The sequence below is a fragment of the Lissotriton helveticus genome, chromosome 8 (assembly GCF_964261635.1).
Source record: "Lissotriton helveticus chromosome 8, aLisHel1.1, whole genome shotgun sequence".
Taxonomy (NCBI): Eukaryota; Metazoa; Chordata; class Amphibia; order Caudata; family Salamandridae; genus Lissotriton; species Lissotriton helveticus.
Genome location: NC_136069.1, coordinates 824084617 through 824228795, shown reverse-complemented (window position 1 = coordinate 824228795; position 144179 = coordinate 824084617).

The window sequence follows — 144179 nt, the reverse complement described above, 5'->3', positions numbered from 1 at the left end:
AGAACGTTCAATTTTTCATGCAAAACAATCGATGACCCGCGACCTGATGAAATTGCTCTGAGATGACCAAAATGGTCCATTTTGAAAGTTTTCATCTTTCAACTAATTTTGACTCTCAGAGGTGGATCATCACTTTTGGAGATAAAATGAGCATCATAATCGTCATTTTCATGCTTCTAGGGAGCCAAAACTCAAGATTAGCTCATGGTTAAAAGTGACGTAAAAGGACCCAAATGCTCACTTCGATGGCTTAAAATGTGTTTATTCACTGCGGGAAGAGATATAAAGAACATTTAGAGTAAATTATTGTTAATGCGAGAACGTTCAATTTTTCATGCCAAACGATCGATAACCCGCGACCTGATGAAATTGCTCTGAGATGACCAAAATGGTCCGTTTTGAAAATTTTCATCTTTCAAATAATATTGACTCTCAGAGGTGGATTTTCACTTTTGGAGATAAAATGAGCATCTTTATCATCATTTTCATGCTTCTAGGGAGCCAAAACTCAAGATTTGGCTCATGGTTAAAAGTGACTTAAAAGGACCCAAATGCTCACTTCGAGGGCTAAAAACGTGTTTATTCACTGCAGGAAGAGATATAGGGAACATTTAGAGTAAATTAATGTTCATGCGAGAACGTTAAATTTTTCATGCAAAACAATCGATGACCCGCGACCTGATGAAATTGCTCTGAGATGACCAAAATGGTCAGTTTTGAAAATTTTCATCTTTCAACTAATTTTGACTCTCAGAGGTGGATCATCACTTTTGGAGATAAAATGAGCATCGTTATCGTCATTTTCATGCTTCTAGGAAGCCAAAACTCAAGATTGGTCTCATGGTTAAAAGTGACTTAAAAGGACCCAAATGCCCACTTTGAGGGCTTAAAACGTGTTTATTCACTGCGGGAAGAGATATAAAGAACATTTAGAGTAAATTAATGTTCATGCGAGAACGTTCAATTTTTCATGCAAAACAATCGATGACCCGCGACCTGATGAAATTGCTCTGAGATGACCAAAATGGTCCGTTTTGAAAGTTTTCATCTTTCAACTAATTTTGACTCTCAGAGGTGGATCATCACTTTTGGAGATAAAATGAGCATCGTTATCGTCATTTTCATGCTTCTAGGGAGCCAAAACTCAAGATTTGGCTCATGGTTAAAAGTGACTTAAAAGGACCCAAATGCTCACTTCGAGGGCTTAAAACGTGTTTATTCACTGCGGGAAGAGATATAAAGAACATTTAGAGTAAATTAATGTTCATTCGAGAACGTTCAATTTTTCATGCAAAACAATCGATGACCCGCGACCTGATGAAATTGCTCTGAGATGACCAAAATGGTCCATTTTGAAAGTTTTCATCTTTCAACTAATTTTGACTCTCAGAGGTGGATCATCACTTTTGGAGATAAAATTAGCATCATAATCGTCATTTTCATGCTTCTAGGGAGCCAAAACTCAAGATTAGCTCATGGTTAAAAGTGACGTAAAAGGACCCAAATGCTCACTTCGAGGGCTTAAAACGTGTTTATTTGCGGGAAGAGATATAAAGAAAATTTAGAGTAAATGAATGTTCATGCGAGAACGTTCAATTTTTCATGCAAAACAATCGATGACCCGCGACCTGATGAAATTGCTCTGAGATGACCAAAATGGTCAGTTTTGAAAATTTTCATCTTTCAACTAATTTTGACTCTCAGAGGTGGATCATCACTTTTGGAGATAAAATGAGCATCGTTATCGTCATTTTCATGCTTCTAGGAAGCCAAAACTCAAGATTGGTCTCATGGTTAAAAGTGACTTAAAAGGACCCAAATGCCCACTTTGAGGGCTTAAAACGTGTTTATTCACTGCGGGAAGAGATATAAACAATATTTAGAGTGAATTAATGTTCATGCGAGAACGTTCAATTTTTCATGCAAAACAATCGATGACCCGCGACCTGATGAAATTGCTCTGAGGTGAACAAAATGGTCCATTTTGAAAATGTTTATCTTTTAACTAATATTGACTCTCAGAGGTGGATCTTCACTTTTGGAGATAAAATGAGCATCTTCATAGTAATTTTTATGCTTCTGGGGAGCCAAAACTCAAGATTTGGCTCATGGTTAAAAGTGACTTAAAAAGACCCAAATGCTCACTTCGAGGGCTTAAAACGTGTTTATTCACTGCGGAAAGAGATATAAAGAACATTTAGAGTAAATTAATGTTCATGCGAGAACGTTCAATTTTTCATGCAAAACAATCGATGACCCGCGACCTGACGAAATTGCTCTGAGATGACCAAAATGGTCCGTTTTGAAAATTTTCATCTTTCAACTAATTTTGACTCTCAGAGGTGGATCATCACTTTTGGAGATAAAATGAGCATCGTTATCGTAATTTTCATGCTTCTAGGGAGCCAAAACTCAAGATTTGGATCATGGTGAAAAGTGACTTAAAAGGACCCAAATGCTCACTTCGAGGGATTAAAACGTGTTTATTCACTGCGGGAAGAGATATAAACAACATTTAGAGTAAATTAATGTTCATGTGAGAACGTTCAATATTTCATGCAAAACAATCGATGACCCGCGACCTGATGAAATTGCTCTGAGGTGAACAAAATGGTCCATTTTGAAAAGGTTCATCTTTCAACTAATATTGACTCTCAGAGGTGGATCTTCACTTTTGGAGATAAAATGAGCATCTTCATAGTAATTTTTATGCTTCTGGGAGCCAAAACTCAAGATTTGGCTCATGGTTAAAAGTGACTTAAAAGGACCCAAATGCTCACTTCGAGGGCTTAAAACGTGTTTATTCACTGCGGGAAGAGATATAAACAACATTTAGAGTAAATTAATGTTCATGCGAGAATGTTCAATTTTTCATGCAAAACAATCGATGACCCGCGACCTGATGAAATTGCTCTGAGATGACCAAAATGGTCCATTTTGAAAGTTTTCATCTTTAAACTAATTTTGACTCTCAGAGGTGGATCATCACTTTTGGAGATAAAATGAGCATCATTATCGTCATTTTCATGCTTCTAGGGAGCCAAAACTCAAGATTTGGCTCATGGTTAAAAGTGACTTAAAAGGACCCAAATGCTCACTTTGAGGGCTTAAAACGTGTTTATTCACTGCGGGAAGAGATATAAAGAACATTTAGAGTAAATTAATGTTCATGCGAGAACGTTCAATTTTTCATGCAAAACAATCGATGACCCGCGACCTGATGAAATTGCTCTGAGATGACCAAAATGGTCCGTTTTGAAAGTTTTCATCTTTCAACTAATTTTGACTCTCAGAGGTGGATCATCACTTTTGGAGATAAAATGAGCATCGTTATCGTCATTTTCATGCTTCTAGGGAGCCAAAACTCAAGATTTGGCTCATGGTTAAAAGTGACTTAAAAGGACCCAAATGCTCACTTCGAGGGCTTAAAACGTGTTTATTCACTGCGGGAAGAGATATAAAGAACATTTAGAGTAAATTAATGTTCATGCGAGAACGTTCAATTTTTCATGCAAAACAATCGATGACCCGCGACCTGATGAAATTGCTCTGAGATGACCAAAATGGTCCATTTTGAAAGTTTTCATCTTTCAACTAATTTTGACTCTCAGAGGTGGATCATCACTTTTGGAGATAAAATGAGCATCATAATCGTCATTTTCATGCTTCTAGGGAGCCAAAACTCAAGATTAGCTCATGGTTAAAAGTGACGTAAAAGGACCCAAATGCTCACTTCGATGGCTTAAAATGTGTTTATTCACTGCGGGAAGAGATATAAAGAACATTTAGAGTAAATTATTGTTAATGCGAGAACGTTCAATTTTTCATGCCAAACGATCGATAACCCGCGACCTGATGAAATTGCTCTGAGATGACCAAAATGGTCCGTTTTGAAAATTTTCATCTTTCAAATAATATTGACTCTCAGAGGTGGATTTTCACTTTTGGAGATAAAATGAGCATCTTTATCATCATTTTCATGCTTCTAGGGAGCCAAAACTCAAGATTTGGCTCATGGTTAAAAGTGACTTAAAAGGACCCAAATGCTCACTTCGAGGGCTTAAAACGTGTTTATTCACTGCAGGAAGAGATATAAAGAACATTTAGAGTAAATTAATGTTCATGCGAGAACGTTCAATTTTTCATGCAAAACAATCGATGACCCGCGACCTGATGAAATTGCTCTGAGATGACCAAAATGGTCAGTTTTGAAAATTTTCATCTTTCAACTAATTTTGACTCTCAGAGGTGGATCATCACTTTTGGAGATAAAATGAGCATCGTTATCGTCATTTTTATGCTTCTAGGAAGCCAAAACTCAAGATTGGTCTCATGGTTAAAAGTGACTTAAAAGGACCCAAATGCCCACTTTGAGGGCTTAAAACGTGTTTATTCACTGCGGGAAGAGATATTAACAATATTTAGAGTGAATTAATGTTCATGCGAGAACGTTCAATTTTTCATGCAAAACAATCGATGACCCACGACCTGATGAAATTGCTCTGAGGTGAACAAAATGGTCCATTTTGAAAATGTTTATCTTTCAACTAATATTGACTCTCAGAGGTGGATCTTCACTTTTGGAGATAAAATGAGCATCTTCATAGTAATTTTTATGCTTCTGGAGAGCCAAAACTCAAGATTTGTCTCATGGTTAAAAGTGACTTAAAAAGACCCAAATGCTCACTTCGAGGGCTTAAAACGTGTTTACTCACTGCGGGAAGAGATATAAACAACATTTAGAGTAAATTAATGTTCATGCGAGAACGTTCAATTTTTCATGCAAAACAATCGATGACCCGCGACCTGATGAAATTGCTCTGAGATGACCAAAATGGTCCGTTTTGAACATTTTCATCTTTCAACTAATTATGACTCTCAGAGGTGGATTATCACTTTTGGAGATAAAATGAGCATCGTTATCGTAATTTTCATGCTTCTAGGGAGCCAAAACTCAAGATTTGGATCATGGTGAAAAGTGACTTAAAAGGACCCAAATGCTCACTTCGAGGGATTAAAACGTGTTTATTCACTGCGGGAAGAGATATAAACATCATTTAGAGTAAATTAATGTTCATGCGAGAACGTTCAATTTTTCATGCAAAACAATCGATGACCCGCGACCTGATGAAATTGCTCTGAGGTGAACAAAATGGTCCATTTTAAAAATGTTCATCTTTCAACTAATATTGACTCTCAGAGGTGGATCATCACTTTTGGAGATAAAATGAGCATCGTTATCGTCATTTTCATGCTTCTAGGAAGCCAAAACTCAAGATTGGTCTCATGGTTAAAAGTGACTTAAAAGGACCCAAATGCCCACTTTGAGGGCTTAAAACGTGTTTATTCACTGCGGGAAGAGATATAAAGAACATTTAGAGTAAATTAATGTTCATGCGAGAACGTTCAATTTTTCATGCAAAACAATCGATGACCCGCGACCTGATGAAATTGCTCTGAGATGACCAAAATGGTCCGTTTTGAAAATTTTCATCTTTCAACTAATTTTGACTCTCAGAGGTGGATCATCACTTTTGGAGATAAAATGAGCATCGTTATCGTAATTTTCATGCTTCTAGGGAGCCAAAACTCAAGATTTGGATCATGGTGAAAAGTGACTTAAAAGGACCCAAATGCTCACTTCGAGGGATTAAAACGTGTTTATTCACTGCGGGAAGAGATATAAACAACATTTAGAGTAAATTAATGTTCATGTGAGAACGTTCAATATTTCATGCAAAACAATCGATGACCCGCGACCTGATGAAATTGCTCTGAGGTGAACAAAATGGTCCATTTTGAAAAGGTTCATCTTTCAACTAATATTGACTCTCAGAGGTGGATCTTCACTTTTGGAGATAAAATGAGCATCTTCATAGTAATTTTTATGCTTCTGGGAGCCAAAACTCAAGATTTGGCTCATGGTTAAAAGTGACTTAAAAGGACCCAAATGCTCACTTCGAGGGCTTAAAACGTGTTTATTCACTGCGGGAAGAGATATAAACAACATTTAGAGTAAATTAATGTTCATGCGAGAATGTTCAATTTTTCATGCAAAACAATCGATGACCCGCGACCTGATGAAATTGCTCTGAGATGACCAAAATGGTCCATTTTGAAAGTTTTCATCTTTCAACTAATTTTGACTCTCAGAGGTGGATCATCACTTTTGGAGATAAAATGAGCATCATTATCGTCATTTTCATGCTTCTAGGGAGCCAAAACTCAAGATTTGGCTCATGGTTAAAAGTGACTTAAAAGGACCCAAATGCTCACTTTGAGGGCTTAAAACGTGTTTATTCACTGCGGGAAGAGATATAAAGAACATTTAGAGTAAATTAATGTTCATGCGAGAACGTTCAATTTTTCATGCAAAACAATCGATGACCCGCGACCTGATGAAATTGCTCTGAGATGACCAAAATGGTCCGTTTTGAAAGTTTTCATCTTTCAACTAATTTTGACTCTCAGAGGTGGATCATCACTTTTGGAGATAAAATGAGCATCGTTATCGTCATTTTCATGCTTCTAGGGAGCCAAAACTCAAGATTTGGCTCATGGTTAAAAGTGACTTAAAAGGACCCAAATGCTCACTTCGAGGGCTTAAAACGTGTTTATTCACTGCGGGAAGAGATATAAAGAACATTTAGAGTAAATTAATGTTCATGCGAGAACGTTCAATTTTTCATGCAAAACAATCGATGACCCGCGACCTGATGAAATTGCTCTGAGATGACCAAAATGGTCCATTTTGAAAGTTTTCATCTTTCAACTAATTTTGACTCTCAGAGGTGGATCATCACTTTTGGAGATAAAATGAGCATCATAATCGTCATTTTCATGCTTCTAGGGAGCCAAAACTCAAGATTAGCTCATGGTTAAAAGTGACGTAAAAGGACCCAAATGCTCACTTCGATGGCTTAAAATGTGTTTATTCACTGCGGGAAGAGATATAAACAACATTTAGAGTAAATTAATGTTCATGCGAGAATGTTCAATTTTTCATGCAAAACAATCGATGACCCGCGACCTGATGAAATTGCTCTGAGATGACCAAAATGGTCCATTTTGAAAGTTTTCATCTTTCAACTAATTTTGACTCTCAGAGGTGGGTCATCACTATTGGAGATAAAATGTGCATCTTTATCATCATTTTCATGGTTCTAGGGAGCCAAAACTCAAGATTGGGCTCATGGTTAAAAGTGACTTAAAAGGACCCAAATGCTCAGTTTGAGGGCTTAAAACGTGTTTATTCACTGCGGGAAGAGATATAAACAATATTTAGAGTGAATTAATGTTCATGCGAGAACGTTCAATTTTTCATGCAAAACAATCGATGACCCGCGACCTGATGAAATTGCTCTGAGATGACCAAAATGGTCCGTTTTGAAAATTTTCACCTTTCAACTAATTTTGACTCTCAGAGGTGGATCATCACTTTTGGAGATAAAATGAGCATCGTTATCGTAATTTTCATGCTTCTAGGGAGCCAAAACTCAAGATTTGGCTCATGGTGAAAAGTGACTTAAAAGGACCCAAATGCTCACTTCGAGGGCTTAAAACATGTTTATTCACTGCGGGAAGAGATATAAACAACATTTAGAGTAAATTAATGTTCATGCGAGAACGTTAAATTTTTCATGCAAAACAATCGAAGACCCGCGACCTGATGAAATTGCTCTGAGATGACCAAAATGGTCCGTTTTGAAAATGTTCATCTTTCAACTAATTTGGACTCTCAGAGGTGGATCATCACTTTTGGAGATAAAATGAGCATTGTTATCGTCATTTTCATGCTTCTAGGGAGCCAAAACTCAAGATTTGGCTCATGGTTAAAAGTGACTTAAAAGGACCCAAATGCTCACTTCGAGGGCTTAAAACGTGTTTATTCACTGCGGGAAGAGATATAAACAACATTTAGAGTAAATTAATGTTCATGCGAGAACGTTCAATTTTTCATGCAAAACAATCAATGACCCGCGACCTGATGAAATTGCTCTGAGATGACCAAAATGGTCCGTTTTGAAAGTTTTCATCTTTCAACTAATTTTGACTCTCAGAGGTGGATCATCACTTTTGGAGATAAAATGAGCATCGTTATCGTCATTTTCATGCTTCTAGGGAGCCAAAACTCAAGATTTGGCTCATGGTTAAAAGTGACTTAAAAGGACCCAAATGCTCACTTCGAGGGCTTAAAACGTGTTTATTCACTGCGGGAAGAGATATAAAGAACATTTAGAGTAAATTAATGTTCATGCGAGAACGTTCAATTTTTCATGCAAAACAATCGATGACCCGCGACCTGATGAAATTGCTCTGAGATGACCAAAATGGTCCATTTTGAAAGTTTTCATCTTTCAACTAATTTTGACTCTCAGAGGTGGATCATCACTTTTGGAGATAAAATGAGCATCATAATCGTCATTTTCATGCTTCTAGGGAGCCAAAACTCAAGATTAGCTCATGGTTAAAAGTGACGTAAAAGGACCCAAATGCTCACTTCGATGGCTTAAAATGTGTTTATTCACTGCGGGAAGAGATATAAAGAACATTTAGAGTAAATTATTGTTAATGCGAGAACGTTCAATTTTTCATGCCAAACGATCGATAACCCGCGACCTGATGAAATTGCTCTGAGATGACCAAAATGGTCCGTTTTGAAAATTTTCATCTTTCAAATAATATTGACTCTCAGAGGTGGATTTTCACTTTTGGAGATAAAATGAGCATCTTTATCATCATTTTCATGCTTCTAGGGAGCCAAAACTCAAGATTTGGCTCATGGTTAAAAGTGACTTAAAAGGACCCAAATGCTCACTTCGAGGGCTTAAAACGTGTTTATTCACTGCAGGAAGAGATATAAAGAACATTTAGAGTAAATTAATGTTCATGCGAGAACGTTCAATTTTTCATGCAAAACAATCGATGACCCGCGACCTGACGAAATTGCTCTGAGATGACCAAAATGGTCCGTTTTGAAAATTTTCATCTTTCAACTAATTTTGACTCTCAGAGGTGGATCATCACTTTTGGAGATAAAATGAGCATCGTTATCGTAATTTTCATGCTTCTAGGGAGCCAAAACTCAAGATTTGGATCATGGTGAAAAGTGACTTAAAAGGACCCAAATGCTCACTTCGAGGGATTAAAACGTGTTTATTTACTGCGGGAAGAGATATAAACAACATTTAGAGTAAATTAATGTTCATGTGAGAACGTTCAATATTTCATGCAAAACAATCGATGACCCGCGACCTGATGAAATTGCTCTGAGGTGAACAAAATGGTCCATTTTGAAAAGGTTCATCTTTCAACTAATATTGACTCTCAGAGGTGGATCTTCACTTTTGGAGATAAAATGAGCATCTTCATAGTAATTTTTATGCTTCTGGGAGCCAAAACTCAAGATTTGGCTCATGGTTAAAAGTGACTTAAAAGGACCCAAATGCTCACTTCGAGGGCTTAAAACGTGTTTATTCACTGCGGGAAGAGATATAAACAACATTTAGAGTAAATTAATGTTCATGCGAGAATGTTCAATTTTTCATGCAAAACAATCGATGACCCGCGACCTGATGAAATTGCTCTGAGATGACCAAAATGGTCCATTTTGAAAGTTTTCATCTTTAAACTAATTTTGACTCTCAGAGGTGGATCATCACTTTTGGAGATAAAATGAGCATCATTATCGTCATTTTCATGCTTCTAGGGAGCCAAAACTCAAGATTTGGCTCATGGTTAAAAGTGACTTAAAAGGACCCAAATGCTCACTTTGAGGGCTTAAAACGTGTTTATTCACTGCGGGAAGAGATATAAAGAACATTTAGAGTAAATTAATGTTCATGCGAGAACGTTCAATTTTTCATGCAAAACAATCGATGACCCGCGACCTGATGAAATTGCTCTGAGATGACCAAAATGGTCCGTTTTGAAAGTTTTCATCTTTCAACTAATTTTGACTCTCAGAGGTGGATCATCACTTTTGGAGATAACATGAGCATCGTTATCGTCATTTTCATGCTTCTAGGGAGCCAAAACTCAAGATTTGGCTCATGGTTAAAAGTGACTTAAAAGGACCCAAATGCTCACTTCGAGGGCTTAAAACGTGTTTATTCACTGCGGGAAGAGATATAAAGAACATTTAGAGTAAATTAATGTTCATGCGAGAACGTTCAATTTTTCATGCAAAACAATCGATGACCCGCGACCTGATGAAATTGCTCTGAGATGACCAAAATGGTCCATTTTGAAAGTTTTCATCTTTCAACTAATTTTGACTCTCAGAGGTGGATCATCACTTTTGGAGATAAAATGAGCATCATAATCGTCATTTTCATGCTTCTAGGGAGCCAAAACTCAAGATTAGCTCATGGTTAAAAGTGACGTAAAAGGACCCAAATGCTCACTTCGATGGCTTAAAATGTGTTTATTCACTGCGGGAAGAGATATAAAGAACATTTAGAGTAAATTATTGTTAATGCGAGAACGTTCAATTTTTCATGCCAAACGATCGATAACCCGCGACCTGATGAAATTGCTCTGAGATGACCAAAATGGTCCGTTTTGAAAATTTTCATCTTTCAAATAATATTGACTCTCAGAGGTGGATTTTCACTTTTGGAGATAAAATGAGCATCTTTATCATCATTTTCATGCTTCTAGGGAGCCAAAACTCAAGATTTGGCTCATGGTTAAAAGTGACTTAAAAGGACCCAAATGCTCACTTCGAGGGCTTAAAACGTGTTTATTCACTGCAGGAAGAGATATAAAGAACATTTAGAGTAAATTAATGTTCATGCGAGAACGTTCAATTTTTCATGCAAAACAATCGATGACCCGCGACCTGACGAAATTGCTCTGAGATGACCAAAATGGTCCGTTTTGAAAATTTTCATCTTTCAACTAATTTTGACTCTCAGAGGTGGATCATCACTTTTGGAGATAAAATGAGCATCGTTATCGTAATTTTCATGCTTCTAGGGAGCCAAAACTCAAGATTTGGATCATGGTGAAAAGTGACTTAAAAGGACCCAAATGCTCACTTCGAGGGATTAAAACGTGTTTATTTACTGCGGGAAGAGATATAAACAACATTTAGAGTAAATTAATGTTCATGTGAGAACGTTCAATATTTCATGCAAAACAATCGATGACCCGCGACCTGATGAAATTGCTCTGAGGTGAACAAAATGGTCCATTTTGAAAAGGTTCATCTTTCAACTAATATTGACTCTCAGAGGTGGATCTTCACTTTTGGAGATAAAATGAGCATCTTCATAGTAATTTTTATGCTTCTGGGAGCCAAAACTCAAGATTTGGCTCATGGTTAAAAGTGACTTAAAAGGACCCAAATGCTCACTTCGAGGGCTTAAAACGTGTTTATTCACTGCGGGAAGAGATATAAACAACATTTAGAGTAAATTAATGTTCATGCGAGAATGTTCAATTTTTCATGCAAAACAATCGATGACCCGCGACCTGATGAAATTGCTCTGAGATGACCAAAATGGTCCATTTTGAAAGTTTTCATCTTTAAACTAATTTTGACTCTCAGAGGTGGATCATCACTTTTGGAGATAAAATGAGCATCATTATCGTCATTTTCATGCTTCTAGGGAGCCAAAACTCAAGATTTGGCTCATGGTTAAAAGTGACTTAAAAGGACCCAAATGCTCACTTTGAGGGCTTAAAACGTGTTTATTCACTGCGGGAAGAGATATAAAGAACATTTAGAGTAAATTAATGTTCATGCGAGAACGTTCAATTTTTCATGCAAAACAATCGATGACCCGCGACCTGATGAAATTGCTCTGAGATGACCAAAATGGTCCGTTTTGAAAGTTTTCATCTTTCAACTAATTTTGACTCTCAGAGGTGGATCATCACTTTTGGAGATAACATGAGCATCGTTATCGTCATTTTCATGCTTCTAGGGAGCCAAAACTCAAGATTTGGCTCATGGTTAAAAGTGACTTAAAAGGACCCAAATGCTCACTTCGAGGGCTTAAAACGTGTTTATTCACTGCGGGAAGAGATATAAAGAACATTTAGAGTAAATTAATGTTCATGCGAGAACGTTCAATTTTTCATGCAAAACAATCGATGACCCGCGACCTGATGAAATTGCTCTGAGATGACCAAAATGGTCCATTTTGAAAGTTTTCATCTTTCAACTAATTTTGACTCTCAGAGGTGGATCATCACTTTTGGAGATAAAATGAGCATCATAATCGTCATTTTCATGCTTCTAGGGAGCCAAAACTCAAGATTAGCTCATGGTTAAAAGTGACGTAAAAGGACCCAAATGCTCACTTCGATGGCTTAAAATGTGTTTATTCACTGCGGGAAGAGATATAAAGAACATTTAGAGTAAATTATTGTTAATGCGAGAACGTTCAATTTTTCATGCCAAACGATCGATAACCCGCGACCTGATGAAATTGCTCTGAGATGACCAAAATGGTCCGTTTTGAAAATGTTCATCTTTCAAATAATATTGACTCTCAGAGGTGGATTTTCACTTTTGGAGATAAAATGAGCATCTTTATCATCATTTTCATGCTTCTAGGGAGCCAAAACTCAAGATTTGGCTCATGGTTAAAAGTGACTTAAAAGGACCCAAATGCTCACTTCGAGGGCTTAAAACGTGTTTATTCACTGCAGGAAGAGATATAAAGAACATTTAGAGTAAATTAATGTTCATGCGAGAACGTTCAATTTTTCATGCAAAACAATCGATGACCCGCGACCTGATGAAATTGCTCTGAGATGACCAAAATGGTCAGTTTTGAAAATTTTCATCTTTCAACTAATTTTGACTCTCAGAGGTGGATCATCACTTTTGGAGATAAAATGAGCATCGTTATCGTCATTTTTATGCTTCTAGGAAGCCAAAACTCAAGATTGGTCTCATGGTTAAAAGTGACTTAAAAGGACCCAAATGCCCACTTTGAGGGCTTAAAACGTGTTTATTCACTGCGGGAAGAGATATTAACAATATTTAGAGTGAATTAATGTTCATGCGAGAACGTTCAATTTTTCATGCAAAACAATCGATGACCCACGACCTGATGAAATTGCTCTGAGGTGAACAAAATGGTCCATTTTGAAAATGTTTATCTTTCAACTAATATTGACTCTCAGAGGTGGATCTTCACTTTTGGAGATAAAATGAGCATCTTCATAGTAATTTTTATGCTTCTGGAGAGCCAAAACTCAAGATTTGTCTCATGGTTAAAAGTGACTTAAAAAGACCCAAATGCTCACTTCGAGGGCTTAAAACGTGTTTACTCACTGCGGGAAGAGATATAAACAACATTTAGAGTAAATTAATGTTCATGCGAGAACGTTCAATTTTTCATGCAAAACAATCGATGACCCGCGACCTGATGAAATTGCTCTGAGATGACCAAAATGGTCCGTTTTGAACATTTTCATCTTTCAACTAATTATGACTCTCAGAGGTGGATTATCACTTTTGGAGATAAAATGAGCAGCATTATCGTCATTTTCATGCTTCTAGGGAGCCAACACTCAAGATTTGGCTCATGGTTAAAAGTGACTTAAAAGGACCCAAATGCTCACTTCGAGGGCTTAAAATGTGTTTATTCACTGCGGGAAGAGATATAAACATCATTTAGAGTAAATTAATGTTCATGCGAGAACGTTCAATTTTTCATGCAAAACAATAGATGACCCGCGACCTGATGAAATTGCTCTGAGATGACCAAAATGGTCCGTTTTGAAAGTTTTCATCTTTCAACTAATTTTGACTCTCAGAGGTGGATCATCACTTTTGGAGATAAAATGAGCATCGTTATCGTCATTTTCATGCTTCTAGGGAGCCAAAACTCAAGATTTGGCTCATGGTTAAAAGTGACTTAAAAGGACCCAAATGCTCACTACGAGGGCTTAAAACGTGTTTATTCACTGCGGGAAGAGATATAAACAATATTTAGAGTGAATTAATGTTCATGCGAGAACGTTCAATTTTTCATGCAAAACGATCGATGACCTGCGTCCTGATGAATTTGCTCTGAGATGACCAAAATGGTCCGTTTTGAAAGTTTTCATCTTTCAACTAATTTTGAATCTCAGAGGTGGATCTTCACTTTTGGAGATAAAATGAGCATCGTTATAGTCATTTTCATGCTTCTAGGGAGACAAAACTCAAGATTTGGCTCATGGTTAAAAGTGACTTAAAAGGACCCAAATGCTCACTTCGAGGGCTTAAAACGTGTTTATTCACTGCGGGAAGAGATATAAAGAACATTTAGAGTAAATTATTGTTCATGCGAGAACGTTCAATTTTTCATGCAAAACGATCGATGACCCGCGACCTGATGAAATTGCTCTGAGATGACCAAAATGGTCCGTTTTGAAAATTTCCATCTTTCAACTAATTTTGACTCTCAGAGGTGGATCATCACTATTGGAGATAAAATGAGCATCTTTATCGTCATTTTCATGCTTCTCGGGAGCCAAAACTCAAGATTGGGCTCATGGTTAAAAGTGACTTAAAAGGACCCAAATGCTCAATTCGATGGCTTAAAACGTGTTTATTCACTGCGGGAAGAGATATAAAGAACATTTAGAGTAAATTATTGTTAATGCGAGAACGTTCAATTTTTCATGCCAAACGATCGATGACCCGCGTCCTGATGAAATTGCTCTGAGATGACCAAAATGGTCCGTTTTGAAAATTTTCATCTTTCAACTAATTTTGACTCTCAGAGGTGGATCATCACTTTTGGAGATAAAATGAGCATCGTTATCGTCATTTTCATGCTTCTAGGGAGCCAAAACTCAAGATTTGGCTCATGGTTAAAAGTGACTTAAAAGGACCCAAATGCTCACTTCGAGGGCTTAAAATGTGTTTATTCACTGCGGGAAGAGATATAAACATCATTTAGAGTAAATTAATGTTCATGCGAGAACGTTCAATTTTTCATGCAAAACAATCGATGACCCGCGACCTGATGAAATTGCTCTGAGGTGAACAAAATGGTCCATTTTAAAAATGTTCATCTTTCAACTAATATTGACTCTCAGAGGTGGATCATCACTTTTGGAGATAAAATGAGCATCGTTATCGTCATTTTCATGCTTCTAGGAAGCCAAAACTCAAGATTGGTCTCATGGTTAAAAGTGACTTAAAAGGACCCAAATGCCCACTTTGAGGGCTTAAAACGTGTTTATTCACTGCGGGAAGAGATATAAAGAACATTTAGAGTAAATTAATGTTCATGCGAGAACGTTCAATTTTTCATGCAAAACAATCGATGACCCGCGACCTGATGAAATTGCTCTGAGATGACCAAAATGGTCCGTTTTGAAAATTTTCATCTTTCAACTAATTTTGACTCTCAGAGGTGGATCATCACTTTTGGAGATAAAATGAGCATCGTTATCGTAATTTTCATGCTTCTAGGGAGCCAAAACTCAAGATTTGGATCATGGTGAAAAGTGACTTAAAAGGACCCAAATGCTCATTTCGAGGGATTAAAACGTGTTTATTCACTGCGGGAAGAGATATAAACAACATTTAGAGTAAATTAATGTTCATGTGAGAACGTTCAATATTTCATGCAAAACAATCGATGACCCGCGACCTGATGAAATTGCTCTGAGGTGAACAAAATGGTCCATTTTGAAAAGGTTCATCTTTCAACTAATATTGACTCTCAGAGGTGGATCTTCACTTTTGGAGATAAAATGAGCATCTTCATAGTAATTTTTATGCTTCTGGGAGCCAAAACTCAAGATTTGGCTCATGGTTAAAAGTGACTTAAAAGGACCCAAATGCTCACTTCGAGGGCTTAAAACGTGTTTATTCACTGCGGGAAGAGATATAAACAACATTTAGAGTAAATTAATGTTCATGCGAGAATGTTCAATTTTTCATGCAAAACAATCGATGACCCGCGACCTGATGAAATTGCTCTGAGATGAACAAAATGGTCCATTTTGAAAGTTTTCATCTTTCAACTAATTTTGACTCTCAGAGGTGGATCATCACTTTTGGAGATAAAATGAGCATCATTATCGTCATTTTCATGCTTCTAGGGAGCCAAAACTCAAGATTTGGCTCATGGTTAAAAGTGACTTAAAAGGACCCAAATGCTCACTTTGAGGGCTTAAAACGTGTTTATTCACTGCGGGAAGAGATATAAAGAACATTTAGAGTAAATTAATGTTCATGCGAGAACGTTCAATTTTTCATGCAAAACAATCGATGACCCGCGACCTGATGAAATTGCTCTGAGATGACCAAAATGGTCCGTTTTGAAAGTTTTCATCTTTCAACTAATTTTGACTCTCAGAGGTGGATCATCACTTTTGGAGATAAAATGAGCATCGTTATCGTCATTTTCATGCTTCTAGGGAGCCAAAACTCAAGATTTGGCTCATGGTTAAAAGTGACTTAAAAGGACCCAAATGCTCACTTCGAGGGCTTAAAACGTGTTTATTCACTGCGGGAAGAGATATAAAGAACATTTAGAGTAAATTAATGTTCATGCGAGAACGTTCAATTTTTCATGCAAAACAATCGATGACCCGCGACCTGATGAAATTGCTCTGAGATGACCAAAATGGTCCATTTTGAAAGTTTTCATCTTTCAACTAATTTTGACTCTCAGAGGTGGATCATCACTTTTGGAGATAAAATGAGCATCATAATCGTCATTTTCATGCTTCTAGGGAGCCAAAACTCAAGATTAGCTCATGGTTAAAAGTGACGTAAAAGGACCCAAATGCTCACTTCGATGGCTTAAAATGTGTTTATTCACTGCGGGAAGAGATATAAACAACATTTAGAGTAAATTAATGTTCATGCGAGAATGTTCAATTTTTCATGCAAAACAATCGATGACCCGCGACCTGATGAAATTGCTCTGAGATGACCAAAATGGTCCATTTTGAAAGTTTTCATCTTTCAACTAATTTTGACTCTCAGAGGTGGATCATCACTTTTGGAGATAAAATGAGCATGATTATCGTCATTTTCATGCTTCTAGGGAGCCAAAACTCAAGATTTGGCTCATGGTTAAAAGTGACTTAAAAGGACCCAAATGCTCACTTTGAGGGCTTAAAACGTGTTTATTCACTGCGGGAAGAGATATAAAGAACATTTAGAGTAAATTAATGTTCATGCGAGAACGTTCAATTTTTCATGCAAAACAATCGATGACCCGCGACCTGATGAAATTGCTCTGAGATGACCAAAATGGTCCGTTTTGAAAGTTTTCATCTTTCAACTAATTTTGACTCTCAGAGGTGGATCATCACTTTTGGAGATAAAATGAGCATCGTTATCGTCATTTTCATGCTTCTAGGGAGCCAAAACTCAAGATTTGGCTCATGGTTAAAAGTGACTTAAAAGGACCCAAATGCTCACTTCGAGGGTTTAAAACGTGTTTATTCACTGCGGGAAGAGATATAAAGAACATTTAGAGTAAATTAATGTTCATGCGAGAACGTTCAATTTTTCATGCAAAACAATCGATGACCCGCGACCTGATGAAATTGCTCTGAGATGACCAAAATGGTCCATTTTGAAAGTTTTCATCTTTCAACTAATTTTGACTCTCAGAGGTGGATCATCACTTTTGGAGATAAAATGAGCATCATAATCGTCATTTTCATGCTTCTAGGGAGCCAAAACTCAAGATTAGCTCATGGTTAAAAGTGACGTAAAAGGACCCAAATGCTCACTTCGATGGCTTAAAATGTGTTTATTCACTGCGGGAAGAGATATAAAGAACATTTAGAGTAAATTATTGTTAATGCGAGAACGTTCAATTTTTCATGCCAAACGATCGATAACCCGCGACCTGATGAAATTGCTCTGAGATGACCAAAATGGTCCGTTTTGAAAATTTTCATCTTTCAAATAATATTGACTCTCAGAGGTGGATTTTCACTTTTGGAGATAAAATGAGCATCTTTATCATCATTTTCATGCTTCTAGGGAGCCAAAACTCAAGATTTGGCTCATGGTTAAAAGTGACTTAAAAGGACCCAAATGCTCACTTCGAGGGCTTAAAACGTGTTTATTCACTGCAGGAAGAGATATAAAGAACATTTAGAGTAAATTAATGTTCATGCGAGAACGTTCAATTTTTCATGCAAAACAATCGATGACCCGCGACCTGATGAAATTGCTCTGAGATGACCAAAATGGTCAGTTTTGAAAATTTTCATCTTTCAACTAATTTTGACTCTCAGAGGTGGATCATCACTTTTGGAGATAAAATGAGCATCGTTATCGTCATTTTCATGCTTCTAGGAAGCCAAAACTCAAGATTGGTCTCATGGTTAAAAGTGACTTAAAAGGACCCAAATGCCCACTTTGAGGGCTTAAAACGTGTTTATTCACTGCGGGAAGAGATATAAAGAACATTTAGAGTAAATTAATGTTCATTCGAGAACGTTCAATTTTTCATGCAAAACAATCGATGACCCGCGACCTGATGAAATTGCTCTGAGATGACCAAAATGGTCCATTTTGAAAGTTTTCATCTTTCAACTAATTTTGACTCTCAGAGGTGGATCATCACTTTTGGAGACAAAATTAGCATCATAATCGTCATTTTCATGCTTCTAGGGAGCCAAAACTCAAGATTAGCTCATGGTTAAAAGTGACGTAAAAGGACCCAAATGCTCACTTCGAGGGCTTAAAACGTGTTTATTTGCGGGAAGAGATATAAAGAAAATTTAGAGTAAATGAATGTTCATGCGAGAACGTTCAATTTTTCATGCAAAACAATCGATGACCCGCGACCTGATGAAATTGCTCTGAGATGACCAAAATGGTCAGTTTTGAAAATTTTCATCTTTCAACTAATTTTGACTCTCAGAGGTGGATCATCACTTTTGGAGATAAAATGAGCATCGTTATCGTCATTTTCATGCTTCTAGGAAGCCAAAACTCAAGATTGGTCTCATGGTTAAAAGTGACTTAAAAGGACCCAAATGCCCACTTTGAGGGCTTAAAACGTGTTTATTCACTGCGGGAAGAGATATAAACAATATTTAGAGTGAATTAATGTTCATGCGAGAACGTTCAATTTTTCATGCAAAACAATCGATGACCCGCGACCTGATGAAATTGCTCTGAGGTGAACAAAATGGTCCATTTTGAAAATGTTTATCTTTCAACTAATATTGACTCTCAGAGGTGGATCTTCACTTTTGGATATAAAATGAGCATCTTCATAGTAATTTTTATGCTTCTGGGGAGCCAAAACTCAAGATTTGGCTCATGGTTAAAAGTGACTTAAAAAGACCCAAATGCTCACTTCGAGGGCTTAAAACGTGTTTATTCACTGCGGAAAGAGATATAAAGAACATTTAGAGTAAATTAATGTTCATGCGAGAACGTTCAATTTTTCATGCAAAACAATCGATGACCCGCGACCTGATGAAATTGCTCTGAGATGACCAAAATGGTCCGTTTTGAAAATTTTCATCTTTCAACTAATTTTGACTCTCAGAGGTGGATCATCACTTTTGGAGATAAAATGAGCATCGTTATCGTAATTTTCATGCTTCTAGGGAGCCAAAACTCAAGATTTGGATCATGGTGAAAAGTGACTTAAAAGGACCCAAATGCTCACTTCGAGGGATTAAAACGTGTTTATTCACTGCGGGAAGAGATATAAACAACATTTAGAGTAAATTAATGTTCATGTGAGAACGTTCAATATTTCATGCAAAACAATCGATGACCCGCGACCTGATGAAATTGCTCTGAGGTGAACAAAATGGTCCATTTTGAAAAGGTTCATCTTTCAACTAATATTGACTCTCAGAGGTGGATCTTCACTTTTGGAGATAAAATGAGCATCTTCATAGTAATTTTTATGCTTCTGGGAGCCAAAACTCAAGATTTGGCTCATGGTTAAAAGTGACTTAAAAGGACCCAAATGCTCACTTCGAGGGCTTAAAACGTGTTTATTCACTGCGGGAAGAGATATAAACAACATTTAGAGTAAATTAATGTTCATGCGAGAATGTTCAATTTTTCATGCAAAACAATCGATGACCCGCGACCTGATGAAATTGCTCTGAGATGACCAAAATGGTCCATTTTGAAAGTTTTCATCTTTCAACTAATTTTGACTCTCAGAGGTGGATCATCACTTTTGGAGATAAAATGAGCATCATTATCGTCATTTTCATGCTTCTAGGGAGCCAAAACTCAAGATTTGGCTCATGGTTAAAAGTGACTTAAAAGGACCCAAATGCTCACTTTGAGGGCTTAAAACGTGTTTATTCACTGCGGGAAGAGATATAAAGAACATTTAGAGTAAATTAATGTTCATGCGAGAACGTTCAATTTTTCATGCAAAACAATCGATGACCCGCGACCTGATGAAATTGCTCTGAGATGACCAAAATGGTCCGTTTTGAAAGTTTTCATCTTTCAACTAATTTTGACTCTCAGAGGTGGATCATCACTTTTGGAGATAAAATGAGCATCGTTATCGTCATTTTCATGCTTCTAGGGAGCCAAAACTCAAGATTTGGCTCATGGTTAAAAGTGACTTAAAAGGACCCAAATGCTCACTTCGAGGGCTTAAAACGTGTTTATTCACTGCGGGAAGAGATATAAAGAACATTTAGAGTAAATTAATGTTCATGCGAGAACGTTCAATTTTTCATGCAAAACAATCGATGACCCGCGACCTGATGAAATTGCTCTGAGATGACCAAAATGGTCCATTTTGAAAGTTTTCATCTTTCAACTAATTTTGACTCTCAGAGGTGGATCATCACTTTTGGAGATAAAATGAGCATCATAATCGTCATTTTCATGCTTCTAGGGAGCCAAAACTCAAGATTAGCTCATGGTTAAAAGTGACGTAAAAGGACCCAAATGCTCACTTCGATGGCTTAAAATGTGTTTATTCACTGCGGGAAGAGATATAAAGAACATTTAGAGTAAATTATTGTTAATGCGAGAACGTTCAATTTTTCATGCCAAACGATCGATAACCCGCGACCTGATGAAATTGCTCTGAGATGACCAAAATGGTCCGTTTTGAAAATTTTCATCTTTCAAATAATATTGACTCTCAGAGGTGGATTTTCACTTTTGGAGATAAAATGAGCATCTTTATCATCATTTTCATGCTTCTAGGGAGCCAAAACTCAAGATTTGGCTCATGGTTAAAAGTGACTTAAAAGGACCCAAATGCTCACTTCGAGGGCTTAAAACGTGTTTATTCACTGCAGGAAGAGATATAAAGAACATTTAGAGTAAATTAATGTTCATGCGAGAACGTTCAATTTTTCATGCAAAACAATCGATGACCCGCGACCTGATGAAATTGCTCTGAGATGACCAAAATGGTCAGTTTTGAAAATTTTCATCTTTCAACTAATTTTGACTCTCAGAGGTGGATCATCACTTTTGGAGATAAAATGAGCATCGTTATCGTCATTTTTATGCTTCTAGGAAGCCAAAACTCAAGATTGGTCTCATGGTTAAAAGTGACTTAAAAGGACCCAAATGCCCACTTTGAGGGCTTAAAACGTGTTTATTCACCGCGGGAAGAGATATTAACAATATTTAGAGTGAATTAATGTTCATGCGAGAACGTTCAATTTTTCATGCAAAACAATCGATGACCCACGACCTGATGAAATTGCTCTGAGGTGAACAAAATGGTCCATTCTGAAAATGTTTATCTTTCAACTAATATTGACTCTCAGAGGTGGATCTTCACTTTTGGAGATAAAATGAGCATCTTCATAGTAATTTTTATGCTTCTGGAGAGCCAAAACTCAAGATTTGTCTCATGGTTAAAAGTGACTTAAAAAGACCCAAATGCTCACTTCGAGGGCTTAAAATGTGTTTATTCACTGCGGGAAGAGATATAAACAACATTTAGAGTAAATTAATGTTCATGCGAGAACGTTCAATTTTTCATGCAAAACAATCGATGACCCGCGACCTGATGAAATTGCTCTGAGATGACCAAAATGGTCCGTTTTGAAAGTTTTCATCTTTCAACTAATTTTGACTCTCAGAGGTGGATCATCACTTTTGGAGATAAAATGAGCATCGTTATCGTCATTTTCATGCTTCTAGGGAGCCAAAACTCAAGATTTGGCTCATGGTTAAAAGTGACTTAAAAGGACCCAAATGCTCACTACGAGGGCTTAAAACGTATGTATTCACTGCGGGAAGAGATATAAACAATATTTAGAGTGAATTAATGTTCATGCGAGAACGTTCAATTTTTCATGCAAAACGATCGATGACCTGCGTCCTGATGAATTTGCTCTGAGATGACCAAAATGGTCCGTTTTGAAAGTTTTCATCTTTCAACTAATTTTGAATCTCAGAGGTGGATCTTCACTTTTGGAGATAAAATGAGCATCGTTATCGTCATTTTCATGCTTCTAGGGAGCCAAAACTCAAGATTTGGCTCATGGTTAAAAGTGACTTAAAAGGACCCAAATGCTCACTTCGAGGGCTTAAAACGTGTTTATTCACTGCGGGAAGAGATATAAAGAACATTTAGAGTAAATTATTGTTCATGCGAGAACGTTCAATTTTTCATGCAAAACGATCGATGACCCGCGACCTGATGAAATTGCTCTGAGATGACCAAAATGGTCCGTTTTGAAAGTTTTCATCTTTCAACTAATTTTGAATCTCAGAGGTGGATCTTCACTTTTGGAGATAAAATGAGCATCGTTATCGTCATTTTCATGCTTCTAGGGAGACAAAACTCAAGATTTGGCTCATGGTTAAAAGTGACTTAAAAGGACCCAAATGCTCACTTCGAGGGCTTAAAACGTGTTTATTCACTGCGGGAAGAGATATAAAGAACATTTAGAGTAAATTATTGTTCATGCGAGAACGTTCAATTTTTCATGCAAAACGATCGATGACCCGCGACCTGATGAAATTGCTCTGAGATGACCAAAATGGTCCGTTTTGAAAATTTCCATCTTTCAACTAATTTTGACTCTCAGAGGTGGATCATCACTATTGGAGATAAAATGAGCATCTTTATCGTCATTTTCATGCTTCTCGGGAGCCAAAACTCAAGATTGGGCTCATGGTTAAAAGTGACTTAAAAGGATCCAAATGCTCACTTCGATGGCTTAAAACGTGTTTATTCACTGCGGGAAGAGATATAAAGAACATTTAGAGTAAATTATTGTTAATGCGAGAACGTTCAATTTTTCATGCCAAACGATCGATGACCCGCGTCCTGATGAAATTGCTCTGAGATGACCAAAATGGTCCGTTTTGAAAATGTTCATCTTTCAACTAATTTTGACTCTCAGAGGTGGATCATCACTTTTGGAGATAAAATGAGCATCGTTATCGTCATTTTCATGCTTCTAGGGAGCCAAAACTCAAGATTTGGCTCATGGTTAAAAGTGACTTAAAAGGACCCAAATGCTCACTTCGAGGGCTTAAAACGTGTTTATTCACTGCGGGAAGAGATATAAAGAACATTTAGAGTAAATTAATGTTCATGCGAGAACGTTCAATTTTTCATGCAAAACAATCGATGACCCGCGACCTGATGAAATTGCTCTGAGATGACCAAAATGGTCCATTTTGAAAGTTTTCATCTTTCAACTAATTTTGACTCTCAGAGGTGGATCATCACTTTTGGAGATAAAATGAGCATCGTTATCGTCATTTTCATGCTTCTAGGGAGCCAAAACTCAAGATTTGGCTCATGGTTAAAAGTGACTTAAAAGGACCCAAATGCTCACTTCGAGGGCTTAAAACGTGTTTATTCACTGCGGGAAGAGATATAAAGAACATTTAGAGTAAATTAATGTTCATGCGAGAACGTTCAATTTTTCATGCAAAACAATCGATGACCCGCGACCTGATGAAATTGCTCTGAGATGACCAAAATGGTCCATTTTGAAAGTTTTCATCTTTCAACTAATTTTGACTCTCAGAGGTGGATCATCACTTTTGGAGATAAAATGAGCATCATAATCGTCATTTTCATGCTTCTAGGGAGCCAAAACTCAAGATTAGCTCATGGTTAAAAGTGACGTAAAAGGACCCAAATGCTCACTTCGATGGCTTAAAATGTGTTTATTCACTGCGGGAAGAGATATAAAGAACATTTAGAGTAAATTATTGTTAATGCGAGAACGTTCAATTTTTCATGCCAAACGATCGATAACCCGCGACCTGATGAAATTGCTCTGAGATGACCAAAATGGTCCGTTTTGAAAATTTTCATCTTTCAAATAATATTGACTCTCAGAGGTGGATTTTCACTTTTGGAGATAAAATGAGCATCTTTATCATCATTTTCATGCTTCTAGGGAGCCAAAACTCAAGATTTGGCTCATGGTTAAAAGTGACTTAAAAGGACCCAAATGCTCACTTCGAGGGCTTAAAACGTGTTTATTCACTGCAGGAAGAGATATAAAGAACATTTAGAGTAAATTAATGTTCATGCGAGAACGTTCAATTTTTCATGCAAAACAATCGATGACCCGCGACCTGATGAAATTGCTCTGAGATGACCAAAATGGTCCGTTTTGAAAATTTCCATCTTTCAACTAATTTTGACTCTCAGAGGTGGATCATCACTATTGGAGATAAAATGAGCATCTTTATCGTCATTTTCATGCTTCTAGGGAGCCAAAACTCAAGATTGGTCTCATGGTTAAAAGTGACTTAAAAGGACCCAAATGCCCACTTTGAGGGCTTAAAACGTGTTTATTCACTGCGGGAAGAGATATTAACAATATTTAGAGTGAATTAATGTTCATGCGAGAACGTTCAATTTTTCATGCAAAACAATCGATGACCCACGACCTGATGAAATTGCTCTGAGGTGAACAAAATGGTCCATTTTGAAAATGTTTATCTTTCAACTAATATTGACTCTCAGAGGTGGATCTTCACTTTTGGAGATAAAATGAGCATCTTCATAGTAATTTTTATGCTTCTGGAGAGCCAAAACTCAAGATTTGTCTCATGGTTAAAAGTGACTTAAAAAGACCCAAATGCTCACTTCGAGGGCTTAAAATGTGTTTATTCACTGCGGGAAGAGATATAAACAACATTTAGAGTAAATTAATGTTCATGCGAGAACGTTCAATTTTTCATGCAAAACAATCGATGACCCGCGACCTGATGAAATTGCTCTGAGATGACCAAAATGGTCCGTTTTGAAAGTTTTCATCTTTCAACTAATTTTGACTCTCAGAGGTGGATCATCACTTTTGGAGATAAAATGAGCATCGTTATCGTCATTTTCATGCTTCTAGGGAGCCAAAACTCAAGATTTGGCTCATGGTTAAAAGTGACTTAAAAGGACCCAAATGCTCACTACGAGGGCTTAAAACGTGTTTATTCACTGCGGGAAGAGATATAAACAATATTTAGAGTGAATTAATGTTCATGCGAGAACGTTCAATTTTTCATGCAAAACGATCGATGACCTGCGTCCTGATGAATTTGCTCTGAGATGACCAAAATGGTCCGTTTTGAAAGTTTTCATCTTTCAACTAATTTTGAATCTCAGAGGTGGATCTTCACTTTTGGAGATAAAATGAGCATCGTTATCGTCATTTTCATGCTTCTAGGGAGCCAAAACTCAAGATTTGGCTCATGGTTAAAAGTGACTTAAAAGGACCCAAATGCTCACTTCGAGGGCTTAAAACGTGTTTATTCACTGCGGGAAGAGATATAAAGAACATTTAGAGTAAATTATTGTTCATGCGAGAACGTTCAATTTTTCATGCAAAACGATCGATGACCCGCGACCTGATGAAATTGCTCTGAGATGACCAAAATGGTCCGTTTTGAAAGTTTTCATCTTTCAACTAATTTTGAATCTCAGAGGTGGATCTTCACTTTTGGAGATAAAATGAGCATCGTTATCGTCATTTTCATGCTTCTAGGGAGACAAAACTCAAGATTTGGCTCATGGTTAAAAGTGACTTAAAAGGACCCAAATGCTCACTTCGAGGGCTTAAAACGTGTTTATTCACTGCGGGAAGAGATATAAAGAACATTTAGAGTAAATTATTGTTCATGCGAGAACGTTCAATTTTTCATGCAAAACGATCGATGACCCGCGACCTGATGAAATTGCTCTGAGATGACCAAAATGGTCCGTTTTGAAAATTTCCATCTTTCAACTAATTTTGACTCTCAGAGGTGGATCATCACTATTGGAGATAAAATGAGCATCTTTATCGTCATTTTCATGCTTCTCGGGAGCCAAAACTCAAGATTGGGCTCATGGTTAAAAGTGACTTAAAAGGATCCAAATGCTCACTTCGATGGCTTAAAACGTGTTTATTCACTGCGGGAAGAGATATAAAGAACATTTAGAGTAAATTATTGTTAATGCGAGAACGTTCAATTTTTCATGCCAAACGATCGATGACCCGCGTCCTGATGAAATTGCTCTGAGATGACCAAAATGGTCCGTTTTGAAAATTTTCATCTTTCAACTAATTTTGACTCTCAGAGGTGGATCATCACTTTTGGAGATAAAATGAGCATCGTTATCGTCATTTTCATGCTTCTAGGGAGCCAAAACTCAAGATTTGGCTCATGGTTAAAAGTGACTTAAAAGGACCCAAATGCTCACTTCGAGGGCTTAAAACGTGTTTATTCACTGCGGGAAGAGATATAAACAACATTTAGAGTAAATTAATGTTCATGCGAGAATGTTCAATTTTTCATGCAAAACAATCGATGACCCGCGACCTGATGAAATTGCTCTGAGATGACCAAAATGGTCCATTTTGAAAGTTTTCATCTTTCAACTAATTTTGACTCTCAGAGGTGGATCATCACTTTTGGAGATAAAATGAGCATCATTATCGTCATTTTCATGCTTCTAGGGAGCCAAAACTCAAGATTTGGCTCATGGTTAAAAGTGACTTAAAAGGACCCAAATGCTCACTTTGAGGGCTTAAAACGTGTTTATTCACTGCGGGAAGAGATATAAAGAACATTTAGAGTAAATTAATGTTCATGCGAGAACGTTCAATTTTTCATGCAAAACAATCGATGACCCGCGACCTGATGAAATTGCTCTGAGATGACCAAAATGGTCCGTTTTGAAAGTTTTCATCTTTCAACTAATTTTGACTCTCAGAGGTGGATCATCACTTTTGGAGATAAAATGAGCATCGTTATCGTCATTTTCATGCTTCTAGGGAGCCAAAACTCAAGATTTGGCTCATGGTTAAAAGTGACTTAAAAGGACCCAAATGCTCACTTCGAGGGCTTAAAACGTGTTTATTCACTGCGGGAAGAGATATAAAGAACATTTAGAGTAAATTAATGTTCATGCGAGAACGTTTAATTTTTCATGCAAAACAATCGATGACCCGCGACCTGATGAAATTGCTCTGAGATGACCAAAATGGTCCATTTTGAAAGTTTTCATCTTTCAACTAATTTTGACTCTCAGAGGTGGATCATCACTTTTGGAGATAAAATGAGCATCATAATCGTCATTTTCATGCTTCTAGGGAGCCAAAACTCAAGATTAGCTCATGGTTAAAAGTGACGTAAAAGGACCCAAATGCTCACTTCGATGGCTTAAAATGTGTTTATTCACTGCGGGAAGAGATATAAAGAACATTTAGAGTAAATTATTGTTAATGCGAGAACGTTCAATTTTTCATGCCAAACGATCGATAACCCGCGACCTGATGAAATTGCTCTGAGATGACCAAAATGGTCCGTTTTGAAAATTTTCATCTTTCAAATAATATTGACTCTCAGAGGTGGATTTTCACTTTTGGAGATAAAATGAGCATCTTTATCATCATTTTCATGCTTCTAGGGAGCCAAAACTCAAGATTTGGCTCATGGTTAAAAGTGACTTAAAAGGACCCAAATGCTCACTTCGAGGGCTTAAAACGTGTTTATTCACTGCAGGAAGAGATATAAAGAACATTTAGAGTAAATTAATGTTCATGCGAGAACGTTCAATTTTTCATGCAAAACAATCGATGACCCGCGACCTGATGAAATTGCTCTGAGATGACCAAAATGGTCAGTTTTGAAAATTTTCATCTTTCAACTAATTTTGACTCTCAGAGGTGGATCATCACTTTTGGAGATAAAATGAGCATCGTTATCGTCATTTTTATGCTTCTAGGAAGCCAAAACTCAAGATTGGTCTCATGGTTAAAAGTGACTTAAAAGGACCCAAATGCCCACTTTGAGGGCTTAAAACGTGTTTATTCACTGCGGGAAGAGATATTAACAATATTTAGAGTAAATTATTGTTCATGCGAGAACGTTCAATTTTTCATGCAAAACGATCGATGACCCGCGACCTGATGAAATTGCTCTGAGATGACCAAAATGGTCCGTTTTGAAAGTTTTCATCTTTCAACTAATTTTGAATCTCAGAGGTGGATCTTCACTTTTGGAGATAAAATGAGCATCGTTATCGTCATTTTCATGCTTCTAGGGAGCCAAAACTCAAGATTTGGCTCATGGTTAAAAGTGACTTAAAAGGACCCAAATGCTCACTTCGAGGGCTTAAAACGTGTTTATTCACTGCGGGAAGAGATATAAAGAACATTTAGAGTAAATTATTGTTCATGCGAGAACGTTCAATTTTTCATGCAAAACGATCGATGACCCGCGACCTGATGAAATTGCTCTGAGATGACCAAAATGGTCCGTTTTGAAAGTTTTCATCTTTCAACTAATTTTGAATCTCAGAGGTGGATCTTCACTTTTGGAGATAAAATGAGCATCGTTATCGTCATTTTCATGCTTCTAGGGAGACAAAACTCAAGATTTGGCTCATGGTTAAAAGTGACTTAAAAGGACCCAAATGCTCACTTCGAGGGCTTAAAACGTGTTTATTCACTGCGGGAAGAGATATAAAGAACATTTAGAGTAAATTATTGTTCATGCGAGAACGTTCAATTTTTCATGCAAAACGATCGATGACCCGCGACCTGATGAAATTGCTCTGAGATGACCAAAATGGTCCGTTTTGAAAATTTCCATCTTTCAACTAATTTTGACTCTCAGAGGTGGATCATCACTATTGGAGATAAAATGAGCATCTTTATCGTCATTTTCATGCTTCTCGGGAGCCAAAACTCAAGATTGGGCTCATGGTTAAAAGTGACTTAAAAGGATCCAAATGCTCACTTCGATGGCTTAAAACGTGTTTATTCACTGCGGGAAGAGATATAAAGAACATTTAGAGTAAATTATTGTTAATGCGAGAACGTTCAATTTTTCATGCCAAACGATCGATGACCAGCGTCCTGATGAAATTGCTCTGAGATGACCAAAATGGTCCGTTTTGAAAATTTTCATCTTTCAACTAATTTTGACTCTCAGAGGTGGATCATCACTTTTGGAGATAAAATGAGCATCGTTATCGTCATTTTCATGCTTCTAGGGAGCCAAAACTCAAGATTTGGCTCATGGTTAAAAGTGACTTAAAAGGACCCAAATGCTCACTTCGAGGGCTTAAAACGTGTTTATTCACTGCGGGAAGAGATATAAACAACATTTAGAGTAAATTAATGTTCATGCGAGAATGTTCAATTTTTCATGCAAAACAATCGATGACCCGCGACCTGATGAAATTGCTCTGAGATGACCAAAATGGTCCATTTTGAAAGTTTTCATCTTTCAACTAATTTTGACTCTCAGAGGTGGATCATCACTTTTGGAGATAAAATGAGCATCATTATCGTCATTTTCATGCTTCTAGGGAGCCAAAACTCAAGATTTGGCTCATGGTTAAAAGTGACTTAAAAGGACCCAAATGCTCACTTTGAGGGCTTAAAACGTGTTTATTCACTGCGGGAAGAGATATAAAGAACATTTAGAGTAAATTAATGTTCATGCGAGAACGTTCAATTTTTCATGCAAAACAATCAATGACCCGCGACCTGATGAAATTGCTCTGAGATGACCAAAATGGTCCGTTTTGAAAGTTTTCATCTTTCAACTAATTTTGACTCTCAGAGGTGGATCATCACTTTTGGAGATAAAATGAGCATCGTTATCGTCATTTTCATGCTTCTAGGGAGCCAAAACTCAAGATTTGGCTCATGGTTAAAAGTGACTTAAAAGGACCCAAATGCTCACTTCGAGGGCTTAAAACGTGTTTATTCACTGCGGGAAGAGATATAAAGAACATTTAGAGTAAATTAATGTTCATGCGAGAACGTTCAATTTTTCATGCAAAACAATCGATGACCCGCGACCTGATGAAATTGCTCTGAGATGACCAAAATGGTCCATTTTGAAAGTTTTCATCTTTCAACTAATTTTGACTCTCAGAGGTGGATCATCACTTTTGGAGATAAAATGAGCATCATAATCGTCATTTTCATGCTTCTAGGGAGCCAAAACTCAAGATTAGTTCATGGTTAAAAGTGACGTAAAAGGACCCAAATGCTCACTTCGATGGCTTAAAATGTGTTTATTCACTGCGGGAAGAGATATAAAGAACATTTAGAGTAAATTATTGTTAATGCGAGAACGTTCAATTTTTCATGCCAAACGATCGATAACCCGCGACCTGATGAAATTGCTCTGAGATGACCAAAATGGTCCGTTTTGAAAATTTTCATCTTTCAAATAATATTGACTCTCAGAGGTGGATTTTCACTTTTGGAGATAAAATGAGCATCTTTATCATCATTTTCATGCTTCTAGGGAGCCAAAACTCAAGATTTGGCTCATGGTTAAAAGTGACTTAAAAGGACCCAAATGCTCACTTCGAGGGCTTAAAACGTGTTTATTCACTGCAGGAAGAGATATAAAGAACATTTAGAGTAAATTAATGTTCATGCGAGAACGTTCAATTTTTCATGCAAAACAATCGATGACCCGCGACCTGATGAAATTGCTCTGAGATGACCAAAATGGTCAGTTTTGAAAATTTTCATCTTTCAACTAATTTTGACTCTCAGAGGTGGATCATCACTTTTGGAGATAAAATGAGCATCGTTATCGTCATTTTCATGCTTCTAGGAAGCCAAAACTCAAGATTGGTCTCATGGTTAAAAGTGACTTAAAAGGACCCAAATGCCCACTTTGAGGGCTTAAAACGTGTTTATTCACTGCGGGAAGAGATATAAACAACATTTAGAGTAAATTAATGTTCATGCGAGAACGTTCAATTTTTCATGCAAAACAATCGATGACCCGCGACCTGATGAAATTGCTCTGAGATGACCAAAATGGTCAGTTTTGAAAGTTTTCATCTTTCAACTAATTTTGACTCTCAGAGGTGGATCATCACTTTTGGAGATAAAATGAGCATCGTTATCGTCATTTTCATGCTTCTAGGGAGCCAAAACTCAAGATTTGGCTCATGGTTAAAAGTGACTTAAAAGGACCCAAATGCTCACTTCGAGGGCTTAAAACGTGTTTATTCACTGCGGGAAGAGATATAAAGAACATTTAGAGTAAATTAATGTTCATGCGAGAACGTTCAATTTTTCATGCAAAACAATCGATGACCCGCGACCTGATGAAATTGCTCTGAGATGACCAAAATGGTCCATTTTGAAAGTTTTCATCTTTCAACTAATTTTGACTCTCAGAGGTGGATCATCACTTTTGGAGATAAAATGAGCATCATAATCGTCATTTTCATGCTTCTAGGGAGCCAAAACTCAAGATTAGCTCATGGTTAAAAGTGACGTAAAAGGACCCAAATGCTCACTTCGATGGCTTAAAATGTGTTTATTCACTGCGGGAAGAGATATAAAGAACATTTAGAGTAAATTATTGTTAATGCGAGAACGTTCAATTTTTCATGCCAAACGATCGATAACCCGCGACCTGATGAAATTGCTCTGAGATGACCAAAATGGTCCGTTTTGAAAGTTTTCATCTTTCAACTAATTTTGAATCTCAGAGGTGGATCTTCACTTTTGGAGATAAAATGAGCATCGTTATCGTCATTTTCATGCTTCTAGGGAGCCAAAACTCAAGATTTGGCTCATGGTAAAAAGTGACTTAAAAGGACCCAAATGCTCACTTCGAGGGCTTAAAACGTGTTTATTCACTGCGGGAAGAGATATAAAGAACATTTAGAGTAAATTATTGTTCATGCGAGAACGTTCAATTTTTCATGCAAAACGATCGATGACCCGCGACCTGATGAAATTGCTCTGAGATGACCAAAATGGTCCGTTTTGAAAGTTTTCATCTTTCAACTAATTTTGAATCTCAGAGGTGGATCTTCACTTTTGGAGATAAAATGAGCATCGTTATCGTCATTTTCATGCTTCTAGGGAGACAAAACTCAAGGTTTGGCTCATGGTTAAAAGTGACTTAAAAGGACCCAAATGCTCACTTTGAGGGCTTAAAACGTGTTTATTCACTGCGGGAAGAGATATAAAGAACATTTAGAGTAAATTATTGTTCATGCGAGAACATTCAATTTTTCATGCAAAACGATCGATGACCCGCGACCTGATGAAATTGCTCTGAGATGACCAAAATGGTCCGTTTTGAAAATTTCCATCTTTCAACTAATTTTGACTCTCAGAGGTGGATCATCACTATTGGAGATAAAATGAGCATCTTTATCGTCATTTTCATGCTTCTCGGGAGCCAAAACTCAAGATTGGGCTCATGGTTAAAAGTGACTTAAAAGGACCCAAATGCTCACTTCGATGGCTTAAAACGTGTTTATTCACTGCGGGAAGAGATATAAAGAACATTTAGAGTAAATTATTGTTAATGCGAGAACGTTCAATTTTTCATGCCAAACGATCGATGACCCGCGTCCTGATGAAATTGCTCTGAGATGACCAAAATGGTCCGTTTTGAAAATTTTCATCTTTCAACTAATTTTGACTCTCAGAGGTGGATCATCACTTTTGGAGATAAAATGAGCATCGTTATTGTCATTTTCATGCTTCTAGGGAGCCAAAACTCAAGATTTGGCTCATGGTTAAAAGTGACTTAAAAGGACCCAAATGCTCACTTCGAGGGCTTAAAATGTGTTTATTCACTGCGGGAAGAGATATAAACATCATTTAGAGTAAATTAATGTTCATGCGAGAACGTTCAATTTTTCATGCAAAACAATCGATGACCCGCGACCTGATGAAATTGCTCTGAGGTGAACAAAATGGTCCATTTTAAAAATGTTCATCTTTCAACTAATATTGACTCTCAGAGGTGGATCATCACTTTTGGAGATAAAATGAGCATCGTTATCGTCATTTTCATGCTTCTAGGAAGCCAAAACTCAAGATTGGGCTCATGGTTAAAAGTGACTTAAAAGGACCCAAATACTCACTTTGAGGGCTTAAAACGTGTTTATTCACTGCGGGAAGAGATATAAACAATATTTAGAGTGAATTAATGTTCATGCGAGAACGTTCAATTTTTCATGCAAAACAATCGATGACCCGCGACCTGATGAAATTGCTCTGAGGTGAACAAAATGGTCCATTTTAAAAATGTTCATCTTTCAACTAATATTGACTCTCAGAGGTGGAACTTCACTTTTGGAGATAAAATGAGCATCGTTATCGTCATTTTCATGCTTCTAGGGAGCCAAAACTCAAGATTTGGCTCATGGTTAAAAGTGACTTAAAAGGACCCAAATGCTCACTTCGAGGGCTTAAAACGTGTTTATTCACTGCGGGAAGAGATATAAAGAACATTTAGAGTAAATTAATGTTCATGCGAGAACGTTCAATTTTTCATGCAAAACAATCGATGACCCGCGACCTGATGAAATTGCTCTGAGAGGACCAAAATGGTCCATTTTGAAAGTTTTCATCTTTCAACTAATTTTGACTCTCAGAGGTGGATCATCACTTTGGAGATAAAATGAGCATCATAATCGTCATTTTCATGCTTCTAGGGAGCCAAAACTCAAGATTAGCTCATGGTTAAAAGTGACGTAAAAGGACCCAAATGCTCACTTCGAGGGCTTAAAACGTGTTTATTTGCGGGAAGAGATATAAAGAAAATTTAGAGTAAATTAATGTTCATGCGAGAACGTTCAATTTTTCATGCAAAACAATCGATGACCCGCGACCTGATGAAATTGCTCTGAGATGACCAAAATGGTCAGTTTTGAAAATTTTCATCTTTCAACTAATTTTGACTCTCAGAGGTGGATCATCACTTTTGAAGATAAAATGAGCATCGTTATCGTCATTTTCATGCTTCTAGGAAGCCAAAACTCAAGATTGGTCTCATGGTTAAAAGTGACTTAAAAGGACCCAAATGCCCACTTTGAGGGCTTAAAACGTGTTTATTCACTGCGGGAAGAGATATAAACAATATTTAGAGTGAATTAATGTTCATGCGAGAACGTTCAATTTTTCATGCAAAACAATCGATGACCCGCGACCTGATGAAATTGCTCTGAGGTGAACAAAATGGTCCATTTTGAAAATGTTTATCTTTCAACTAATATTGACTCTCAGAGGTGGATCTTCACTTTTGGAGATAAAATGAGCATCTTCATAGTAATTTTTATGCTTCTGGGGAGCCAAAACTCAAGATTTGGCTCATGGTTAAAAGTGACTTAAAAGGACCCAAATGCTCACTTCGAGGGCTTAAAATGTGTTTATTCACTGCGGGAAGAGATATAAACATCATTTAGACTAAATTAATGTTCATGCGAGAACGTTCAATTTTTCATGCAAAACAATAGATGACCCGCGACCTGATGAAATTGCTCTGAGATGACCAAAATGGTCCGTTTTGAAAGTTTTCATCTTTCAACTAATTTTGACTCTCAGAGGTGGATCATCACTTTTGGAGATAAAATGAGCATCGTTATCGTCATTTTCATGCTTCTAGGGAGCCAAAACTCAAGATTTGGCTCATGGTTAAAAGTGACTTAAAAGGACCCAAATGCTCACTACGAGGGCTTAAAACGTGTTTATTCACTGCGGGAAGAGATATAAACAATATTTAGAGTGAATTAATGTTCATGCGAGAACGTTCAATTTTTCATGCAAAACGATCGATGACCTGCGTCCTGATGAATTTGCTCTGAGATGACCAAAATGGTCCGTTTTGAAAGTTTTCATCTTTCAACTAATTTTGAATCTCAGAGGTGGATCTTCACTTTTGGAGATAAAATGAGCATCGTTATCGTCATTTTCATGCTTCTAGGGAGCCAAAACTCAAGATTTGGCTCATGGTAAAAAGTGACTTAAAAGGACCCAAATGCTCACTTCGAGGGCTTAAAACGTGTTTATTCACTGTGGGAAGAGATATAAAGAACATTTAGAGTAAATTATTGTTCATGCGAGAACGTTCAATTTTTCATGCAAAACGATCGATGACCCGCGACCTGATGAAATTGCTCTGAGATGACCAAAATGGTCCGTTTTGAAAGTTTTCATCTTTCAACTAATTTTGAATCTCAGAGGTGGATCTTCACTTTTGGAGATAAAATGAGCATCGTTATCGTCATTTTCATGCTTCTAGGGAGACAAAACTCAAGATTTGGCTCATGGTTAAAAGTGACTTAAAAGGACCCAAATGCTCACTTCGATGGCTTAAAACGTGTTTATTCACTGCGGGAAGAGATATAAAGAACATTTAGAGTAAATTATTGTTAATGCGAGAACGTTCAATTTTTCATGCCAAACGATCGATGACCCTCGTCCTGATGAAATTGCTCTGAGATGACCAAAATGGTCCGTTTTGAAAATTTTCATCTTTCAACTAATTTTGACTCTCAGAGGTGGATCATCACTTTTGGAGATAAAATGAGCATCGTTATCGTCATTTTCATGCTTTTAGGGAGCCAAAACTCAAGATTTGGCTCATGGTTAAAAGTGACTTAAAAGGACCCAAATGCTCACTTCGAGGGCTTAAAATGTGTTTATTCTCTGCGGGAAGAGATATAAACATCATTTAGAGTAAATTAATGTTCATGCGAGAACGTTCAATTTTTCATGCAAAACAATCGATGACCCGCGACCTGATGAAATTGCTCTGAGGTGAACAAAATGGTCCATTTTAAAAATGTTCATCTTTCAACTAATATTGACTCTCAGAGGTGGATCATCACTTTTGGAGATAAAATGAGCATCGTTATCGTCATTTTCATGCTTCTAGGAAGCCAAAACTCAAGATTGGGCTCATGGTTAAAAGTGACTTAAAAGGACCCAAATACTCACTTTGAGGGCTTAAAACGTGTTTATTCACTGCGGGAAGAGATATAAACAATATTTAGAGTGAATTAATGTTCATGCGAGAACGTTCAATTTTTCATGCAAAACAATCGATGACCCGCGACCTGATGAAATTGCTCTGAGGTGAACAAAATGGTCCATTTTAAAAATGTTCATCTTTCAACTAATATTGACTCTCAGAGGTGGAACTTTACTTTTGGAGATAAAATGAGCATCTTCATAGTAATTTTCATGCTTCTGGGGAGCCAAAACTCAAGATTTGGCTCATGGTTAAAAGTGACTTAAAAGGACCCAAATGCTCACTTCGAGGGCTTAAAACGTGTTTATTCACTGCGGGAAGAGATATAAACAACATTTAGAGTAAATTATTGTTCATGTGAGAACGTTCAATTTTTCATGCAAAACGATGGATGACCCGCGACCTGATGAAATTGCTCTGAGATGACCAAAATGGTCAGTTTTGAAAGTTTTCATCTTTCAACTAATTTTGACTCTCAGAGGTGGATCATCACTTTTGGAGATAAAATGAGCATCGTTATCGTCATTTTCATGCTTCTAGGGAGCCAAAACTCAAGATTTGGCTCATGGTTAAAAGTGACTTAAAAGGACCCAAATGCTCACTTCGAGGGCTTAAAACGTGTTTATTCACTGCGGAAAGAGATATAAAGAACATTTAGAGTAAATTAATGTTCATGCGAGAACGTTCAATTTTTCATGCAAAACAATCGATGACCCGCGACCTGATGAAATTGCTCTGAGATGACCAAAATGGTCCGTTTTGAAAATTTTCATCTTTCAACTAATTTTGACTCTCAGAGGTGGATCATCACTTTTGGAGATAAAATGAGCATCGTTATCGTAATTTTCATGCTTCTAGGGAGCCAAAACTCAAGATTTGGATCATGGTGAAAAGTGACTTAAAAGGACCCAAATGCTCACTTCGAGGGATTAAAAGGTGTTTATTCACTGCGGGAAGAGATATAAACAACATTTAGAGTAAATTAATGTTCATGCGAGAACGTTCAATTTTTCATGCAAAACAATTGATGACCCGCGACCTGATGAAATTGCTCTGAGGTGAACAAAATGGTCCATTTTGAAAATGTTTATCTTTCAACTAATATTGACTCTCAGAGGTGGATCTTCACTTTTGGAGATAAAATGATCATCTTCATAGTAATTTTTATGCTTCTGGGGAGCTAAAACTCAAGATTTGGCTCATGGTTAAAAGTGACTTAAAAGGACCCAAATGCTCACTTCGAGGGCTTAAAACGTGTTTATTCACTGCGGGAAGAGATATAAACAACATTTAGAGTAAATTAATGTTCATTCGAGAACGTTCAATTTTTCATGCAAAATAATCGATTACCCGCGACCTGATGAAATTGCTCTGAGATGACCAAAATGGTCCGTTTTGAAAGTTTTCATCTTTCAACTAATTTTGATTCTCAGAGGTGGAACATCACTTTTGGAGATAAAATGAGCATCGTTATCATCATTTTCATGCTTCTAGGGAGCCAAAACTCAAGATTTGGCTCATGGTTAAAAGTGACTTAAAAGGACCCAAACGCTCACTTCGATGGCTTAAAATGTGTTTATTTACTGCGGGAAGAGATATAAAGAACATTTAGAGTAAATTATTGTTAATGCGAGAACGTTCAATTTTTCATGCCAAACGATCGATGACCCCGCGACCTGATGAAATTGCTCTGAGATGACCAAAATGGTCCGTTTTGAAAATGTTCATCTTTCAAATAATTTTGACTCTCAGAGGTGGATCATCACTTTTGGAGATAAAATGAGCATCGTTATCGTCATTTTCATGCTTCTAGGAAGCCAAAACTCAAGATTGGGCTCATGGTTAAAAGTGACTTAAAAGGACCCAAATGCTCACTTTGAGGGCTTAAAACGTGTTTATTCACTGCGGGAAGAGATATAAACAATATTTAGAGTGAATTAATGTTCATGAGAGAACGTTCAATTTTTCATGCAAAACAATCGATGACCCGCGACCTGATGAAATTGCTCTGAGATGACCAAAATGGTCCGTTTTGAAAATTTTCATCTTTCAACTAATTTTGACTCTCAGAGGTGGATCTTCACTTTTGGAGATAAAATGAGCATCGTTATCGTAATTTTCATGCTTCTAGGGAGCCAAAACTCAAGATTTGGCTCATGGTGAAAAGTGACTTAAAAGGACCCAAATGCTCACTTCGAGGGCTTAAAACGTGTTTATTCACTGCGGGAAGAGATATAAACAACATTTAGAGTAAATTAATGTTCATGCGAGAACGTTCAATTTTTCATGCAAAACAATTGATGACCCGCGACCTGATGAAATTGCTCTGAGGTGAACAAAATGGTCCATTTTGAAAAATGTTTATCTTTCAACTAATATTGACTCTCTGAGGTGGATCTTCACTTTTGGAGATAAAATGATCATCTTCATAGTAATTTTTATGCTTCTGGGGAGCTTAAACTCAAGATTTGGCTCATGGTTAAAAGTGACTTAAAAGGACCCAAATGCTCACTTCGAGGGCTTAAAACGTGTTTATTCACTGCGGGAAGAGATATAAACAACATTTAGAGTAAATTAATGTTCATGCGAGAACGTTCAATTTTTCATGCAAAACAATCGATTACCCGCGACCTGATGAAATTGCTCTGAGATTACCAAAATGGTCAGTTTTGAAAGTTTTCATCTTTCAACTAATTTTGACTCTCAGAGGTGGATCATCACTTTTGGAGATAAAATGAGCATCGGTATCATCATTTTCGTGCTTCTAGGGAGCCAAAACTCAAGATTTGGCTCATGGTTAAAAGTGACTTAAAAGGACCCAAATGCTCACTTCGAGGGCTTAAAACGTGTTTATTCACTGCCGGAAGAGATATAAACAACATTTAGAGTGAATTAATGTTCATGCGAGAACGTTCAATTTTTCATGCAAAACGATCGATGACCCCGTGTCCTGATGAAATTGCTCTGAGATGACCAAAATGGTCCGTTTTGAAAATTTTCATCTTTCAACTAATTTTGACTCTCAGAGGTGGATCATCACTTTTAGAGATAAAATGAGCATCGTTATCGTCATTTTCATGCTTCTAGGGAGCCAACACTCAAGATTTGGCTCATGGTTAAAAGTGACTTAAAAGGACCCAAATGCTCACTTCGAGGGCTTAAAATGTGTTTATTCACTGCGGGAAGAGATATAAACATCATTTAGAGTAAATTAATAATCATGCGAGAACGTTCAATTTTTCATGCAAAACAATCGATGACCCGCGACCTGATGAAATTGCTCTGAGGTGAACAAAATGGCCCATTTTAAAAATGTTCATCTTTCAACTAATATTGACTCTCAGAGGTGGATTTTCACTTTTGGAGATAAAATGAGCATCTTTATCATCATTTTCATGCTTCTAGGGAGCCAAAACTCAAGATTTGGCTCTTGGTTAAAAGTGACTTAAAAGGACCCAAATGCTCACTTCGATGGCTTAAAATGTGTTTATTTACTGCGGGAAGAGATATAAAGAACATTTAGAGTAAATTATTGTTAATGCGAGAACGTTCAATTTTTCATGCAAAACAATCGATGACCCGCGACCTGATGAAATTGCTCTGAGATGACCAAAATGGTCCGTTTTGAAAATGTTCATCTTTCAAATAATTTTGACTCTCAGAGGTGGATCATCACTTTTGGAGATAAAATGAGCATCGTTACCGTCATTTTCATGCTTCTAGGAAGCCAAAACTCAAGATTGGGCTCATGGTTAAAAGTGACTTAAAAGGACCCAAATGCTCACTTTGAGGGCTTAAAACGTGTTTATTCACTGCGGGAAGAGATATAAACAATATTTAGAGTGAATTAATGTTCATGAGAGAACGTTCAATTTTTCATGCAAAACAATCGATGACCCGCGACCTGATGAAATTGCTCTGAGATGACCAAAATGGTCCGTTTTGAAAATTTTCATCTTTCAACTAATTTTGACTCTCAGAGGTGGATCTTCACTTTTGGAGATAAAATGAGCATCGTTATCGTAATTTTCATGCTTCTAGGGAGCCAAAACTCAAGATTTGGCTCATGGTGAAAAGTGACTTAAAAGGACCCAAATGCTCACTTCGAGGGCTTAAAACGTGTTTATTCACTGCGGGAAGAGATATAAACAACATTTAGAGTAAATTAATGTTCATGCGAGAACGTTCAATTTTTCATGCAAAACAATTGATGACCCGCGACCTGATGAAATTGCTCTGAGGTAAACAAAATGGTCCATTTTGAAAATGTTTATCTTTCAACTAATATTGACTCTCAGAGGTGGATCTTCACTTTTGGAGATAAAATGATCATCTTCATAGTAATTTTTATGCTTCTGGGGAGCTAAAACTCAAGATTTGGCTCATGGTTAAAAGTGACTTAAAAGGACCCAAATGCTCACTTCGAGGGCTTAAAACGTGTTTATTCAGTGCGGGAAGAGATATAAACAACATTTAGAGTAAAATAATGTTCATGCGAGAACGTTCAATTTTTCATGCAAAACAATCGATTACCCGCGACCTGATGAAATTGCTCTGAGATGACCAAAATGGTCAGTTTTGAAAGTTTTCATCTTTCAACTAATTTTGATTCTCAGAGGTGGATCATCACTTTTGGAGATAAAATAAGCATCGGTATCATCATTTTCGTGCTTCTAGGGAGCCAAAACTCAAGATTTGGCTCATGGTTAAAAGTGACTTAAAAGGACCCAAATGCTCACTTCGAGGGCTTAAAACGTGTTTATTCACTGCGGGAAGAGATATAAACAACATTTAGAGTGAATTAATGTTCATGCGAGAACGTTCAATTTTTCATGCAAAACGATCGATGACCCGTGTCCTGATGAAATTGCTCTGAGATGACCAAATTGGTCCGTTTTGAAAATTTTCATCTTTCAACTAATTTTGACTCTCAGTGGTGGATCATCACTTTTAGAGATAAAATGAGTATCGTTATCGTCATTTTCATGCTTCTAGAGAGCCAAAACTCAAGATTTGGCTCATGGTTAAAAGTGACTTAAAAGGACCCAAATGCTCACTTCGAGGGCTTAAAATGTGTTTATTCACTGCGGGAAGAGATATAAACATCATTTAGAGTAATTAATAATCATGCGAGAACGTTCAATTTTTCATGCCAAACGATCGATGACCCGCGACCTGATGAAATTGCTCTGAGATGACCAAAATGGTCCGTTTTGAAAATTTTCATCTTTCAACTAATTTTGACTCTCAGAGGTGGATCTTCACTTTTGGAGATAAAATGAGCATCGTTATCGTAATTTTCATGCTTCTAGGGAGCCAAAACTCAAGATTTGGCTCATGGTGAAAAGTGACTTAAAAGGACCCAAATGCTCACTTCGAGGGCTTAAAACGTGTTTATTCACTGCGGGAAGAGATATAAACAACATTTAGAGTAAATTAATGTTCATGCGAGAACGTTCAATTTTTCATGCAAAACAATTGATGACCCGCGACCTGATGAAATTGCTCTGAGGTGAACAGAATGGTCCATTTTGAAAATGTTTATCTTTCAACTAATATTGACTCTCAGAGGTGGATCTTCACTTTTGGAGATAAAATGATCATCTTCATAGTAATTTTTATGCTTCTGGGGAGCTAAAACTCAAGATTTGGCTCATGGTTAAAAGTGACTTAAAAGGACCCAAATGCTCACTTCGAGGGCTTAAAACGTGTTTATTCACTGCGGGAAGAGATATAAACAACATTTAGAGTAAATTAATGTTCATGCGAGAACGTTCAATTTTTCATGCAAAACAATCGATTACCCGCGACCTGATGAAATTGCTCTGAGATGACCAAAATGGTCAGTTTTGAAAGTTTTCATCTTTCAACTAATTTTGACTCTCAGAGGTGGATCATCACTTTTGGAGATAAAATGAGCATCGGTATCATCATTTTCGTGCTTCTAGGGAGCCAAAACTCAAGATTTGGCGCATGGTTAAAAGTGACTTAAAAGGACCCAAATGCTCACTTCGAGGGCTTAAAACGTGTTTATTCACTGCGGGAAGAGATATAAACAACATTTAGAGTGAATTAATGTTCATGCGAGAACGTTCAATTTTTCATGCAAAACAATCGATGACCCGCGACCTGATGAAATTGCTCTGAGGTGAACAAAATGGCCCATTTTAAAAATGTTCATCTTTCAACTAATATTGACTCTCAGAGGTGGATTTTCACTTTTGGAGATAAAATGAGCATCTTTATCATCATTTTCATGCTTCTAGGGAGCCAAAACTCAAGATTTGACTCATGGTTGAAAGTGACTTAAAAGGACCAAATGCTCACTTCGAGGGCTTAAAACATGTTTATTCACTGCGGGAAGAGATATAAAGAACATTTAGAGTAAATTAATGTTCATGCGAGAGCGTTCAATTTTTCATGCAAAACAATCGATGACCCGCGACCTGATGAAATTGCTCTGAGGTGAACAAAATGGCCCATTTTAAAAATGTTCATCTTTCAACTAATATTGACTCTCAGAGGTGGATTTTCACTTTTGGAGATAAAATGAGCATCTTTATCATCATTTTCATGCTTCTAGGGAGCCAAAACTCAAGATTTGACTCATGGTTGAAAGTGACTTAAAAGGACCAAATGCTCACTTCGAGGGCTTAAAACATGTTTATTCACTGCGGGAAGAGATATAAAGAACATTTAGAGTAAATTAATGTTCATGCGAGAGCGTTCAATTTTTCATGCAAAACAATCGATGACCCACGACCTGATGAAATTGCTCTGAGATGACCAAATTGGTCCGTTTTGAAAATTTTCATCTTTCAACTAATTTTGACTCTCAGAGGTGGATCATCACTTTTAGAGATAAAATGAGCATCGTTATCGTCATTTTCATGCTTCTAGGGAGCCAAAACTCAAGATTTGGCTCATGGTTAAAAGTGACTTAAAAGGACCCAAATGCTCACTTTGAGGGCTTAAAACGTGTGTTTTCACTGCGGGAAGAGATATAAACAATATTTAGAGTGAATTAATGTTCATGCGAGAACGTTCAATTTTTCATGCAAAACAATCGATGACCCGCGACCTGATGAAATTGCTCTGAGGTGAACAAAATGGCCCATTTTAAAAATGTTCATCTTTCAACTAATATTGACTCTCAGAGGTGGATTTTCACTTTTGGAGATAAAATGAGCATCTTTATCATCATTTTCATGCTTCTAGGGAGCCAAAACTCAAGATTTGACTCATGGTTGAAAGTGACTTAAAAGGACCAAATGCTCACTTCGAGGGCTTAAAACATGTTTATTCACTGCGGGAAGAGATATAAAGAACATTTAGAGTAAATTAATGTTCATGCGAGAGCGTTCAATTTTTCATGCAAAACAATCGATGACCCACGACCTGATGAAATTGCTCTGAGATGACCGAAATGGTCCGTTTTGAAAATTTCCATCTTTCAACTAATTTTGACTCTCAGAGGTGGATCATCACTATTGTAGAGAAAATGAGCATCTTTATCGTCATTTTCATGCTTCTAGGGAGCCAAAACTCAAGATTGGGCTCATGGTTAAAAGTGACTTAAAAGGACCCAAATGCTCACTTTGAGGGCTTAAAACGTGTGTTTTCACTGCGGGAAGAGATATAAACAATATTTAGAGTGAATTAATGTTCATGCGAGAACGTTCAATTTTTCATGCAAAACAATCGATGACCCGCGACCTGATGAAATTGCTCTGAGGTGAACAAAATGGTCCATTTTGAAAATGTTCATCTTTCAACTAATATTGACTCTAAAAGGTGGATCTTCACTTTTGGAGATAAAATGAGCATCTTTATCATCATTTTCATGCTTCTAGGGAGCCAAAATCAAGATTGGACTCATGGTTAAAAGTGACTTAAAAGGACCCAAATGCCCACTTTGAGGGCTTAAAACGTGTTTATTCACTGCGGGAAGAGATATAAACAATATTTAGAGTGAATTAATGTTCATGCGAGAACGTTCAATTTTTCATGCAAAACAATCGATGACCCGCGACCTGATGAAATTGCTCTGAGATGACCAAAATGGTCCGTTTTGAAAGTTTTCATCTTTCAACTAATTTTGACTCTCAGAGGTGGATCATCACTTTTGGAGATAAAATGAGCATCGTTATCGTCATTTTCATGCTTCTAGGGAGCCAAAACTCAAGATTTGGCTCATGGTTAAAAGTGACTTAAAAGGACCCAAATGCTCACTACGAGGGCTTAAAACGTGTTTATTCACTGCGGGAAGAGATATAAACAATATTTAGAGTGAATTAATGTTCATGCGAGAACGTTCAATTTTTCATGCAAAACGATCGATGACCTGCGTCCTGATGAATTTGCTCTGAGATGACCAAAATGGTCCGTTTTGAAAGTTTTCATCTTTCAACTAATTTTGAATCTCAGAGGTGGATCTTCACTTTTGGAGATAAAATGAGCATCGTTATCGTCATTTTCATGCTTCTAGGGAGCCAAAACTCAAGATTTGGCTCATGGTAAAAAGTGACTTAAAAGGACCCAAATGCTCACTTCGAGGGCTTAAAACGTGTTTATTCACTGCGGAAAGAGATATAAAGAACATTTAGAGTAAATTAATGTTCATGCGAGAACGTTCAATTTTTCATGCAAAACAATCGATGACCCGCGACCTGATGAAATTGCTCTGAGATGACCAAAATGGTCCGTTTTGAAAATTTTCATCTTTCAACTAATTTTGACTCTCAGAGGTGGATCATCACTTTTGGAGATAAAATGAGCATCGTTATCGTAATTTTCATGCTTCTAGGGAGCCAAAACTCAAGATTTGGATCATGGTGAAAAGTGACTTAAAAGGACCCAAATGCTCACTTCGAGGGATTAAAAGGTGTTTATTCACTGCGGGAAGAGATATAAACAACATTTAGAGTAAATTAATGTTCATGCGAGAACGTTCAATTTTTCATGCAAAACAATTGATGACCCGCGACCTGATGAAATTGCTCTGAGGTGAACAAAATGGTCCATTTTGAAAAATGTTTATCTTTCAACTAATATTGACTCTCTGAGGTGGATCTTCACTTTTGGAGATAAAATGATCATCTTCATAGTAATTTTTATGCTTCTGGGGAGCTTAAACTCAAGATTTGGCTCATGGTTAAAAGTGACTTAAAAGGACCCAAATGCTCACTTCGAGGGCTTAAAACGTGTTTATTCACTGCGGGAAGAGATATAAACAACATTTAGAGTAAATTAATGTTCATGCGAGAACGTTCAATTTTTCATGCAAAACAATCGATTACCCGCGACCTGATGAAATTGCTCTGAGATTACCAAAATGGTCAGTTTTGAAAGTTTTCATCTTTCAACTAATTTTGACTCTCAGAGGTGGATCATCACTTTTGGAGATAAAATGAGCATCGGTATCATCATTTTCGTGCTTCTAGGGAGCCAAAACTCAAGATTTGGCTCATGGTTAAAAGTGACTTAAAAGGACCCAAATGCTCACTTCGAGGGCTTAAAACGTGTTTATTCACTGCGGGAAGAGATATAAACAACATTTAGAGTGAATTAATGTTCATGCGAGAACGTTCAATTTTTCATGCAAAACGATCGATGACCCCGTGTCCTGATGAAATTGCTCTGAGATGACCAAAATGGTCCGTTTTGAAAATTTTCATCTTTCAACTAATTTTGACTCTCAGAGGTGGATCATCACTTTTAGAGATAAAATGAGCATCGTTATCGTCATTTTCATGCTTCTAGGGAGCCAACACTCAAGATTTGGCTCATGGTTAAAAGTGACTTAAAAGGACCCAAATGCTCACTTCGAGGGCTTAAAATGTGTTTATTCACTGCGGGAAGAGATATAAACATCATTTAGAGTAAATTAATAATCATGCGAGAACGTTCAATTTTTCATGCAAAACAATCGATGACCCGCGACCTGATGAAATTGCTCTGAGGTGAACAAAATGGCCCATTTTAAAAATGTTCATCTTTCAACTAATATTGACTCTCAGAGGTGGATTTTCACTTTTGGAGATAAAATGAGCATCTTTATCATCATTTTCATGCTTCTAGGGAGCCAAAACTCAAGATTTGGCTCTTGGTTAAAAGTGACTTAAAAGGACCCAAATGCTCACTTCGATGGCTTAAAATGTGTTTATTTACTGCAGGAAGAGATATAAAGAACATTTAGAGTAAATTATTGTTAATGCGAGAACGTTCAATTTTTCATGCAAAACAATCGATGACCCGCGACCTGATGAAATTGCTCTGAGATGACCAAAATGGTCCGTTTTGAAAATGTTCATCTTTCAAATAATTTTGACTCTCAGAGGTGGATCATCACTTTTGGAGATAAAATGAGCATCGTTATCGTCATTTTCATGCTTCTAGGAAGCCAAAACTCAAGATTGGGCTCATGGTTAAAAGTGACTTAAAAGGACCCAAATGCTCACTTTGAGGGCTTAAAACGTGTTTATTCACTGCGGGAAGAGATATAAACAATATTTAGAGTGAATTAATGTTCATGAGAGAACGTTCAATTTTTCATGCAAAACAATCGATGACCCGCGACCTGATGAAATTGCTCTGAGATGACCAAAATGGTCCGTTTTGAAAATTTTCATCTTTCAACTAATTTTGACTCTCAGAGGTGGATCTTCACTTTTGGAGATAAAATGAGCATCGTTATCGTAATTTTCATGCTTCTAGGGAGCCAAAACTCAAGATTTGGCTCATGGTGAAAAGTGACTTAAAAGGACCCAAATGCTCACTTCGAGGGCTTAAAACGTGTTTATTCACTGCGGGAAGAGATATAAACAACATTTAGAGTAAATTAATGTTCATGCGAGAACGTTCAATTTTTCATGCAAAACAATTGATGACCCGCGACCTGATGAAATTGCTCTGAGGTGAACAAAATGGTCCATTTTGAAAATGTTTATCTTTCAACTAATATTGACTCTCAGAGGTGGATCTTCACTTTTGGAGATAAAATGATCATCTTCATAGTAATTTTTATGCTTCTGGGGAGCTAAAACTCAAGATTTGGCTCATGGTTAAAAGTGACTTAAAAGGACCCAAATGCTCACTTCGAGGGCTTAAAACGTGTTTATTCAGTGCGGGAAGAGATATAAACAACATTTAGAGTAAAATAATGTTCATGCGAGAACGTTCAATTTTTCATGCAAAACAATCGATTACCCGCGACCTGATGAAATTGCTCTGAGATGACCAAAATGGTCAGTTTTGAAAGTTTTCATCTTTCAACTAATTTTGATTCTCAGAGGTGGATCATCACTTTTGGAGATAAAATAAGCATCGGTATCATCATTTTCGTGCTTCTAGGGAGCCAAAACTCAAGATTTGGCTCATGGTTAAAAGTGACTTAAAAGGACCCAAATGCTCACTTCGAGGGCTTAAAACGTGTTTATTCACTGCGGGAAGAGATATAAACAACATTTAGAGTGAATTAATGTTCATGCGAGAACGTTCAATTTTTCATGCAAAACGATCGATGACCCGTGTCCTGATGAAATTGCTCTGAGATGACCAAATTGGTCCGTTTTGAAAATTTTCATCTTTCAACTAATTTTGACTCTCAGAGGTGGATCATCACTTTTAGAGATAAAATGAGTATCGTTATCGTCATTTTCATGCTTCTAGAGAGCCAAAACTCAAGATTTGGCTCATGGTTAAAAGTGACTTAAAAGGACCCAAATGCTCACTTCGAGGGCTTAAAATGTGTTTATTCACTGCGGGAAGAGATATAAACATCATTTAGAGTAATTAATAATCATGCGAGAACGTTCAATTTTTCATGCAAAACAATCGATGACCCGCGACCTGATGAAATTGCTCTGAGGTGAACAAAATGGCCCATTTTAAAAATGTTCATCTTTCAACTAATATTGACTCTCAGAGGTGGATTTTCACTTTTGGAGATAAAATGAGCATCTTTATCATCATTTTCATGCTTCTAGGGAGCCAAAACTCAAGATTTGACTCATGGTTGAAAGTGACTTAAAAGGACCAAATGCTCACTTCGAGGGCTTAAAACATGTTTATTCACTGCGGGAAGAGATATAAAGAACATTTAGAGTAAATTAATGTTCATGCGAGAGCGTTCAATTTTTCATGCAAAACAATCGATGACCCACGACCTGATGAAATTGCTCTGAGATGACCGAAATGGTCCGTTTTGAAAATTTTCATCTTTCAACTAATTTTGACTCTCAGAGGTGGAACATCACTTTTGGAGATACAATGAGCATCGTTATCATCATTTTCATGCTTCTAGGGAGCCAAAACTCAAGATTTGGCTCATGGTTAAAAGTGACTTAAAAGGACCCAAATGCTCACTTCGATGGCTTAAAATGTGTTTATTTACTGCGGGAAGAGATATAAAGAACATTTAGAGTAAATTATTGTTAATGCGAGAACGTTCAATTTTTCATGCCAAACGATCGATGACCCGCGACCTGATGAAATTGCTCTGAGATGACCAAAATGGTCCGTTTTGAAAATGTTCATCTTTCAAATAATTTTGACTCTCAGAGGTGGATCATCACTTTTGGAGATAAAATGAGCATCGTTATCGTCATTTTCATGCTTCTAGGAAGCCAAAACTCAAGATTGGGCTCATGGTTAAAAGTGACTTAAAAGGACCCAAATGCTCACTTTGAGGGCTTAAAACGTGTTTATTCACTGCGGGAAGAGATATAAACAATATTTAGAGTGAATTAATGTTCATGAGAGAACGTTCAATTTTTCATGCAAAACAATCGATGACCCGCGACCTGATGAAATTGCTCTGAGATGACCAAAATGGTCCGTTTTGAAAATTTTCATCTTTCAACTAATTTTGACTCTCAGAGGTGGATCTTCACTTTTGGAGATAAAATGAGCATCGTTATCGTAATTTTCATGCTTCTAGGGAGCCAAAACTCAAGATTTGGCTCATGGTGAAAAGTGACTTAAAAGGACCCAAATGCTCACTTCGAGGGCTTAAAACGTGTTTATTCACTGCGGGAAGAGATATAAACAACATTTAGAGTAAATTAATGTTCATGCGAGAACGTTCAATTTTTCATGCAAAACAATTGATGACCCGCGACCTGATGAAATTGCTCTGAGGTGAACAAAATGGTCCATTTTGAAAATGTTTATCTTTCAACTAATATTGACTCTCAGAGGTGGATCTTCACTTTTGGAGATAAAATGATCATCTTCATAGTAATTTTTATGCTTCTGGGGAGCTAAAACTCAAGATTTGGCTCATGGTTAAAAGTGACTTAAAAGGACCCAAATGCTCACTTCGAGGGCTTAAAACGTGTTTATTCACTGCGGGAAGAGATATAAACAACATTTAGAGTAAATTAATGTTCATGCGAGAACGTTCAATTTTTCATGCAAAACAATCGATTACCCGCGACCTGATGAAATTGCTCTGAGATGACCAAAATGGTCAGTTTTGAAAGTTTTCATCTTTCAACTAATTTTGACTCTCAGAGGTGGATCATCACTTTTGGAGATAAAATGAGCATCGGTATCATCATTTTCGTGCTTCTAGGGAGCCAAAACTCAAGATTTGGCGCATGGTTAAAAGTGACTTAAAAGGACCCAAATGCTCACTTCGAGGGCTTAAAACGTGTTTATTCACTGCGGGAAGAGATATAAACAACATTTAGAGTGAATTAATGTTCATGCGAGAACGTTCAATTTTTCATGCAAAACGATCGATGACCCGTGTCCTGATGAAATTGCTCTGAGATGACCAAATTGGTCCGTTTTGAAAATTTTCATCTTTCAACTAATTTTGACTCTCAGAGGTGGATCATCACTTTTAGAGATAAAATGAGCATCGTTATCGTCATTTTCATGCTTCTAGGGAGCCAAAACTCAAGATTTGGCTCATGGTTAAAAGTGACTTAAAAGGACCCAAATGCTCACTATGAGGGCTTAAAACGTGTGTTTTCACTGCGGGAAGAGATATAAACAATATTTAGAGTGAATTAATGTTCATGCGAGAACGTTCAATTTTTCATGCAAAACAATCGATGACCCGCGACCTGATGAAATTGCTCTGAGGTGAACAAAATGGCCCATTTTAAAAATGTTCATCTTTCAACTAATATTGACTCTCAGAGGTGGATTTTCACTTTTGGAGATAAAATGAGCATCTTTATCATCATTTTCATGCTTCTAGGGAGCCAAAACTCAAGATTTGACTCATGGTTGAAAGTGACTTAAAAGGACCAAATGCTCACTTCGAGGGCTTAAAACATGTTTATTCACTGCGGGAAGAGATATAAAGAACATTTAGAGTAAATTAATGTTCATGCGAGAGCGTTCAATTTTTCATGCAAAACAATCGATGACCCACGACCTGATGAAATTGCTCTGAGATGACCGAAATGGTCCGTTTTGAAAATTTCCATCTTTCAACTAATTTTGACTCTCAGAGGTGGATCATCACTATTGTAGAGAAAATGAGCATCTTTATCGTCATTTTCATGCTTCTAGGGAGCCAAAACTCAAGATTGGGCTCATGGTTAAAAGTGACTTAAAAGGACCCAAATGCTCACTTTGAGGGCTTAAAACGTGTGTTTTCACTGCGGGAAGAGATATAAACAATATTTAGAGTGAATTAATGTTCATGCGAGAACGTTCAATTTTTCATGCAAAACAATCGATGACCCGCGACCTGATGAAATTGCTCTGAGGTGAACAAAATGGTCCATTTTGAAAATGTTCATCTTTCAACTAATATTGACTCTAAAAGGTGGATCTTCACTTTTGGAGATAAAATGAGCATCTTTATCATCATTTTCATGCTTCTAGGGAGCCAAAATCAAGATTGGACTCATGGTTGAAAGTGACTTAAAAGGACCAAATGCTCACTTCGAGGGCTTCAAACGTGTTTATTCACTGCGGGAAGAGATATAAAGAACATTTAGAGTAAATTAATGTTCATGCGAAAACGTTCAATTTTTCATGCAAAACAACCGATGACCCGCGACCTGATGAAATTGCTCTGAGGTGAACAAAATGATCCATTTTGAAAATGTTTATCTTTCAACTAATATTGACTCTCAGAGGTGGATCATCAATTTTGGAGAGAAAATGAGCATCATTATCGTCATTTTCATGCTTCTAGGGAGCCAAAACTCAAGATTTGTCTCATGGTGAAAAGAGACTTAAAAGGACCCAAATGCTCACTTCGAGGGCTTGAAACGTGTTTATTCACTGCGGGAAGAGATATAAACAACATTTAGAGTAAATTAATGTTCATGCAAGAACGTTCAATTTTTCATGCAAAACAATCGATGACCCGCGACCTGATGAAATTGCTCTGAGGTGAACAAAATGATCCATTTTGAAAATGTTTATCTTTCAACTAATATTGACTCTCAGAGGTGGATCATCAATTTTGGAGATAAAATGAGCATCGTTATCGTCATTTTCAAGCTTCTAGGGAGCCAAAACTCAAGATTTGTCTCATGGTGAAAAGTGACTTAAAAGGACCCAAATGCTCACTTCGAGGGCTTAAAACGTGTCTATTCACTGCGGGAAGAGATATAAACAACATTTAGAGTAAATTATTGTTCATGTGAGAACGTTCAATTTTTCATGCAAAACGATGGATGACCCGCGACCTGATGAAATTGCTCTGAGATGAGCAAAATGGTCCGTTTTGAAAGTTTTCATCTTTCAACTAATTTTGACTCTCAGAGGTGGATCATCACGTTTGGAGATAAAATGAGCATGGGTATCGTCATTTTCGTGCTTCTAGGGAGCCAAAACTCAAGATTTGGCTCATGGATAAAAGTGACTTAAAAGGACCCAAATGCTCACTTCGAGGGCTTAAAACGTGTTTATTTACTGCGGGAAGAGATATAAACAACATTTAGAGTGAATTAATGTTCATGCGAGAACGTTCAATTTTTCATGCAAAACGATCGATGACCGATGGATGACCCGCGACCTGATGAAATTGCTCTGAGATGAGCAAAATGGTCCGTTTTGAAAGTTTTCATCTTTCAACTAATTTTGACTCTCAGAGGTGGATCATCAGTTTTGGAGATAAAATGAGCATCGTTATCGTCATTTTCATGCTTCTAGGGAGCCAAAACTCAAGATTGGGCTCATGGTTAAAAGTGACTTAAAAGGACCCAAATGCTCACTTTGAGGGCTTAAAACGTGTTTATTCACTGCGGGAAGCGATATAAACAATATTTAGAGTGAATTAATGTTCATGCGAGAACGTTCAATTTTTCATGCAAAACAATCGATGACCCGCGACCTGATGAAATTGCTCTGAGATGACCAAAATGGTCCGTTTTGAAAATTTTTATCTTTCAACTAATTTTGACTCTCAGAGGTGGATCATCACTTTTAGAGATAAAATGAGCATCGTTATCGTAATTTTCATGCTTCTAGGGAGCCAAAACTCAAGATTTGGCTCATGGTGAAAAGTGACTTAAAAGGACCCAAATGCTCACTTCAAGGGATTAAAACGTGTTTATTCACTGCGGGAAGAGATATAAACAACATTTAGAGTAAATTAATGTTCATGCGAGAACGTTCAATTTTTCATGCAAAACAATCGATGACCCGCGACCTGATGAAATTGCTCTGAGGTGAACAAAATGGTCCATTTTGAAAAGGTTCATCTTTCAACTAATATTGACTCTCAGAGGTGGATCATCACTTTTGGAGATAAAATGAGCATCGTTATCGTAATTTTCATGCTTCTAGGGAGCCAAAACTCAAGATTTGGCTCATGGTGAAAAGTGACTTAAAAGGACCCAAATGCTCACTTCGAGGGATTAAAACGTGTTTATTCACTGCGGGAAGAGATATAAACAACATTTAGAGTAAATTAATGTTCATGTGAAAACGTTCATTTTTTCATGCAAAACAATCGATGACCCGCGACCTGATGAAATTGCTCTGAGATGACCAAAATGGTCCGTTTTGAAATTTTCCATCTTTCAACTAATTTTGACTCTCAGAGGTGGATCTTCACTTTTGGAGATAAAATGAGCATCTTTATCATCATTTTCATGCTTCTAGGGAGCCAAAATCAAGATTGGACTCATGGTTGAAAGTGACTTAAAAGGACCAAATGCTCACTTCGAGGGCTTCAAACGTGTTTATTCACTGCGGGAAGAGATATAAAGAACATTTAGAGTAAATTAATGTTCATGCGAAAACGTTCAATTTTTCATGCAAAACAACCGATGACCAGCGATCTGATGAAATTGCTCTGAGATGACCAAAATGGTCCGTTTTGAAAGTTTTCATCTTTCAACTAATTTTGACTCTCAGAGGTGGATCATCAATTTTGGAGATAAAATGAGCATCGTTATCGTCATTTTCATGCTTCTAGGGATCCAAAACTAAAGATTTGTCTCTTGGTTAAAAGTGACTTAAAAGGACCCAAATGCTCACTTCGAGGGATTAAAACGTGTTTATTCACTGCGGGAAGAGATATAAACAACATTTAGAGTAAATTAATGTTCATGTGAGAACATTCAATTTTTCATGCAAAACAATCGATGACCCGCGACCTGATGAAATTGCTCTGAGGTGAACAAAATGGTCCATTTTAAAAATGTTCATCTTTCAACTAATATTGACTCTCAGAGGTGGATTTTCACTTTTGGAGATAAAATGAGCATCTTTATCATCATTTTCATGCTTCTAGGGAGCCAAAACTCAAGATTTGGCTCATGGTGAAAAGTGACTTAAAAGGACCCAAATGCTCACTTCGAGGGATTAAAACGTGTTTATTCACTGCGGGAAGAGATATAAACAACATTTAGAGTAAATTAATGTTAATGCGAGAACATTCAATTTTTCATGCAAAACAATCAATGACCCGCGACCTGATGAAATTGCTCTGAGGTGAACAAAATGGTCCATTTTGAAAAGGTTAATCTTTCAACTAATATTGACTCTCAGAGGTGGATCATCACTTTTGGAGATAAAATGAGCATCGTTATCGTAATTTTCATGCTTCTAGGGAGCCAAAACTCAAGATTTGGCTCATGGTGAAAAGTGACTTAAAAGGACCCAAATGCTCACTTCGAGGGATTAAAACGCGTTTATTCACTGCGGGAAGAGATATAAACAACATTTAGAGTAAATTAATGTTCATGTGAGAACGTTCAATTTTTCATGCTAAACAATCGATGACCCGCGACCTGATGAAATTGCTCTGAGGTGAACAAAATGGTCCATTTTGAAAAGGTTCATCTTTCAACTAATATTGACTCTCAGAGGTGGATCTTCACTTTTGGAGATAAAATGAGCATCTTCATAGTAATTTTTATGCTTCTGGGGAGCCAAAACTCAAGATTTGGCTCATGGTTAAAAGTGACTTAAAAGGACCCAAATGCTCACTTTGAGGGCTTAAAACGTGTTTATTCACTGCGGGAAGAGATATAAACAACATTTAGAGTAAATTAATGTTCATGCGAGAACGTTCAATTTTTCATGCAAAACAATCGATGACCCGCGACCTGATGAAATTGCTCTGAGATGACCAAAATGGTCCGTTTTGAAAATTTTCATCTTTCAACTAATTTTGACTCTCAGAGGTGGATCATCACTTTTGGAGATAAAATGAGCATCATTATCGTCATTTTCATGCTTATAGGGAGCCAAAACTCAAGATTTGGCTCATGGTTAAAAGTGACTTAAAAGGACCCAAATGCTCACTTCGAGGGCTTAAAACATGATTATTCACTGCGGGAAGAGATATAAAGAACATTTAGAGTAAATTAATGTTCATGCAAGAACGTTCAATTTTTCATGCAAAACAATCGATGACCCGCGACCTGATGAAATTGCTCTGAGATGACCAAAATGGTCCGTTTTGAAAATTTCCATCTTTCAACTAATTTTGACTCTCAGAGGTGGATCATCACTATTGTAGAGAAAATGAGCATCTTTATCGTCATTTTCATGCTTCTAGGGAGCCAAAACTCAAGATTGGGCTCATGGTTAAAAGTGACTTAAAAGGACCCAAATGCTCACTTTGAGGGCTTAAAACGTGTTTATTCACTGCGGGAAGAGATATAAACAATATTTAGAGTGAATTAATGTTCATGCGAGAACGTTCAATTTTTCATGCAAAACAATCGATGACCCGCGACCTGATGAAATTGCTCTGAGGTGAACAAAATGGTCCATTTTGAAAATGTTCATCTTTCAACTAATATTGACTCTAAAAGGTGGATCTTCACTTTTGGAGATAAAATGAGCATCTTTATCATCATTTTCATGCTTCTAGGGAGCCAAAACTCAAGATTTGGCTCATGGTTAAAAGTGACTTAAAAGGACCCAAATGCTCACTTTGAGGGCTTAAAACATGTTTATTCACTGCGGGAAGAGATATAAACAACATTTAGAGTAAATTAATGTTCATGCAAAAACGTTCAATTTTTCATGCAAAACAACCGATGACCAGCGATCTGATGAAATTGCTCTGAGATGACCAAAATGGTCCGTTTTGAAAGTTTTCATCTTTCAACTAATTTTGACTCTCAGAGGTGGATCATCAATTTTGGAGATAAAATGAGCATCGTTATCGTCATTTTCATGCTTCTAGGGAGCCAAAACTCAAGATTTGTCTCATGGTGAAAAGTGATTAAATGGACCCAAATGCTCACTTCGAGGGCTTAAAACGTGTTTATTCACTGCGGGAAGAGATATAAACAACATTTAGAGTAAATTAATGTTCATGCAAGAACGTTCAATTTTTTATGCAAAACAATCGATGACCCGCGACCTGATGAAATTGCTCTGAGGTGAACAAAATGATCCATTTTGAAAATGTTTATCTTTCAACTAATATTGACTCTCAGAGGTGGATCTTCACTTTTGGAGATAAAATGAGCATCTTCATAGTAATTTTTATGCTTCTGGGGAGCCAAAACTCAAGATTTGGCTCATGGTTAAAAGTGACTTAAAAGGACCCAAATGCTCACTTTGAGGGCTTAAAACGTGTTTATTCACTGCGGGAAGAGATATAAACATCATTTAGAGTAAATTATTGTTCATGTGCGAACGTTCAATTTTTCATGCAAAACGATGGATGACCCGCGACCTGATGAAATTGCTCTGAGATGAGCAAAATGGTCCGTTTTGAAAGTTTTCATCTTTCAACTAATTTTGACTCTCAGAGGTGGATCATCACTTTTGGAGATAAAATGAGCATGGGTATCGTCATTTTCGTGCTTCTAGGGAGCCAAAACTCAAGATTTGGCTCATGGTTAAAAGTGACTTAAAAGGACCCAAATGCTCACTTCGAGGGCTTAAAATGTGTTTATTCACTGCGGGAAGAGATATAAACATCATTTAGAGTAAATTGATAATCATGCGAGAACGTTCAATTTTTCATGCAAAATGATCGATGACCCGCGTCCTGATGAATTTGCTCTGAGATGACCAAAATGGTCAGTTTTGAAAGTGTTCATCTTTCAACTAATTTTGAATCTCAGAGGAGGATCTTCACTTTTGGAGATAAAATGAGCATCGTTATCGTCATTTTCATGCTTCTAGGGAGCCAAAACTCAAGATTTGGCTCATGGTTAAAAGTGACTTAAAAGGACCCAAATGCTCACTTCGAGGGCTTAAAACGTGTTTATTCACTGCGGGAAGAGATATAAACAACATTTAGAGTAAATTATTGTTCATGTGAGAACGTTCAATTTTTCATGCAAAACGATGGATGACCCGCGACCTGATGAAATTGCTCTGAGATGAGCAAAATGGTCCGTTTTGAAAGTGTTCATCTTTCAACTAATTTTGAATCTCAGAGGTGGATCTTCACTTTTGGAGATAAAATGAGCATCGTTATCGTCATTTTCATGCTTCTAGGGAGCCAAAACTCAAGATTTGGCTCATGGTTAAAAGTGACTTAAAAGGACCCAAATGCTCACTTCGAGGGCTTAAAACGTGTTTATTCACTGCGGGAAGAGATATAAACAACATTTAGAGTAAATTATTGTTCATGTGAGAACGTTCAATTTTTCATGCAAAACGATGGATGACCCGCGACCTGATGAAATTGCTCTGAGATGAGCAAAATGGTCCGTTTTGAAAATGTTCATCTTTCAACTAATTTTGACTCTCAGAGGTGGATCATCACTTTTGGAGATAAAATGAGCATCGTTATCGTAATTTTCATGCTTCTAGGGAGCCAAAACTCAAGATTTGACTCATGGTGAAAAGTGACTTAAAAGGACCCAAATGCTCACTTCGAGGGATTAAAACGTGTTTATTCACTGCGGGAAGAGATATAAACAACATTTAAAGTAAATTAATGTTCATGCGAGAACGTTCAATTTTTCATGCAAAACAATCGATGACCCGCGACCTGATGAAATTGCTCTGAGGTGAACAAAATGGTCCATTTTGAAAAGGTTCATCTTTCAACTAATATTGACTCTCAGAGGTGGATCATCACTTTTGGAGATAAAATGAGCATCGTTATCGTAATTTTCCTGCTTCTAGGGAGCCAAAACTCAAGATTTGGCTCATGGTGAAAAGTGACTTAAAAGGACCCAAATGCTCACTTGGAGGGATTAAAACGTGTTTATTCACTGCGGGAAGAGATATAAACAACATTTAGAGTAAATTAATGTTCATGTGAGAACGTTCAATTTTTCATGCAAAACAATCGATGACCCGCGACCTGATGAAATTGCTCTGAGGTGAACAAAATGGTCCATTTTGAAAACGTTCATCTTTCAACTAATATTGACTCTCAGAGGTGGATCTTCACTTTTGGAGATAAAATGAGCATCTTCATAGTAATTTTTATGCTTCTGGGGAGCCAAAACTCAAGATTTGGCTCATGGTTAAAAGTGACTTAAAAGGATCCAAATGCTCACTTCGAGGGCTTAAAACGTGTTTATTCACTGCGGGAAGGGATATAAAGAAAAGTTAGAGTAAATTAATGTTCATGCGAGAACGTTACATTTTTCATGCAAAACAATCGATGACCCGCGACCTGATGAAATTGCTCTGAGATGACCAAAATGGTCCGTTTTGAAAATGTTCATCTTTCAACTAATTTTGACTCTCAGAGGTGGATCTTCACTTTTGGAGATAAAATGAGCATCTTCATAGTAATTTTTATGCTTCTGGGGAGCCAAAACTCAAGATTTGGCTCATGGTTAAAAGTGACTTAAAAGGACCCAAATGCTCACTTCGAGGGCTTAAAACGTGTTTATTCACTGCGGGAAGAGATATAAACATCATTTAGAGTAAATTAATAATCATGCGAGAACGTTCAATTTTTCATGCAAAACAATCGATGACCCGCGACCTGATGAAATTGCTCTGAGATGACCAAAATGGTCCGTTTTGAAAATTTTCATCTTTCAACTAATTTTGACTCTCAGAGGTGGATCATCACTTTTGGAGATAAAATGAGCATCATTATCGTCATTTTCATGCTTCTAGGGAGCCAAAACTCAAGATTTGGCTCGTGGTTAAAAGTGACTTAAAAGGACCCAAATGCTCACTTCGAGGGCTTAAAACATGTTTATTCACTGCGGGAAGAGATATAAAGAACATTTAGAGTAAATTAATGTTCATGCGAGAACGTTCAATTTTTCATGCAAAACAATCGATGACCCGCGACCTGATGAAATTGCTCTGAGATGACCAAAATGGTCCGTTTTGAAAATTTCCATCTTTCAACTAATTTTGACTCTCAGAGGTGGATCATCACTATTGTAGAGAAAATGAGCATCTTTATCGTCATTTTCATGCTTCTAGGGAGCCAAAACTCAAGATTGGGCTCATGGTTAAAAGTGACTTAAAAGGACCCAAATGCTCACTTTGAGGGCTTAAAACATGTTTATTCACTGCGGGAAGAGATATAAACAACATTTAGAGTAAATTAATGTTCATGCGAAAACGTTCAATTTTTCATGCAAAACAACCGATGACCAGCGATCTGATGAAATTGCTCTGAGATGACCAAAATGGTCCGTTTTGAAAGTTTGCATCTTTCAACTAATTTTGACTCTCAGAGGTGGATCATCAATTTTGGAGATAAAATGAGCATCGTTATCGTCATTTTCATGCTTCTAGGGAGCCAAAACTCAAGATTTGTCTCATGGTGAAAAGTGATTAAAAGGACCCAAATGCTCACTTCGAGGGCTTAAAACGTGTTTATTCACTGCGGGAAGAGATATAAACAACATTTAGAGTAAATTAATGTTCATGCAAGAACGTTCAATTTTTTATGCAAAACAATCGATGACCCGCGACCTGATGAAATTGCTCTGAGGTGAACAAAATGATCCATTTTAAAAATGTTTATCTTTCAACTAATATTGACTCTCAGAGGTGGATCTTCACTTTTGGAGATAAAATGAGCATCTTCATAGTAATTTTTATGCTTCTGGGGAGCCAAAACTCAAGATTTGGCTCATGGTTAAAAGTGACTTAAAAGGACCCAAATGCTCACTTCGAGGGCTTAAAACGTGTTTATTCACTGCGGGAAGAGATATAAACATCATTTAGAGTAAATTATTGTTCATGTGAGAACGTTCAATTTTTCATGCAAAACGATGGATGACCCGCGACCTGATGAAATTGCTCTGAGATGAGCAAAATGGTCCGTTTTGAAAGTTTTCATCTTTCAACTAATTTTGACTCTCAGAGGTGGATCATCACTTTTGGAGATAAAATGAGCATGGGTATCGTCATTTTCGTGCTTCTAGGGAGCCAAAACTCAAGATTTGGCTCATGGTTAAAAGTGACTTAAAAGGACCCAAATGCTCACTTCGAGGGCTTAAAATGTGTTTATTCACTGCGGGAAGAGATATAAACATCATTTAGAGTAAATTAATAATCATGCGAGAACGTTCAATTTTTCATGCAAAATGATCGATGACCCGCGTCCTGATGAATTTGCTCTGAGATGACCAAAATGGTCCGTTTTGAAAGTGTTCATCTTTCAACTAATTTTGAATCTCAGAGGTGGATCTTCACTTTTGGAGATAAAATGAGCATCGTTATCGTCATTTTCATGCTTCTAGGAAGCCAAAACTCAAGATTTGGCTCATGGTTAAAAGTGACTTAAAAGGACCCAAATGCTCACTTTGAGGGCTTAAAACGTGTTTATTCACTGCGGGAAGAGATATAAACAACATTTAAAGTAAATTAATGTTCATGCGAGAACGTTCAATTTTTCATGCAAAACAATCGATGACCCGCGACCTGATGAAATTGCTCTGAGGTGAACAAAATGGTCCGTTTTGAAAATTTTCATCTTTAAACTAATTTTGACTCTCAGAGGTGGATCATCACTTTTGGAAATAAAATGAGCATCATTATCGTCATTTTCATGCCTCTAGGGAGCCAAAACTCAAGATTTGGCTCATGGTTAAAAGTGACTTAAAAGGACCCAAATGCTCACTTCGAGGGCTTAAAACATGTTTATTCACTGCGGGAAGAGATATAAAGAACATTTAGAGTAAATTAATGTTCATGCGAGAACGTTCAATTTTTCATGCAAAACAATCGATGACCCGCGACCTGATGAAATTGCTCTGAGGTGAACAAAATGGTCCATTTTAAAAATGTTCATCTTTCAACTAATATTGACTCTCAGAGGTGGATCATCACTTTTGGAGATAAAATGAGCATCTTTATCATCATTTTCATGCTTCTAGGGAGCCAAAACTCAAGATTTGAATCATGGTTGAAAGTGACTTAAAAGGACCAAATGCTCACTTCGAGGGCTTAAAACGTGTTTATTCACTGCGGGAAGAGATATAAAGAAAATTTAGAGTAAATTAACGTTCATGCGAGAACGTTCAATTTTTCATGCAAAACAATTGATGACCCGCGACCTGATGAAATTGCTCTGAGGTGAACAAAATGGTCCATTTTGAAAAGGTTCATCTTTCAACTAATATTGACTCTCAGAGGTGGATCATCACTTTTGGAGATAAAATGAGCATCGTTATCGTAATTTTCATGCTTCTAGGGAGCCAAAACTCAAGATTTGGCTCATGGTAAAAAGTGACTTAAAAGGACCCAAATGCTCACTTCGAGGGATTAAAACGTGTTCATTCACTGCGGGAAGAGATATAAACAACATTTAGAGTAAATTAATGTTCATGTGAGAACGTTCAATTTTTCATGCAAAACAATCGATGACCCGCGACCTGATGAAATTGCTCTGAGGTGAACAAAATGGTCCATTTTGAAAAGGTTCATCTTTCAACTAATATTGACTCTCAGAGGTGGATCTTCACTTTTGGAGATAAAATGAGCATCTTCATAGTAATTTTTATGCTTCTGGGGAGCCAAAACTCAAGATTTGGTTCATGGTTAAAAGTGACTTAAAAGGACCCAAATGCTCACTTCGAGGGCTTAAAACGTGTTTATTCACTGCGGGAAGAGATATAAACAACATTTAGAGTAAATTAATGTTCATGCGAGAACGTTCAATTTTTCATGCAAAACAATCGATGACCCGCGACCTGATGAAATTGCTCTGAGAGGACCAAAATGGTCCGTTTTGAAAATTTTCATCTTTCAACTAATTTTGACTCTCAGAGGTGGATCATCACTTTTGGAGATAAAATGAGCATCATTATCGTCATTTTCATGCTTCTAGGGAGCCAAAACTCAAGATTTGGCTCATGGTTAAAAGTGACTTAAAAGGACCCAAATGCTCACTTCGAGGGCTTAAAACGTGTTTATTCACTGCGGGAAGAGATATAAAGAACATTTAGAGTAAATTAATGTTCATGCGAGAACGTTCAATTTTTCATGCCAAACGATCGATAACCCGCGACCTGATGAAATTGCTCTGAGATGACCAAAATGGTCCGTTTTGAAAATGTTCATCTTTCAAATAATATTGACTCTCAGAGGTGAATTTTCACTTTTGGAGATAAAATGAGCATCTTTATCATCATTTTCATGCTTCTAGGGAGCCAAAACTCAAGATTTGAATCATGGTTGAAAGTGACTTAAAAAGACCCAAATGCTCACTTCGAGGGCTTAAAACGTGTTTATTCACTGCGGGAAGAGATATAAACAACATTTGGAGTAAATTAATGTTCATGCGAGAACGTTCAATTTTTCATGCAAAACAATCGATGACCCGCAACCTGATGAAATTGCTCTGAGATGACCAAAATGGTCCGTTTTGAAAATTTTCATCTTTCAACTAATTATGACTTTCAGAGGTGGATCATCACTTTTGGAGATAAAATGAGCATCGTTATCGTCATTTTCATGCTTCTAGGGAGCCAAAACTCAAGATTTGGCTCATGGTTAAAAGTGACTTAAAAGGACCCAAATGCTCACTTCGAGGGCTTAAAATGTGTTTATTCACTACGGGAAGAGATATAAAGAACATTTAGAGTAAATTAATGTTCATGCGAGAACGTTTAATTTTTCATGCAAAACAATCGATGACCCGCGACCTGATGAAATTGCTCTGAGATTACCAAAATGGTCCGTTTTGAAAGTTTTCATCTTTCAACTAATTTTGACTCTCAGAGGTGGATCATCACTTTTGGAGATAAAATGAGCATCGTTATCGTCATTTTCATGCTTCTAGGGAGCCAAAACTCAAGATTTGGGTCATGGTTAAAAGTGACTTAAAAGGACCCAAATGCTCACTTCGAGGGCTTAAAACGTGTTTATTCACTGCGGGAAGAGATATAAACAACATTTAGAGTAAATTATTGTTCATGTGAGAACGTTCAATTTTTCATGCAAAACGATGGATGACCCGCGACCTGATGAAATTGCTCTGAGATGAGCAAAATGGTCCGTTTTGAAAGTGTTCATCTTTCAACTAATTTTGAATCTCAGAGGTGGATCTTCACTTTTGGAGATAAAATGAGCATCGTTATCGTCATTTTCATGCTTCTAGGGAGCCAAAACTCAAGATTTGGCTCATGGTTAAAAGTGACTTAAAAGGACCCAAATGCTCACTTCGAGGGCTTAAAACGTGTTTATTCACTGCGGGAAGAGATATAAACAACATTTAGAGTAAATTATTGTTCATGTGAGAACGTTCAATTTTTCATGCAAAACGATGGATGACCCGCGACCTGATGAAATTGCTCTGAGATGAGCAAAATGGTCCGTTTTGAAAATGTTCATCTTTCAACTAATTTTGACTCTCAGAGGTGGATCATCACTTTTGGAGATAAAATGAGCATCGTTATCGTAATTTTCATGCTTCTAGGGAGCCAAAACTCAAGATTTGACTCATGGTGAAAAGTGACTTAAAAGGACCCAAATGCTCACTTCGAGGGATTAAAACGTGTTTATTCACTGCGGGAAGAGATATAAACAACATTTAAAGTAAATTAATGTTCATGCGAGAACGTTCAATTTTTCATGCAAAACAATCGATGACCCGCGACCTGATGAAATTGCTCTGAGGTGAACAAAATGGTCCATTTTGAAAAGGTTCATCTTTCAACTAATATTGACTCTCAGAGGTGGATCATCACTTTTGGAGATAAAATGAGCATCGTTATCGTAATTTTCCTGCTTCTAGGGAGCCAAAACTCAAGATTTGGCTCATGGTGAAAAGTGACTTAAAAGGACCCAAATGCTCACTTGGAGGGATTAAAACGTGTTTATTCACTGCGGGAAGAGATATAAACAACATTTAGAGTAAATTAATGTTCATGTGAGAACGTTCAATTTTTCATGCAAAACAATCGATGACCCGCGACCTGATGAAATTGCTCTGAGGTGAACAAAATGGTCCATTTTGAAAACGTTCATCTTTCAACTAATATTGACTCTCAGAGGTGGATCTTCACTTTTGGAGATAAAATGAGCATCTTCATAGTAATTTTTATGCTTCTGGGGAGCCAAAACTCAAGATTTGGCTCATGGTTAAAAGTGACTTAAAAGGATCCAAATGCTCACTTCGAGGGCTTAAAACGTGTTTATTCACTGCGGGAAGAGATATAAACAACATTTAGAGTAAATTAATGTTCATGCGAGAACGTTCAATTTTTCATGCAAAACAATCGATGACCCGCGACCTGATGAAATTGCTCTGAGATGACCAAAATGGTCCGTTTTGAAAATTTTCATCTTTCAACTAATTTTGACTCTCAGAGGTGGATCATCACTTTTGGAGATAAAATGAGCATCATTATCGTCATTTTCATGCTTCTAGGGAGCCAAAACTCAAGATTTGGCTCATGGTTAAAAGTGACTTAAAAGGACCCAAATGCTCACTTCGAGGGCTTAAAACATGTTTATTCACTGCGGGAAGGGATATAAAGAAAAGTTAGAGTAAATTAATGTTCATGCGAGAACGTTACATTTTTCATGCAAAACAATCGATGACCCGCGACCTGATGAAATTGCTCTGAGATGACCAAAATGGTCCGTTTTGAAAATGTTCATCTTTCAACTAATTTTGACTCTGAGAGGTGGATCTTCACTTTTGGAGATAAAATGAGCATCTTCATAGTAATTTTTATGCTTCTGGGGAGCCAAAACTCAAGATTTGGCTCATGGTTAAAAGTGACTTAAAAGGACCCAAATGCTCACTTTGAGGGCTTAAAACGTGTTTATTCACTGCGGGAAGAGATATAAACAACATTTAGAGTAAATTAATGTTCATGCGAGAACGTTCAATTTTTCATGCAAAACAATCGATGACCCGCGACCTGATGAAATTGCTCTGAGATGACCAAAATGGTCCGTTTTGAAAATTTTCATCTTTCAACTAATTTTGACTCTCAGAGGTGGATCATCACTTTTGGAGATAAAATGAGCATCATTATCGTCATTTTCATGCTTCTAGGGAGCCAAAACTCAAGATTTGGCTCGTGGTTAAAAGTGACTTAAAAGGACCCAAATGCTCACTTCGAGGGCTTAAAACATGTTTATTCACTGCGGGAAGAGATATAAAGAACATTTAGAGTAAATTAATGTTCATGCGAGAACGTTCAATTTTTCATGCAAAACAATCGATGACCCGCGACCTGATGAAATTGCTCTGAGATGACCAAAATGGTCCGTTTTGAAAATTTCCATCTTTCAACTAATTTTGACTCTCAGAGGTGGATCATCACTATTGTAGAGAAAATGAGCATCTTTATCGTCATTTTCATGCTTCTAGGGAGCCAAAACTCAAGATTGGGCTCATGGTTAAAAGTGACTTAAAAGGACCCAAATGCTCACTTTGAGGGCTTAAAACATGTTTATTCACTGCGGGAAGAGATATAAACAACATTTAGAGTAAATTAATGTTCATGCGAAAACGTTCAATTTTTCATGCAAAACAACCGATGACCAGCGATCTGATGAAATTGCTCTGAGATGACCAAAATGGTCCGTTTTGAAAGTTTTCATCTTTCAACTAATTTTGACTCTCAGAGGTGGATCATCAATTTTGGAGATAAAATGAGCATCGTTATCGTCATTTTCATGCTTCTAGGGAGCCAAAACTCAAGATTTGTCTCATGGTGAAAAGTGATTAAAAGGACCCAAATGCTCACTTCGAGGGCTTAAAACGTGTTTATTCACTGCGGGAAGAGATATAAACAACATTTAGAGTAAATTAATGTTCATGCAAGAACGTTCAATTTTTTATGCAAAACAATCGATGACCCGCGACCTGATGAAATTGCTCTGAGGTGAACAAAATGATCCATTTTAAAAATGTTTATCTTTCAACTAATATTGACTCTCAGAGGTGGATCTTCACTTTTGGAGATAAAATGAGCATCTTCATAGTAATTTTTATGCTTCTGGGGAGCCAAAACTCAAGATTTGGCTCATGGTTAAAAGTGACTTAAAAGGACCCAAATGCTCACTTCGAGGGCTTAAAACGTGTTTATTCACTGCGGGAAGAGATATAAACATCATTTAGAGTAAATTATTGTTCATGTGAGAACGTTCAATTTTTCATGCAAAACGATGGATGACCCGCGACCTGATGAAATTGCTCTGAGATGAGCAAAATGGTCCGTTTTGAAAGTTTTCATCTTTCAACTAATTTTGACTCTCAGAGGTGGATCATCACTTTTGGAGATAAAATGAGCATGGGTATCGTCATTTTCGTGCTTCTAGGGAGCCAAAACTCAAGATTTGGCTCATGGTTAAAAGTGACTTAAAAGGACCCAAATGCTCACTTCGAGGGCTTAAAATGTGTTTATTCACTGCGGGAAGAGATATAAACATCATTTAGAGTAAATTAATAATCATGCGAGAACGTTCAATTTTTCATGCAAAATGATCGATGACCCGCGTCCTGATGAATTTGCTCTGAGATGACCAAAATGGTCCGTTTTGAAAGTGTTCATCTTTCAACTAATTTTGAATCTCAGAGGTGGATCTTCACTTTTGGAGATAAAATGAGCATCGTTATCGTCATTTTCATGCTTCTAGGAAGCCAAAACTCAAGATTTGGCTCATGGTTAAAAGTGACTTAAAAGGACCCAAATGCTCACTTTGAGGGCTTAAAACGTGTTTATTCACTGCGGGAAGAGATATAAACAACATTTAAAGTAAATTAATGTTCATGCGAGAACGTTCAATTTTTCATGCAAAACAATCGATGACCCGCGACCTGATGAAATTGCTCTGAGGTGAACAAAATGGTCCGTTTTGAAAATTTTCATCTTTAAACTAATTTTGACTCTCAGAGGTGGATCATCACTTTTGGAAATAAAATGAGCATCATTATCGTCATTTTCATGCTTCTAGGGAGCCAAAACTCAAGATTTGGCTCATGGTTAAAAGTGACTTAAAAGGACCCAAATGCTCACTTCGAGGGCTTAAAACATGTTTATTCACTGCGGGAAGAGATATAAAGAACATTTAGAGTAAATTAATGTTCATGCGAGAACGTTCAATTTTTCATGCAAAACAATCGATGACCCGCGACCTGATGAAATTGCTCTGAGGTGAACAAAATGGTCCATTTTAAAAATGTTCATCTTTCAACTAATATTGACTCTCAGAGGTGGATCATCACTTTTGGAGATAAAATGAGCATCTTTATCATCATTTTCATGCTTCTAGGGAGCCAAAACTCAAGATTTGAATCATGGTTGAAAGTGACTTAAAAGGACCAAATGCTCACTTCGAGGGCTTAAAACGTGTTTATTCACTGCGGGAAGAGATATAAAGAAAATTTAGAGTAAATTAACGTTCATGCGAGAACGTTCAATTTTTCATGTAAAACAATTGATGACCCGCGACCTGATGAAATTGCTCTGAGGTGAACAAAATGGTCCATTTTGAAAAGGTTCATCTTTCAACTAATATTGACTCTCAGAGGTGGATCATCACTTTTGGAGATAAAATGAGCATCGTTATCGTAATTTTCATGCTTCTAGGGAGCCAAAACTCAAGATTTGGCTCATGGTAAAAAGTGACTTAAAAGGACCCAAATGCTCACTTCGAGGGATTAAAACGTGTTCATTCACTGCGGGAAGAGATATAAACAACATTTAGAGTAAATTAATGTTCATGTGAGAACGTTCAATTTTTCATGCAAAACAATCGATGACCCGCGACCTGATGAAATTGCTCTGAGGTGAACAAAATGGTCCATTTTGAAAAGGTTCATCTTTCAACTAATATTGACTCTCAGAGGTGGATCTTCACTTTTGGAGATAAAATGAGCATCTTCATAGTAATTTTTATGCTTCTGGGGAGCCAAAACTCAAGATTTGGTTCATGGTTAAAAGTGACTTAAAAGGACCCAAATGCTCACTTCGAGGGCTTAAAACGTGTTTATTCACTGCGGGAAGAGATATAAACAACATTTAGAGTAAATTAATGTTCATGCGAGAACGTTCAATTTTTCATGCAAAACAATCGATGACCCGCGACCTGATGAAATTGCTCTGAGAGGACCAAAATGGTCCGTTTTGAAAATTTTCATCTTTCAACTAATTTTGACTCTCAGAGGTGGATCATCACTTTTGGAGATAAAATGAGCATCATTATCGTCATTTTCATGCTTCTAGGGAGCCAAAACTCAAGATTTGGCTCATGGTTAAAAGTGACTTAAAAGGACCCAAATGCTCACTTCGAGGGCTTAAAACGTGTTTATTCACTGCGGGAAGAGATATAAAGAACATTTAGAGTAAATTAATGTTCATGCGAGAACGTTCAATTTTTCATGCCAAACGATCGATAACCCGCGACCTGATGAAATTGCTCTGAGATGACCAAAATGGTCCGTTTTGAAAATGTTCATCTTTCAAATAATATTGACTCTCAGAGGTGAATTTTCACTTTTGGAGATAAAATGAGCATCTTTATCATCATTTTCATGCTTCTAGGGAGCCAAAACTCAAGATTTGAATCATGGTTGAAAGTGACTTAAAAAGACCCAAATGCTCACTTCGAGGGCTTAAAACGTGTTTATTCACTGCGGGAAGAGATATAAACAACATTTGGAGTAAATTAATGTTCATGCGAGAACGTTCAATTTTTCATGCAAAACAATCGATGACCCGCGACCTGATGAAATTGCTCTGAGATGACCAAAATGGTCCGTTTTGAAAATTTTCATCTTTCAACTAATTATGACTTTCAGAGGTGGATCATCACTTTTGGAGATAAAATGAGCATCGTTATCGTCATTTTCATGCTTCTAGGGAGCCAAAACTCAAGATTTGGCTCATGGTTAAAAGTGACTTAAAAGGACCCAAATGCTCACTTCGAGGGCTTAAAATGTGTTTATTCACTACGGGAAGAGATATAAAGAACATTTAGAGTAAATTAATGTTCATGCGAGAACGTTTAATTTTTCATGCAAAACAATCGATGACCCGCGACCTGATGAAATTGCTCTGAGATTACCAAAATGGTCCGTTTTGAAAGTTTTCATCTTTCAACTAATTTTGACTCTCAGAGGTGGATCATCACTTTTGGAGATAAAATGAGCATCGTTATCGTCATTTTCATGCTTCTAGGGAGCCAAAACTCAAGATTTGGGTCATGGTTAAAAGTGACTTAAAAGGACCCAAATGCTCACTTCGAGGGCTTAAAACGTATTTATTCACTGCGGGAAGAGATATAAAGAACATTTAGAGTAAATTATTGTTCATGCGAGAACGTTCAATTTTTCATGCAAAACGATCGATGACCCGCGACCTGATGAAATTGCTCTGAGATGACCAAAATGGTCTGTTTTGAAAATTTTCATCTTTCAACTAATTTTGACTCTCAGAGGTGGATCATCACTTTTGGAGATAAAATGAGCAGCGTTATCGTCATTTTCATGCTTCTAGGGAGCCAAAACTCAAGATTTGGCTCATGGTTAAAAGTGACTTAAAAGGACCCAAATGCTCACTTCGATGGCTTAAAATGTGTTTATTCACTGCGGGCAGAGATATAAACATCATTTAGAGTAAATTAATGTTCATGCGAGAACGTTCAATTTTTCATGCAAAACAATCGATGACCCGCGACCTGATGAAGTTGCTCTGAGATGACCAAAATGGTCCGTTTTGAAAGTTTTCATCGTTCAACTAATTTTGACTCTCAGAGGTGGATCATCACTTTTGGAGATAAAATGAGCATCGTTATCGTCATTTTCATGCTTCTAGGGAGCCAAAACTCAAGATTTGGCTCATGGTTAAAAGTGACTCTAAAGGACCCAAATGCTCACTTCGATGGCTTAAAATGTGTTTATTCACTGCGGGAAGAGATATAAAGAACATTTAGAGTAAATTATTGTTAATGCGAGAACGTTCAATCTTTCATGCCAAACGATCGATGACCCGCGACCTGATGAAATTGCTCTGAGATGACCAAAATGGTCTGTTTTGAAAATGTTCATCTTTCAAATAATTTTGACTCTCAGAGGTGGATCATCACTTTTGGAGATAAAATGAGCATCGTTATCGTCATTTTCATGCTTCTAGGAAGCCAAAACTCAAGATTGGGCTCATGGTTAAAAGTGACTTAAAAGGACCCAAAAGCTCACTTTGAGGGCTTAAAACGTGTTTATTCACTGCGGGAAGAGATATAAACAATATTTAGAGTGAATTAATGTTCATGAGAGAACGTTCAATTTTTCATGCAAAACAATCGATGACCCGCGACCTGATGAAATTGCTCTGAGATGACCAAAATGGTCCGTTTTAAAAATTTTCATCTTTCAACTAATTTTGACTCTCAGAGGTGGATCATTACTTTTGGAGATAAAATGAGCATCGTTATCGTAATTTTCATGCTTCTAGGGAGCCAACACTCAAGATTTGGCCCATGGTGAAAAGTGACTTAAAAGGACCCAAATGCTCACTTCGAGGGCTTAAAACGTGTTTATTCACTGCGGGAAGAGATATAAACAACATTTAGAGTAAATTAATGTTCATGCGAGAACGTTCAATTTTTCATGCAAAACAATCGATGACCCGCGACCTGATGAAATTGCTCTGAGATGACCAAAATGGTCAGTTTTGAAAATGTTTATCTTTCAACTAATATTGACTCTCAGAGGTGGATCTTCACTTTTGGAGATAAAATGAGCATCTTCATAGTAATTTTTACGCTTCTGGGGAGCCAAAACTCCAGATTTGGCTCATGGTTAAAAGTGACTTAAAAGGACCCAAATGCTCACTTAGAGGGCTTAAAACGTGTTTATTCACTGCGGGAAGAGATATAAACAACATTTAGAGTAAATTAATGTTCATGCGAGAACGTTCAATTTTTCATGCAAAACAATCGATTACCCGCGACCTGATGAAATTGCTCTGAGATGACCAAAATGGTCAGTTTTGAAAGTTTTCATCTTTCAACTAATTTTGACTCTCAGAGGTGAATCATCACTTTTGGAGATAAAATGAGCATCGGTATCATCATTTTCGTGCTTCTAGGGAGCCAAAACTCAAGATTTGGCTCATGGTTAAAAGTGACTTAAAAGGACCCAAATGCTCACTTCGAGGGCTTAAAACGTGTTTATTCACTGCGGGAAGAGATATAAACAACATTTAGAGTGAATTAATGTTCATGCGAGAACGTTCAATTTTTCATGCAAAACGATCGATGACCCGTGTCCTGATGAAATTGCTCTGAGATGACCAAAATGGTCCGTTTTGAAAATTTTCATCTTTCAACTAATTTTGACTCTCAGAGGTGGATCATCACTTTTAGAGATAAAATGAGCATCGTTATCGTCATTTTCATGCTTCTAGGGAGCCAAAACTCAAGATTTGGCTCATGGTTAAAAGTGACTTAAAAGGACCCAAATGCTCACTTCGAGGGCTTAAAATGTGTTTATTCACTGCGGGAAGAGATATAAACATCATTTAGAGTAAATTAATAATCATGCGAGAACGTTCAATTTTTCATGCAAAACAATCGATGACCCGCGACCTGATGAAATTGCTCTGAGGTGAACAAAATGGCCCATTTTAAAAATGTTCATCTTTCAACTAATATTGACTCTCAGAGGTGGATTTTCACTTTTGGAGATAAAATGAGCATCTTTATCATCATTTTCATGCTTTTAGGGAGCCAAAACTCAAGATTTGACTCATGGTTGAAAGTGACTTAAAAGGACCAAATGCTCACTTCGAGGGCTTAAAACATGTTTATTCACTGCGGGAAGAGATATAAAGAACATTTAGAGTAAATTAATGTTCATGCGAGAGCGTTCAATTTTTCATGCAAAACAATCGATGACCCACGACCTGATGAAATTGCTCTGAGATGACCGAAATGGTCCGTTTTGAAAATTTTCATCTTTCAACTAATTTTGACTCTCAGAGGTGGATCATCACTTTTGGAGATAAAATGAGCATCGTTATCGTCATTTTCATGCTTCTAGGGAGCCAAAACTCAAGATTTGGCTCATGGTTAAAAGTGACTTAAAAGGACCCAAATGCTCACTTCGAGGGCTTAAAACGTGTTTATTCACTGCGGTAAGAGATATAAAGAACATTTAGAGTAAATTAATGTTCATGCGAGAACGTTCAATTTTTCATGCAAAACAATCGATGACCCGCGACCTGATGAAATTGCTCTGAGATGACCAAAATGGTCCGTTTTGAAAGTTTTCATCTTTCAACTAATTTTGACTCTCAGAGGTGGAACATCACTTTTGGAGATAAAATGAGCATCGTTATCGTCATTTTCATGCTTCTAGGGAGCCAAAACTCAAGATTTGGCTCATGGTTAAAAGTGACTTAAAAGGACCCAAATGCTCACTTCGATGGCTTAAAATGAATTGAATTGAATTGAATTGAAACAGCACTTGTATAGCGCTAACTACCCGGAGGCCTCGTAGCGCTTATGACAGAAACTTAATTAGCGGGGGCTCAAGGCAGGTCAGCAGAGGGTAGCATACAGGTGTGTTTTTAGAATTTTCCTAAAAGAGAGATGGTTTAAAGTTTCCCGCAAAGGCAGAGGAAGAGTGTTCCAGAGTTTTGCCGCAGTATGTGAAAAGGAGCGGCCACCCCAGCGAGCCTTCTTGACTCTGATGGGAGTAGCCAGCTGGGAGGAGCTGGAACGAAGAGGACGAGATGGAGCATAGGGAGTGACCAGGGACTGAAGGATTGCAGGGCCAGTGCGATGGAAGGCTTTGTGTAAAATACACATGGCCTTAAATTGTATTCTTCCAGCAATAGGAAGCCAATGAAGTTCCCTCAAAGCATTCCTCGCTGACTGCCATCGGGGAAGGTTGTAAAGTAGACGGGCTGCACTGTTTTGGGTGACTTGGAGCCTCTGGATGGTATAGGCAGGAGCTCCCATGTAGAGGACATTCCCATAGTCCAGGCGAGATAGTATAAGGGCCTGGACCAGGATCCTCCTCGCCTGAAATGGGAGCAGAGGGAGCACCTTCCGTAGCATCCTCATCAACCCAAAACAGGTAGCCGCAGTCTTCGTAGCTTGTACCGAAAAGTTCAGGTCGGTGTCAAGCCAAATCCCCAGGCTTTTTATTTGAGGTTTGGGCGTAGGGGGTGGGCCTAGACATGGAGGCCAGGAGGATGCAAAGCCCGAGAGGGAGGGATTGCCCAGCAGGATAACCTCTGTCTTCTCCCCGTTAAGTTTTAGGCATGAGGATTGCATCCATCTGGAGACCGCCTCCAGACAGGAGCCTAGGGTGTTAGACGATCCCTCCTGGTGGTCTAAGGAGACCACCAGTTGGGTGTCATCTGCGTAGGTGACAATACGCACACCAAAGGGGTGGACTATCCTGTCTAGAGGCTCCATGTAAACATTGAACAGAGTGGGGCTCAGGGAGGAGCCCTGAGGAACCCCACATCTGAGAGGGTGTTTAGGAGATGCCACCTCGCCCTCGAAGACCTGAAAGAAACGGTCGGCCAGGAAGGATGTCAGCCATTCTAGGGCTGCGTCCGACACACCATGTCCGCCAGACGTTGTAAAAGCGTGACATGGTTAACTGTGTCGAACGCAGCGCTTAGATCTAATAAGATAATGGTGACCTTTCCACCCTGGTCCAACACAGTTCTAGCTTCCTCCGTTACCGCTAAGAGAGCGGTTTCAGTTCCATGTCGAGGGCGAAACCCTGTTTGGGAGGCACGCAGGAGACCATTTGATTCCAAATGGCTCATCAAGATGTCGTTTACGTGCCTCTCCAATAGTTTACTCAGCCAAGGGAGCAAAGAGATAGGGCGGTAATTCGCTAGGTTGTTCTGATCCAGGTTGGGCTTCTTCAACAGAGCCCTCACCATTGCGCACTTCCATGACGGAGGTACAGATTTTGTGGTGATAGAGGTGTTGAGGACGTCCAGTATGACCGGGCGAATTATGTCCACTACCTTCAGAAGGGTCTGGGGGGATGCTGAGTCACTAGGTAGCCAGAAGTGATCTGAGGGATAAGTCTATCCAGAATAAAATGTGTTTATTCACTGCGGGAAGAGATATAAAGAACATTTAGAGTAAATTATTGTTAATGCGAGAACGTTCAATTTTTCATGCCAAAAGATCGATGACCCGTGACCTTATGAAATTGCTCTGAGATGACCAAAATGGTCCGTTTTGAAAATGTTCATCTTTCAAATAATTTTGACTCTCAGAGGTGGATCATCACTTTTGGAGATAAAATGAGCATCGTTATCGTCATTTTCATGCTTCTAGGGAGCCAAAACTCAAGATTTGGCTCATGGTTAAAAGTGACTTAAAAGGACCCAAATGCTCCCTTTGAGGGCTTAAAACATGTTTATTCACTGCGGGAAGAGATATAAACAATATTTAGAGTGAATTAATGTTCATGAGAGAACGTTCAATTTTTCATGCAAAACAATCGATGACCCGCGACCTGATGAAATTGCTCTGAGATGACCAAAATGGTCCGTTTTGAAAATTTTCATCTTTCAACTAATTTTGACTCTCAGAGGTGGATCATCACTTTTGGAGATAAAATGAGCATCATTATCGTCATTTTCATGCTTCTAGGGAGCCAAAACTCAAGATTTGGCTCATGGTTAAAAGTGACTTAAAAGGACCCAAATGCTCACTTCGAGGGCTTAAAACATGTGTATTCACTGCGGGAAGGGATATAAAGAAAAGTTAGAGTAAAGTAATGTTCATGCGAGAACGTTAAATTTTTCATGCAAAACAATCGATGACCCGCGACCTGATGAAATTGCTCTGAGATGACCAAAATGGTCCGTTTTGAAAATTTTCATCTTACAACTAATTTTGACTCTCAGAGGTGGATCATCACTTTTGGAGATAAAAGGAGCATCGTTATCGTAATTTTCATGCTTCTAGGGAGCCAAAACTCAAGATTTGGCTCATGGTGAAAAGTGACTTAAAAGGACCCAAATGCTCACTTCGAGGGATTAAAACGTGTTTATTCACTGCGGGAAGAGATATAAACAACATTTAGAGTAAATTAATGTTCATGTGAGAACGTTCAATTTTTCATGCAAAACAATCGATGACCCGCGACCTGATGAAATTGCTCTGAGGTGAACAAAATGGTCCATTTTGAAAAGGTTCATCTTTCAACTAATATTGACTCTCAGAGGTGGATCTTCACTTTTGGAGATAAAATGAGCATCTTCATTGTAATTTTTATGCTTCTGGGGAGCCAAAACTCAAGATTTGGCTCATGGTTAAAAGTGACTTAAAAGGACCCAAATGCTCACTTCGAGGGCTTAAAACGTGTTTATTCACTGCGGGAAGAGATATAAACAACATTTAGAGTAAATTAATGTTCATGCGAGAACGTTCAATTTTTCATGCAAAACAATCGATGACCCGCGACCTGATGAAATTGCTCTGAGATGACCAAAATGGTCCGTTTTGAAAATTTTCATCTTACAACTAATTTTGACTCTCAGAGGTGGATCATCACTTTTGGAGATAAAAGGAGCATCGTTATCGTAATTTTCATGCTTCTAGGGAGCCAAAACTCAAGATTTGGCTCATGGTGAAAAGTGACTTAAAAGGACCCAAATGCTCACTTCGAGGGATTAAAACGTGTTTATTCACTGCGGGAAGAGATATAAACAACATTTAGAGTAAATTAATGTTCATGTGAGAACGTTCAATTTTTCATGCAAAACAATCGATGACCCGCGACCTGATGAAATTGCTCTGAGGTGAACAAAATGGTCCATTTTGAAAAGGTTCATCTTTCAACTAATATTGACTCTCAGAGGTGGATCTTCACTTTTGGAGATAAAATGAGCATCTTCATAGTAATTTTTATGCTTCTGGGGAGCCAAAACTCAAGATTTGGCTCATGGTTAAAAGTGACTTAAAAGGACCCAAATGCTCACTTCGAGGGCTTAAAACGTGTTTATTCACTGCGGGAAGAGATATAAACAACATTTAGAGTAAATTAATGTTCATGCGAGAACGTTCAATTTTTCATGCAAAACAATCGATGACCCGCGACCTGATGAAATTGCTCTGATATGACCAAAATGGTCAGTTTTGAAAATTTTCATCTTTAAACTAATTTTGACTCTCAGAGGTGGATCATCACTTTTGGAGATAAAATGAGCATCGTTATCGTCATTTTCATGCTTCTAGGAAGCCAAAACTCAAGATTGGGCTCATGGTTAAAAGTGACTTAAAAGGACCCAAATGCTCCCTTTGAGGGCTTAAAACATGTTTATTCACTGCGGGAAGAGATATAAACAATATTTAGAGTGAATTAATGTTCATGAGAGAACGTTCAATTTTTCATGCAAAACAATCGATGACCCGCGACCTGATGAAATTGCTCTGAGATGACCAAAATGGTCCGTTTTGAAATTTTTCATCTTTCAACTAATTTTGACTCTCAGAGGTGGATCATCACTTTTGGAGATAAAATGAGCATCATTATCGTCATTTTCATGCTTCTAGGGAGCCAAAACTCAAGATTTGGCTCATGGTTAAAAGTGACTTAAAAGGACCCAAATGCTCACTTCGAGGGCTTAAAACATGTTTATTCACTGCGGGAAGGGATATAAAGAAAAGTTAGAGTAAAGTAATGTTCATGCGAGAACGTTAAATTTTTCATGCAAAACAATCGATGACCCGCGACCTGATGAAATTGCTCTGAGATGACCAAAATGGTCCGTTTTGAAAATGTTCATCTTTCAACTAATTTTGACTTTCAGAGGTGGATCATCACTTTTGGAGATAAAATGAGCATCGTTATCGTCATTTTCATGCTTCTAGGAAGCCAAAACTCAAGATTGGGCTCATGGTTAAAAGTGACTTAAAAGGACCAAATGCTCACTTCGAGGGCTTAAAACGTGTTTATTCACTGCGGGAAGAGATATAAAGAAAATTTAGAGTAAATTAACGTTCATGCGAGAACGTTCAATTTTTCATGCAAAACAATCGATGACCCGCGACCTGATGAAATTGCTCTGAGGTGAACAAAATGGTCCATTTTGAAAAGGTTCATCTTTCAACTAATATTGACTCTCAGAGGTGGATCATCACTTTTGGAGATAAAATGAGCATCGTTAATATAATTTTCATGCTTCTAGGGAGCCAAAACTCAAGATTTGGCTCATGGTGAAAAGTGACTTAAAAGGACCCAAATGCTCACTTCGAGGGATTAAAACGTGTTCATTCACTGCGGGAAGAGATATAAACAACATTTAGAGTAAATTAATGTTCATGTGAGAACGTTCAATTTTTCATGCAAAACAATCGATGACCCGCGACCTGATGAAATTGCTCTGAGGTGAACAAAATGGTCCATTTTGAAAAGGTTAATCTTTCAACTAATATTGACTCTCAGAGGTGGATCTTCACTTTTGGAGATAAAATGAGCATCTTCATAGTAATTTTTATGCTTCTGGGGAGCCAAAACTCAAGATTTGGTTCATGGTTAACAGTGACTTAAAAGGACCCAAATGCTCACTTCGAGGGCTTAAAACGTGTTTATTCACTGCGGGAAGAGATATAAACAACATTTAGAGTAAATTAATGTTCATGCGAGAGCGTTCAATTTTTCATGCAAAACAATCGATGACCCACGACCTGATGAAATTGCTCTGAGATGACCGAAATGGTCCGTTTTGAAAATTTTCATCTTTCAACTAATTTTGACTCTCAGAGGTGGATCATCACTTTTGGAGATAAAATGAGCATCGTTATCGTCATTTTCATGCTTCTAGGGAGCCAAAACTCAAGATTTGGCTCATGGTTAAAAGTGACTTAAAAGGACCCAAATGCTCACTTCGAGGGCTTAAAACGTGTTTATTCACTGCGGTAAGAGATATAAAGAACATTTAGAGTAAATTAATGTTCATGCGAGAACGTTCAATTTTTCATGCAAAACAATCGATGACCCGCGACATGATGAAATTGCTCTGAGATGACCAAAATGGTCCGTTTTGAAAGTTTTCATCTTTCAACTAATTTTGACTCTCAGAGGTGGAACATCACTTTTGGAGATAAAATGAGCATCGTTATCGTCATTTTCATGCTTCTAGGGAGCCAAAACTCAAGATTTGGCTCATGGTTAAAAGTGACTTAAAAGGACCCAAATGCTCACTTCGATGGCTTAAAATGAATTGAATTGAATTGAATTGAAACAGCACTTGTATAGCGCTAACTACCCGGAGGCCTCGTAGCGCTTATGACAGAAACTTAATTAGCGGGGGCTCAAGGCAGGTCAGCAGAGGGTAGCATACAGGTGTGTTTTTAGAATTTTCCTAAAAGAGAGATGGTTTAAAGTTTCCCGCAAAGGCAGAGGAAGAGTGTTCCAGAGTTTTGCCGCAGTATGTGAAAAGGAGCGGCCACCCCAGCGAGCCTTCTTGACTCTGATGGGAGTAGCCAGCTGGGAGGAGCTGGAACGAAGAGGACGAGATGGAGCATAGGGAGTGACCAGGGACTGAAGGATTGCAGGGCCAGTGCGATGGAAGGCCTTGTGTAAAATACACATGGCCTTAAATTGTATTCTTCCAGCAATAGGAAGCCAATGAAGTTCCCTCAAAGCATTCCTCGCTGACTGCCATCGGGGAAGGTTGTAAAGTAGACGGGCTGCACTGTTTTGGGTGACTTGGAGCCTCTGGATGGTATAGGCAGGAGCTCCCATGTAGAGGACATTCCCATAGTCCAGGCGAGATAGTATAAGGGCCTGGACCAGGATCCTCCTCGCCTGAAATGGGAGCAGAGGGAGCACCTTCCGTAGCATCCTCATCAACCCAAAACAGGTAGCCGCAGTCTTCGTAGCTTGTACCGAAAAGTTCAGGTCGGTGTCAAGCCAAATCCCCAGGCTTTTTATTTGAGGTTTGGGCGTAGGGGGTGGGCCTAGACATGGAGGCCAGGAGGATGCAAAGCCCGAGAGGGAGGGATTGCCCAGCAGGATAACCTCTGTCTTCTCCCCGTTAAGTTTTAGGCATGAGGATTGCATCCATCTGGAGACCGCCTCCAGACAGGAGCCTAGGGTATTAGAAGATCCCTCCTGGTGGTCTAAGGAGACCACCAGTTGGGTGTCGTCTGCGTAGGTGACAATACGCACACCAAAGGGGTGGACTATCCTGTCTAGAGGCTCCATGTAAACATTGAACAGAGTGGGGCTCAGGGAGGAGCCCTGAGGAACCCCACATCTGAGAGGGTGTTTAGGAGATGCCACCTCGCCCTCGAAGACCTGAAAGAAACGGTCGGCCAGGAAGGATGTCAGCCATTCTAGGGCTGCGTCCGACACACCATACCGCCAGACGTTGTAAAAGCGTGACATGGTTAACTGTGTCGAACGCAGCGCTTAGATCTAATAAGATAATGGCGACCTTTCCACCCTGGTCCAACACAGTTCTAGCTTCCTCCGTTACCGCTAAGAGAGCGGTTTCAGTTCCATGTCGAGGGCGAAACCCTGTTTGGGAGGCATGCAGGAGACCATTTGATTCCAAATGGCTCATCAAGATGTCGTTTACGTGCCTCTCCAATAGTTTACTCAGCCAAGGGAGCAAAGAGATAGGGCGGTAATTCGCTAGGTTGTTCTGATCCAGGTTGGGCTTCTTCAACAGAGCCCTCACCATTGCGCACTTCCATGACGGAGGTACGGATTTTGTGGTGATAGAGGTGTTGAGGACGTCCAGTATGACCGGGCGAATTATGTCCACTACCTTAAGAAGGGTCTGGGGGGATGCTGAGTCACTAGGTGAGCCAGAAGTGATCTGAGGGATAGGTCTATCCAGAATAAAATGTGTTTATTCACTGCGGGAAGAGATATAAAGAACATTTAGAGTAAATTATTGTTAATGCGAGAACGTTCAATTTTTCATGCCAAACGATCGATGACCCGTGACCTTATGAAATTGCTCTGAGATGACCAAAATGGTCCGTTTTGAAAATGTTCATCTTTCAAATAATTTTGACTCTCAGAGGTGGATCATCACTTTTGGAGATAAAATGAGCATCGTTATCGTCATTTTCATGCTTCTAGGAAGCCAAAACTCAAGATTGGGCTCATGGTTAAAAGTGACTTAAAAGGACCCAAATGCTCCCTTTGAGGGCTTAAAACATGTTTATTCACTGCGGGAAGAGATATAAACAATATTTAGAGTGAATTAATGTTCATGAGAGAACGTTCAATTTTTCATGCAAAACAATCGATGACCCGCGACCTGATGAAATTGCTCTGAGATGACCAAAATGGTCCGTTTTGAAAATTTTCATCTTTCAACTAATTTTGACTCTCAGAGGTGGATCATCACTTTTGGAGATAAAATGAGCATCATTATCGTCATTTTCATGCTTCTAGGGAGCCAAAACTCAAGATTTGGCTCATGGTTAAAAGTGACTTAAAAGGACCCAAATGCTCACTTCGAGGGCTTAAAACATGTTTATTCACTGCGGGAAGGGATATAAAGAAAAGTTAGAGTAAAGTAATGTTCATGCGAGAACGTTAAATTTTTCATGCAAAACAATCGATGACCCGCGACCTGATGAAATTGCTCTGAGATGACCAAAATGGTCCGTTTTGAAAATTTTCATCTTTCAACTAATTTTGACTTTCAGAGGTGGATCATCACTTTTGGAGATAAAATGAGCATCGTTATCGTCATTTTCATGCTTCTAGGAAGCCAAAACTCAAGATTGGGCTCATGGTTAAAAGTGACTTAAAAGGACCCAAATGCTCACTTTGAGGGCTTAAAACGTGTTTATTCACTGAGGGAAGCGATATAAACAATATTTAGAGTGAATTAATGTTCATGCGAGAACGTTCAATTTTTCATGCAAAACAATCGATGACCCGCGACCTGATGAAATTGCTCTGAGATGACCAAAATGGTCCGTTTTGAAAATTTTCATCTTACAACTAATTTTGACTCTCAGAGGTGGATCATCACTTTTGGAGATAAAAGGAGCATCGTTATCGTAATTTTCATGCTTCTAGGGTGCCAAAACTCAAGATTTGGCTCATGGTGAAAAGTGACTTAAAAGGACCCAAATGCTCACTTCGAGGGATTAAAACGTGTTTATTCACTGCGGGAAGAGATATAATCAACATTTAGAGTAAATTAATGTTCATGTGAGAACGTTCAATTTTTCATGCAAAACAATCGATGACCCGCGACCTGATGAAATTGCTCTGAGGTGAACAAAATGGTCCATTTTGAAAAGGTTCATCTTTCAACTAATATTGACTCTCAGAGGTGGATCTTCACTTTTGGAGATAAAATGAGCATCTTCATAGTAATTTTTATGCTTCTGGGGAGCCAAAACTCAAGATTTGGCTCATGGTTAAAAGTGACTTAAAAGGACCCAAATGCTCACTTCGAGGGCTTAAAACGTGTTTATTCACTGCGGGAAGAGATATAAACAACATTTAGAGTAAATTAATGTTCATGCGAGAACGTTCAATTTTTCATGCAAAACAATCGATGACCCGCGACCTGATGAAATTGCTCTGAGATGACCAAAATGGTCCGTTTTGAAAATTTTCATCTTACAACTAATTTTGACTCTCAGAGGTGGATCATCACTTTTGGAGATAAAAGGAGCATCGTTATCGTAATTTTCATGCTTCTAGGGTGCCAAAACTCAAGATTTGGCTCATGGTGAAAAGTGACTTAAAAGGACCCAAATGCTCACTTCGAGGGATTAAAACGTGTTTATTCACTGCGGGAAGAGATATAATCAACATTTAGAGTAAATTAATGTTCATGTGAGAACGTTCAATTTTTCATGCAAAACAATCGATGACCCGCGACCTGATGAAATTGCTCTGAGGTGAACAAAATGGTCCATTTTGAAAAGGTTCATCTTTCAACTAATATTGACTCTCAGAGGTGGATCTTCACTTTTGGAGATAAAATGAGCATCTTCATAGTAATTTTTATGCTTCTGGGGAGCCAAAACTCAAGATTTGGCTCATGGTTAAAAGTGACTTAAAAGGACCCAAATGCTCACTTCGAGGGCTTAAAACGTGTTTATTCACTGCGGGAAGAGATATAAACAACATTTAGAGTAAATTAATGTTCATGCGAGAACGTTCAATTTTTCATGCAAAACAATCGATGACCCGCGACATGATGAAATTGCTCTGAGATGACCAAAATGGTCCGTTTTGAAAGTTTTCATCTTTCAACTAATTTTGACTCTCAGAGGTGGAACATCACTTTTGGAGATAAAATGAGCATCGTTATCGTCATTTTCATGCTTCTAGGGAGCCAAAACTCAAGATTTGGCTCATGGTTAAAAGTGACTTAAAAGGACCCAAATGCTCACTTCGATGGCTTAAAATGAATTGAATTGAATTGAATTGAAACAGCACTTGTATAGCGCTAACTACCCGGAGGCCTCGTAGCGCTTATGACAGAAACTTAATTAGCGGGGGCTCAAGGCAGGTCAGCAGAGGGTAGCATACAGGTGTGTTTTTAGAATTTTCCTAAAAGAGAGATGGTTTAAAGTTTCCCGCAAAGGCAGAGGAAGAGTGTTCCAGAGTTTTGCCGCAGTATGTGAAAAGGAGCGGCCACCCCAGCGAGCCTTCTTGACTCTGATGGGAGTAGCCAGCTGGGAGGAGCTGGAACGAAGAGGACGAGATGGAGCATAGGGAGTGACCAGGGACTGAAGGATTGCAGGGCCAGTGCGATGGAAGGCCTTGTGTAAAATACACATGGCCTTAAATTGTATTCTTCCAGCAATAGGAAGCCAATGAAGTTCCCTCAAAGCATTCCTCGCTGACTGCCATCGGGGAAGGTTGTAAAGTAGACGGGCTGCACTGTTTTGGGTGACTTGGAGCCTTTGGATGGTATAGGCAGGAGCTCCCATGTAGAGGACATTCCCATAGTCCAGGCGAGATAGTATAAGGGCCTGGACCAGGATCCTCCTCGCCTGAAATGGGAGCAGAGGGAGCACCTTCCGTAGCATCCTCATCAACCCAAAACAGGTAGCCGCAGTCTTCGTAGCTTGTACCGAAAAGTTCAGGTCGGTGTCAAGCCAAATCCCCAGGCTTTTTATTTGAGGTTTGGGCGTAGGGGGTGGGCCTAGACATGGAGGCCAGGAGGATGCAAAGCCCGAGAGGGAGGGATTGCCCAGCAGGATAACCTCTGTCTTCTCCCCGTTAAGTTTTAGGCATGAGGATTGCATCCATCTGGAGACCGCCTCCAGACAGGAGCCTAGGGTGTTAGACGATCCCTCCTGGTGGTCTAAGGAGACCACCAGTTGGGTGTCGTCTGCGTAGGTGACAATACGCACACCAAAGGGGTGGACTATCCTGTCTAGAGGCTCCATGTAAACATTGAACAGAGTGGGGCTCAGGGAGGAGCCCTGAGGAACCCCACATCTGAGAGGGTGTTTAGGAGATGCCACCTCGCCCTCGAAGACCTGAAAGAAACGGTCGGCCAGGAAGGATGTCAGCCATTCTAGGGCTGCGTCCGACACACCATGTCCGCCAGACGTTGTAAAAGCGTGACATGGTTAACTGTGTCGAACGCAGCGCTTAGATCTAATAAGATAATGGCGACCTTTCCACCCTGGTCCAACACAGTTCTAGCTTCCTCCGTTACCGCTAAGAGAGCGGTTTCAGTTCCATGTCGAGGGCGAAACCCTGTTTGGGAGGCACGCAGGAGACCATTTGATTCCAAATGGCTCATCAAGATGTCGTTTACGTGCCTCTCCAATAGTTTACTCAGCCAAGGGAGCAAAGAGATAGGGCGGTAATTCGCTAGGTTGTTCTGATCCAGGTTGGGCTTCTTCAACAGAGCCCTCACCATTGCGCACTTCCATGACGGAGGTACGGATTTTGTGGTGATAGAGGTGTTGAGGACGTCCAGTATGACCGGGCGAATTATGTCCACTACCTTAAGAAGGGTCTGGGGGGATGCTGAGTCACTAGGTGAGCCAGAAGTGATCTGAGGGATAAGTCTATCCAGAATAAAATGTGTTTATTCACTGCGGGAAGAGATATAAAGTACATTTAGAGTAAATTATTGTTAATGCGAGAACGTTCAATTTTTCATGCCAAACGATCGATGACCCGTGACCTTATGAAATTGCTCTGAGATGACCAAAATGGTCCGTTTTGAAAATGTTCATCTTTCAAATAATTTTGACTCTCAGAGGTGGATCATCACTTTTGGAGATAAAATGAGCATCGTTATCGTCATTTTCATGCTTCTAGGAAGCCAAAACTCAAGATTGGGCTCATGGTTAAAAGTGACTTAAAAGGACCCAAGTGCTCCCTTTGAGGGCTTAAAACATGTTTATTCACTGCGGGAAGAGATATAAACAATATTTAGAGTGAATTAATGTTCATGAGAGAACGTTCAATTTTTCATGCAAAGCAATCGATGACCCGCGACCTGATGAAATTGCTCTGAGATGACCAAAATGGTCCGTTTTGAAAATTTTCATCTTTCAACTAATTTTGACTCTCAGAGGTGGATCATCACTTTTGGAGATAAAATGAGCATCATTATCGTCATTTTCATGCTTCTAGGGAGCCAAAACTCAAGATTTGGCTCATGGTTAAAAGTGACTTAAAAGGACCCAAATGCTCACTTCGAGGGCTTAAAACATGTTTATTCACTGCGGGAAGGGATATAAAGAAAAGTTAGAGTAAAGTAATGTTCATGCGAGAACGTTAAATTTTTCATGCAAAACAATCGATGACCCGCGACCTGATGAAATTGCTCTGAGATGACCAAAATGGTCCGTTTTGAAAATTTTCATCTTTCAACTAATTTTGACTTTCAGAGGTGGATCATCACTTTTGGAGATAAAATGAGCATCGTTATCGTCATTTTCATGCTTCTAGGAAGCCAAAACTCAAGATTGGGCTCATGGTTAAAAGTGACTTAAAAGGACCCAAATGCTCACTTTGAGGGCTTAAAACGTGTTTATTCACTGCGGGAAGCGATATAAACAATATTTAGAGTGAATTAATGTTCATGCGAGAACGTTCAATTTTTCATGCAAAACAATCGATGACCCGCGACCTGATGAAATTGCTCTGAGATGACCAAAATGGTCCGTTTTGAAATTTTTCATCTTACAACTAATTTTGACTCTCAGAGGTGGATCATCACTTTTGGAGATAAAAGGAGCTTCGTTATCGTAATTTTCATGCTTCTAGGGTGCCAATACTCAAGATTTGGCTCATGGTGAAAAGTGACTTAAAAGGACCCAAATGCTCACTTCGAGGGATTAAAACGTGTTTATTCACTGCGGGAAGAGATATAAACAACATTTAGAGTAAATTAATGTTCATGTGAGAACGTTCAATTTTTCATGCAAAACAATCGATGACCCGCGACCTGATGAAATTGCTCTGAGGTGAACAAAATGGTCCATTTTGAAAAGGTTCATCTTTCAACTAATATTGACTCTCAGAGGTGGATCTTCACTTTTGGAGATAAAATGAGCATCTTCATAGTAATTTTTATGCTTCTGGGGAGCCAAAACTCAAGATTTGGCTCATGGTTAAAAGTGACTTAAAAGGACCCAAATGCTCACTTCGAGGGCTTAAAACGTGTTTATTCACTGCGGGAAGAGATATAAACAACATTTAGAGTAAATTAATGTTCATGCGAGAACGTTCAATTTTTCATGCAAAACAATCGATGACCCGCGACCTGATGAAATTGCTCTGATATGACCAAAATGGTCCGTTTTGAAAATTTTCATCTTTAAACTAATTTTGACTCTCAGAGGTGGATCATCACTTTTGGAGATAAAATGAGCATCGTTATCGTCATTTTCATGCTTCTAGGAAGCCAAAACTCAAGATTGGGCTCATGGTTAAAAGTGACTTAAAAGGACCCAAATGCTCCCTTTGAGGGCTTAAAACATGTTTATTCACTGCGGGAAGAGATATAAACAATATTTAGAGTGAATTAATGTTCATGAGAGAACGTTCAATTTTTCATGCAAAACAATCGATGACCCGCGACCTGATGAAATTGCTCTGAGATGACCAAAATGGTCCGTTTTGAAAATTTTCATCTTTCAACTAATTTTGACTCTCAGATGTGGATCATCACTTTTGGAGATAAAATGAGCATCATTATCGTCATTTTCATGCTTCTAGGGAGCCAAAACTCAAGATTTGGCTCATGGTTAAAAGTGACTTAAAAGGACCCAAATGCTCACTTCGAGGGCTTAAAACATGTTTATTCACTGCGGGAAGGGATATAAAGAAAAGTTAGAGTAAAGTAATGTTCATGCGAGAACGTTAAATTTTTCATGCAAAACAATCGATGACCCGCGACCTGATGAAATTGCTCTGAGATGACCAAAATGGTCCGTTTTGAAAATTTTCATCTTTCAACTAATTTTGACTTTCAGAGGTGGATCATCACTTTTGGAGATAAAATGAGCATCGTTATCGTCATTTTCATGCTTCTAGGAAGCCAAAACTCAAGATTGGGCTCATGGTTAAAAGTGACTTAAAAGGACCCAAATGCTCACTTTGAGGGCTTAAAACGTGTTTATTCACTGCGGGAAGCGATATAAACAATATTTAGAGTGAATTAATGTTCATGCGAGAACGTTCAATTTTTCATGCAAAACAATCGATGACCCGCGACCTGATGAAATTGCTCTGAGATGACCAAAATGGTCCGTTTAGAAAATTTTCATCTTACCACTAATTTTGACTCTCAGAGGTGGATCATCACTTTTGGAGATAAAAGGAGCATCGTTATCGTAATTTTCATGCTTCTAGGGAGCCAAAACTCAAGATTTGGCTCATGGTGAAAAGTGACTTAAAAGGACCCAAATGCTCACTTCGAGGGATTAAAACGTGTTTATTCACTGCGGGAAGAGATATAAACAACATTTAGAGTAAATTAATGTTCATGTGAGAACGTTCAATTTTTCATGCAAAACAATCGATGACCCGCGACCTGATGAAATTGCTCTGAGGTGAACAAAATGGTCCATTTTGAAAAGGTTCATCTTTCAACTAATATTGACTCTCAGAGGTGGATCTTCACTTTTGGAGATAAAATGAGCATCTTCATAGTAATTTTTATGCTTCTGGGGAGCCAAAACTCAAGATTTGGCTCATGGTTAAAAGTGACTTAAAAGGACCCAAATGCTCACTTCGAGGGCTTAAAACGTGTTTATTCACTGCGGGAAGAGATATAAACAACATTTAGAGTAAATTAATGTTCATGCGAGAACGTTCAATTTTTCATGCAAAACAATCGATGACCCGCGACCTGATGAAATTGCTCTGATATGACCAAAATGGTCCGTTTTGAAAATTTTCATCTTTAAACTAATTTTGACTCTCAGAGGTGGATCATCACTTTTGGAGATAAAATGAGCATCATTATCGTCATTTTCATGCTTCTAGGGAGCCAAAACTCAAGATTTGGCTCATGGTTAAAAGTGACTTAAAAGGACCCAAATGCTCACTTCGAGGGCTTAAAACATGTTTATTCACTGCGGGAAGAGATATAAACAACATTTAGAGTAAATTAATGTTCATGCGAGAACGTTCAATTTTTCATGCAAAACAATCGATGACCCGCGACCTGATGAAATTGCTCTGAGATGACCAAAATGGTCCGTTTTGAAAATGTTCATCTTTCAAATAATATTGACTCTCAGAGGTGGATTTTCACTTTTGGAGATAAAATGAGCATCTTTATCATCATTTTCATGCTTCTAGGGAGCCAAAACTCAAGATTTGAATCATGGTTGAAAGTGACTTAAAATGACCAAATGCTCACTTCGAGGGCTTAAAACGTGTTTATTCACTGCGGGAAGAGATATAAAGAAAATTTAGAGTAAATTAACGTTCATGCGAGAACGTTCAATGTTTCATGCAAAACAATCGATGACCCGCGACCTGATGAAATTGCTCTGAGGTGAACAAAATGGTCCATTTTGAAAAGGTTCATCTTTCAACTAATATTGACTCTCAGAGGTGGATCATCACTTTTGGAGATAAAATGAGCATCGTTATCGTAATTTTCATGCTTCTAGGGAGCCAAAACTCAAGATTTGCCTCATGGTGAAAAGTGACTTAAAAGGACCCAAATGCTCACTTCGAGGGATTAAAACGTGTTCATTCACTGCGGGAAGAGATATAAACAACATTTAGAGTAAATTAATGTTCATGTGAGAACGTTCAATTTTTCATGCAAAACAATCGATGACCCGCGACCTGATGAAATTGCTCTGAGGTGAACAAAATGGTCCATTTTGAAAAGGTTAATCTTTCAACTAATATTGACTCTCAGAGGTGGATCTTCACTTTTGGAGATAAAATGAGCATCTTCATAGTAATTTTTATGCTTCTGGGGAGCCAAAACTCAAGATTTGGTTCATGGTTAAAAGTGACTTAAAAGGACCCAAATGCTCACTTCGAGGGCTTAAAACGTGTTTATTCACTGCGGGAAGAGATATAAACAACATTTAGAGTAAATTAATGTTCATGCGAGAACGTTCAATTTTTCATGCAAAACAATCGATGACCCGCGACCTGATGAAATTGCTCTGAGATGACCAAAATGGTCCATTTTGAAAGTTTTCATCTTTCAACTAATTTTGACTCTCAGAGGTGGATCATCACTTTTGGAGATAAAATGAGCATCATAATCGTCATTTTCATGCTTCTAGGGAGCCAAAACTCAAGATTTGGCTCATGGTTAAAAGTGACGTAAAAGGACCCAAATGCTCACTTCGATGGCTTAAAACGTGTTTATTCACTGCGGGAAGAGATATAAAGAACATTTAGAGTAAATTAATGTTAATGCGAGAACGTTCAATTTTTCATGCAAAACAATCGATGACCCGCGACCTGATGAAATTGCTCTGAGATGACCAAAATGGTCCGTTTTGAAAATGTTCATCTTTCAAATAATATTGACTCTCAGAGGTGGATTTTCACTTTTGGAGATAAAATGAGCATCTTTATCATCATTTTCATGCTTCTAGGGAGCCAAAACTCAAGATTTGAATCATGGTTGAAAGTGACTTAAAATGACCAAATGCTCACTTCGAGGGCTTAAAACGTGTTTATTCACTGCGGGAAGAGATATAAAGAAAATTTAGAGTAAATTAACGTTCATGCGAGAACGTTCAATGTTTCATGCAAAACAATCGATGACCCGCGACCTGATGAAATTGCTCTGAGGTGAACAAAATGGTCCATTTTGAAAAGGTTCATCTTTCAACTAATATTGACTCTCAGAGGTGGATCATCACTTTTGGAGATAAAATGAGCATCGTTATCGTAATTTTCATGCTTCTAGGGAGCCAAAACTCAAGATTTGCCTCATGGTGAAAAGTGACTTAAAAGGACCCAAATGCTCACTTCGAGGGATTAAAACGTGTTCATTCACTGCGGGAAGAGATATAAACAACATTTAGAGTAAATTAATGTTCATGTGAGAACGTTCAATTTTTCATGCAAAACAATCGATGACCCGCGACCTGATGAAATTGCTCTGAGGTGAACAAAATGGTCCATTTTGAAAAGGTTAATCTTTCAACTAATATTGACTCTCAGAGGTGGATCTTCACTTTTGGAGATAAAATGAGCATCGTTATCGTAATTTTCATGCTTCTAGGGAGCCAAAACTCAAGATTTGCCTCATGGTGAAAAGTGACTTAAAAGGACCCAAATGCTCACTTCGAGGGATTAAAACGTGTTCATTCACTGCGGGAAGAGATATAAACAACATTTAGAGTAAATTAATGTTCATGTGAGAACGTTCAATTTTTCATGCAAAACAATCGATGACCCGCGACCTGATGAAATTGCTCTGAGGTGAACAAAATGGTCCATTTTGAAAAGGTTAATCTTTCAACTAATATTGACTCTCAGAGGTGGATCTTCACTTTTGGAGATAAAATGAGCATCTTCATAGTAATTTTTATGCTTCTGGGGAGCCAAAACTCAAGATTTGGTTCATGGTTAAAAGTGACTTAAAAGGACCCAAATGCTCACTTCGAGGGCTTAAAACGTGTTTATTCACTGCGGGAAGAGATATAAACAACATTTAGAGTAAATTAATGTTCATGCGAGAACGTTCAATTTTTCATGCAAAACAATCGATGACCCGCGACCTGATGAAATTGCTCTGAGATGACCAAAATGGTCCATTTTGAAAGTTTTCATCTTTCAACTAATTTTGACTCTCAGAGGTGGATCATCACTTTTGGAGATAAAATGAGCATCATAATCGTCATTTTCATGCTTCTAGGGAGCCAAAACTCAAGATTTGGCTCATGGTTAAAAGTGACGTAAAAGGACCCAAATGCTCACTTCGATGGCTTAAAACGTGTTTATTCACTGCGGGAAGAGATATAAAGAACATTTAGAGTAAATTAATGTTAATGCGAGAACGTTCAATTTTTCATGCAAAACAATCGATGACCCGCGACCTGATGAAATTGCTCTGAGATGACCAAAATGGTCCGTTTTGAAAATGTTCATCTTTCAAATAATATTGACTCTCAGAGGTGGATTTTCACTTTTGGAGATAAAATGAGCATCTTTATCATCATTTTCATGCTTCTAGGGAGCCAAAACTCAAGATTTGAATCATGGTTGAAAGTGACTTAAAATGACCAAATGCTCACTTCGAGGGCTTAAAACGTGTTTATTCACTGCGGGAAGAGATATAAAGAAAATTTAGAGTAAATTAACGTTCATGCGAGAACGTTCAATGTTTCATGCAAAACAATCGATGACCCGCGACCTGATGAAATTGCTCTGAGGTGAACAAAATGGTCCATTTTGAAAAGGTTCATCTTTCAACTAATATTGACTCTCAGAGGTGGATCATCACTTTTGGAGATAAAATGAGCATCGTTATCGTAATTTTCATGCTTCTAGGGAGCCAAAACTCAAGATTTGCCTCATGGTGAAAAGTGACTTAAAAGGACCCAAATGCTCACTTCGAGGGATTAAAACGTGTTCATTCACTGCGGGAAGAGATATAAACAACATTTAGAGTAAATTAATGTTCATGTGAGAACGTTCAATTTTTCATGCAAAACAATCGATGACCCGCGACCTGATGAAATTGCTCTGAGGTGAACAAAATGGTCCATTTTGAAAAGGTTAATCTTTCAACTAATATTGACTCTCAGAGGTGGATCTTCACTTTTGGAGATAAAATGAGCATCTTCATAGTAATTTTTATGCTTCTGGGGAGCCAAAACTCAAGATTTGATTCATGGTTAAAAGTGACTTAAAAGGACCCAAATGCTCACTTCGAGGGCTTAAAACATGTTTATTCACTGCGGGAAGAGATATAAACAACATTTAGAGTAAATTAATGTTCATGCGAGAACGTTCAATTTTTCATGCAAAACAATCGATGACCCGCGACCTGATGAAATTGCTCTGAGATGACCAAAATGGTCCATTTTGAAAGTTTTCATCTTTCAACTAATTTTGACTCTCAGAGGTGGATCATCACTTTTGGAGATAAAATGAGCATCATAATCGTCATTTTCATGCTTCTAGGGAGCCAAAACTCAAGATTTGGCTCATGGTTAAAAGTGACGTAAAAGGACCCAAATGCTCACTTCGATGGCTTAAAACGTGTTTATTCACTGCGGGAAGAGATATAAAGAACATTTAGAGTAAATTAATGTTAATGCGAGAACGTTCAATTTTTCATGCCAAACGATCGATAACCCGCGACCTGATGAAATTGCTCTGAGATGACCAAAATGGTCCGTTTTGAAAATGTTCATCTTTCAAATAATATTGACTCTCAGAGGTGAATTTTCACTTTTGGAGATAAAATGAGCATCTTTATCATCATTTTCATGCTTCTAGGGAGCCAAAACTCAAGATTTGAATCATGGTTGAAAGTGACTTAAAAGGACCAAATGCTCACTTCGAGGGCTTAAAACGTGTTTATTCACTGCGGGAAGAGATATAAAGAAAATTTAGAGTAAATTAACGTTCATGCGAGAACGTTCAATTTTTCATGCAAAACAATCGATGACCCGCGACCTGATGAAATTGCTCTGAGGTGAACAAAATGGTCCATTTTGAAAAGGTTCATCTTTCAACTAATATTGACTCTCAGAGGTGGATCATCACTTTTGGAGATAAAATGAGCATCGTTATCGTAATTTTCATGCTTCTAGGGAGCCAAAACTCAAGATTTGGCTCATGGTGAAAAGTGACTTAAAAGGACCCAAATGCTCACTTCGAGGGATTAAAACGTGTTCATTCACTGCGGGAAGAGATATAAACAACATTTAGAGTAAATTAATGTTCATGTGAGAACGTTCAATTTTTCATGCAAAACAATCGATGACCCGCGACCTGATGAAATTGCTCTGAGGTGAACAAAATGGTCCATTTTGAAAAGGTTAATCTTTCAACTAATATTGACTCTCAGAGGTGGATCTTCACTTTTGGAGATAAAATGAGCATCTTCATAGTAATTTTTATGCTTCTGGGGAGCCAAAACTCAAGATTTGGCTCATGGTTAAAAGTGACTTAAAAGGACCCAAATGCTCACTTCGAGGGCTTAAAACGTGTTTATTCACTGCGGGAAGAGATATAAACAACATTTAGAGTAAATTAATGTTCATGCGAGAACGTTCAATTTTTCATGCAAAACAATCGATGACCCGCGACCTGATGAAATTGCTCTGATATGACCAAAATGGTCCGTTTTGAAAATTTTCATCTTTAAACTAATTTTGACTCTCAGAGGTGGATCATCACTTTTGGAGATAAAATGAGCATCGTTATCGTCATTTTCATGCTTCTAGGAAGCCAAAACTCAAGATTGGGCTCATGGTTAAAAGTGACTTAAAAGGACCCAAATGCTCCCTTTGAGGGCTTAAAACATGTTTATTCACTGCGGGAAGAGATATAAACAATATTTAGAGTGAATTAATGTTCATGAGAGAACGTTCAATTTTTCATGCAAAACAATCGATGACCCGCGACCTGATGAAATTGCTCTGAGATGACCAAAATGGTCCGTTTTGAAAATTTTCATCTTTCAACTAATTTTGACTCTCAGATGTGGATCATCACTTTTGGAGATAAAATGAGCATCATTATCGTCATTTTCATGCTTCTAGGGAGCCAAAACTCAAGATTTGGCTCATGGTTAAAAGTGACTTAAAAGGACCCAAATGCTCACTTCGAGGGCTTAAAACATGTTTATTCACTGCGGGAAGGGATATAAAGAAAAGTTAGAGTAAAGTAATGTTCATGCGAGAACGTTAAATTTTTCATGCAAAACAATCGATGACCCGCAACCTGATGAAATTGCTCTGAGATGACCAAAATGGTCCGTTTTGAAAATTTTCATCTTTCAACTAATTTTGACTTTCAGAGGTGGATCATCACTTTTGGAGATAAAATGAGCATCGTTATCGTCATTTTCATGCTTCTAGGAAGCCAAAACTCAAGATTGGGCTCATGGTTAAAAGTGACTTAAAAGGACCCAAATGCTCACTTTGAGGGCTTAAAACGTGTTTATTCACTGCGGGAAGCGATATAAACAATATTTAGAGTGAATTAATGTTCATGCGAGAACGTTCAATTTTTCATGCAAAACAATCGATGACCCGCGACCTGATGAAATTGCTCTGAGATGACCAAAATGGTCCGTTTTGAAAATTTTCATCTTTAAACTAATTTTGACTCTCAGAGGTGGATCATCACTTTTGGAGATAAAATGAGCATCATTATCGTCATTTTCATGCTTCTACCGAGCCAAAACTCAAGATTTGGCTCATGGTTAAAAGTGACTTAAAAGGACCCAAATGCTCACTTCGAGGGCTTAAAACATGTTTATTCACTGCGGGAAGAGATATAAACAACATTTAGAGTAAATTAATGTTCATGCGAGAACGTTCAATTTTTCATGCAAAACAATCGATGACCCGCGACCTGATGAAATTGCTCTGAGATGACCAAAATGGTCCGTTTTGAAAATGTTCATCTTTCAAATAATATTGACTCTCAGAGGTGGATTTTCACTTTTGGAGATAAAATGAGCATCTTTATCATCATTTTCATGCTTCTAGGGAGCCAAAACTCAAGATTTGAATCATGGTTGAAAGTGACTTAAAATGACCAAATGCTCACTTCGAGGGCTTAAAACGTGTTTATTCACTGCGGGAAGAGATATAAAGAAAATTTAGAGTAAATTAACGTTCATGCGAGAACGTTCAATGTTTCATGCAAAACAATCGATGACCCGCGACCTGATGAAATTGCTCTGAGGTGAACAAAATGGTCCATTTTGAAAAGGTTCATCTTTCAACTAATATTGACTCTCAGAGGTGGATCATCACTTTTGGAGATAAAATGAGCATCGTTATCGTAATTTTCATGCTTCTAGGGAGCCAAAACTCAAGATTTGCCTCATGGTGAAAAGTGACTTAAAAGGACCCAAATGCTCACTTCGAGGGATTAAAACGTGTTCATTCACTGCGGGAAGAGATATAAACAACATTTAGAGTAAATTAATGTTCATGTGAGAACGTTCAATTTTTCATGCAAAACAATCGATGACCCGCGACCTGATGAAATTGCTCTGAGGTGAACAAAATGGTCCATTTTGAAAAGGTTAATCTTTCAACTAATATTGACTCTCAGAGGTGGATCTTCACTTTTGGAGATAAAATGAGCATCTTCATAGTAATTTTTATGCTTCTGGGGAGCCAAAACTCAAGATTTGGTTCATGGTTAAAAGTGACTTAAAAGGACCCAAATGCTCACTTCGAGGGCTTAAAACGTGTTTATTCACTGCGGGAAGAGATATAAACAACATTTAGAGTAAATTAATGTTCATGCGAGAACGTTCAATTTTTCATGCAAAACAATCGATGACCCGCGACCTGATGAAATTGCTCTGAGATGACCAAAATGGTCCATTTTGAAAGTTTTCATCTTTCAACTAATTTTGACTCTCAGAGGTGGATCATCACTTTTGGAGATAAAATGAGCATCATAATCGTCATTTTCATGCTTCTAGGGAGCCAAAACTCAAGATTTGGCTCATGGTTAAAAGTGACGTAAAAGGACCCAAATGCTCACTTCGATGGCTTAAAACGTGTTTATTCACTGCGGGAAGAGATATAAAGAACATTTAGAGTAAATTAATGTTAATGCGAGAACGTTCAATTTTTCATGCCAAACGATCGATAACCCGCGACCTGATGAAATTGCTCTGAGATGACCAAAATGGTCCGTTTTGAAAATGTTCATCTTTCAAATAATATTGACTCTCAGAGGTGAATTTTCACTTTTGGAGATAAAATGAGCATCTTTATCATCATTTTCATGCTTCTAGGGAGCCAAAACTCAAGATTTGAATCATGGTTGAAAGTGACTTAAAAGGACCAAATGCTCACTTCGAGGGCTTAAAACGTGTTTATTCACTGCGGGAAGAGATATAAAGAAAATTTAGAGTAAATTAACGTTCATGCGAGAACGTTTAATTTTTCATGCAAAACAATCGATGACCCGCGACCTGATGAAATTGCTCTGAGGTGAACAAAATGGTCCATTTTGAAAAGGTTCATCTTTCAACTAATATTGACTCTCAGAGGTGGATCATCACTTTTGGAGATAAAATGAGCATCGTTATCGTAATTTTCATGCTTCTAGGGAGCCAAAACTCAAGATTTGGCTCATGGTGAAAAGTGACTTAAAAGGACCCAAATGCTCACTTCGAGGGATTAAAACGTGTTCATTCACTGCGGGAAGAGATATAAACAACATTTAGAGTAAATTAATGTTCATGTGAGAACGTTCAATTTTTCATGCAAAACAATCGATGACCCGCGACCTGATGAAATTGCTCTGAGGTGAACAAAATGGTCCATTTTGAAAAGGTTAATCTTTCAACTAATATTGACTCTCAGAGGTGGATCTTCACTTTTGGAGATAAAATGAGCATCTTCATAGTAATTTTTATGCTTCTGGGGAGCCAAAACTCAAGATTTGGCTCATGGTTAAAAGTGACTTAAAAGGACCCAAATGCTCACTTCGAGGGCTTAAAACGTGTTTATTCACTGCGGGAAGAGATATAAACAACATTTAGAGTAAATTAATGTTCATGCGAGAACGTTCAATTTTTCATGCAAAACAATCGATGACCCGCGACCTGATGAAATTGCTCTGATATGACCAAAATGGTCCGTTTTGAAAATTTTCATCTTTAAACTAATTTTGACTCTCAGAGGTGGATCATCACTTTTGGAGATAAAATGAGCATCGTTATCGTCATTTTCATGCTTCTAGGAAGCCAAAACTCAAGATTGGGCTCATGGTTAAAAGTGACTTAAAAGGACCCAAATGCTCCCTTTGAGGGCTTAAAACATGTTTATTCACTGCGGGAAGAGATATAAACAATATTTAGAGTGAATTAATGTTCATGAGAGAACGTTCAATTTTTCATGCAAAACAATCGATGACCCGCGACCTGATGAAATTGCTCTGAGATGACCAAAATGGTCCGTTTTGAAAATTTTCATCTTTCAACTAATTTTGACTCTCAGATGTGGATCATCACTTTTGGAGATAAAATGAGCATCATTATCGTCATTTTCATGCTTCTAGGGAGCCAAAACTCAAGATTTGGCTCATGGTTAAAAGTGACTTAAAAGGACCCAAATGCTCACTTCGAGGGCTTAAAACATGTTTATTCACTGCGGGAAGGGATATAAAGAAAAGTTAGAGTAAAGTAATGTTCATGCGAGAACGTTAAATTTTTCATGCAAAACAATCGATGACCCGAAACCTGATGAAATTGCTCTGAGATGACCAAAATGGTCCGTTTTGAAAATTTTCATCTTTCAACTAATTTTGACTTTCAGAGGTGGATCATCACTTTTGGAGATAAAATGAGCATCGTTATCGTCATTTTCATGCTTCTAGGAAGCCAAAACTCAAGATTGGGCTCATGGTTAAAAGTGACTTAAAAGGACCCAAATGCTCACTTTGAGGGCTTAAAACGTGTTTATTCACTGCGGGAAGCGATATAAACAATATTTAGAGTGAATTAATGTTCATGCGAGAACGTTCAATTTTTCATGCAAAACAATCGATGACCCGCGACCTGATGAAATTGCTCTGAGATGACCAAAATGGTCCGTTTTGAAAATTTTCATCTTTAAACTAATTTTGACTCTCAGAGGTGGATCATCACTTTTGGAGATAAAATGAGCATCATTATCGTCATTTTCATGCTTCTACCGAGCCAAAACTCAAGATTTGGCTCATGGTTAAAAGTGACTTAAAAGGACCCAAATGCTCACTTCGAGGGCTTAAAACATGTTTATTCACTGCGGGAAGAGATATAAACAACATTTAGAGTAAATTAATGTTCATGCGAGAACGTTCAATTTTTCATGCAAAACAATCGATGACCCGCGACCTGATGAAATTGCTCTGAGATGACCAAAATGGTCCGTTTTGAAAATGTTCATCTTTCAAATAATATTGACTCTCAGAGGTGGATTTTCACTTTTGGAGATAAAATGAGCATCTTTATCATCATTTTCATGCTTCTAGGGAGCCAAAACTCAAGATTTGAATCATGGTTGAAAGTGACTTAAAATGACCAAATGCTCACTTCGAGGGCTTAAAACGTGTTTATTCACTGCGGGAAGAGATATAAAGAAAATTTAGAGTAAATTAACGTTCATGCGAGAACGTTCAATGTTTCATGCAAAACAATCGATGACCCGCGACCTGATGAAATTGCTCTGAGGTGAACAAAATGGTCCATTTTGAAAAGGTTCATCTTTCAACTAATATTGACTCTCAGAGGTGGATCATCACTTTTGGAGATAAAATGAGCATCGTTATCGTAATTTTCATGCTTCTAGGGAGCCAAAACTCAAGATTTGCCTCATGGTGAAAAGTGACTTAAAAGGACCCAAATGCTCACTTCGAGGGATTAAAACGTGTTCATTCACTGCGGGAAGAGATATAAACAACATTTAGAGTAAATTAATGTTCATGTGAGAACGTTCAATTTTTCATGCAAAACAATCGATGACCCGCGACCTGATGAAATTGCTCTGAGGTGAACAAAATGGTCCATTTTGAAAAGGTTAATCTTTCAACTAATATTGACTCTCAGAGGTGGATCTTCACTTTTGGAGATAAAATGAGCATCTTCATAGTAATTTTTATGCTTCTGGGGAGCCAAAACTCAAGATTTGGTTCATGGTTAAAAGTGACTTAAAAGGACCCAAATGCTCACTTCGAGGGCTTAAAACGTGTTTATTCACTGCGGGAAGAGATATAAACAACATTTAGAGTAAATTAATGTTCATGCGAGAACGTTCAATTTTTCATGCAAAACAATCGATGACCCGCGACCTGATGAAATTGCTCTGAGATGACCAAAATGGTCCATTTTGAAAGTTTTCATCTTTCAACTAATTTTGACTCTCAGAGGTGGATCATCACTTTTGGAGATAAAATGAGCATCATAATCGTCATTTTCATGCTTCTAGGGAGCCAAAACTCAAGATTTGGCTCATGGTTAAAAGTGACGTAAAAGGACCCAAATGCTCACTTCGATGGCTTAAAACGTGTTTATTCACTGCGGGAAGAGATATAAAGAACATTTAGAGTAAATTAATGTTAATGCGAGAACGTTCAATTTTTCATGCAAAACAATCGATGACCCGCGACCTGATGAAATTGCTCTGAGATGACCAAAATGGTCCGTTTTGAAAATGTTCATCTTTCAAATAATATTGACTCTCAGAGGTGGATTTTCACTTTTGGAGATAAAATGAGCATCTTTATCATCATTTTCATGCTTCTAGGGAGCCAAAACTCAAGATTTGAATCATGGTTGAAAGTGACTTAAAATGACCAAATGCTCACTTCGAGGGCTTAAAACGTGTTTATTCACTGCGGGAAGAGATATAAAGAAAATTTAGAGTAAATTAACGTTCATGCGAGAACGTTCAATGTTTCATGCAAAACAATCGATGACCCGCGACCTGATGAAATTGCTCTGAGGTGAACAAAATGGTCCATTTTGAAAAGGTTCATCTTTCAACTAATATTGACTCTCAGAGGTGGATCATCACTTTTGGAGATAAAATGAGCATCGTTATCGTAATTTTCATGCTTCTAGGGAGCCAAAACTCAAGATTTGCCTCATGGTGAAAAGTGACTTAAAAGGACCCAAATGCTCACTTCGAGGGATTAAAACGTGTTCATTCACTGCGGGAAGAGATATAAACAACATTTAGAGTAAATTAATGTTCATGTGAGAACGTTCAATTTTTCATGCAAAACAATCGATGACCCGCGACCTGATGAAATTGCTCTGAGGTGAACAAAATGGTCCATTTTGAAAAGGTTAATCTTTCAACTAATATTGACTCTCAGAGGTGGATCTTCACTTTTGGAGATAAAATGAGCATCTTCATAGTAATTTTTATGCTTCTGGGGAGCCAAAACTCAAGATTTGGTTCATGGTTAAAAGTGACTTAAAAGGACCCAAATGCTCACTTCGAGGGCTTAAAACGTGTTTATTCACTGCGGGAAGAGATATAAACAACATTTAGAGTAAATTAATGTTCATGCGAGAACGTTCAATTTTTCATGCAAAACAATCGATGACCCGCGACCTGATGAAATTGCTCTGAGATGACCAAAATGGTCCGTTTTGAAAATGTTCATCTTTCAAATAATATTGACTCTCAGAGGTGGATTTTCACTTTTGGAGATAAAATGAGCATCTTTATCATCATTTTCATGCTTCTAGGGAGCCAAAACTCAAGATTTGAATCATGGTTGAAAGTGACTTAAAATGACCAAATGCTCACTTCGAGGGCTTAAAACGTGTTTATTCACTGCGGGAAGAGATATAAAGAAAATTTAGAGTAAATTAACGTTCATGCGAGAACGTTCAATGTTTCATGCAAAACAATCGATGACCCGCGACCTGATGAAATTGCTCTGAGGTGAACAAAATGGTCCATTTTGAAAAGGTTCATCTTTCAACTAATATTGACTCTCAGAGGTGGATCATCACTTTTGGAGATAAAATGAGCATCGTTATCGTAATTTTCATGCTTCTAGGGAGCCAAAACTCAAGATTTGCCTCATGGTGAAAAGTGACTTAAAAGGACCCAAATGCTCACTTCGAGGGATTAAAACGTGTTCATTCACTGCGGGAAGAGATATAAACAACATTTAGAGTAAATTAATGTTCATGTGAGAACGTTCAATTTTTCATGCAAAACAATCGATGACCCGCGACCTGATGAAATTGCTCTGAGGTGAACAAAATGGTCCATTTTGAAAAGGTTAATCTTTCAACTAATATTGACTCTCAGAGGTGGATCTTCACTTTTGGAGATAAAATGAGCATCTTCATAGTAATTTTTATGCTTCTGGGGAGCCAAAACTCAAGATTTGGTTCATGGTTAAAAGTGACTTAAAAGGACCCAAATGCTCACTTCGAGGGCTTAAAACGTGTTTATTCACTGCGGGAAGAGATATAAACAACATTTAGAGTAAATTAATGTTCATGCGAGAACGTTCAATTTTTCATGCAAAACAATCGATGACCCGCGACCTGATGAAATTGCTCTGAGATGACCAAAATGGTCCATTTTGAAAGTTTTCATCTTTCAACTAATTTTGACTCTCAGAGGTGGATCATCACTTTTGGAGATAAAATGAGCATCATAATCGTCATTTTCATGCTTCTAGGGAGCCAAAACTCAAGATTTGGCTCATGGTTAAAAGTGACGTAAAAGGACCCAAATGCTCACTTCGATGGCTTAAAACGTGTTTATTCACTGCGGGAAGAGATATAAAGAACATTTAGAGTAAATTAATGTTAATGCGAGAACGTTCAATTTTTCATGCCAAACGATCGATAACCCGCGACCTGATGAAATTGCTCTGAGATGACCAAAATGGTCCGTTTTGAAAATGTTCATCTTTCAAATAATATTGACTCTCAGAGGTGAATTTTCACTTTTGGAGATAAAATGAGCATCTTTATCATCATTTTCATGCTTCTAGGGAGCCAAAACTCAAGATTTGAATCATGGTTGAAAGTGACTTAAAAGGACCAAATGCTCACTTCGAGGGCTTAAAACGTGTTTATTCACTGCGGGAAGAGATATAAAGAAAATTTAGAGTAAATTAACGTTCATGCGAGAACGTTTAATTTTTCATGCAAAACAATCGATGACCCGCGACCTGATGAAATTGCTCTGAGGTGAACAAAATGGTCCATTTTGAAAAGGTTCATCTTTCAACTAATATTGACTCTCAGAGGTGGATCATCACTTTTGGAGATAAAATGAGCATCGTTATCGTAATTTTCATGCTTCTAGGGAGCCAAAACTCAAGATTTGGCTCATGGTGAAAAGTGACTTAAAAGGACCCAAATGCTCACTTCGAGGGATTAAAACGTGTTCATTCACTGCGGGAAGAGATATAAACAACATTTAGAGTAAATTAATGTTCATGTGAGAACGTTCAATTTTTCATGCAAAACAATCGATGACCCGCGACCTGATGAAATTGCTCTGAGGTGAACAAAATGGTCCATTTTGAAAAGGTTAATCTTTCAACTAATATTGACTCTCAGAGGTGGATCTTCACTTTTGGAGATAAAATGAGCATCTTCATAGTAATTTTTATGCTTCTGGGGAGCCAAAACTCAAGATTTGGCTCATGGTTAAAAGTGACTTAAAAGGACCCAAATGCTCACTTCGAGGGCTTAAAACGTGTTTATTCACTGCGGGAAGAGATATAAACAACATTTAGAGTAAATTAATGTTCATGCGAGAACGTTCAATTTTTCATGCAAAACAATCGATGACCCGCGACCTGATGAAATTGCTCTGATATGACCAAAATGGTCCGTTTTGAAAATTTTCATCTTTCAACTAATTTTGACTCTCAGAGGTGGATCATCACTTTTGGAGATAAAATGAGCATCGTTATCGTCATTTTCATGCTTCTAGGAAGCCAAAACTCAAGATTGGGCTCATGGTTAAAAGTGACTTAAAAGGACCCAAATGCTCCCTTTGAGGGCTTAAAACATGTTTATTCACTGCGGGAAGAGATATAAACAATATTTAGAGTGAATTAATGTTCATGAGAGAACGTTCAATTTTTCATGCAAAACAATCGATGACCCGCGACCTGATGAAATTGCTCTGAGATGACCAAAATGGTCCGTTTTGAAAATTTTCATCTTTCAACTAATTTTGACTCTCAGATGTGGATCATCACTTTTGGAGATAAAATGAGCATCATTATCGTCATTTTCATGCTTCTAGGGAGCCAAAACTCAAGATTTGGCTCATGGTTAAAAGTGACTTAAAAGGACCCAAATGCTCACTTCGAGGGCTTAAAACATGTTTATTCACTGCGGGAAGGGATATAAAGAAAAGTTAGAGTAAAGTAATGTTCATGCGAGAACGTTAAATTTTTCATGCAAAACAATCGATGACCCGCAACCTGATGAAATTGCTCTGAGATGACCAAAATGGTCCGTTTTGAAAATTTTCATCTTTCAACTAATTTTGACTTTCAGAGGTGGATCATCACTTTTGGAGATAAAATGAGCATCGTTATCGTCATTTTCATGCTTCTAGGAAGCCAAAACTCAAGATTGGGCTCATGGTTAAAAGTGACTTAAAAGGACCCAAATGCTCACTTTGAGGGCTTAAAACGTGTTTATTCACTGCGGGAAGCGATATAAACAATATTTAGAGTGAATTAATGTTCATGCGAGAACGTTCAATTTTTCATGCAAAACAATCGATGACCCGCGACCTGATGAAATTGCTCTGAGATGACCAAAATGGTCCGTTTTGAAAATTTTCATCTTTAAACTAATTTTGACTCTCAGAGGTGGATCATCACTTTTGGAGATAAAATGAGCATCATTATCGTCATTTTCATGCTTCTACCGAGCCAAAACTCAAGATTTGGCTCATGGTTAAAAGTGACTTAAAAGGACCCAAATGCTCACTTCGAGGGCTTAAAACATGTTTATTCACTGCGGGAAGAGATATAAACAACATTTAGAGTAAATTAATGTTCATGCGAGAACGTTCAATTTTTCATGCAAAACAATCGATGACCCGCGACCTGATGAAATTGCTCTGAGATGACCAAAATGGTCCGTTTTGAAAATGTTCATCTTTCAAATAATATTGACTCTCAGAGGTGGATTTTCACTTTTGGAGATAAAATGAGCATCTTTATCATCATTTTCATGCTTCTAGGGAGCCAAAACTCAAGATTTGAATCATGGTTGAAAGTGACTTAAAATGACCAAATGCTCACTTCGAGGGCTTAAAACGTGTTTATTCACTGCGGGAAGAGATATAAAGAAAATTTAGAGTAAATTAACGTTCATGCGAGAACGTTCAATGTTTCATGCAAAACAATCGATGACCCGCGACCTGATGAAATTGCTCTGAGGTGAACAAAATGGTCCATTTTGAAAAGGTTCATCTTTCAACTAATATTGACTCTCAGAGGTGGATCATCACTTTTGGAGATAAAATGAGCATCGTTATCGTAATTTTCATGCTTCTAGGGAGCCAAAACTCAAGATTTGCCTCATGGTGAAAAGTGACTTAAAAGGACCCAAATGCTCACTTCGAGGGATTAAAACGTGTTCATTCACTGCGGGAAGAGATATAAACAACATTTAGAGTAAATTAATGTTCATGTGAGAACGTTCAATTTTTCATGCAAAACAATCGATGACCCGCGACCTGATGAAATTGCTCTGAGGTGAACAAAATGGTCCATTTTGAAAAGGTTAATCTTTCAACTAATATTGACTCTCAGAGGTGGATCTTCACTTTTGGAGATAAAATGAGCATCTTCATAGTAATTTTTATGCTTCTGGGGAGCCAAAACTCAAGATTTGGTTCATGGTTAAAAGTGACTTAAAAGGACCCAAATGCTCACTTCGAGGGCTTAAAACGTGTTTATTCACTGCGGGAAGAGATATAAACAACATTTAGAGTAAATTAATGTTCATGCGAGAACGTTCAATTTTTCATGCAAAACAATCGATGACCCGCGACCTGATGAAATTGCTCTGAGATGACCAAAATGGTCCATTTTGAAAGTTTTCATCTTTCAACTAATTTTGACTCTCAGAGGTGGATCATCACTTTTGGAGATAAAATGAGCATCATAATCGTCATTTTCATGCTTCTAGGGAGCCAAAACTCAAGATTTGGCTCATGGTTAAAAGTGACGTAAAAGGACCCAAATGCTCACTTCGATGGCTTAAAACGTGTTTATTCACTGCGGGAAGAGATATAAAGAACATTTAGAGTAAATTAATGTTAATGCGAGAACGTTCAATTTTTCATGCAAAACAATCGATGACCCGCGACCTGATGAAATTGCTCTGAGATGACCAAAATGGTCCGTTTTGAAAATGTTCATCTTTCAAATAATATTGACTCTCAGAGGTGGATTTTCACTTTTGGAGATAAAATGAGCATCTTTATCATCATTTTCATGCTTCTAGGGAGCCAAAACTCAAGATTTGAATCATGGTTGAAAGTGACTTAAAATGACCAAATGCTCACTTCGAGGGCTTAAAACGTGTTTATTCACTGCGGGAAGAGATATAAAGAAAATTTAGAGTAAATTAACGTTCATGCGAGAACGTTCAATGTTTCATGCAAAACAATCGATGACCCGCGACCTGATGAAATTGCTCTGAGGTGAACAAAATGGTCCATTTTGAAAAGGTTCATCTTTCAACTAATATTGACTCTCAGAGGTGGATCATCACTTTTGGAGATAAAATGAGCATCGTTATCGTAATTTTCATGCTTCTAGGGAGCCAAAACTCAAGATTTGCCTCATGGTGAAAAGTGACTTAAAAGGACCCAAATGCTCACTTCGAGGGATTAAAACGTGTTCATTCACTGCGGGAAGAGATATAAACAACATTTAGAGTAAATTAATGTTCATGTGAGAACGTTCAATTTTTCATGCAAAACAATCGATGACCCGCGACCTGATGAAATTGCTCTGAGGTGAACAAAATGGTCCATTTTGAAAAGGTTAATCTTTCAACTAATATTGACTCTCAGAGGTGGATCTTCACTTTTGGAGATAAAATGAGCATCTTCATAGTAATTTTTATGCTTCTGGGGAGCCAAAACTCAAGATTTGGTTCATGGTTAAAAGTGACTTAAAAGGACCCAAATGCTCACTTCGAGGGCTTAAAACGTGTTTATTCACTGCGGGAAGAGATATAAACAACATTTAGAGTAAATTAATGTTCATGCGAGAACGTTCAATTTTTCATGCAAAACAATCGATGACCCGCGACCTGATGAAATTGCTCTGAGATGACCAAAATGGTCCATTTTGAAAGTTTTCATCTTTCAACTAATTTTGACTCTCAGAGGTGGATCATCACTTTTGGAGATAAAATGAGCATCATAATCGTCATTTTCATGCTTCTAGGGAGCCAAAACTCAAGATTTGGCTCATGGTTAAAAGTGACGTAAAAGGACCCAAATGCTCACTTCGATGGCTTAAAACGTGTTTATTCACTGCGGGAAGAGATATAAAGAACATTTAGAGTAAATTAATGTTAATGCGAGAACGTTCAATTTTTCATGCCAAACGATCGATAACCCGCGACCTGATGAAATTGCTCTGAGATGACCAAAATGGTCCGTTTTGAAAATGTTCATCTTTCAAATAATATTGACTCTCAGAGGTGAATTTTCACTTTTGGAGATAAAATGAGCATCTTTATCATCATTTTCATGCTTCTAGGGAGCCAAAACTCAAGATTTGAATCATGGTTGAAAGTGACTTAAAAGGACCAAATGCTCACTTCGAGGGCTTAAAACGTGTTTATTCACTGCGGGAAGAGATATAAAGAAAATTTAGAGTAAATTAACGTTCATGCGAGAACGTTCAATTTTTCATGCAAAACAATCGATGACCCGCGACCTGATGAAATTGCTCTGAGGTGAACAAAATGGTCCATTTTGAAAAGGTTCATCTTTCAACTAATATTGACTCTCAGAGGTGGATCATCACTTTTGGAGATAAAATGAGCATCGTTATCGTAATTTTCATGCTTCTAGGGAGCCAAAACTCAAGATTTGGCTCATGGTGAAAAGTGACTTAAAAGGACCCAAATGCTCACTTCGAGGGATTAAAACGTGTTCATTCACTGCGGGAAGAGATATAAACAACATTTAGAGTAAATTAATGTTCATGTGAGAACGTTCAATTTTTCATGCAAAACAATCGATGACCCGCGACCTGATGAAATTGCTCTGAGGTGAACAAAATGGTCCATTTTGAAAAGGTTAATCTTTCAACTAATATTGACTCTCAGAGGTGGATCTTCACTTTTGGAGATAAAATGAGCATCTTCATAGTAATTTTTATGCTTCTGGGGAGCCAAAACTCAAGATTTGGCTCATGGTTAAAAGTGACTTAAAAGGACCCAAATGCTCACTTCGAGGGCTTAAAACGTGTTTATTCACTGCGGGAAGAGATATAAACAACATTTAGAGTAAATTAATGTTCATGCGAGAACGTTCAATTTTTCATGCAAAACAATCGATGACCCGCGACCTGATGAAATTGCTCTGATATGACCAAAATGGTCCGTTTTGAAAATTTTCATCTTTAAACTAATTTTGACTCTCAGAGGTGGATCATCACTTTTGGAGATAAAATGAGCATCGTTATCGTCATTTTCATGCTTCTAGGAAGCCAAAACTCAAGATTGGGCTCATGGTTAAAAGTGACTTAAAAGGACCCAAATGCTCCCTTTGAGGGCTTAAAACATGTTTATTCACTGCGGGAAGAGATATAAACAATATTTAGAGTGAATTAATGTTCATGAGAGAACGTTCAATTTTTCATGCAAAACAATCGATGACCCGCGACCTGATGAAATTGCTCTGAGATGACCAAAATGGTCCGTTTTGAAAATTTTCATCTTTCAACTAATTTTGACTCTCAGATGTGGATCATCACTTTTGGAGATAAAATGAGCATCATTATCGTCATTTTCATGCTTCTAGGGAGCCAAAACTCAAGATTTGGCTCATGGTTAAAAGTGACTTAAAAGGACCCAAATGCTCACTTCGAGGGCTTAAAACATGTTTATTCACTGCGGGAAGGGATATAAAGAAAAGTTAGAGTAAAGTAATGTTCATGCGAGAACGTTAAATTTTTCATGCAAAACAATCGATGACCCGCAACCTGATGAAATTGCTCTGAGATGACCAAAATGGTCCGTTTTGAAAATTTTCATCTTTCAACTAATTTTGACTTTCAGAGGTGGATCATCACTTTTGGAGATAAAATGAGCATCGTTATCGTCATTTTCATGCTTCTAGGAAGCCAAAACTCAAGATTGGGCTCATGGTTAAAAGTGACTTAAAAGGACCCAAATGCTCACTTTGAGGGCTTAAAACGTGTTTATTCACTGCGGGAAGCGATATAAACAATATTTAGAGTGAATTAATGTTCATGCGAGAACGTTCAATTTTTCATGCAAAACAATCGATGACCCGCGACCTGATGAAATTGCTCTGAGATGACCAAAATGGTCCGATTTGAAAATTTTCATCTTACAACTAATTTTGACTCTCAGAGGTGGATCATCACTTTTGGAGATAAAAGGAGCATCGTTATCGTAATTTTCATGCTTCTAGGGAGCCAAAACTCAAGATTTGGCTCATGGTGAAAAGTGACTTAAAAGGACCCAAATGCTCACTTCGAGGGATTAAAACGTGTTTATTCACTGCGGGAAGAGATATAAACAACATTTAGAGTAAATTAATGTTCATGTGAGAACGTTCAATTTTTCATGCAAAACAATCGATGACCCGCGACCTGATGAAATTGCTCTGAGGTGAACAAAATGGTCCATTTTGAAAAGGTTCATCTTTCAACTAATATTGACTCTCAGAGGTGGATCTTCACTTTTGGAGATAAAATGAGCATCTTCATAGTAATTTTTATGCTTCTGGGGAGCCAAAACTCAAGATTTGGCTCATGGTTAAAAGTGACTTAAAAGGACCCAAATGCTCACTTCGAGGGCTTAAAACGTGTTTATTCACTGCGGGAAGAGATATAAACAACATTTAGAGTAAATTAATGTTCATGCGAGAACGTTCAATTTTTCATGCAAAACAATCGATGACCCGCGACCTGATGAAATTGCTCTGATATGACCAAAATGGTCCGTTTTGAAAATTTTCATCTTTAAACTAATTTTGACTCTCAGAGGTGGATCATCACTTTTGGAGATAAAATGAGCATCATTATCGTCATTTTCATGCTTCTAGGGAGCCAAAACTCAAGATTTGGCTCATGGTTAAAAGTGACTTAAAAGGACCCAAATGCTCACTTCGAGGGCTTAAAACATGTTTATTTACTGCGGGAAGAGATATAAACAACATTTAGAGTAAATTAATGTTCATGCGAGAACGTTCAATTTTTCATGCAAAACAATCGATGACCCGCGACCTGATGAAATTGCTCTGAGGTGAACAAAATGGTCCATTTTAAAAATTTGCATCTTTCAACTAATATTGACTCTCAGAGGTGGATCATCACTTTTGGAGATAAAATGAGCATCATTATCGTCATTTTCATGCTTCTAGGGAGCCAAAACTCAAGATTTGGCTCATGGTTAAAAATGACTTAAAAGGACCCAAATGCTCACTTCGAGGGCTTAAAACGTGTTTATTCACTGCGGGAAGAGATATAAAGAACAGTTAGAGTAAATTAATGTTCATGCGAGAACGTTCAATTTTTCATGCAAAACAATCGATGACCCACGACCTGATGAAATTGCTCTGAGATGACCAAAATGGTCCGTTTTGAAAATGTTCATCTTTCAAATAATATTGACTCTCAGAGGTGGATTTTCACTTTTGGAGATAAAATGAGCATTTTTATCATCATTTTCATGCTTCTAGGGAGCCAAAACTCAAGATTTGAATCATGGTTGAAAGTGACTTAAAAGGACCAAATGCTCACTTCGAGGGCTTAAAACGTGTTTATTCACTGCGGGAAGAGATATAAAGAAAATTTAGAGTAAATTAACGTTCATGCGAGAACGTTCAATGTTTCATGCAAAACAATCGATGACCCGCGACCTGATGAAATTGCTCTGAGGTGAACAAAATGGTCCATTTTGAAAAGGTTCATCTTTCAACTAATATTGACTCTCAGAGGTGGATCATCACTTTTGGAGATAAAATGAGCATCGTTATCGTAATTTTCATGCTTCTAGGGAGCCAAAACTCAAGATTTGCCTCATGGTGAAAAGTGACTTAAAAGGACCCAAATGCTCACTTCGAGGGATTAAAACGTGTTTATTCACTGCGGGAAGAGATATAAAGAAAATTTAGAGTAAATTAATGTTCATGCGAGAACGTTCAATTTTTCATGCAAAACAATCGATGACCCGCGACCTGATGAAATTGCTCTGAGGTGAACAAAATGGTCCATTTTGAAAAGGTTAATCTTTCAACTAATATTGACTCTCAGAGGTGGATCTTCACTTTTGGAGATAAAATGAGCATCTTCATAGTAATTTTTATGCTTCTGGGGAGCCAAAACTCAAGATTTGGTTCATGGTTAAAAGTGACTTAAAAGGACCCAAATGCTCACTTCGAGGGCTTAAAACGTGTTTATTCACTGCGGGAAGAGATATAAACAACATTTAGAGTAAATTAATGTTCATGCGAGAACGTTCAATTTTTCATGCAAAACAATCGATGACCCGCGACCTGATGAAATTGCTCTGAGGTGAACAAAATGGTCCATTTTGAAAAGGTTAATCTTTCAACTAATATTGACTCTCAGAGGTGGATCTTCACTTTTGGAGATAAAATGAGCATCTTCATAGTAATTTTTATGCTTCTGGGGAGCCAAAACTCAAGATTTGGTTCATGGTTAAAAGTGACTTAAAAGGACCCAAATGCTCACTTCGAGGGCTTAAAACGTGTTTATTCACTGCGGGAAGAGATATAAACAACATTTAGAGTAAATTAATGTTCATGCGAGAACGTTCAATTTTTCATGCAAAACAATCGATGACCCGCGACCTGATGAAATTGCTCTGAGGTGAACAAAATTGTCCATTTTGAAAAGGTTCATCTTTCAACTAATATTGACTCTCAGAGGTGGATCATCACTTTTGGAGATAAAATGAGCATCGTTATCGTAATTTTCATGCTTCTAGGGAGCCAAAACTCAAGATTTGGCTCATGGTGAAAAGTGACTTAAAAGGACCCAAATGCTCACTTCGAGGGATTAAAACGTGTTCATTCACTGCGGGAAGAGATATAAACAACATTTAGAGTAAATTAATGTTCATGTGAGAACGTTCAATTTTTCATGCAAAACAATCGATGACCCGCGACCTGATGAAATTGCTCTGAGGTGAACAAAATGGTCCATTTTGAAAAGGTTAATCTTTCAACTAATATTGACTCTCAGAGGTGGATCTTCACTTTTGGAGATAAAATGAGCATCTTCATAGTAATTTTTATGCTTCTGGGGAGCCAAAACTCAAGATTTGGCTCATGGTTAAAAGTGACTTAAAAGGACCCAAATGCTCACTTCGAGGGCTTAAAACGTGTTTATTCACTGCGGGAAGAGATATAAACAACATTTAGAGTAAATTAATGTTCATGCGAGAACGTTCAATTTTTCATGCAAAACAATCGATGACCCGCGACCTGATGAAATTGCTCTGATATGACCAAAATGGTCCGTTTTGAAAATTTTCATCTTTAAACTAATTTTGACTCTCAGAGGTGGATCATCACTTTTGGAGATAAAATGAGCATCGTTATCGTCATTTTCATGCTTCTAGGAAGCCAAAACTCAAGATTGGGCTCATGGTTAAAAGTGACTTAAAAGGACCCAAATGCTCCCTTTGAGGGCTTAAAACATGTTTATTCACTGCGGGAAGAGATATAAACAATATTTAGAGTGAATTAATGTTCATGAGAGAACGTTCAATTTTTCATGCAAAACAATCGATGACCCGCGACCTGATGAAATTGCTCTGAGATGACCAAAATGGTCCGTTTTGAAAATTTTCATCTTTCAACTAATTTTGACTCTCAGATGTGGATCATCACTTTTGGAGATAAAATGAGCATCATTATCGTCATTTTCATGCTTCTAGGGAGCCAAAACTCAAGATTTGGCTCATGGTTAAAAGTGACTTAAAAGGACCCAAATGCTCACTTCGAGGGCTTAAAACATGTTTATTCACTGCGGGAAGGGATATAAAGAAAAGTTAGAGTAAAGTAATGTTCATGCGAGAACGTTAAATTTTTCATGCAAAACAATCGATGACCCGCAACCTGATGAAATTGCTCTGAGATGACCAAAATGGTCCGTTTTGAAAATTTTCATCTTTCAACTAATTTTGACTTTCAGAGGTGGATCATCACTTTTGGAGATAAAATGAGCATCGTTATCGTCATTTTCATGCTTCTAGGAAGCCAAAACTCAAGATTGGGCTCATGGTTAAAAGTGACTTAAAAGGACCCAAATGCTCACTTTGAGGGCTTAAAACGTGTTTATTCACTGCGGGAAGCGATATAAACAATATTTAGAGTGAATTAATGTTCATGCGAGAACGTTCAATTTTTCATGCAAAACAATCGATGACCCGCGACCTGATGAAATTGCTCTGAGATGACCAAAATGGTCCGATTTGAAAATTTTCATCTTACAACTAATTTTGACTCTCAGAGGTGGATCATCACTTTTGGAGATAAAAGGAGCATCGTTATCGTAATTTTCATGCTTCTAGGGAGCCAAAACTCAAGATTTGGCTCATGGTGAAAAGTGACTTAAAAGGACCCAAATGCTCACTTCGAGGGATTAAAACGTGTTTATTCACTGCGGGAAGAGATATAAACAACATTTAGAGTAAATTAATGTTCATGTGAGAACGTTCAATTTTTCATGCAAAACAATCGATGACCCGCGACCTGATGAAATTGCTCTGAGGTGAACAAAATGGTCCATTTTGAAAAGGTTCATCTTTCAACTAATATTGACTCTCAGAGGTGGATCTTCACTTTTGGAGATAAAATGAGCATCTTCATAGTAATTTTTATGCTTCTGGGGAGCCAAAACTCAAGATTTGGCTCATGGTTAAAAGTGACTTAAAAGGACCCAAATGCTCACTTCGAGGGCTTAAAACGTGTTTATTCACTGCGGGAAGAGATATAAACAACATTTAGAGTAAATTAATGTTCATGCGAGAACGTTCAATTTTTCATGCAAAACAATCGATGACCCGCGACCTGATGAAATTGCTCTGATATGACCAAAATGGTCCGTTTTGAAAATTTTCATCTTTAAACTAATTTTGACTCTCAGAGGTGGATCATCACTTTTGGAGATAAAATGAGCATCATTATCGTCATTTTCATGCTTCTAGGGAGCCAAAACTCAAGATTTGGCTCATGGTTAAAAGTGACTTAAAAGGACCCAAATGCTCACTTCGAGGGCTTAAAACATGTTTATTCACTGCGGGAAGAGATATAAACAACATTTAGAGTAAATTAATGTTCATGCGAGAACGTTCAATTTTTCATGCAAAACAATCGATGACCCGCGACCTGATGAAATTGCTCTGAGGTGAACAAAATGGTCCATTTTAAAAATTTGCATCTTTCAACTAATATTGACTCTCAGAGGTGGATCATCACTTTTGGAGATAAAATGAGCATCATTATCGTCATTTTCATGCTTCTAGGGAGCCAAAACTCAAGATTTGGCTCATGGTTAAAAGTGACTTAAAAGGACCCAAATGCTCACTTCGAGGGCTTAAAACGTGTTTATTCACTGCGGGAAGAGATATAAAGAACAGTTAGAGTAAATTAATGTTCATGCGAGAACGTTCAATTTTTCATGCAAAACAATCGATGACCCACGACCTGATGAAATTGCTCTGAGATGACCAAAATGGTCCGTTTTGAAAATGTTCATCTTTCAAATAATATTGACTCTCAGAGGTGGATTTTCACTTTTGGAGATAAAATGAGCATTTTTATCATCATTTTCATGCTTCTAGGGAGCCAAAACTCAAGATTTGAATCATGGTTGAAAGTGACTTAAAAGGACCAAATGCTCACTTCGAGGGCTTAAAACGTGTTTATTCACTGCGGGAAGAGATATAAAGAAAATTTAGAGTAAATTAACGTTCATGCGAGAACGTTCAATGTTTCATGCAAAACAATCGATGACCCGCGACCTGATGAAATTGCTCTGAGGTGAACAAAATGGTCCATTTTGAAAAGGTTCATCTTTCAACTAATATTGACTCTCAGAGGTGGATCATCACTTTTGGAGATAAAATGAGCATCGTTATCGTAATTTTCATGCTTCTAGGGAGCCAAAACTCAAGATTTGCCTCATGGTGAAAAGTGACTTAAAAGGACCCAAATGCTCACTTCGAGGGATTAAAACGTGTTCATTCACTGCGGGAAGAGATATAAACAACATTTAGAGTAAATTAATGTTCATGTGAGAACGTTCAATTTTTCATGCAAAACAATCGATGACCCGCGACCTGATGAAATTGCTCTGAGGTGAACAAAATGGTCCATTTTGAAAAGGTTAATCTTTCAACTAATATTGACTCTCAGAGGTGGATCTTCACTTTTGGAGATAAAATGAGCATCTTCATAGTAATTTTTATGCTTCTGGGGAGCCAAAACTCAAGATTTGGTTCATGGTTAAAAGTGACTTAAAAGGACCCAAATGCTCACTTCGAGGGCTTAAAACGTGTTTATTCACTGCGGGAAGAGATATAAACAACATTTAGAGTAAATTAATGTTCATGCGAGAACGTTCAATTTTTCATGCAAAACAATCGATGACCCGCGACCTGATGAAATTGCTCTGAGATGACCAAAATGGTCCATTTTGAAAGTTTTCATCTTTCAACTAATTTTGACTCTCAGAGGTGGATCATCACTTTTGGAGATAAAATGAGCATCATAATCGTCATTTTCATGCTTCTAGGGAGCCAAAACTCAAGATTTGGCTCATGGTTAAAAGTGACGTAAAAGGACCCAAATGCTCACTTCGATGGCTTAAAACGTGTTTATTCACTGCGGGAAGAGATATAAAGAACATTTAGAGTAAATTAATGTTAATGCGAGAACGTTCAATTTTTCATGCCAAACGATCGATAACCCGCGACCTGATGAAATTGCTCTGAGATGACCAAAATGGTCCGTTTTGAAAATGTTCATCTTTCAAATAATATTGACTCTCAGAGGTGAATTTTCACTTTTGGAGATAAAATGAGCATCTTTATCATCATTTTCATGCTTCTAGGGAGCCAAAACTCAAGATTTGAATCATGGTTGAAAGTGACTTAAAAGGACCAAATGCTCACTTCGAGGGCTTAAAACGTGTTTATTCACTGCGGGAAGAGATATAAAGAAAATTTAGAGTAAATTAACGTTCATGCGAGAACGTTCAATTTTTCATGCAAAACAATCGATGACCCGCGACCTGATGAAATTGCTCTGAGGTGAACAAAATGGTCCATTTTGAAAAGGTTCATCTTTCAACTAATATTGACTCTCAGAGGTGGATCATCACTTTTGGAGATAAAATGAGCATCGTTATCGTAATTTTCATGCTTCTAGGGAGCCAAAACTCAAGATTTGGCTCATGGTGAAAAGTGACTTAAAAGGACCCAAATGCTCACTTCGAGGGATTAAAACGTGTTCATTCACTGCGGGAAGAGATATAAACAACATTTAGAGTAAATTAATGTTCATGTGAGAACGTTCAATTTTTCATGCAAAACAATCGATGACCCGCGACCTGATGAAATTGCTCTGAGGTGAACAAAATGGTCCATTTTGAAAAGGTTAATCTTTCAACTAATATTGACTCTCAGAGGTGGATCTTCACTTTTGGAGATAAAATGAGCATCTTCATAGTAATTTTTATGCTTCTGGGGAGCCAAAACTCAAGATTTGGTTCATGGTTAAAAGTGACTTAAAAGGACCCAAATGCTCACTTCGAGGGCTTAAAACGTGTTTATTCACTGCGGGAAGAGATATAAACAACATTTAGAGTAAATTAATGTTCATGCGAGAACGTTCAATTTTTCATGCAAAACAATCGATGACCCGCGACCTGATGAAATTGCTCTGAGATGACCAAAATGGTCCATTTTGAAAGTTTTCATCTTTCAACTAATTTTGACTCTCAGAGGTGGATCATCACTTTTGGAGATAAAATGAGCATCATAATCGTCATTTTCATGCTTCTAGGGAGCCAAAACTCAAGATTTGGCTCATGGTTAAAAGTGACGTAAAAGGACCCAAATGCTCACTTCGATGGCTTAAAACGTGTTTATTCACTGCGGGAAGAGATATAAAGAACATTTAGAGTAAATTAATGTTAATGCGAGAACGTTCAATTTTTCATGCCAAACGATCGATAACCCGCGACCTGATGAAATTGCTCTGAGATGACCAAAATGGTCCGTTTTGAAAATGTTCATCTTTCAAATAATATTGACTCTCAGAGGTGAATTTTCACTTTTGGAGATAAAATGAGCATCTTTATCATCATTTTCATGCTTCTAGGGAGCCAAAACTCAAGATTTGAATCATGGTTGAAAGTGACTTAAAAGGACCAAATGCTCACTTCGAGGGCTTAAAACGTGTTTATTCACTGCGGGAAGAGATATAAAGAAAATTTAGAGTAAATTAACGTTCATGCGAGAACGTTCAATTTTTCATGCAAAACAATCGATGACCCGCGACCTGATGAAATTGCTCTGAGGTGAACAAAATGGTCCATTTTGAAAAGGTTCATCTTTCAACTAATATTGACTCTCAGAGGTGGATCATCACTTTTGGAGATAAAATGAGCATCGTTATCGTAATTTTCATGCTTCTAGGGAGCCAAAACTCAAGATTTGGCTCATGGTGAAAAGTGACTTAAAAGGACCCAAATGCTCACTTCGAGGGATTAAAACGTGTTCATTCACTGCGGGAAGAGATATAAACAACATTTAGAGTAAATTAATGTTCATGTGAGAACGTTCAATTTTTCATGCAAAACAATCGATGACCCGCGACCTGATGAAATTGCTCTGAGGTGAACAAAATGGTCCATTTTGAAAAGGTTAATCTTTCAACTAATATTGACTCTCAGAGGTGGATCTTCACTTTTGGAGATAAAATGAGCATCTTCATAGTAATTTTTATGCTTCTGGGGAGCCAAAACTCAAGATTTGGTTCATGGTTAAAAGTGACTTAAAAGGACCCAAATGCTCACTTCGAGGGCTTAAAACGTGTTCATTCACTGCGGGAAGAGATATAAACAACATTTAGAGTAAATTAATGTTCATGTGAGAACGTTCAATTTTTCATGCAAAACAATCGATGACCCGCGACCTGATGAAATTGCTCTGAGGTGAACAAAATGGTCCATTTTGAAAAGGTTAATCTTTCAACTAATATTGACTCTCAGAGGTGGATCTTCACTTTTGGAGATAAAATGAGCATCTTCATAGTAATTTTTATGCTTCTGGGGAGCCAAAACTCAAGATTTGGTTCATGGTTAAAAGTGACTTAAAAGGACCCAAATGCTCACTTCGAGGGCTTAAAACGTGTTTATTCACTGCGGGAAGAGATATAAACAACATTTAGAGTAAATTAATGTTCATGCGAGAACGTTCAATTTTTCATGCAAAACAATCGATGACCCGCGACCTGATGAAATTGCTCTGAGATGACCAAAATGGTCCATTTTGAAAGTTTTCATCTTTCAACTAATTTTGACTCTCAGAGGTGGATCATCACTTTTGGAGATAAAATGAGCATCATAATCGTCATTTTCATGCTTCTAGGGAGCCAAAACTCAAGATTTGGCTCATGGTTAAAAGTGACGTAAAAGGACCCAAATGCTCACTTCGATGGCTTAAAACGTGTTTATTCACTGCGGGAAGAGATATAAAGAACATTTAGAGTAAATTAATGTTAATGCGAGAACGTTCAATTTTTCATGCCAAACGATCGATAACCCGCGACCTGATGAAATTGCTCTGAGATGACCAAAATGGTCCGTTTTGAAAATGTTCATCTTTCAAATAATATTGACTCTCAGAGGTGAATTTTCACTTTTGGAGATAAAATGAGCATCTTTATCATCATTTTCATGCTTCTAGGGAGCCAAAACTCAAGATTTGAATCATGGTTGAAAGTGACTTAAAAGGACCAAATGCTCACTTCGAGGGCTTAAAACGTGTTTATTCACTGCGGGAAGAGATATAAAGAAAATTTAGAGTAAATTAACGTTCATGCGAGAACGTTCAATTTTTCATGCAAAACAATCGATGACCCGCGACCTGATGAAATTGCTCTGAGGTGAACAAAATGGTCCATTTTGAAAAGGTTCATCTTTCAACTAATATTGACTCTCAGAGGTGGATCATCACTTTTGGAGATAAAATGAGCATCGTTATCGTAATTTTCATGCTTCTAGGGAGCCAAAACTCAAGATTTGGCTCATGGTGAAAAGTGACTTAAAAGGACCCAAATGCTCACTTCGAGGGATTAAAACGTGTTCATTCACTGCGGGAAGAGATATAAACAACATTTAGAGTAAATTAATGTTCATGTGAGAACGTTCAATTTTTCATGCAAAACAATCGATGACCCGCGACCTGATGAAATTGCTCTGAGGTGAACAAAATGGTCCATTTTGAAAAGGTTAATCTTTCAACTAATATTGACTCTCAGAGGTGGATCTTCACTTTTGGAGATAAAATGAGCATCTTCATAGTAATTTTTATGCTTCTGGGGAGCCAAAACTCAAGATTTGGTTCATGGTTAAAAGTGACTTAAAAGGACCCAAATGCTCACTTCGAGGGCTTAAAACGTGTTTATTCACTGCGGGAAGAGATATAAACAACATTTAGAGTAAATTAATGTTCATGCGAGAACGTTAAATTTTTCATGCAAAACAATCGATGACCCGCGACCTGATGAAATTGCTCTGAGATGACCAAAATGGTCCATTTTGAAAGTTTTCATCTTTCAACTAATTTTGACTCTCAGAGGTGGATCATCACTTTTGGAGATAAAATGAGCATCATAATCATCATTTTCATGCTTCTAGGGAGCCAAAACTCAAGATTTGGCTCATGGTTAAAAGTGACGTAAAAGGACCCAAATGCTCACTTCGATGGCTTAAAACGTGTTTATTCACTGCGGGAAGAGATATAAAGAACATTTAGAGTAAATTAATGTTAATGCGAGAACGTTAAATTTTTCATGCCAAACGATCGATAACCCGCGACCTGATGAAATTGCTCTGAGATGACCAAAATGGTCCGTTTTGAAAATGTTCATCTTTCAAATAATATTGACTCTCAGAGGTGAATTTTCACTTTTGGAGATAAAATGAGCATCTTTATCATCATTTTCATGCTTCTAGGGAGCCAAAACTCAAGATTTGAATCATGGTTGAAAGTGACTTAAAAAGACCCAAATGCTCACTTCGAGGGCTTAAAACGTGTTTATTCACTGCGGGAAGAGATATAAAGAACAGTTAGAGTAAATTAATGTTCATGCGAGAACGTTCAATTTTTCATGCAAAACAATCGATGACCCGCGACCTGATGAAATTGCTCTGAGATGACCAAAATGGTCCGTTTTGAAAATTTTCATCTTTCAACTAATTATGACTTTCAGAGGTGGATCATCACTTTTGGAGATAAAATGAGCATCGTTATCGTCATTTTCATGCTTCTAGGGAGCCAAAACTCAAGATTTGGCTCATGGTTAAAAGTGACTTAAAAGGACCCAAATGCTCACTTCGAGGGCTTAAAATGTGTTTATTCACTACGGGAAGAGATATAAAGAACATTTAGAGTAAATTAATGTTCATGCGAGAACGTTTAATTTTTCATGCAAAACAATCGATGACCCGCGACCTGATGAAATTGCTCTGAGATTACCAAAATGGTCCGTTTTGAAAGTTTTCATCTTTCAACTAATTTTGACTCTCAGAGGTGGATCATCACTTTTGGAGATAAAATGAGCATCGTTATCGTCATTTTCATGCTTCTAGGGAGCCAAAACTCAAGATTTGGCTCATGGTTAAAAGTGACTTAAAAGGACCCAAATGCTCACTTCGAGGGCTTAAAACATGTTTATTCACTGCGGGAAGAGATATAAAGAACATTTAGAGTAAATTATTGTTCATGCGAGAACGTTCAATTTTTCATGCAAAACGATCGATGACCCGCGACCTGATGAAATTGCTCTGAGATTACCAAAATGGTCCGTTTTGAAAATTTCCATCTTTCAACTAATTTTGACTCTCAGAGGTGTATCATCACTATTGGAGATAAAATGAGCATCTTTATCTTCATTTTCATGCTTCTAGGGAGCCAAAACTCAAGATTGGGCTCATGGTTAAAAGTGACTTAAAAGGACCCAAATGCTCACTTCGATGGCTTAAAACGTGTTTATTCACTGCGGGAAGAGATATAAAGAACATTTAGAGTAAATTATTGTTAATGCGAGAATGTTCAATTTTTCATGCCAAACGATCGATGACCCGCGTCCTGATGAAATTGCTCTGAGATGACCAAAATGGTCCATTTTGAAAGTTTTCATCTTTCAACTAATTTTGACTCTCAGAGGTGGATCATCACTTTTGGAGATAAAATGAGCATCATAATCGTCATTTTCATGCTTCTAGGGAGCCAAAACTCAAGATTTGGCTCATGGTTAAAAGTGACGTAAAAGGACCCAAATGCTCACTTCGATGGCTTAAAACGTGTTTATTCACTGCGGGAAGAGATATAAAGAACATTTAGAGTAAATTAATGTTAATGCGAGAACGTTCAATTTTTCATGCCAAACGATCGATAACCCGCGACCTGATGAAATTGCTCTGAGATGACCAAAATGGTCCGTTTTGCAAATGTTCATCTTTCAAATAATATTGACTCTCAGAGGTGAATTTTCACTTTTGGAGATAAAATGAGCATCTTTATCATCATTTTCATGCTTCTAGGGAGCCAAAACTCAAGATTTGAATCATGGTTGAAAGTGACTTAAAAAGACCCAAATGCTCACTTCGAGGGCTTAAAACGTGTTTATTCACTGCAGGAAGAGATATAAACAACATTTAGAGTAAATTAATGTTCATGCGAGAACGTTCAATTTTTCATGCAAAACAATCGATGACCCGCGACCTGATGAAATTGCTCTGAGATGACCAAAATGGTCCGTTTTGAAAATTTTCATCTTTTAACTAATTATGACTTTCAGAGGTGGATCATCACTTTTGGAGATAAAATGAGCATCGTTATCGTCATTTTCATGCTTCTAGGGAGCCAAAACTCAAGATTTGGCTCATGGTTAAAAGTGACTTAAAAGGACCCAAATGCTCACTTCGAGGGCTTAAAATGTGTTTATTCACTACGGGAAGAGATATAAAGAACATTTAGAGTAAATTAATGTTCATGCGAGAACGTTTAATTTTTCATGCAAAACAATCGATGACCCGCGACCTGATGAAATTGCTCTGAGATTACCAAAATGGTCCGTTTTGAAAGTTTTCATCTTTCAACTAATTTTGACTCTCAGAGGTGGATCATCACTTTTGGAGATAAAATGAGCATCGTTATCGTCATTTTCATGCTTCTAGGGAGCCAAAACTCAAGATTTGGCTCATGGTTAAAAGTGACTTAAAAGGACCCAAATGCTCACTTCGAGGGCTTAAAACGTGTTTATTCACTGCGGGAAGAGATATAAAGAACATTTAGAGTAAATTATTGTTCATGCGAGAACGTTCAATTTTTCATGCAAAACGATCGATGACCCGCGACCTGATGAAATTGCTCTGAGATGACCAAAATGGTCCGTTTTGAAAATTTCCATCTTTCAACTAATTTTGACTCTCAGAGGTGTATCATCATTATTGGAGATAAAATGAGCATCGTTATCGTCATTTTCATGCTTCTAGGGAGCCAAAACTCAAGATTTGGCTCATGGTTAAAAGTGACTTAAAAGGACCCAAATGCTCACTTCGATGGCTTAAAATGTGTTTATTCACTGCGGGAAGAGATATAAAGAACATTTAGAGTAAATTATTGTTAATGCGAGAACGTTCAATCTTTCATGCCAAACGATCGATGACCCGCGACCTGATGAAATTGCTCTGAGATGACCAAAATGGTCCGTTTTGAAAATGTTCATCTTTCAAATAATTTTGACTCTCAGAGGTGGATCATCACTTTTGGAGATAAAATGAGCATCGTTATCGTCATTTTCATGCTTCTAGGAAGCCAAAACTCAAGATTGGGCTCATGGTTAAAAGTGACTTAAAAGGACCCAAAAGCTCACTTTGAGGGCTTAAAACGTGTTTATTCACTGCGGGAAGAGATATAAACAACATTTAGAGTAAATTAATGTTCATGCGAGAACGTTCAATTTTTCATGCAAAACAATCGATGACCCGCGACCTGATGAAATTGCTCTGAGATGACCAAAATGGTCAGTTTTGAAAATGTTTATCTTTCAACTAATATTGACTCTCAGAGGTGGATCTTCACTTTTGGAGATAAAATGAGCATCTTTATAGTAATTTTTACGCTTCTGGGGAGCCAAAACTCAAGATTTGGCTCATGGTTAAAAATGACTTAAAAGGACCCAAATGCTCACTTCGAGGGCTTAAAATGTGTTTATTCACTGCGGGAAGAGATATAAACATCATTTAGAGTAAATTAATAATCATGCGAGAACGTTCAATTTTTCATGCAAAACAATCGATGACCCGCGACCTGATGAAATTGCTCTGAGGTGAACAAAATGGCCCATTTTAAAAATGTTCATCTTTCAACTAATATTGACTCTCAGAGGTGGATTTTCACTTTTGGAGATAAAATTAGCATCTTTATCATCATTTTCATGCTTCTAGGGAGCCAAAACTCAAGATTTGACTCATGGTTGAAAGTGACTTAAAAGGACCAAATGCTCACTTCGAGGGCTTAAAACATGTTTATTCACTGCGGGAAGAGATATAAAGAACATTTAGAGTAAATTAATGTTCATTCGAGAGCGTTCAATTTTTCATGCAAAACAATCGATGACCCACGGCCTGATGAAATTGCTCTGAGATGACCGAAATGGTCCGTTTTGAAAATGTTCATCTTTCAACTAATTTTGACTCTCAGAGGTGGATCATCACTTTTGGAGATAAAATGAGCATCGTTATCGTCATTTTCATGCTTCTAGGGAGCCAAAACTCAAGATTTGGCTCATGGTTAAAAGTGACTTAAAAGGACCCAAATGCTCACTTCGAGGGCTTAAAACGTGTTTATTCACTGCGGTAAGAGATATAAAGAACATTTAGAGTAAATTAATGTTCATGCGAGAACGTTCAATTTTTCATGCAAAACAATCGATGACCCGCGACCTGATGAAATTGCTCTGAGATGACCAAAATGGTCCGTTTTGAAAGTTTTCATCTTTCAACTAATTTTGACTCTCAGAGGTGGAACATCACTTTTGGAGATAAAATGAGCATCGTTATCGTCATTTTCATGCTTCTAGGGAGCCAAAACTCAAGATTTGGCTCATGGTTAAAAGTGACTTAAAAGGACCCAAATGCTCACTTCGATGGCTTAAAATGTGTTTATTCACTGCGGGAAGAGATATAAAGAACATTTAGAGTAAATTATTGTTAATGCGAGAACGTTCAATTTTTCATGCCAAACGATCGATGACCCGCGACCTGATGAAATTGCTCTGAGATGACCAAAATGGTCCGTTTTGAAAATGTTCATCTTTCAAATAATTTTGACTCTCAGAGGTGGATCATCACTTTTGGAGATAAAATGAGCATCGTTATTGTCATTTTCATGCTTCTAGGAAGCCAAAACTCAAGATTGGGCTCATGGTTAAAAGTGACTTAAAAGGACCCAAATGCTCCCTTTGAGGGCTTAAAACATGTTTATTCACTGCGGGAAGAGATATAAACAATATTTAGAGTGAATTAATGTTCATGAGAGAACGTTCAATTTTTCATGCAAAACAATCGATGACCCGCGACCTGATGAAATTGCTCTGAGGTGAACAAAATGGTCCATTTTGAAAATGTTTATCTTTCAACTAATATTGACTCTCAGAGGTGGATCTTCACTTTTGGAGATAAAATGAGCATCTTCATAATAATTTTTATGCTTCTGGGGAGCCAAAACTCAAGATTTGGCTCATGGTTAAAAGTGACTTAAAAGGACCCAAATGCTCACTTCGAGGGCTTAAAACGTGTTTATTCACTGCGGGAAGAGATATAAACAACATTTAGAGTAAATTAATGTTCATGCGAGAACGTTCAATTTTTCATGCAAAACAATCGATTACCCGCGACCTGATGAAATTGCTCTGAGATGACCAAAATGGTCAGTTTTGAAAGTTTTCATCTTTCAACTAATTTTGACTCTCAGAGGAGGAGCTTGGCGGGCATCCGAGATGGCCGCGTGAGCACAGCGCTCTCCGGACCCTCGCCGCTCCCGGCATTTTATCCTGGCTGAATCCTGATTTCTTGCAAGAATTCGTGTAGGGGACGTTTGGCTGATTACCCTGGCACTTTTCGGAAATTGATTTGGATCTCGTAATCCTGAGAAATGATGCTCTGAACTTTTGGGCTCCGCCCTTGAGGTGCGCCCGGGACGGGGTGCGGTTCTGTAGCCGTCCTGCAATTGAACAACAACGGCAGGAGATCTGGCCTTGTGGGTCCCCCCTTCCTAAGTTTCGGTTTCGATTCTGTTCCGACTTGGGCCACGGGTGTGGATGTCGTGTTGCCGCTGAGACTTGGAGGCAGATCGGCTGTTGGACTTTCATGCGACCTATTTGCTGGCCTGGCGACCTCTACCCGAGTTGTGCCCCCTTTTTAGTGTACTTTTGATCCTGTACTTTGGGTGTCGGGCCCGTCGACTCTGGTGGCTTGTCCTGTGACGCATCTTCAAAATGGCGGGCAGAGGGGACAGAGAGACGCGCAAGACGAAAACACCTCTGCGCGGAGCTCCAGTTCAATCGAATGTCATGGACCGTTATACCCATTCTAATGGGTCCCCCGGAGCTGCCCTGCCTGGTTCCAGTATAGCGACCGAACGAGTTTTGGAAGAGTCGGCGGAGCCCTCCCTACAGGATATCATGGGCGCCATCTCGGGTGTGAGGGAATCCATCGGCCTACAGTACGAGGCCTTGGCCCATAAACTTGACACCGTGGCTATTGAGGTGAATCTGATTCGTGCTGATCTCGGCAAGACGAATGAGAGGGTACAATCATTGGATATTAAATCGTCTAGCCTTACGAAGGACGTCTCGGAGCTCCAGACAGAGATCGGAAATCTCCGTCGGGGGAACGACTTCATGACCCGTCGCCTGGAGGATTTTGAAAATAGGGCGCGTCGCTGCAATGTTCGCCTGGTTGGTGTACCGGAGAACCCTGAACCCCACTCGGTGGATCTCCTGGTTGAGGATCTGGTCTTGAACCATCTGGCCCCTTCTGGTCTTACAAAATTTTTCACGGTGGAACGCGCACATCGTGTTCCAGGGGTCAAAGTCAAGCCGGGAGCCCCGCCGAGACCCATTGTAGCGAAGCTTTTTCATTATAGAGACCGGGACGCTATCCTGCAGGCCTCGCGGGTGAAGGGCCCGGTGGCCTTTGAGAATGCTACGGTGAACTTTTACCCGGACTTTTCTCAACAGGTTCAGAGACAACGTATGGAGTTTCGTGTTGCCAAGAAACGTCTTCGGGATCGGGGCCTATGTTACGCCATGCTCTTTCCCACCAGACTTCGGGTCGAATACAATGAACGTACCCTTTTCTTTGATCGGCCAGATGCTGTTAATGACTGGCTGGACTCGTTGCCTGATCGTCCTCCTGAGACTGACTCCGCCGCTCACCCGGGTGGTGCCGAAGGTGGTGCGGAGATCTAACTGTTCGGCTCTTATGTCTTATTTTGAATACACTGTCAGGAGTGTTGGCCGACGTCCCTCTACATTGTGATTATTTTGTCTTTCATTAGTTATTTTTGTTCTTGCTGAGGTCGGGGGGAGGGTGGAACGGAGACCTTTCCTCCTCCGGGGTCTTTGTGTAGAATAGGGGTTCTTGGGCGACAGGCACACTGCAGGTTGGGGTGGCTCTTTAGCTTTTTGCAGGGGTGCAGGGTGGGGGGTGTTTCTCTTCAGTTTGGGGGAGGGGGGTTGGGAAGTTTTTTCTTTTCTGTGTGTTGTTTTCAAGGCGAGTTGCTCCTGTGTCTGCTGCTGTTTCTGATGTCTAGCTCATGGACGGGGGGTCTTGGCTCGGGCGGCTGGGATGGGGGGTAGAGGGTTGAAATTTCTTTCCTGGAACGTTAATGGCCTGGGAGATCGTATTAAGCGCAGTGTTGTCTTAAAATGTATACGACGTCTGTCACCGGACATTGTTTTTATGCAAGAAACCCATTTGATTGGTAATGTTTGTTATGCAATGAATAGATGGGGCTACCGCCTTGTGGCGCACTCGGGGTTCACCTCCGGATCTAGGGGTGTGGGTATTCTTGTTCGAACCTCCCTTCCCCTGGCGATAGATGAGGTGATTCACGATGATCGTGGGAGATATACTGTCTTGGTGGGTAGATATGAAGGCCGCACCCTATCTCTCTTCAATGTTTATGTTCCCCCGGGTTTGCAGGCTTCTACTTTTACTGATTTGGGACGTGTTTTGTTAGATCTCCCTGATAGTACTCTCTTTCTGGCCGGTGATTTTAACTCGGTGCTTTCCGGCCTTCACGATCGCCATCCCCCTAGAGATACCCCGCAGGCTCAGCAGTGGTTGGGTGGGTTTCTAGATACCTTTGGCCTTGTGGACTGCTGGCGACTGTTGCATCCTACTCAGCTCCAATACACCTTCCATTCTGGGGCTCATGGCAGTCTGTCTCGGCTGGATTATTTCCTGATGCCCGCCGCCCACTCCTCGGCGGTTCGTGAGATTTTACATTTGCCAAGGGGTATTTCTGATCACTCGCCGCTCTGGCTTCGTTTCGAGGTTGGGGTAGAGGCGGCGGGCCGAGTGGCTCCCATTAACCCTTGGTATCTTTCCTCCCCTGAGACTCGTACCCTCTTGCTCAAGTCCATGGATGCATATTTCCTGGAAAACGAGGGGTCGGTCTCTTCGGCTGTGTCCCTGTGGGAGGCATTTAAAACTGTGATTCGTGGACAGGCCCTTTCCTTGATTGTTGAGGCTAAGAAGGCTGGGAGGAGGGAGGTGGTGGACCTCGAGGGGGAGATTTCTGCTTTGGAGGACGAGTTGGAGTCTGGCGTCACGCCTGAGAAACTCCATGCCCTGGGTCTGAAACAGTTTGCATACAAATCCTTGGTCACTGACGCTGCAAAGGTGATGTTTCGTGAGCAGCAGGGCAGATTGTATGATGTGGGTGATAAAGCGGGCAAACTCCTAGCGTGGTTGGACAAGAAAGAAAGAGTTAATCGTGTGGTGCCCGTGATTCAGTCTGCGAGTGTTGAGAATGTGATTGATCCGACAGCCATTGTTGATCGTTTTGCGGAATACTTCCGTGTGGTATATGCTCCCGTGTCTGTAAGGGATGTTGCCGACTCCCGCCTTCTTCTACGTGATATCACTTTGCCCTGTGTCACCGACTTGGACCGTATTGCTTTGGACTCCCCTTTTACGAATGATGAGATAGCCACTGCTGTTCGTTCGCTCCGTTCGGGCAAAGCATTGGGCCCGAACGGTTTGCCTATTGAGTTATACAAGTTGCGCCCCGATAAGGTGGCGCCGTATCTTCGCGCCATGTTTCTAGAATCTCGTGAGCGGAACATACTTCCTTATGATCAGCGTCTGGCGACAATTGTTGTCATCCCCAAAGAGGGTAAACCGCGTGACCTCTGTTCCTTGTATAGGCCCATATCCCTATTAAATGTTGAACCTAAGGTGTTGGCTAAACTTTTGGCGACCCGTCTCCTTTCAGTTCTTGGGGATTTGGTCCATCCGGATCAGTCTGGCTTTATCCCGCATCGAAACACTGCTCTGAATTTACGTCGCCTCCACGGCGTGCTGGCGAGGGCGGGGCTTTTGACTGAGCCGGCCATTTTGGCGTCCCTGGATGCCTCCATGGCCTTTGACACTGTGGAATGGCCCTATTTATGGGCGACTCTTGAGAAATTCGGATTCGGGTGCGAGTTTATTAGCTGGGTTAGACTATTGTACGCGGAACCTCTGGCACAAGTTGTAGTGAACGGTAGAGTGTCTGCTCCCTTCTCCTTGGGCAGGGGTACCCGTCAGGGTTGCCCCTTGTCCCCTCTGTTGTTTGCGCTCGCTCTTGAACCGTTGGCGGCCTGGCTCCGTTGGGAACCATCCCTCAAAGGGATTCGTTGGGCCCCGGACTTCGAAGACCGCGTCTCGCTTTATGCGGACGATATCCTCTTGTATCTTACTTCCCCTCGCCAGTCTTTATCTGTTTTATTTGACGTTCTTGCATCCTTTGGCGCTAACTCAGGCCTCGTCATCAACTGGTCCAAGTCCTGTGTATACGTTTTATCTGGTATCTTGCCTCCGTTGCCGAGTAGACTTCCTCTTCAGGTGGTCCGGGATGGCTTCAAATACTTGGGGGTTTTTGTTACCCTGGACCCGTCCCTTCGTTTCTATCGTAATCTCCTTCCCCCGTTGCTTAGGCTTCGTTTGGACGTTGCCCGTTGGCGCAAACTTTCCTTGTCTCCCCTGGGTCGGGCGGCCCTGTTTAAGATGATGTCACTACCGCGGTTTCTCTACGCTCTCCAGAATTATTACGATCCTATCCCTAAGGCCTATTTTCGGGAGATTGAGAGCCTTCAGAGGCAACTTATTTGGGATGGGCGACCGCGCATTGCTCTCGCGAAACTTTCCATCCCGTGGTATGATGGGGGCATGGCGCTCCCCGACGTTAAGAGATACTACTGGGCTTCCCATCTGTCCGCTATTAATCACGTTATGTTCTCGCCAGGTCGTAATCCGGCGTTTGAGATGGATAAACTTCAGCTTCCGGGAGGTGACTTTAATAGAGTGCTCTATTCTCGCTCCGCTGGGCGCCATCTTGTGGGACCTACTTTGATTGCTTTGTCGGTGTGGCGTGCCGCGAATGTAAGCCTGGGCTGGGGGGATCGCTTGACGTTGGCGACGCCGCTTTATGCTTCAGAACGTCTGGGCGGTCTTTGGTCCTCCAAGGGTTTTGACCGTTGGGACTTGATTGGGATCTCTAAGGTGGGGGATGTGTACTCTAAGGGTTCTGTGCGCCCGTTTCAGGCCCTCCAGGCTGACTACGGCCTGAGTAGTCGGGAGTTCTTTCGTTATTTACAGGTCAGGCACGCTTTGGTTTCGGTATTTGCTCCTGGTGAGATTCCGCCTGACTCTTCCCCCCTTGAAGACCGTATCCTTGACGAATATCTTCCTGATAGCACTATCTCCCTGATCTATAAGAAGTTGATTAACAATCGGACTGACTTATTGGCCCGACTTCGGGAACAGTGGGTGGGAGATGGGTTGGAACTTGATGATGAGGACTGGCAGTCGGCCCTCTCCTCCCCGAAGGAGGTGGCTATCCCGGCTCGACTCCGTCTGGTCCAATTGAAGATCCTTCATCGGGTGTACGTGACGGGACCGCGACTGATGGTGATGGGCTTTTCCTCCGATGGACTGTGTAAGCGTGGATGTGGTTTGCGTGCTACTTTCCTGCATATTCTTTGGGAGTGCCCGTTGGTGGCTGCTTACTGGGTGGCTGTGCTTGATCTGATGACTGTGGTGACAGGGATGTCCTTGCGTCTGGAACCTCGTCGCTGTCTTTTGAATGTTTGGGAGCCCACTGACTATTCGGTGGCGCAAACTAGGTGGGCCACCCTGGGCTATATGATTGCGAAGCGAGATATTGCGCAACTCTGGGGGGCCTCCAGGCCCCCTGCCCTCTCGCAATGGGAGGATAACATGGACTGGTCCATGTTCCGTGAGAAAACCGTCTATGTGGCCAGGGGCAGACCCAGGGCATGGGTGAAGGTGTGGGGTCAATGGAATGAATACCGTGGCGACATTTGTACTCCTCCCCTTGTGGACACTATTGAGATTATCCTGTCTCCTTAGGCTAGCGTTCTCGGAATCTTCATATAGGGACTGAGCTGGAGATTCCGGCTCTCCCCCCTTCTTCTTCCTGATCTCTGCGCCCCTTCCCCCCCCCCCCTCCGAACTCCTTAGTGCTTAGAATTTTGCTACTGCACTTCCTTTGCTGTCCCCCCCTTGCGTCCCTTGGGCTGACCTTCAGTGATACACTCTCGCCTTTTTGTATGTTTGTTCTTTTATATACATAAAACCTGTTTTTTTGCTCTGTATATAATGTGGAGTATAGCATTGTAGATTGACTGTTACCTCTGCAGGCATAAATGATATGTGTCTACTCCTTTTTAGCGGCTGGCCCGTGTGGTTGTAGGCCCATCTTTGTACCTTCTTGCTTGCTCAAATAAAGGTTTTTAAAAAAATAAAAAATAAAAATTTTGACTCTCAGAGGTGAATCATCACTTTTGGAGATAAAATGAGCATCGGTATCATCATTTTCGTGCTTCTAGGGAGCCAAAACTCAAGATTTGGCTCATGGTTAAAAGTGACTTAAAAGGACCCAAATGCTCACTTCGAGGGCTTAAAACGTGTTTATTCACTGCGGGAAGAGATATAAACAACATTTAGAGTGAATTAATGTTCATGCGAGAACGTTCAATTTTTCATGCAAAACGATCGATGACCCGTGTCCTGATGAAATTGCTCTGAGATGACCAAAATGGTCCGTTTTGAAAATTTTCATCTTTCAACTAATTTTGACTCTCAGAGGTGGATCATCACTTTTAGAGATAAAATGAGCATCGTTATCGTCATTTTCATGCTTCTAGGGAGCCAAAACTCAAGATTTGGCTCATGGTTAAAAGTGACTTAAAAGGACCCAAATGCTCACTTCGAGGGCTTAAAATGTGTTTATTCACTGCCGGAAGAGATATAAACATCATTTAGAGTAAATTAATGTTCATGCGAGAACGTTCAATTTTTCATGCAAAACAATCGATGACCCGCGACCTGATGAAATTGCTCTGAGATGACCAAAATGGTCCGTTTTGAAAGTTTTCATCTTTCAACTAATTTTGACTCTCAGAGGTGGATCATCACTTTTGGAGATAAAATGAGCATCGTTATCGTCATTTTCATGCTTCTAGGGAGCCAAAACTCAAGATTTGGCTCATGGTTAAAAGTGACTTAAAAGGACCCAAATGCTCACTTCAATGGCTTAAAACGTGTTTATTTACTGCGGGAAGAGATATAAAGAACATTTAGAGTAAATTATTGTTAATGCGAGAACGTTCAATCTTTCATGCCAAACGATCGATGACCCGCGACCTGATGAAATTGCTCTGAGATGACAAAAATGGTCCGTTTTGAAAATGTTCATCTTTCAAATAATTTTGACTCTCAGAGGTGGATCATCACTTTTGGAGATAAAATGAGCATCGTTATCGTCATTTTCATGCTTCTAGGAAGCCAAAACTCAAGATTGGGCTCATGGTTAAAAGTGACTTAAAAGGACCCAAATGCTCACTTCGAGGGCTTAAAACGTGTTTATTCACTGCGGGAAGAGATATAAACAACATTTAGAGTAAATTAATGTTCATGCGAGAACGTTCAATTTTTCATGCAAAACAATCGATGACCCGCGACCTGATGAAATTGCTCTGAGATGACCAAAATGGTCAGTTTTGAAAATGTTTATCTTTCAACTAATATTGACTCTCAGAGGTGGATCTTCACTTTTGGAGATAAAATGAGCATCTTTATAGTAATTTTTACGCTTCTGGGGAGCCAAAACTCAAGATTTGGCTCATGGTTAAAAGTGACTTAAAAGGACCCAAATGCTCACTTCGAGGGCTTAAAATGTGTTTATTCACTGCGGGAAGAGATATAAACATCATTTAGAGTAAATTAATAATCATGCGAGAACGTTCAATTTTTCATGCAAAACAATCGATGACCCGCGACCTGATGAAATTGCTCTGAGGTGAACAAAATGGCCCATTTTAAAAATGTTCATCTTTCAACTAATATTGACTCTCAGAGGTGGATTTTCACTTTTGGAGATAAAATGAGCATCTTTATCATCATTTTCATGCTTCTAGGGAGCCAAAACTCAAGATTTGACTCATGGTTGAAAGTGACTTAAAAGGACCAAATGCTCACTTCGAGGGCTTAAAACATGTTTATTCACTGCGGGAAGAGATATAAAGAACATTTAGAGTAAATTAATGTTCATGCGAGAGCGTTCAATTTTTCATGCAAAACAATCGATGACCCACGACCTGATGAAATTGCTCTGAGATGACCGAAATGGTCCGTTTTGAAAGTTTTCATCTTTCAACTAATTTTGACTCTCAGAGGTGGAACATCACTTTTGGAGATAAAATGAGCATCGTTATCGTCATTTTCATGCTTCTAGGGAGCCAAAACTCAAGATTTGGCTCATGGTTAAAAGTGACTTAAAAGGACCCAAATGCTCACTTCGATGGCTTAAAATGTGTTTATTCACTGCGGGAAGAGATATAAAGAACATTTAGAGTAAATTATTGTTAATGCGAGAACGTTCAATTTTTCATGCCAAACGATCGATGACCCGCGACCTGATGAAATTGCTCTGAGATGACCAAAATGGTCCGTTTTGAAAATGTTCATCTTTCAAATAATTTTGACTCTCAGAGGTGGATCATCACTTTTGGAGATAAAATGAGCATCGTTATCGTCATTTTCATGCTTCTAGGAAGCCAAAACTCAAGATTGGGCTCATGGTTAAAAGTGACTTAAAAGGACCCAAATGCTCACTTCGAGGGCTTAAAACGTGTTTATTCACTGCGGGAAGAGATATAAACAACATTTAGAGTAAATTAATGTTCATGCGAGAACGTTCAATTTTTCATGCAAAACAATCGATTACCCGCGACCTGATGAAATTGCTCTGAGATGACCAAAATGGTCAGTTTTGAAAGTTTTCATCTTTCAACTAATTTTGACTCTCAGAGGTGAATCATCACTTTTGGAGATAAAATGAGCATCGGTATCATCATTTTCGTGCTTCTAGGGAGCCAAAACTCAAGATTTGGCTCATGGTTAAAAGTGACTTAAAAGGACCCAAATGCTCACTTCGAGGGCTTAAAACGTGTTTATTCACTGCGGGAAGAGATATAAACAACATTTAGAGTGAATTAATGTTCATGCGAGAACGTTCAATTTTTCATGCAAAACGATCGATGACCCGTGTCCTGATGAAATTGCTCTGAGATGACCAAAATGGTCCGTTTTGAAAATGTTCATCTTTCAACTAATTTTGACTCTCAGAGGTGGATCATCACTTTTAGAGATAAAATGAGCATCGTTATCGTCATTTTCATGCTTCTAGGGAGCCAAAACTCAAGATTTGGCTCATGGTTAAAAGTGACTTAAAAGGACCCAAATGCTCACTTCGAGGGCTTAAAATGTGTTTATTCACTGCGGGAAGAGATATAAACATCATTTAGAGTAAATTAATAATCATGCGAGAACGTTCAATTTTTCATGCAAAACAATCGATGACCCGTGACCTGATGAAATTGCTCTGAGGTGAACAAAATGGCCCATTTTAAAAATGTTCATCTTTCAACTAATATTGACTCTCAGAGGTGGATTTTCACTTTTGGAGATAAAATGAGCATCTTTATCATCATTTTCATGCTTCTAGGGAGCCAAAACTCAAGATTTGACTCATGGTTGAAAGTGACTTAAAAGGACCAAATGCTCACTTCGAGGGCTTAAAACATGTTTATTCACTGCGGGAAGAGATATAAAGAACATTTAGAGTAAATTAATGTTCATGCGAGAGCGTTCAATTTTTCATGCAAAACAATCGATGACCCACGACCTGATGAAACTGCTCTGAGATGACCGAAATGGTCCGTTTTGAAAATTTTCATCTTTCAACTAATTTTGACTCTCAGAGGTGGATCATCACTTTTGGAGATAAAATGAGCATCGTTATCATCATTTTCATGCTTCTAGGGAGTCAAAACTCAAGATTTGGCTCTTGGTTAAAAGTGACTTAAAAGGACCCAAATGCTCACTTCGAGGGCTTAAAACGTGTTTATTCACTGCGGGAAGAGATATAAAGAACATTTAGAGTAAATTATTGTTCATGCGAGAACGTTCAATTTTTCATGCAAAACGATCGATGACCCGCGACCTGATGAAATTGCTCTGAGATGACCAAAATGGTCCGTTTTGAAAATTTCCATCTTTCAACTAATATTGACTCTAAAAGGTGGATCTTCACTTTTGGAGATAAAATGAGCATCTTTATCATCATTGTCATGCTTCTAGGGAGCCAAAACTCAAGATTGGACTCATGGTTGAAAGTGACTTAAAAGGACCAAATGCTCACTTCGAGGGCTTCAAACGTGTTTATTCACTGCGGGAAGAGATATAAAGAACATTTAGAGTAAATTAATGTTCATGCGAGAACGTTCAATTTTTCATGCAAAACAACCGATGACCAGCGATCTGATGAAATTGCTCTGAGATGACCAAAATGGTCCGTTTTGAAAGTTTTCATCTTTCAACTAATTTTGACTGTCAGAGGTGGATCATCAATTTTGGAGATAAAATGAGCATCGTTATCGTCATTTTCATGCTTCTAGGGAGCCAAAACTCAAGATTTGGCTCATGGTGAAAAGTGACTTAAAAGGACCCAAATGCTCACTTCGAGGGCTTAAAACGTGTTTATTCACTGCGGGAAGAGATATAAACAACATTTAGAGTAAATTAATGTTCATGCGAGAACGTTCAATTTTTCATGCAAAACGATCGATGACCCGCGACCTGATGAAATTGCTCTGAGATGACCAAAATGGTCCGTTTTGAAAATTTCCATCTTTCAACTAATATTGACTCTAAAAGGTGGATCTTCACTTTTGGAGATAAAATGAGCATCTTTATCATCATTTTCATGCTTCTAGGGAGCCAAAACTCAAGATTGGACTCATGGTTGAAAGTGACTTAAAAGGACCAAATGCTCACTTCGAGGGCTTCAAACGTGTTTATTCACTGCGGGAAGAGATATAAAGAACATTTAGAGTAAATTAATGTTCATGCGAGAACGTTCAATTTTTCATGCAAAACAACCGATGACCAGCGATCTGATGAAATTGCTCTGAGATGACCAAAATGGTCCGTTTTGAAAGTTTTCATCTTTCAACTAATTTTGACTGTCAGAGGTGGATCATCAATTTTGGAGATAAAATGAGCATCGTTATCGTCATTTTCATGCTTCTAGGGAGCCAAAACTCAAGATTTGGCTCATGGTGAAAAGTGACTTAACCCCTTCAGCGCTAATGACAAGGGTAACTCGTCATGGACTTTCCATTGATTTCAATGGAAAGTCAATGGAACCCCTCGCACACCCTTAGCAGCCAAGTGGTTAAAAGGACCCAAATGCTCACTTCGAGGGCTTAAAACGTGTTTATTCACTGCGGGAAGAGATATAAACAACATTTAGAGTGAATTAATGTTCATGCGAGAACGTTCAATTTTTCATGCAAAACGATCGATGACCCGCGACCTGATGAAATTGCTCTGAGATGACCAAAATGGTCCGTTTTGAAAATTTCCATCTTTCAACTAATTTTGACTCTCAGAGGTGGATCATCACTTTTAGAGATAAAATGAGCATCGTTATCGTCATTTTCATGCTTCTAGGGAGCCAAAACTCAAGATTTGGCTCATGGTTAAAAGTGACTTAAAAGGACCCAAATGCTCACTTCGAGGGCTTAAAATGTGTTTATTCACTGCGGGAAGAGATATAAACATCATTTAGAGTAAATTAATGTTCATGCGAGAACGTTCAATTTTTCATGCAAAACAATCGATGACCCGCGACCTGATGAAATTGCTCTGAGATGACCAAAATGGTCCGTTTTGAAAGTTTTCATCTTTCAACTAATTTTGACTCTCAGAGGTGGATCATCACTTTTGGAGATAAAATGAGCATCGTTATCGTCATTTTCATGCTTCTAGGGAGCCAAAACTCAAGATTTGGCTCATGGTTAAAAGTGACTTAAAAGGACCCAAATGCTCACTTCGATGGCTTAAAATGTGTTTATTCACTGCGGGAAGAGATATAAAGAACATTTAGAGTAAATTATTGTTAATGCGAGAACGTTCAATCTTTCATGCCAAACGATCGATGACCCGCGACCTGATGAAATTGCTCTGAGATGACCAAAATGGTCCGTTTTGAAAATGTTCATCTTTCAAATAATTTTGACTCTCAGAGGTGGATCATCACTTTTGGAGATAAAATGAGCATCGTTATCGTCATTTTCATGCTTCTAGGAAGCTAAAACTCAAGATTGGGCTCATGGTTAAAAGTGACTTAAAAGGACCCAAAAGCTCACTTTGAGGGCTTAAAACGTGTTTATTCACTGCGGGAAGAGATATAAACAATATTTAGAGTGAATTAATGTTCATAAGAGAACGTTCAATTTTTCATGCAAAACAATCGATGACCCGCGACCTGATGAAATTGCTCTGAGATGACCAAAATGGTCCGTTTTGAAAATTTCCATCTTTCAACTAATTTTGACTCTCAGAGGTGGATCATCACTTTTAGAGATAAAATGAGCATCGTTATCGTCATTTTCATGCTTCTAGGGAGCCAAAACTCAAGATTTGGCTCATGGTTAAAAGTGACTTAAAAGGACCCAAATGCTCACTTCGAGGGCTTAAAATGTGTTTATTCACTGCGGGAAGAGATATAAACATCATTTAGAGTAAATTAATGTTCATGCGAGAACGTTCAATTTTTCATGCAAAACAATCGATGACCCGCGACCTGATGAAATTGCTCTGAGATGACCAAAATGGTCCGTTTTGAAAGTTTTCATCTTTCAACTAATTTTGACTCTCAGAGGTGGATCATCACTTTTGGAGATAAAATGAGCATCGTTATCGTCATTTTCATGCTTCTAGGGAGCCAAAACTCAAGATTTGGCTCATGGTTAAAAGTGACTTAAAAGGACCCAAATGCTCACTTCGATGGCTTAAAATGTGTTTATTCACTGCGGGAAGAGATATAAAGAACATTTAGAGTAAATTATTGTTAATGCGAGAACGTTCAATCTTTCATGCCAAACGATCGATGACCCGCGACCTGATGAAATTGCTCTGAGATGACCAAAATGGTCCGTTTTGAAAATGTTCATCTTTCAAATAATTTTGACTCTCAGAGGTGGATCATCACTTTTGGAGATAAAATGAGCATCGTTATCGTCATTTTCATGCTTCTAGGAAGCTAAAACTCAAGATTGGGCTCATGGTTAAAAGTGACTTAAAAGGACCCAAAAGCTCACTTTGAGGGCTTAAAACGTGTTTATTCACTGCGGGAAGAGATATAAACAATATTTAGAGTGAATTAATGTTCATAAGAGAACGTTCAATTTTTCATGCAAAACAATCGATGACCCGCGACCTGATGAAATTGCTCTGAGATGACCAAAATGGTCCGTTTTGAAAATTTTCATCTTTCAACTAATTTTGACTCTCAGAGGTGGATCATTACTTTTGGAGATAAAATGAGCATCGTTATCGTAATTTTCATGCTTCTAGGGAGCCAACACTCAAGATTTGGCCCATGGTGAAGGGTGACTTAAAAGGACCCAAATGCTCACTTCGAGGGCTTAAAACGTGTTTATTCACTGCGGGAAGAGATATAAACAACATTTAGAGTAAATTAATGTTCATGCGAGAACGTTCAATTTTTCATGCAAAACAATCGATGACCCGCGACCTGATGAAATTGCTCTGAGATGACCAAAATGGTCAGTTTTGAAAATGTTTATCTTTCAACTAATATTGACTCTCAGAGGTGGATCTTCACTTTTGGAGATAAAATGAGCATCTTCATAGTAATTTTTATGCTTCTGGGGAGCCAAAACTCAAGATTTGGCTCATGGTTAAAAGTGACTTAAAATGACCCAAATGCTCACTAAGAGGGCTTAAAACGTGTTTATTCACTGCGGGAAGAGATATAAACAACATTTAGAGTAAATTAATGTTCATGCGAGAACGTTCAATTTTTCATGCAAAACAATCGATTACACGCGACCTGATGAAATTGCTCTGAGATGACCAAAATGGTCAGTTTTGAAAGTTTTCATCTTTCAACTAATTTTGACTCTCAGAGGTGAATCATCACTTTTGGAGATAAAATGAGCATCGGTATCATCATTTTCGTACTTCTAGGGAGCCAAAACTCAAGAGTTGGCTCATGGTTAAAAGTGACTTAAAAGGACCCAAATGCTCACTTCGAGGGCTTAAAACGTGTTTATTCACTGCGGGAAGAGATATAAACAACATTTAGAGTGAATTAATGTTCATGCGAGAACGTTCAATTTTTCATGCAAAACGATCGATGACCCGTGTCCTGATGAAATTGCTCTGAGATGACCAAAATGTTCCGTTTTGAAAATTTTCATCTTTCAACTAATTTTGACTCTCAGAGGTGGATCATCACTTTTAGAGATAAAATGAGCATCGTTATCGTCATTTTCATGCTTCTAGGGAGCCAAAACTCAAGATTTGGCTCATGGTTAAAAGTGACTTAAAAGGACCCAAATGCTCACTTCGAGGGCTTAAAATATGTTTATTTACTGCGGGAAGAGATATAAACATCATTTAGAGTAAATTAATAATCATGCGAGAACGTTCAATTTTTCATGCAAAACAATCGATGACCCGCGACCTGATGAAATTGCTCTGAGGTGAACAAAATGGCCCATTTTAAAAATGTTCATCTTTCAACTAATATTGACTCTCAGAGGTGGATTTTCACTTTTGGAGATAAAATGAGCATCTTTATCATCATTTTCATGCTTCTAGGGAGCCAAAACTCAAGATTTGACTCATGGTTGAAAGTGACTTAAAAGGACCAAATGCTCACTTCGAGGGCTTAAAACATGTTTATTCACTGCGGGAAGAGATATGAAGAACATTTAGAGTAAATTAATGTTCATGCGAGAGCGTTCAATTTTTCATGCAAAACAATCGACGACCCACGACCTGATGAAATTGCTCTGAGATGACCGAAATGGTCCGTTTTGAACATTTTCATCTTTCAACTAATTTTGACTCTCAGAGGTGGATCATCACTTTTGGAGATAAAATGAGCATCGTTATCGTCATTTTCATGCTTCTAGGGAGCCAAAACTTAAGATTTGGCTCATGGTTAAAAGTGACTTAAAAGGACCCAAATGCTCACTTCGAGGGCTTAAAACGTGTTTATTCACTGCGGTAAGAGATATAAAGAACATTTAGAGTAAATTAATGTTCATGCGAGAACGTTCAATTTTTCATGCAAAACAATCGATGACCCGCGACCTGATGAAATTGCTCTGAGATGACCAAAATGGTCAGTTTTGAAAGTTTTCATCTTTCAACTAATTTTGACTCTCAGAGGTGGAACATCACTTTTGGAGATAAAATGAGCATCGTTATCGTAATTTTCATGCTTCTAGGGAGCCAAAACTCAAGATTTGGCTCATGGTTAAAAGTGACTTAAAAGGACCCAAATGCTCACTTTGATGGCTTAAAATGTGTTTATTCACTGCGGGAAGAGATATAAAGAACATTTAGAGTAAATTATTGTTAATGCGAGAACGTTCAATTTTTCATGCCAAACGATCGATGACCCGCGACCTGATGAAATTGCTCTGAGATGACCAAAATGGTCCGTTTTGAAAATGTTCATCTTTCAAATAATGTTGACTCTCAGAGGTGGATCATCACTTTTGGAGATAAAATGAGCATCGTTATCGTAATTTTCATGCTTCTAGGGAGCCAAAACTCAAGATTTGGCCCATGGTGAAAAGTGACTTGAAAGAACCCAAATGCTCACTTCGAGGGCTTAAAACGTGTTTATTCACTGCGGGAAGAGATATAAACAACATTTAGAGTAAATTAATGTTCATGCGAGAACGTTCAATTTTTCATGCAAAACAATCGATGACCCGCGACCTGATGAAATTGCTCTGAGGTGAACAAAATGGTCCATTTTGAAAATGTTTATCTTTCAACTAATATTGACTCTCAGAGGTGGATCTTCACTTTTGGAGATAAAATGAGCATCTTCATAGTAATTTTTATGCTTCTGGGGAGCCAAAACTCAAGATTTGGCTCATGGTTAAAAGTGACTTAAAAGGATCCAAATGCTCACTTCGAGGGCTTAAAATGTGTTTATTCACTGCGGGAAGAGATATAAAGAACATTTAGAGTAAATTATTGTTAATGCAAGGACGTTCAATTTTTCATGCCAAACGATCGATGAACCGCGACCTGATGAAATTGCTCTGAGATGACCAAAATGGTCCGTTTTGAAAATTTTCATCTTTCAACTAATTTTGACTCTCAGAGGTGGATCATCACTTTTGGAGATGAAATGAGCATCGTTATCGTAATTTTCATGCTTCTAGGGAGCCAAAACTCAAGATTTGGCCCATGGTGAAAAGTGACTTAAAAGGACCCAAATGCTCACTTCGAGGGCTTAAAACGTGTTTATTCACTGCGGGAAGAGATATAAACAACATTTAGAGTAAATTAATGTTCATGCGAGAACGTTAAATTTTTCATGCAAAACAATCGATGACCCGCGACCTGATGAAATTGCTCTGAGGTGAACAAAATGGTCCATTTTGAAAATGTTTATCTTTCAACTAATATTGACTCTCAGAGGTGGATCTTCACTTTTGGAGATAAAATGAGCATCTTCATAGTAATTTTTATGCTTCTGGGGAGCCAAAACTCAAGATTTGGCTCATGGTTAAAAGTGACTTAAAAGGACCCAAATGCTCACTTCGAGGGCTTAAAACGTGTTTATTCACTGCGGGAAGAGATATAAACAACATTTAGAGTAAATTAATGTTCATGCGAGAACGTTCAATTTTTCATGCAAAACAATCGATTACCCGCGACCTGATGAAATTGCTCTGAGATGACCAAAATGGTCAGTTTTGAAAGTTTTCATCTTTCAACTAATTATGACTCTCAGAGGTGAATCATCACTTTTGGAGATAAAATGAGCATCGGTATCATCATTTTCGTGCTTCTAGGGAGCCAAAACTCAAGATTTGGCTTAATGGTTAAAAGTGACTTAAAAGGACCCAAATGCTCACTTCGAGGGCTTAAAACGTGTTTATTCACTGCGGGAAGAGATATAAACAACATTTAGAGTGAATTAATGTTCATGCGAGAACGTTCAGTTTTTCATGCAAAACGATCGATGACCCGTGTCCTGATGAAATTGCTCTGAGATGACCAAAATGGTCCGTTTTGAAAATGTTCATCTTTCAACTAATTTTGACTCTCAGAGGTGGATCATCACTTTTAGAGATAAAATGAGCATCGTTATCGTAATTTTCATGCTTCTAGGGAGCCAAAACTCAAGATTTGGCTCATGGTTAAAAGTGACTTAAAAGGACCCAAATGCTCACTTCGAGGGCTTAAAATGTGTTTATTCACTGCGGGAAGAGATATAAACATCATTTAGAGTAAATTAATAATCATGCGAGAACGTTCAATTTTTCATGCAAAACAATCGATGACCTGTGATCTGATGAAATTGCTCTGAGGTGAACAAAATGGCCCATTTTAAAAATGTTCATCTTTCAACTAATATTGACTCTCAGAGGTGGATCATCACTTTTGGAGATAAAATGAGCATCGTTATCATCATTTTCATGCTTCTAGGGAGTCAAAACTCAAGATTTGACTCATGGTTGAAAGTGACTTAAAAGGACCCAAATGCTCACTTCGATGGCTTAAAATGTGTTTATTCACTGCGGGAAGAGATATAAAGAACATTTAGAGTAAATTATTGTTAATGCGAGAACGTTCAATCTTTCATGCCAAACGATCGATGACCCGCGACCTGATGAAATTGCTCTGAGATGACCAAAATGGTCCGTTTTGAAAATGTTCATCTTTCAAATAATTTTGACTCTCAGAGGTGGATCATCACTTTTGGAGATAAAATGAGCATCGTTATCGTCATTTTCATGCTTCTAGGAAGCCAAAACTCAAGATTGGGCTCATGGTTAAAAGTGACTTAAAAGGACCCAAAAGCTCACTTTGAGGGCTTAAAACGTGTTTATTCACTGCGGGAAGAGATATAAACAACATTTAGAGTAAATTAATGTTCATGCGAGAACGTTCAATTTTTCATGCAAAACAATCGATGACCCGCGACCTGATGAAATTGCTCTGAGATGACCAAAATGGTCAGTTTTGAAAATGTTTATCTTTCAACTAATATTGACTCTCAGAGGTGGATCTTCACTTTTGGAGATAAAATGAGCATCTTCATAGTAATTTGTATGCTTCTGGGGAGCCAAAACTCAAGATTTGGCTCATGGTTAAAAGTGACTTAAAAGGACCCAAATGCTCACTTAGAGGGCTTAAAACGTGTTTATTCACTGCGGGAAGAGATATAAACAACATTTAGAGTAAATTAATGTTCATGCGAGAACGTTCAATTTTTCATGCAAAACAATCGATTACCCGCGACCTGATGAAATTGCTCTGAGATGACCAAAATGGTCAGTTTTGAAAGTTTTCATCTTTCAACTAATTTTGACTCTCAGAGGTGAATCATCACTTTTGGAGATAAAATGAGCATCGGTATCATCATTTTCGTGCTTCTAGGGAGCCAAAACTCAAGAGTTGGCTCATGGTTAAAAGTGACTTAAAAGGACCCAAATGCTCACTTCGAGGGCTTAAAACGTGTTTATTCACTGCGGGAAGAGATATAAACAACATTTAGAGTGAATTAATGTTCATGCGAGAACGTTCAATTTTTCATGCAAAACGATCGATGACCCGTGTCCTGATGAAATTGCTCTGAGATGACCAAAATGTTCCGTTTTGAAAATTTTCATCTTTCAACTCATTTTGACTCTCAGAGGTGGATCATCACTTTTAGAGATAAAATGAGCATCGTTATCGTCATTTTCATGCTTCTAGGGAGCCAAAACTCAAGATTTGGCTCATGGTTAAAAGTGACTTAAAAGGACCCAAATGCTCACTTCGAGGGCTTAAAATATGTTTATTTACTGCGGGAAGAGATATAAACATCATTTAGAGTAAATTAATAATCATGCGAGAACGTTCAATTTTTCATGCAAAACAATCGATGACCCGCGACCTGATGAAATTGCTCTGAGGTGAACAAAATGGCCCATTTTAAAAATGTTCATCTTTCAACTAATATTGACTCTCAGAGGTGGATTTTCACTTTTGGAGATAAAATGAGCATCTTTATCATCATTTTCATGCTTCTAGGGAGCCAAAACTCAAGATTTGACTCATGGTTGAAAGTGACTTAAAAGGACCAAATGCTCACTTCGAGGTCTTAAAACATGTTTATTCACTGCGGGAAGAGATATAAAGAACATTTAGAGTAAATTAATGTTCATGCGAGAGCGTTCAATTTTTCATGCAAAACAATGGATGACCCACGACCTGATGAAATTGCTCTGAGATGACCGAAATGGTCCGTTTTGAAAATTTTCATCTATCAACTAATTTTGACTCTCAGAGGTGGATCATCACTTTTGGAGATAAAATGAGCATCGTTATCGTCATTTTCATGCTTCTAGGGAGCCAAAACTCAAGATTTGGCTCATGGTTAAAAGTGACTTAAAAGGACCCAAATGCTCACTTCGAGGGCTTAAAACATGTTTATTCACTGCGATAAGAGATATAAAGAACATTTAGAGTAAATTAATGTTCATGCGAGAACGTTGAATTTTTCATGCAAAACAATCGATGACCCGCGACCTGATGAAATTGCTCTGAGATGACCAAAATGGTCCGTTTTGAAAGTTTTCATCTTTCAACTAATTTTGACTCTCAGAGGTGGAACATCACTTTTGGAGATAAAATGAGCATCATTATCGTCATTTTCATGCTTCTAGGGAGCCAAAACTCAAGATTTGGCTCATGGTTAAAAGTGACTTAAAAGGACCCAAATGCTCACTTTGATGGCTTAAAATGTGTTTATTCACTGCGGGAAGAGATATAAAGAACATTTAGAGTAAATTATTGTTAATGCGAGAACGTTCAATTGTTCATGCCAAACAATCGATGACCCGCGACCTGATGAAATTGCTCTGAGATGACCAAAATGGTCCGTTTTGAAAATGTTCATCTTTCAAATAATTTTGACTCTCAGAGGTGGATCATCACTTTTGGAGATAAAATGAGCATCGTTATCGTCATTTTCATGCTTCTAGGGAGCCAAAACTCAAGATTTGGCTCATGGTTAAAAGTGACTTAAAAGGACCCAAATGCTCACTTCGATGGCTTAAAATGTGTTTATTCACTGCGGGAAGAGATATAAAGAACATTTAGAGTAAATTATTGTTAATGCGAGAACGTTCAATTTTTCATGCCAAACGATCGATGACCCGCGACCTGATGAAATTGCTCTGAGGTGACCAAAATGGTCCGTTTTGAAAATGTTCATCTTTCAAATAATGTTGACTCTCAGAGGTGGATCATCACTTTTGGAGATAAAATGAGCATCGTTATCGTCATTTTCATGCTTCTAGGGAGCCAAAACTCAAGATTTGGCTCATGGTTAAAAGTGACTTAAAAGGACCCAAATGCTCACTTCGATGGCTTAAAATGTGTTTATTCACTGCGGGAAGAGATATAAAGAACATTTAGAGTAAATTATTGTTAATGCGAGAAAGTTCAATCTTTCATGCCAAACGATCGATGACCCGCGACCTGATGAAATTGCTCTGAGATGACCAAAATGGTCCGTTTTGAAAATGTTCATCTTTCAAATAATTTTGACTCTCAGAGGTGGATCATCACTTTTGGAGATAAAATGAGCATCGTTATCGTCATTTTCATGCTTCTAGGAAGCTAAAACTCAAGATTGGGCTCATGGTT